The sequence below is a fragment of the Trachypithecus francoisi genome, unplaced genomic scaffold, assembly GCF_009764315.1.
Source record: "Trachypithecus francoisi isolate TF-2019V2 unplaced genomic scaffold, Tfra_2.0 Lachesis_group7, whole genome shotgun sequence".
NCBI lineage: Eukaryota > Metazoa > Chordata > Mammalia > Primates > Cercopithecidae > Trachypithecus > Trachypithecus francoisi.
This window is the reverse complement of record NW_022681472.1, coordinates 47,229,411-47,373,589: the sequence shown is the minus strand read 5'-3', so window position 1 is coordinate 47,373,589 and position 144,179 is coordinate 47,229,411. Positions and strand designations below refer to the sequence as shown.

The 144,179-nt window shown below is 36.7% G+C and overlaps 1 long non-coding RNA gene across 1 annotated transcript; it reads right to left on the bottom strand.

Annotated features, from left to right (window-relative positions):
- Positions 1-76,134: 76,134 nt before the first annotated feature.
- LOC117078918 lies at positions 76,135-138,562 on the bottom strand. Its single transcript, XR_004435197.1, has 3 exons — positions 138,252-138,562; positions 123,437-123,520; positions 76,135-76,418 (listed from the first exon to the last, which is right to left on the bottom strand). It is a non-coding gene; the product is annotated as an uncharacterized LOC117078918 (long non-coding RNA).
- Between the last annotated feature and the right edge of the window lie 5,617 nt (positions 138,563-144,179).

Below are 144,179 nucleotides of genomic sequence, written 5' to 3'. Positions count from 1 at the left end.
CCAGTCTTCTGACTCCTCAACCTATGTCCACTGTTTCATCTCAACATTTTCTGAAAAAATCTCCTCTGAAATTCGAAACCCCTCTCACCACTACTACCACCAGAGTGCTTACTCAGTCTTCACTGTGTATCTGATGTAGTGTAAGTCTTTTACAGGTATCACACTCAGTCATCACGTCAGCTGGGTAATGTAACTGTCTCCAATCTTAAGGCAAGGAACCTGGGGGAGTGAGGCTAAGTAATTTTCCTAAGACCACACATCTGGTAGATATCGCAGCATGAGCCTGAACTAACTAGGCTGTTTGACATTAGGTCCTGTGTTTTTAAACCCTGAGTTGCACCATACCTCAATAGCCTCATTTGAACAAAAACCTAGGTTTCCTCTGAAAATATTCACTTCCGGCCGGGCGTGGTGGCTCAAGCCTGTAGTCCCAGCACTTTGGGAGGCCGAGACGGGTGGATCACGAGGTCAGGAGATCGAGACCATCCTGGCTAACACCGTGAAACCCCTTCTCTACTAAAAAATACAAAAAAAAAAAAAAAAAAAAAATGGCCGGGCGAGGTGGCGGGCGCCTGTAGTCCCAGCTACTCGGGAGGCTGAGGCAGGAGAATGGCGTAAACCCTGGAGGTGGAGCTTGCAGTGAGCTGAGATCCGACCACTGCACTCCAGCCTGGGCGATAGAGCGAGACTCCGTCTCAAAAAAAAAAAAAAAAGAAAATATTCACTTCCATTATGTCCTTCTAAGTGATAGTTTATTATTTTCCAATACAGCAGGTAAAGAAAGACGGAATTCAACACTGGAGGCTGAGAAACAACTTTGGAGGCTGTTCCAGAAGTTCAGGGAGCCATGTGAAATGTCTGAATTAGTCTAATTAGAATGGAGAGGATGGGATATGTTTCTGAAATATAGAGGCGATCTATTAGGCCAGATTTAACGGTTGAATGTTTATAGAAGGGAGAAAGAGAGTTCAAGGATGACTCTTACATTTTTAATTTGGTTGACTGACCAGGTAAATGATGTTTGCCATTAATTGAGAGATAATTTAGAAGGTATAAGCTGGATTTGAAGGACGGAATTAGATGAATTTAGTTTTTGACTGAAAATACTAAGCTGTTGTATTACAGGCAGTCTATGTGACTCTGAAAGCCAGAGACTCATATAGGAGAATTAAATTTGGGAAATGATTAGTGCATGGGTATAAGTTTAAATTTTGGAAGTGTGTGAGATCACCTGGAAAAGGAATAAGGCATGAGAAGAACTTCCGGACACTTCAGAACTTTGGTGAACATCAGCATGCAAAATGTAGGTGGCATGGAATACTACACAGCCATAAAAAGCAAAATCACATCTTTTACAGCAACATGGATGTAGCTGGAGGCCATTATCCTAAGCAAACTAATGCAGGAAAAGAAAACCAAATACTGCATGCTTTCACTTATAAGTGAAAGCTAAATATCAGCTATGCATGGACTAAATATCAGCTATGCATTCATTTCTATGCTAGAGATGAAGCATATAAAGATGGCAACAATAGACACTGGGGGCTACTGTGGCGGGAGGCAGAAGGCATGGGTTGAAAACTAACTATTGGGTACTATGTTTAGTACCTTCATGACGGGATCAGTTGTACCCTACAACTCGTTATTATACAATATATCTAGGTATATTGCACATATACCCCCTGAATCTAAAATAAAAATTGACAAAAAACGTAGGTAGCTCATATCAAAAGGGATAGAGGAAAAAAATTGAAAAAACTAGAGAGTATAGTGTCAACAAATAAAGTGATCAATAGAATAAAATGTAACTAAAATCAGTGATATCAATAGACAAACACTATTTAGATAGCAATGATGAGGTCACTGGTGATTTTAATAAGAATACCTTCAACAGAGTGGCATACAGATGCACAGATGCAGTCATTAAACTCTGAATAAGAGGTTATGTTGAGGGGATCATCCCCTTACTATTCTATGTAGTCTGGGAGAGAAACAAATGAATGGTAACTTGAAGAGAATGTGAAGTTTGGAGGGTTTTTTTTTTTTTTTTTTTAATGAAAAACTAGAGAATGTTTATTGGCTGAAAGGAGAGGAACTAGCATAGAGATGAATGAAAGACAACTTGTTTTCATGATACACAAAGAGTTCAAAGACACAAGTATGAGGAGGATGGCTTCATCTTATAAAGATGAAGGAAAATATTTTAGATGGATGCAAGGTAGACAGATTTGTGTATAGGGGAATCAGCAAATTGAGGGAGATTTGAAGAATTTTCTCTTAATGACCTTGATTTTTGTCCTGTAATAGATAAACTTATTTACTGAGAATGAAGGAGCTAGAATGGTGTCAGATGCTTGAGAAGAGCAATAAAAACTTGTTAATGATTGATAAGGGCAACACAAATGTTGGAATGATATATTTCTGACTAAGAATATATAAAAATCATTTATTGGCAGTTCTGGGTACCTAGCTGACAACAGAGACTGAATTTTTTGTCATGCCAAATCATATTGTTGTTGTTGCTGTTTTCTTGGTGTAGAAGAGAAGGCAGAGTTTGACAACATCAATTTTGTGTTGTTTGGATAAGCTAAAGATGTAAGGAAATTTAGCATATCTGCAAGATAATGAAGATGATAAACATTTTAGTACAGGGTATATAAGGAAAGTGATGATCAAGAGGGTGAATAAGCTGGAAGACAATAAAAAATTGATGTCTCTACGAGATGCAAGAGTGATGTAGTCAGAGTTTGAGGGTAAGGGTTACCGTCAGAAAGTGAAGTGGAGTAATTCTTAATGATAACTGAATTGAGAGTTTGGTAATGGTTATAGGTGAATCTCAGTGGATTGGAGATGAGGGTCACTTGATAAGAAAGGTTCAGGGATTTGAAGGCAAGTTTAAATGATAGGTTATTAAAAGAAACTGACTTTCCATAGATTACCATAGTAAAGGAGGAAGATTCTGAGTCAGAGGACTGACAGTAGCCAGGAGGTCAATAATGAGGATATAGCCCGATGGCATAAGTATTGAAGGTGATGGACAGTTTTGCCTGTAAAAAGAGGTGTAATTAAATGATAAAGAGAGAATCTTCAAGATAAATTGTTTAATGAAATAGCATTTCACTGGAGAAAGTTATGGGGATATAGATAGAATTAGATAGTGTGAGGACCATTGCCATTTTAACAAACATATTTGAACTTACGTTGATGTTGTCCCTTAACAACGATAATTCATTAACCCTTTTGACATGCCCTCCCAAATAAGACAAGGGTTTGAGTATGTTTTTACTTCTTCCTTTTTGCTCACCACCAGATTGTTACTTTTTTTTGTTGTATCTGTGGCACTATTTTTTATGTATCTTTTCTTAATGTAGTCACTTTAAAATATGTCAATCTAATTCCTCTTCCCTTGAATTTGGCCTGGTCTATAGCGACTTGCTTCTAGTGAATAGGAGCTGGTGGAAGCTATGCTGTATGATTTCTGAGGCCAAATCACAAAAGAGATACAGCTTTCACCTGGTTTTCTCCTTCTTGGAATAGTCGCTCTTGGAACCTAGTTGCTGTGCTGAAAGGAAGCCCAGGCCACATAGAGAGGCTTCATGAGGTGTTTCAGCGAACAGTCCCAATTTTTAGGCAGTATCAAGTCTCAAATATGAGTGAGGAAGTCATGGAGATGACTCTACCTCTATCCATTGCTTGATTGCAATCACATTAGCAACCCCAACTGAGAACCTTCTAGTTGAGCTGAGTCACTTCCATAACTTTTATAGATAATAAAAATAAGTGATAATTTTGCACAACTAAGTTTGGGGTGGTTTTTCTGCAGCTATGATCAGAACACTCAACAACTGAGTTAATCCTCACAGTTCTATTATCAGTAAGTGTTTAGGTGTAACCATGTATTTTATCAATTTGTATTAATCCATCTCATGTTATCTATTTCTTTGTGTTCTTTTCTCATTCTGCTGAAATATTTATTAAAGGTTTTTTCCTCTCAGAATAAACCATGTCCTTGCATGTCTAAAAAGTATTTGAATGGTAGTTTGACTTTTTACAAAATCCTAGACTTAAAATTATTTTCTTCTTTTTCTGCCATGTAGTTTTAAAGATGAGAGTTCTCATTCCAGAGTCATTCTCACTCCAGGATGGTTGATGTTTCCTATGTATATGTTTTTAAGCTGTGGTTTTTGGAAATTTCACCTGATATTCCCTCTGCTTGGCATACTCTTCTCCCAGATCTTTTCATGGCTAGCATTTTCCTGCCATTCAGCTCTCACAGCAAATACCAGTTCCTCAGAGGTACTTTCACTGCTATCCCAGTATAAAGTAGCTCCATATGGTCATTATTTATTATTACCTATACTTCTTTCTTCAGATAATTTATTTAACTTTTATTTGTTAATTAATATATTTTATCTATGATCTTTATAATGTAAGATCCATAGAGGGAGAATTTGGTCTGTCCTGTTCATGGCAGTCCCTAATCCCTAGAATGGAGCCAGGCATATAGTAAATATTACACGAAATCTTTGATAAAGGATGAATGAATGAAAGTGTTTGCTTGTGTTTTACCTTACTAGATACCCAGCATGCTTTTCAATGTGAAAACTGGATCGTTTTCAGGTCATTCTTCTAAAAACTATCTTTTGATTATTTATTTTCTCATTCCTCTTCTCTCCTAGTATATGAATATTGGATAGAGTGGAATTCTTCTCCATATCTCTGTAATGTTTTTATTTTTTATTTCTTTTACTCTTGAGTTTACATTCTTTGGCAACATCCTTTCACTTATTCAGCCCGTCTATTTTTTAAAACTTTTACCTAACATGCTTTATTTCCAAGAATCCTTTATTTTTTATTGCTATTTTATTGCATCTTGTTGGTTTCCTTTGTAGATTCAGAGTCTTTTTAATCACTCTGAAATTATTTAAAATGATTTAAGTTTTATTCTCTTTTCTGTGTATCTCTGTTTCCCCCAGGTGTTCATCTTTAGCATTCTTTTTTATTTTATGTATGTTTCTTGAATGGTGATCTTTGTTTCCTGTGAAACAATAGGTGAAAGAATACATTGGTGAGTTTAATGTTCTGGTTTGTATTTTCTCTGAAGCTGTATCACTGTCTCCCAAGTAGTTCTCTCCCTTGAGTGAATCCTTGGCACATTCCTGCTCGTGAGATTTAAGTTGCTAAGAAGTTTTGTTGGGACAAATGGGTTCTAACCAGTAGAATTTTCTGTGATTTGTGTTACTGTTTTGTTCTGCTGAGTATATGTAATTCCATTTACTTTCCCTCATATACTTCAAATTTATTTTGTCTGATAATGGCACTCAATAATCTATATCAATAGATGTAAATATATAGCTGCAGATATGGATTTACAGTGAATGACTATTAACATTTTAACAAACATATTCACACAACATTGATAATGTATTTTTTTTTAATTATACTTTAAGTTACAGGGTACATGTGCATAACGTGCAGGTTTGTTACATATGTATACTTGTGCCATGTTGGTGTGCTGCACCCATCAACTCGTCAGCACCCATCAATTCGTCATTTATACCAGGTATAACTCCAGTGCAATCCCTCCCCCCTCCCCCCTCCCCATGATAGGCCCTGTTGTGTGATGCTCCCCTTCCTGAGTCCAAGTGATGTCATTGTTCAGTTCCCACCTATGAGTGAGAACATGCGGTGTTTGGTTTTCTGTTCTTGTGATAGTTTGCTAAGAATGATGGTTTCCAGCTGCATCCATGTCCCTAAAAAGGATGCAAACTCATCCTTTTTCATGGCTGCATAGTATTCCACGATGTATATGTGCCACATTTTCTTAATCCAGTCTGTCACAAATGGAAATTTGCGTTGATTCCAAGTCTTTGCTATTGTGAATAGTGCTGCAATAAACATACGTTTGCATGTGTCTTTATAGCAGCATGATTTATAATCCTTTGAGTATATACCCAGTAGTGGAATGGCTGGGTCATATGGTACATCTAGATCTAGATCCTTGAGGAAGTGTCATAATGGTTGAACTAGTTTACAATCCCACCAACAGTGTAAAAGTGTTCCTATTTCTCCACATCCTCTCCAGCATCTGTTGTTTCCTGACTTTTTAATGATTGCCATTCTAACTGGTGCGAGAGGGTATCTCATTGTGGTTTTGATTTGCATTTCTCTGATGGCGAGTGATGATGAGCATTTTTTCATGTGTCTGTTGGCTGTATGAATGTCTTCTTTTGAGAAATGTCTGTTCATATCCTTTCCCCACTTTGTGATGGGGTTGTTTTTTTTTTTTTTTTTTTTTTTATTATACTTTAAGTTCTAGGGTACATGTGCATGACGTTTATATCATGTATAACTCCCCAATGCAATCCCTCCCTCCTCCCCCCTCCCCATGATAGGCCCCAGTGTGTGATGTTCCCCTTCCCGAGTCCAAGAACATTGATAATGTATTAACCCCCATAACTGTCATCCCAAAAAGACAAAAGCTTGAGTATACTTATTTTTCAGCACTGTCATAAATTCTACTTGTAAATATATTTCCTGTCATTTCAGTGAGAATGTGAGTGTAAAACATGTGCAAGTCAACCATCCTTATGTAGACACTACAGATTCCAGACTCACATGTACATTTTCAATTCACTCGGCACACATCTGTCCTAAACTTAATTCAATCTGGTTTGTGTCCACAGCAGTCTACTGAGACTGCTCTCCCTACTGCTCCAATGACTGATTAATCATCGAAACCTGTGTCAATTTGTTATTCTCCAATCAATGTTCAACACTATGATCCCTTCCTACCTTTAAGATTCTTCTCTCTCGAAGATTTTGTGGCATCATTTTGTTTTGATTTTTTTCCTAGCCATTTTTTTTTTTTTTCTGTTTTACTAACTTCTCCTGGAAATTACTTAATTCTTTGATGCTACCATGGAACAAGTGGAAATTCCTCTGTTGATGAGTCACTGAACCTATAACTCTATTCACTGATCTGCAAATCCTGCCCTATTCAGGATGGTCACTTTACCATCCCGTAAGTCTACCATGCTTATTTCAGACTCTGAGCATTGGCTTATATTATGCATCCTACATAAATTGCCTGCCACTTTGACTATCTTTTCTAATCTTATCCATCCTTCTAAAAGGAGCACAATTCTCCATCTTCTATGAAGCATTCCACGTGAAGCCCAAAGCAGTTTCTTCTTTGAATGGTTATTTTTGGTCTATCATGAACTTCCACTTACCATTAATTCCCTCTAAATTTATATTCCATCTCTGTGGTTAATTTCTGCAAGAGCAGAGTCTGTGTCTTCTTTTTTTTTTTTTTTTTTTTTTTTTTTTTTTTTTTGATGGAGTTTCACTCTTGTCACCCAGGCTGGAGTACAAAGTGTCACAATTTCAGCTTATTGCAACCTCCACCTCCTGGGTTCAAGCGATTCTCCTGCCTCAGCCTCCCGAGTAGCTGGGATTATAGGTGTGTACCACCACGCCTGGCTAATTTTTTTGTATTTTTAATAGAGATGGGGTTTTAACATGTTGGCCAGGATGTTCTGGATCTCCTGACCTCGTAATCTGCCCGCCTTGGCCTCCCAAAGTGCTGGTACTACAGGTGTGAGCCACCGCTCCCGGCCTGTGTCTTACAATTTTTAAATTTCCCCTCCCTCTATACATATTCTAGTAATATGAACGTAGAAAGCATTAACATTTTGATTGAATTAACAAACAAAAAGCTAAGTGATCTATAACTAGTACTGATTCCTCTTTTAGCTAGGGCAAAAGAGATAAAAAAAATTGGGAGTTAAGGATTAGGTCCGCCTTCGAATAGCTACAGGTAAAAAGTGTAATAGCATTTTAATAATGAGTTAATAGGGAAAGCACATTAGCCTACTTAACAGAGTTTCAAACAGCACCTGGGTGTTTTCTTTTTTGGGTTTTGTTTTTAGGTTCTCATTTTACTATGGAACATTGGAATATCAAAAAATTCTCATGCTTATTTGGCACAGCTGGTTCCAGGAGAGATGCCTATGACCTACAACTTAATGAAGATTTCATAGCTTCATAAAATTGTATAAAAAGGAAAACACCTGTTAGGCCAGCTACCTCAGATAAGAATGTTACCATGCTTGCTCTCTAGGAGATAAGTTGCCATGAGAACTCATTGATTCTGAGTGTAATGTTTCAAATAATTACGATTTTAAAATAAATTTATTTTTTAAAAAAGTTTGGGCTTCTCAGCTCATGAAACAAAGAATTCTTGGCAAAATAGTTAATTTATCTGTTTTATCTATTTTCCAAAATACAGCTTGCTAGAATTTAAGAATCTTAAAAGTGTGTGTAGATAATCAAGATAGATATTAAGGAAAATTCATGTAATATCTAGAAAATATCTTTGTAAGAAACAAAATTATATTGTTATGGAACTTAACTCCTTGATTTTTCAAGCTTTCGAGATTCTATAATCTAGGTATCAGAAAAGTTTGTTTGACTATCTGGTTTGGAATCTGGACACATATGGTTACATATGCCCAGTTGACTTTATGCACTGAGGGTTTTAAGAAGGAATTGCCATAGAAGTAGGAATTTTCCAAACAACCTTTTGAACTTAATATTTTTTCCATATTTATTCTGTAGAATTGTTTTTAAAAGAAATTATTTTCAATGAAAGAACATTTGAGTCAGTCGTCATGGAGTTCTCATAATGGTATTTGTTCTTGTTTATGTTCTTGAAATCTACCTAAATATACATTGCCAAGAATAAATAATTCAGAGAGATTATGCCAAATTCTTTGAAGGAATGTCTTTTTCTTTCTACAAATATAGCAACTGAGAAATAATGTCATTCACTAGCAAGGTGATATTATAGTGACTTACAGTGAGATATCATGATGCTAATATTTGTTGCTGCCTCAGTTCTTTACAATGAAATAAATGTAACTCCAACTGCCTTGAAGCTGACCTTTCTGAAGCTTAGCTAACAATATAAATATTAAAATCCCGTTTTCGTCTTGTGTTATCAGGGAATAAAGCATTCAATATTTGCTTTTGTTGTCTGAAAAATTCAGGTAAGCTTTTAAGCAGTAAAATTGACTTCAGTAAATTTCTCTAGATTTTTCAAAGTATTTCAAATATTCATGGCTTTGATTCAGCAGAAAACACTAAACAAAATTTAAATTTTTTTTTTTTTTGCATGATTTAGTGCCATCATTGTAAACAACAGCCTGTGTAATCACAGTGTTCATCATCTAAAACGAATGGGCAAAATATGCCCCGGGGCCAAATCTGGGTCGCTGCCTGTTTTTGTTAATAAAGTTTTATTGGAACACAGCCAAGCCTATTCATTTACATTTGTCTGTGGCTGCTTACACAGACAATTTTTCTTGCTGTCCTAGAAAAGTTGAGTAGTTGTGACAGAGGCTGTATGCCCCCTTAAATCTTAAAATATTTACTATCTGGATGTTTATAGAAAAAATTTGCAAGCTCTGATCTAAAGCATGATTATCTTTTTATTGTTCCATGAGATACTAGATAGTCCCTAGAAGTCAGTTTTGGTAATTTCCTTTAGTATACCCCATTTACAATCCAAAATAGAATGTTTCTAAATATCTTATTTACTTCCTAAATATTTACCTTCTAACAGTTTTTTGAACTTTTTTACTTCTGTCCATTTCCACTACAAGAATTCTAGTCAAACCATCATCTTCAGCTGCTATGTTATTGTAATACACTTTTCACTGATTTTCCAGCAGCCAGTCTTGCCCCATGTAAATCCATTCTTCATACTGAAAGGTGATGTTTTAAAAGTACAGGTTTCATTATATTGCTCCCTTTCAAAGCACTCTTCAATAGTTTCCCTGTATTTGTTGGGATACAAATGGAATCCATAGACTCTGCATCTATCAGTCATATAAACTTTGTATAATCTAACCCTTGCCTACTTCTCCAGCTCATCTTACATGATCTTTCTTTCTTTCTTTCTTTCATTTTTTTTGAGATGGAGTCTTGCTCTGTTGCCCAGGCTGGAGTGCAGTGGCGCAATCTCAACTCACTGCAAGCTCTGACTCCTGGGTTCACACCATTCTTCTGCCTCAGTCTCCCAAGTAGCTGGGACTACAGGCACCTGCCACCATATCCAGCTTATTTATTTTTTTTTTTTTTGTATTTTTATTAGAGACGGAGTTTCACCATGTTACCCAGGATGGTCTTGATCTCCTGACCTTGTGATCCGCCCACCTCGGCCTTCCAAAGTGCTGGGATTAAAGGCGTGAGCCACCGCGCCCGGCTGTGATCTTTCTTTCATTTCTTCATGTTCCTCCCACCTCAGGGCCTTTGTACAAGCTATATTCTCTATAGGAAATATTTTTGTGCCCTCCATCTATACCCCTATCTTCCAAAATATTAGTTTTCAAATAGCTAGACATCCTTCACATCTCAGATAAAAGCTCACTTTCTCAAGGAAGCCTTTTATATATATATTTAAACCTTTTATAGATCCCATTTTTTTCCTATTTATCACAATATTAAAATGTTTTTTCCATAATATTTACATTAGAATGTGCATCCTTCTATAGGCTCTAAAGTTCAGGAGGGCAAGTACCAAGTTTGTTTTTTTCATTGTTTTATCCACAGCTCCCAGCAGGGAGTAGGGCCCTAATAAATATCTGCTGATTGAATTTAGGTTCTAGCAGTGCCTTCTGCAGTTGTGTTGATTCCTTGCGCCTCATGAGCAAGCATTTTGATTTGCCTGAATCCTTGCCATAGACTGTGTTTTCTATCTTGCCAAGGCTTTTAGAAACTGGCATTTAAATGTGAAATACTGTGTCAGTATCTAAAGAAAGCATAGAGATGTTAATGATTATGTGAGAGGCACTTTTGTGAGGAAAATCCACAAATATTAGCAAACATATTACTTCTGTGGGGATTACCTACATAACATTTTTATTTACAAGTTCTCTGGTGATTTCTCTATTGTTGAGTATTTTGGGTATGAGGCATTCAGTTGTCATGTGCAGCTTTAGTATTATGCCATATCACCTTTTGCCTACCTAATCCGAAAGGCCATGTAGAAATTTCTATGTCTTTTCATAATGTCTCTAAAAGAGAGAAGCCCACCCATAGGCTTACTTCCAAAGGCATGCATTTCTGAGAAGACACAACAATCCTGAGGGTGTTACACATGTATTTCTATAGCAAATGAGGGAGTCCAAACATGTGTCTTCATAGTCCCTTGATAATTAGAAGGACAAAGAACACAGGTTTTCTGTCATGCTCTCATCTCACTGTAGAAGCTGAAAAATTAGGATAATAAGGCAGAAGGAATCACAAGAGGTCATTTAATCAATCTTTCTACCTTGAGACATTTGTACTTAAACGAATAGTAAAAATACATATGGAATTATCAGGCTGAGGCCAGAAAGAGTAAGAGAAACTGTGCTCTGGGCAAATAAAATATTTATCCAAAACTAAAGCATTCCCTTTTCATTTTGTTCACATTGATGGTATCTCCAGATATATTTGTAAGCAGAATCATCTAGAAACAATTTTTAATGCAAATATCCATTCTACCTACAAAAAAATGGCTGAAACTACCTGAGACAGAGAAAGGAGTCTGCTCCATTTTTAAACTTTTCACAATTCTGTATTGAGGATTTTACACTGTCCTTTGATAATCCATCTTAGAGAATATCCCCCTAAAGCTACAGTGTTCTTCCTTATGTCTAACATAATCTCTCTGGTTATAATTTAATCCCATCCTTCTACTTTCAGCAGAGAGGAGAGCAGCTGGCAACATACTCTATCCTAATAATCTTTCACATAATTACAGATGGTCAGTTACCAACCCTTAGCTTTTCTTGTCTACAAGAAATCAGCTCAGCATTTTTTTTAACCTTTCCCCAGAGGGCATTTGTTCTTTGATATTTTTACACGTTTGTCTGTTATAGATTTTCTTAGTATTCTTTTATTTTTCTTGGTGTTTCTTTTTGCTCAATATTCAAGGTTATGGAAAACAAACCTCATGCACACTGGAAAAACTGAGCCTGAAATTTTTAAATGGCAAATACTAGGTATAAAAAGTCTATTTTAGGCATACCAGGTCTAAAGGTCAACCTAATTGCATTGATAACAAAGGCAGAATCCAACAAGAATTTAGCCTTGCTTTGAAAAGGGACTACAGGTTTGTTTAAAATCTAATCCTTTGCAACTTTTACTCAATAGTGACAGTGACAACATTCAGAGAGTGATTGTCACCCATTCTTTTAAGAGCTCTAGCAAAGAGAAAAATGTGAATCTTGAGAGGAGAGAAATATGGAAAATAAAAGATATTAAATTTGAGAGACTTGAGCAGAGTTTATGACAAAAAGACAGGTAGAGAATAAGAAAGAAAGAAGAGAAAGTGGGAAACTGATGAAATGAACTCCTAACAAGGGACGGGGGGAGAGGGAAGAGGTGCAAAGGTGGAGTTTCACTAGCGAAGGCTTCTTTTTAATAAGCAAAAATCTACTATGTCACGATGACTATATAACACTATATTATTTTGCATTTTATTCTCTGATTTGATAAGTAATTCATATAGCTGCTAATTTCCTAGCAACCTTTTGGGGAAAAAAAACACAACTCTTTTTTTTCATCTTGAAGCAATTGTTTACTACATTTTTATGACAATGTTTTTCAGGTAATATCTGGACCAAGTAACGAACTCTTTTTCCTTCTTGAATTCCTTAGTTAGCTTAGGCTTTAAGCTATTTTTTTATTTTATTTTTGAATTTTTTTAACTGCTCCATATTTAAATAACTGTATTATTTTAATTGTGTTATCACTTTTAATATGTAAATGGTCTAATTAGCTTACAACTGTAAGTTTCCCTTTCTGAGCATTTATAGTTTTCTTCATGATTTGTCTTTTTATAGTTTCTATTTCTTTGCAATTCACACCTTCCTTTAAAACAATCAGGTGTCCCATGAATCTACCAAAATACACCAACAATCCCAGAAACCCCTCCAATTTTTAGATCCCTGGAAATGCACCCTGCTATGTGAACAACAGCTTGTGGTGGCCTCTTGCCTCAGGGGTTCTCTTTTATGGGTGATATCAAAGCAAAGGATGTGATTTGGAGTCAACTGAAAGCAAATCCATTTTCTTAAGCTGGATTTTAATTAGTCAAATGGGACATGTTAATATTTTTCACTTGAGGTTCCAGGAGAAGGGACCAAAACACTGAGGAACTTAGCATAGAATCTGATTGGGAATCTCTTAACTTCTCTAAAATGTGGGGTAGCACACCCTTTTATTTATTTATTTTTCAACAAAAGCATTAGAAAAGAAAGACAAAAATTGTGAGAGGCTAAATGTTACCCAAGAATATAGTAGCATATGTGCCACAAAGCTGCTAAAGGCTGAAGTACCAGGCTTAACAGCATTTCTCTGCAGCACAGTTGCTTATCAATGAAGCGTGTATGCAGTCTAATTAACATAATTGGAACTACTATAATTATGCTATCATTTTGTTTACTTTAGCACATTCTGTTGAGGTATATGGGTAGCAATATTTGCTATTGAAATATTGCCCCCTTGCTGCATGCTGGTTGTTTAATCATCCTGTTTATTCTACCTTCCTTGTGGTGCTGCCCTGCTACTTAAAGGTAAGTAAAGTGTTAAGTCCTTGTAGCCAGGAAAGTAGAAGAAGAAAAAAAAACAATTAAACTAATCAGGAGCTCACAGCCACAAAGCTCCAAGAGTGGGCAGTTTTGCAAAAGCACAATGGGAAAATAATACTTCCCAGTTCAGAGCAGTCAATCTAATAAAATGATGAAGGAAATTGATTTCAAACAGAATGCGTTCATCATACGTGGTTTGCCCCTGTGTTTTAAGCAATTGAAACAAGTTATATCCTATTTTGGAAAACTGAGAATAAAGTCATAAATGCTTCATAGAGCTTGTTCCAAGATATTCATTACTAAAATGGGACCAAAAGATTTTATTTGCTTTGACCTTTTAAGTGAGGCTACAGTGAGGATGAGAAAATGATACTCAACATTCCTTCTCCTAGCTCTTGCATTTAGAGGCACTAAAGATTTTATTTTTCCTGATGTCTCAGCAGAACCAGGTAGGAGATAAGAACTTCACAGGTCATCAGGCCCTTGTATGACCACGCCTTTCCAGAATCTTCAAAGAGAGACAGAGAGCAGAAGGCTTGATTTTCAGAATCAGCTTACATGCCTGTTCTACGGCACAGAAGAGGTTACACAGGTGTTTTGGGTCTTTGAAGCTTTCTTTTTTCTCATGTTGTTTCCAAAGAGAAGGTATGGGCTAAAGCATTCTCAATGTTTCCTACCAGAGGCGTCAAGCCAAGGCAAGCAGATGTCAGTGTCACATTCACAGCCAATGAGTGTAATATCTGGGTTTTCATAACTACTCTTCTAAAGAACATAAACAGAACACAGTATAAAGATCAATAAAACAGGGGGAGACATGCTCAGTGCCCTCTCATCCCACTGAGTTCTCCGAATGACTCCACATCCTCCTGCCTACATTTCCTGAGCTCCCCGTTAGACATCAAAAGTCACTGAAAGAGCTGTTACCGTGTGTGCTCCACCTTAAAGGTACATCACATATTCTTCACTGAGGTTCAATATGGAGATCTTAATCATCTACCAGATGTTTTTATTTACTAGTTGTTATTTAAAATAGCGTGTAGGGTTCCCTTTTTATTTCATCCTGAGCTCATTCCATTTGGAAGTCTTTAAATGCATGCAACACATGTATTCCTGAAGCAGAGACTCGGCGGCCATAATCAGGGTTGTAAAAATTGTTTGTGAAATCTATACGGAACTGGTCAACTGCATGAACAAGTTGAACCCTATTTCACACAAATCTTGAGGAATGAATAACATGAGAACATTTTAATGGGAGGTAAGTACAGTGGATGCTGTCAGTGTCTGGCAAGATCCCCTTTTCCTGACTCTTGTATGTACCCCACAGCTTCTGTGAATGTTGCTGGTTAATAGCCCATAGTTGCCTCCTTCTCTGGAGAATTTTTCTAGGCTGAACTAAGTGTTCTCCATGAAGGTTACACACACACACACAGCCCAGGGCAGCCCAAATTCCAGTAATCGAGTAGCATGGGAGTATAAAGGGCCAGTACCCCTGACAATGGTAAGTCATGCTCCCAGAGCTCCCTGTAAGATTGGCCTAAATCTGGACACCAATGGAGATGACATTCAGGTTTAAATAAATCTTTCCCTAACCTAACCTATCCTGCCTCCCTCACTGTTATTCTCTTAAGAATATTCCCTGATGTATCCAAATTCTTGCTCTGTTACTTGGTAACCCAACCTAAGACAGTGGGGATATCTAAACAATTTGCACCATTAGCACTGAGGTTATAAATCAATCAAAACATGGTGTTTACTCTGAAGAGAGAACAGAGGTGGCAAAGCATAATACATATACAGAGTCTGGCACTGAGCAGCCATCCTATTATTTCTTTTAAAATAGAGGAATAAAGAAACAAAAGTTAGTCAAAGACTGTTATGGTTCTGTTAAGAGGCAATAACATCCATCATTAAGAACTCAGGCTCTGCAGCAGACATCTGAATTCAAATCCGTGTGCCTCCATTTTCTGGTGGGCTGTCCTTGAATAAGTCCCTGAAATTCTTTGTTCCTAGTTTTCTCATTCGGATACTGAGGATGATAACAAAACCTACTTCACAGAGTTGTTATGAGCATTAAATAACTTCTAAATGTAAATTTTGGCATAGTGTATAGTACAAACTAAATACTGAACAAATGAAGATTTTACAATATCATACACGTCACAGAAAAGTCCTTATTAACAACCATTGTAACTGCTGCATGTGGCACATTCCAAAGGCTCCAAAATGACAAAGTATTCTTCTCTGCTCTGAATCTTTAGGAGGCTGGCTGAGATTTGATATAATGGGTCCAGAAAGCAGCTCCAGGCTTCACAGGACACAGCAAAGTTTTATTCACTTACTTGACAAACATTCTGTATCAGGAACTGTTCTGGACATTGCATATGCAACGATGACCCAACTAGGTCCCTGCATTGATGGAACTTACATTTTAATAGTGAAGAAAAACAATAAACAAATGAAAGTGGGATTGCCTCAGATAGTGAAGAGCTCTGAAACTAGACAGTAATGATCTGGAGCAATGTTGTCCAACAGAACTTTTTGGATGACGGAAATGCTATATCTGCACTGCCTTGGTGGCCACTAGCTATGTGTAGCTACTAAACACTTGAAATGTGGCTAATGTGACAGAACTAATTTCTAATTTTATTAAATTTAAAATTAAATTTAAATCACTTTATGTACATTTGGATTTGCAGAAAGACAAGTGGGAATGAGGAAGCAGACCTCCCATGTGAGGAGGCCATTGGAGCTATGACAAAAGTGGCACTATTCAGAGAACACTTCTGAGTGAGGAACAGATGGATTTTTCAATAAATGGTACTGGGTCACTTGGATGTAAAAGTGAAAATACAAAATTAAACTTGACACCTAACTCATCACACAAACAGACCAATGCTAGAGATTGTGTATGTGAATGTTAAAAGCAGAACAATAAAACTTCTAGAAGATAACATAGGAGGATGTCTTTGCCACTTTGGCATTTGTAAAGATTTTATAAACAGGACTTACAGATCTCTAGCTATAAAGAAAACAATTGATAAACTGAAGTTCATTAAAATTTTTAAAAGACCCATTCATTAAGATTCCACTATGAAAAATTTTTAAAAGCAATCCATAGAATGTGAGAAGATATCTACATTACATAAAACTGATAAAGCACTTGCATCCAGGATATATAAATACCTACAATCATATTGAAAATAATTTAATAGAAAAAAATGGGCAAGACTTAAGCACGCACTTCACAAAAGGGGATATCCAATTAAGTGAATAAACATGTGAAAAAATGCTTAATCTCATTCATAGTCAAGGAAATGCAAATAAAAATGCAACATGAACTACAACTTACACATCCATCAGAATGGCTGAAATTAAGAAGACTGATTATTGTATTGGTGAGTATATGGCGTATTTAGATCCTTCAGTAAAATTGTAGGAACTGTCAATTAGTATAATCAGTTTTAGAAACCATCTGCAGACTCTCTACCCCAATTCCATTCCTGAGAATACACCTAAGAGAAATACTTACAAGTATGCTCCAAATATGTATACAGTAAACTCACAGCAGCACTAATTCAACAGCCCCAAACAGAAAACAATGAAAACGTTCAGAAACAGAAGAATAAATTGCAGGGAATTCATCTTGTAAATTAGTATACAGCAATAAAAAATGAATAAGCCACTGCTATATTCAACAGCATGAATGAAGTTCACAAACATAATGTGGAATGAAATAAACCACTCGGAAAACTGCATACTGTGTGAACAATACATGTGCTGTTTACAGAGTTCAGAAGGAGATGAAACAAATCTATAGTGTTAGAATCAAGGAGTGATTATCATGGAGAAGAGGGAAGCTTCCAGGGAGCAGAGGATATTTTGTTTCTTCATAAGTGTTGGTAACACTTAGCTGTGCAATTTTCTATATGTATTTTTTAATAAAAAGATTATTTTAAAAAGCACATCATAAAACAGAATATACAGTTTGATGCCCTATTGTGAAAATAGATGTGTGTGTGCCTATGCAGAGAGCTGAATCCTCTGTGGAGGTTTAGAGAGAATTACTTAGCATTTTTTTTTTTTTTTTTTTACTTCTCTGATCATATTTTCTAATTCATCTGTAACAAATATGTATCACTTGACAATAAAAAATAAATTGTTTCTATTTACAGCAACAGTAACAATATTAATAGGAATAACAAAAAAATAAAGTGAATCTTCAGCTTTGACATAGCTCAAGTTAAGAAAATCAGAACAATTGTTGCTGAAGAGAACAGGCTTTGGGTAGCCAAAGAAAAGACTGGTAGGTCAAAGGAAACATTTGTTTTTAGAAGAATGAGGGTCCTGATTGTCTTTATATACTAAGTGGGAAGAGTTAAGGGAGGCAGGAGCTGAGAGATCTTCATTTTGTTTGGTCACTGTGCAAAATGAAATAACCATTTTTTCCATGGATACTATGCAAAGGACAGATCCAGTCCTAGTATACGCAATTGGCTAGAATCTGCCTTGTACAGCAGCAGCGGTACAATCTTGGCTCACTGCAACCTCTGCCTCCCGTTTCAAGTGATTCTCCTGTCTCAGCCTCCCAGTAGCTGGGACTACAGGCATGTGCCACCACGCCCGGCTAGTTTTTGTACTTTTAGTAGAGACGGGGTTTCACCATGTTGGCCAGGTTGGTCTTGAACTCCTGATCGCAAGTGATTCATCAGCCGCAACCTCCCAAATTTGCTGGGGTTACAGGCATGAGGCACTGTGCCTGGTTTTTTTTTTTTTTTTTTTTTTTTTTAGACGTTGTCTTGCTCTGTTGCCCAGGCTGGAGTGCAATGGCGCGATCTTGGCTCACTGTAACCTCCGCCTCCCAGGTTCACACCATTCTCCAGCCTCAGCCTCCCGGGTAGCCGGGACTACAGGTGCCCGCCACCATGCCCAGCTAATTTTTATATTTTTAATAGAGACATGGTTTCACCATGTCGGCCAGGATGGTCTCAATCTCTTGACCTCGTGATTCGCCCGTCTTGACCACCCAAAGTGCTGAGATTACAGGCATGAGCCACCATACCCGGCCGCCTGGCCTCTTTTTATGAGCTTTCTTCTCATTTCCAGTATAGCCAGGTACTCCTAATTACCGCCTTTGAAAAGCAGTTAATTTGCTGTAAAAAAAATAAACAACCAACCAACAACACCAAAACAACAAACACAACTACACAAAACACCTATGTTTACTTTGCCTATAGCATAATCTTCTGATATTTTAGCATGATATTCAAGGCACTTCATAATGTGGCACCAACTCTGTTTTCTTGCCTTATTTCCTGCTGCTCACAACAGCCCTTTGCTGCTCTAGGCATATTGAAATATGTGTATGCCTCTTGCTGTTTCGTATTTGTGTTTTGATCTAGCCCCCTTTCCTACCTGGCAAAATTGCCCTGGTGTTTTCACACTCAGCTCTCATGACAACTTTTTAAGAAAATTGTATAAATTCCCCTAGTTGTAAAAGCTAACATCTCCCTATGTGTTTTCTGAACCCTTCGTAATAGTAAGAGCTACCATTATGCTGGGTGTGATACTGTTGAAAGAAAAACTTCAGCCAAATTAAATTTAAGAGAGTTTAATTGAGTAAGGAATGATTCATAAATTGGGTAGCCCCCAGAATCACAACAGATTCAGAGAGACTCCAGGGATGCCTTGTGGTCCGAACAAACTTATAGGCAAAAAAGGGGAAATGATATACAGAAATAGGCAGTGAGGCACAGAAACAGCTGGATTGGTTACAGCTCGGCCTTTGTCTTATTTGAAGACAGTTTGAACACTCAGCAGTGTATGAGTGGTTGAAGGATGGCTGCTGGGATTGGCCAAGATTCATCTGTTATTACAGGAGCATACTCCTAAGTTAGGTTTGCAATCTTGTCTACCTGTTAAGTTAGGATATGGTTTGTCCACAAAGTCTCAAATGTAGAAGTATGGAGTCTTTCTCAGGTCATATTTAGTTCTCTTTAACAAGACCAGTATCACTAATTCTCAAGGCTACTCTACCAAGTAGATATGATTACACCTTTTTATCAAATAAGATAACTGTCCAAGTTCACTTAACCAGTAAGTGGACGAGCCAAGATTTTACCTCGACCTGTCATCTCTATGTCACTAGTCTAGCGTATGTGTCTGGCTCCCCTATTATATTGTGCATTTGAGGACAAGAATTTCACCCTATTAGTTTTGTTTTCCCCACCCTGGCACCAAAAAAATAAATAAATAAATAAATCACCTATATTGTAGTTTAAACTGCTTGTGGAACTTCACTGAAGTAATCTCAATTAGGTTCCTTAACAGGAAGTATAGCATCACGTTATGGACTGAACCTCATCCCCACAAAAAGCCCCTAGTACCTCACAATGCAACTGCATTTGGAGACAGGCCCTTTCCAGAGTTAAGTAAGGTAAAGTGAGGCCATATAAGTGGGCCCTAACCCAACATGTCTGGTGTCCTTCTATGAAGAGGAGATTGGGACATAGACATGCACAGAGGGACAACCATGTGGGCACAGAGAGAAAGATGGTCATCTACAAGCGAAGGAGAGAGGCCTCAGAAGAAATCAACCATGCCAACACCTTGACCTTGGACTTCTTGCGTCTAGAATTTTCAGGAAATCAGTTTCTGTTGTGTAAGCCACTCGTTCTGGCACTTTGCTATGACAGCCCCTAACAACTCATCCAGCTGCTCTGGCCATGTCCTCCTAACATGTGCCCTATCTGAGTCACTGTTCTGCTTTGGAGTCCTTCTTCTGGGTCTGTAAATCTTTTCATTCCTGACTTCTTTTTTTAAACCAACCATTCTCCCACTCCTCCCATCACTTTATCTTTCTTTAGAATTGGTATCTGCCTGTATTTTACCCACATATGTGATTTTTCTCTACAGCTTTGCTTTCTTATCAGTCTTGTTTTAGCCTTGCTTACCTGACACTGCCTGTGGCTTTTATTTTAGATTATTGTCTGACTACTATTGCCAGATTTAGTAAACAAAAATTAGTTCTTATTTATTTGAAATTCACATTTAAGAAGGTGTCCTGTATTTTATTTGGCTGCCCTTACGTAACCCTTTGCCTGTCACCATAGTCATCAGTGTCTGCTGTGGCATAATTGATTTTAAAAATAAGAAAATATTTTACTTGCAGTTTTAAAAAATTAGTATCAGGATTTAGAGCAAGGCATTCTGTTCAAATTCTGTCATCTCTGCTGACTTTCCAAGTAGCACAGAACAATTAATTCATTGTATCATGCAAAGTCTTTCTTCATCCTGAAACCATTAGTGAGTTGCTTGTCAGACCTAGCTAAGAAAGACTTAATTCCATTCTATTTACAATCATCAGCTGCATAACAATGACACATTGTTATGTGTCAGTCAACATGAACTGCATGTACAGGATGGTTTCATAAGATGGTAGTATCATATCTTTACTGTACCATTTCTATGTTAAGACATGTTTAGATACACAAAAAATATTTACTCTTGTGTTACAGTTGCCTACAGTATTTGGTACAGTAACATGTTGAACATGCTGTACAGATTTGTAGCCTAGGAGCAACAGTCTATGTATACTATATAACCTAGGTGAGTAGTAGGCTCTACCATCTAAGTTTTTGTAAGCATACTCTATGATGTTTGTTCACACAGTGACAAAATTGCCTAATGACTCCTTTCTCAGAATGTGTCCCGGTCATTAAGGGACCCGTGACTATGTCTGTCCACTCAGTTCCTCTAAATTGTTGGGCTCTTTGCTATTTTTGAAATTCTTCATCATGCTCCCTCCAACCAGAACTGAGGCAATGTCAAAATGCTAGTTTGTTTCATTTGCCATCTTTATAGCCCTCTCCCTCCCCACTCCCAATTCCAAGGAGTGTTTTTCCATTCATTCCTTTGCTATGAGCTGTTGGAAACATACCCACAAATCATTTACAAATCCCTCCTCATAACTCTATTCCCCACCCCAGTGTTGGCATCTTCTACAAACAATTCTTTTGGAAAAAGAGGCTCAGTTGTTTACTAACTTAATAAAGCTATTCTGTAAATAAACCAGTTTAAGTTTTGCTTGTGATTTGCTTTTTATTCAAAGAGCTGAATCAATAGTATGTTTTGTGACTCTGCTTAAAGGAGACACAGTTAAGAAGTTTAATGGAGACAGCATGGGCCATACAGCAGTTGCCCAGCTCTGTAGATGTCGATTAACTCCCAATGTTCCCTTTTAGACAGATGTTCCCTAGGAAACTTGCCAAAACACATGCATGTTCTGTTAGCAGTGAAGAAGTCAAATAGAAAGCCACTTCCTCCCTTCCCTGAATGCATGCTTGAAAATCAGAAACTATAATTAAATGCATATGTGGCATTTTTCACAATATGTTAGGTTGGTTGTTCTAATTATTATCATACGTACCATATTTGATCTGGTAGAACATGTGAAAATGTTTATATACTTTTACATTATGGTTTAACAACACTTATAAACATTTAGGTACAAAAGGATTATAAATTTTGTTAAAGGCATTGAATTACTGTCAAAAAGAGAGAAACTTTAGCAATTATCCCTGTATTTTTTGCAAACCTTTTGTCACAGAACAAACTGTTTCAGAAAGTAAAACTGTAGGAGAACCCAAATTGAGGAAATGAGACTGAAATGTGTCAAATAAACAGAATATATTTTGTAGGAACAGTCTTTTAGGGCTCTACAATAATAGGAGAATTTAGGGACCAGGCCCAGTTCTGAGCTCATATGTCTCTTGCTTTACTCACGAAAGGGGAAGAAACAGAGAATAGATGGGGTGGGAATTGACCAATGTCACAGAGCAGACTTCTATTCATGAATGATCAAGAACCTACTATGTTTCAGGTACTATCATACATGAATTCTAATCTTTACAACAAACTGGCTCTCACATTACAAATGAGAAAACCAGTTTAAAAGTTTTAAGTAGCTTTGCCATTGTTGCTTAGCTAATTAAAGGCAGAACCTGGAGTGACAGCCAAATGCAGGTCTGAGAGTCAAAGCTCCTCCTTCTGCATGAGGGTAGGCTTAGTCTGAGATTTCCCTCCGAAGTGTTAGCACAAAGGTCTCAATTGTTATGTCTGTGACTTGTACTAACTTTGTATTGCTCACTAGAAACATGGCAAGTAGTATGCAAACTAGTGTTTGAACAAATTTGCATCATCAATCCATAAAATGTCAAAGCTAGAAATACCTTTGAAGGGCATCTGGTCTATTCCCTTCATTTTAAAGAGTTGAGGTCAATGAGCTGTGTGGCTTGGGATGAGCAGCACTGCGCCAGGGTGTTTTGGAAATACTGCCCTCTGGCATCGTATCTCCACTTCTGGTGGAGAGGAGTTAACAGATATAGGGTTCTGTTGTGACATCTATGGGAATAATCTGGGTAGGCAGCCCCATAACTACTGCACAGATAGAGAAATACTTCCCGGGATGTTTAAGCATTGAGATGACCCAACCAATTTGGGCAGTTTTTTCTATTTTTTTTCTTCTTAAGGTACAGCATCAGTTAATTAAACACAAACTGCTCCAGCTAATGCTGGCTATTTCCTACCTAACTGACAGACCTGGAGTGCTTTCCATAAGGAGCGTCTTCAATCCCCAGTCGTGGTAGCAGATGAGTTTTATGGTTAGAAGGAAGTTAAGATGCCCTGAAGTCTAGACACAGAGACTCATCTTGAAAGGTGAAATAAGGAGCTGTGGAGAGGGACAGTTATAAAAGCACAGTTCAGGAGTCTGTTGGACTAACAATGACTTGAAGTGACTACCTTAGTGCTCTCTTCTGACTCAAATTATTAGAGGTGACCACTGTGATTCACAGAGAAATGGGATTAGAGATCAGCCTCCTTCCTTCCTTCCATCCATCCATCCCCCCTTCCTTCCTTTCTTCTTCCTGTTCTCCTAATGCATTTTGAAGTTTGGTGATACCACAGGAGCCACTTTCATTCCTTTCTAACTGTGAAGCAGATCACAATTACCCATTATAACTGCAAAGTAGCTTTAAAAATCACATTTTAGAGAGTGTTTTAACACCATATGGTTGAGTACTGACAGGATACAGCACAAAGGCAACAGAAAGTGTTTAGTGACAGAAGTATTTTCATGAAATCCACCTTTTCCTTCTCTGGCTTCCCATTTCCAAGGCTGTTTTGGACAGGGATTAATGTGAATTCTCAGGACAGGATAACATTGCTACTAATCTCTTTTTTTTTTTTTTTTGGTTGAGACGGAGTCTCGCTCTGCCGCCCAGGCTGGAGTGCAGTGGCCGGATCTCAGCTCACTGCAAGCTCCGCCTCCCGGGTTTACGCCATTCTCCTGCCTCAGCCTCCCGAGTAGCTGGGACTACAGGCGCCCGCCACGTCGCACGGCTAGTTTTTTGTATTTTTTAGTAGAGACGGGGTTTCACTGTGTTAGTCAGGATGGTCTCCATCTCCTGACCTCGTGATCCGCCCGTCTCGGCCTCCCAAAGTGCTGGGATTACAGGCTTGAGCCACCGCGCCCGGCGCTACTAATCTCACAAGGAATGAGGCACATGTGCTGAAGAGGCCATGGGGTGACATCCAGACAGCCTGCTCTTTACATTGTGTTCACACGCGGAGTGTTCCCTAGTCCATCTCTTTAGTTTAGTCACTCCCCAGGCTCTCACTTCCCATGGTCTTATTTCTTTTATTCTTTTCCCATTAAGTGCATAAATGGGGGAAAAAGCTAATTGAAAACAGGATATGAGAAACTACTTCAGAAGATGATTCACTACATTCTCAAAGGCACCCAAATTTGGGTCCATCATAGCAGATTAAAGTATTTATTGAGAACAAACTAAGTTTAAGTGCTTACTAAGAGCTATGCAAAATAAAAAAGTATCACACAAAATACAAAAGTAATGTAAGGAAGAGAATGGATGTTGAAGGAAGTGGTAGGTTGTGGTAATGTGTTGACAAGGATGCTCATAGGAATCCGGCTCACTAGGAAACCATACCATGCTGCTGACTGGAGATCTTCACCACGGACTTGCGTCAATGTCTTACAGAAGCCTCATAGCAGCCCCACAGAGGAGAAATTTGTTTTCTCCAATTTATAGACTGGTAAACTGAGGATCAGAAAAATCAGATAATTTTCCAAAATGTGCATAGCCAGAAAGGTAGATCCAGGTTACCTGACTTCCAAGTCATATTTTATAATTTAATTTTTAAATGTGTGTACCACAATTATGAACTTCTGGGCAAGACAGTGAGTTGAGTACAGTTGTGTATTTATCCTATAGTGTAAGAGTACTAGAACGTAGATAGAGGAGACCCAGGAATATGTGACTGGCATCCCTTAAATCAGAGAGGAATGGGCTAGAGGCAAGTGCAGGCCAAGCACGACACAATGGAAAAATATGAATTCCACAACGCAATGGGACACCTGCTGGACAAAGAGCTTCTGGGCAGGGTGCCCTTGGGCACCTTAGCAGTGGCCATAATGAACCTGCAATGCTACTTTGGATGAGAGGCAAAGTTCCCTATAATGATGACCCAGTGCTCTGAGCAAACTTCCTTTCCACTACTCCCAGACTCAGAATACCAAAGCCAGTCAAATAAAATTATGGTAAATGATTAAATTATCTAGTGTTTTTCCCCCTTTTTCACATGAAAATAGAAGAATTAGACAGAGACCCACATCAATTTCAACTCCAAAGTTATTTTAAGTCAATCTTGAGTGAACATAGACGGTCTTATGCAAGGAAGAGCAAGAAGAAACCAGCACGCTTTTGAAACTGTATCACGGTTCTAAAGAAAGGGACAAGCCTGAGATGATTACAAACATCTTCCTTTGAAATAGATTTATTGCAAGGACAAGGATTTTTTCTTAAATTCTAACTTGGGTTCTCATATACCCACAAGAGAATAGTAAATCAAATAAAATGCAGTATTAAACCACAAAGAGAAAATAATCTTGATTAAGAAAATTTGTACAATGTGAAAGACATGATTTTGTGATTAAAAATTATAGTGTTGTCTTTCCATGGCATACTGGATATAAGATAAAAGGAGTTTTTTAAAAATCAGCAGAGGACAGATTTAATATCTTAATATATTCATAAAAACATGGTAAAGATATATTTTGGGTTAAAGATGACAGGCTAGGAGAGGAGATACAGTGGAATACACAGAATATGTATTTAGCATTTACATTTCTGTGTGCAGGCACCCAGTATTTCAGACATCTAAGAGTATCAGAAAATATAATATTTAAGTTATTCTTGAAAGTTGTTCCTGAAAACAACTATCTGAATATAAGCTCTAAGCTTTTTATCAAGGTTAATACATAAAATAAAGACACAAATCAAAATAAAAATTTGAGAATGGGGACTAGGGTATAAAAGATCTGAGATGAGCAGTGCGATCAATTAAAAAGAGTCCATATAATTTCCAATATGGCCATAAAATAATGTAAATGTGAAAATGGTCTTTGAAGACTAGATTTATAATATAAATTTGTAGCAATAGCAGTAAAGTAAAATCTAATTTATACATGTTACATATGCAGATATGTGTTTTTTGATGTGTATGTAGTTATATACTAAAAATCTGTATCACGTAGACCTGGGTTTGGATCCTGGCTTTGCCACTAAGTTTCCTATGACCTTGCCTGCATACACCCACACACCTAAACATATGCTTAACATACTTACAATAGGACAATCCAACAAAATGCTAAAAGTATTTGTCTCTAATCAACAGGAATTATGTGAAAATTTTATTTCCTTAATACATTTCTATCACTTCAATAATCAGAAAAATGTTATTAAGTACAAGAAAAGTGATATTAAAATTTTAAACTATAATTCTAGCTAAGGATATTTTTTTCCAAAAATCAATTCTACATAATTAGGAACCTGAGTTGAGTTTATTCGAACTTGTATTGGTAAGCTTAATAACAACAGATGCCATTCTGTGTTGAGATAAGACTTGGAATTTCAACATCACATCATTAGGATTACTGGCACTGTTGAATGGGCTGTTAGTTATTGATATCGTGGTCAGTTGGCCTGGGTCTGTCTCCTGCTCCATCCTCACTCAATCATACTATGTTACGCAGAGTGAGCTATGTAACCTCTCTGGACCTCACTTTTCTAACCTATAACCTTTGAATAATAGGGGTGCTTGTATTATAGGTTGACTGTAGGAATGAAGTTAGATAATGGCTGGTGAGGAAGCTAAAGGTTAAGGAAGCTGCAGAATCAGTCTTCAGAGGGAGAGCTGACCGATTCCAGAGCCCGGCCCTGCTGCTTTGGTTTCTCCCTAGCCCTGGAACCCAGTCATGAGGCTGAGCGCCCTGCCAATTTTTGAGAGCTTGTTTGAAGGTTCTAGCAGGGGAGTGCAGCTATTCGTATATGCTTGACCGAACACCGGTCTTCCTCTGTTAGGAATAGTGGTCCTCTTCGACCAAGTGTGCAGCTTCAGGAGGGAGGCACATGGAGTGGTGAGGTAGGAAGGGGACACCTGCCTAGTCAGCCAGATCAGATGAATCAACCCTGGTAATCAATGGGGTGACACATGTTGCAGCCATATCGCCCTCACATCCAACCCCCTGCCAATTTTTAACTTCATCTTTCTACTTAGATTGAGTTGTGTGTGACTAGCATTTTAGTTCTAACACCAGTATTCTTTCATTTATTGACAAACTATTTGTTTGGTGTTTTTTGAAACCATGTATTTGTTGTTACCATATTCTGACCACGTGAAGTTTCTGTATGATACAACATCTGTGTGTTATGAATACAATAGCAAAAAACAAACGTGATTTTCATTTTAACTCTTAACAAACCTATTACACAGACATCACAGCCAAGAGTGGTATATACTTATGGCCTCTCAAGCTCCTTTAAAATTCTTACAACAGCACTAAATGCTCTCTGTGTAGATAGATGGATCTGTAGAGAAATGGAAGTTGGGTCAGAGCTGCCATGCCCAGAGGCTTCAGAACTTGTTTTGCAGTTGTTATGTTGAGAATAATCACTCTTCTCGTTCTGCACTTGGCTGCTTCGTTTTTTATTTATTTTTTATTTGTTTCTGTCCCTCTTGCCCAAGTAGAAGCAAGTCTGAATACTGATGGCTGATCAATTCTAAGCTATCATTTGGAGGTAATTAATTTGGACAGAAAGCGTAAACCTAGCACTTGTGGGGCTAATTTGAGGTTCGGTTAATTCACCAGGTGAATTATTTCATTTTTAAGTAGCTACTTTTCCAAAGACCTATTAATAAGATACGTGTTTAACCTCTAGATCCACATTTGACTCAGTCCTGGGATAGCACCAAGTTTCCTGAATACATCAATAGAATATTTTGGTGTCAGGTTTTAAATTTAACTGTCATGTGGTCAATTGTTTAATTAATTTTACCTTTTTTTGGTTAAAAAAAAAAAAAAGCTATCAGGAACTACTAAACCAGAATAGAAGTGGAGGAGGACATTTTCAATTATTCTCACATCAGAAACTAGAAAATGCTGTGATTGATCCTGCCTATGGAGCAATGATGAAACATAATCTACATTCCAAAAGCATACATTTTATATCAGGGAGCTATATGACCATATATGACCAGTTCCCAAAAATACTTCCTCTGAGAAGTACACAACCCTTAAAATGTTGCCAGAAAATGTTTGCAGCATTATATGAATACTCTTAAAAAACTGAAATTTGCAGTCAGCAACTTCAAATGTTTCAAGGACATCCTCACAAGGAGAACACCATATTTTCCAACCTGAAACAGCTGTGCAACTACTTGAGGCTGAGTTCCTTAAGGCCCTTTTTGTACTGTGAAGTATCACCCAGATGTTGCTACCTGGAAGGCCTTCAATGACTTGCATACTTTGTCTAACATAAGAGGAGAATGACCCAGCTCCTTAGTTCAGAGCTGCAGCACAAATGTACCAGAAAATGTAATCACACAGCATGGTAGGCAGTCACTGGTCTCTGCTTTTACCTTGGTAATAAATGGAATCATGTTGTCTGACTAAAGATTGGACTCCTGTGTTCATTTATTTTTGTCATGCTCCACTACCATACAGTTAGTCAAATGGACAGAAGTTAACCTCAACCTCTCCATTCTCCAGAAACACTTAATTGTTTCAACTGATTTAATATTAGCACATATGTGCCTTACAAATCTTTGTTAAAGGCCACTAACCTTAATGTCCTGAGAAGGGCACTGCTGAATCTGATAAACTTAAAGCATGGAAAGATTAAAACCAAGAATTTTCACAAGATTTCTTCCTTTAAATATGCTTTATTAGTGAAGACTGCCAAATGAGGAATGTATCAAAGTTAATGTTACTACAAAGAAGGGAAGTACTGTTCTTCCCCAAACATATGCTTTGCAGCTGAGCCATGCTCTCAACTTTGAATCTTGTTTCATGTGGCAGTCTGACTCTCTTCTTTGGCCCAAAGCCCAAGCATCTCTGACCGTATCTTCCCTATCTTTCCACCCTATAGAGCCAGATAAAGAAATATTAAACTAAACACACTAAAGTAATTAACATGAGATTGAGTCTCCATGTAATACAGTGCTCAAATAGCATGCTTATCCAAGGAGAAGGTAAAGCAAGTCATTTTTGCTATTTGGAAAAGCATTTGGGGATGTGTGTGTGTGTGTGTGTGTGTGGTGTGTGTGTGTTTTCTTTTCATAAATATTCCTTCCTCATTATTTTGAAAAGTGAGTGAAGTGAGAAAGAAAATAGAAAGAATGAAAGAGGATGGAGAACTTTTGCAAATTGGCAGAACAAAATATGAAGATTCAAAAATGGCGTTGACGGATACAGAAAGGAATGTCACAGTACAAGGAAGAGTGGTTAGTATTGTTAACAGAATTTTTTAAAGTGCATATGCATTAATGCTAATTCAATTGAAATAGATGTTACTGTTTCTAGAGGATGAAAGGTTAAGGTTAGCTTCTATATGTTCTGCTAACCATATGTCAGTGGTTTATGACTAAAATAATTGCTGTAGTGTTTCCTCCACTCAGAATGAAAGAAAATATAGAGAAAAAGAAACACATTTGCAGGCTTGCTCTTTCATGAGGTTTTATGATTCCTCAGCAAGACTGGACCTGTTCTTGATGACAATGAATCCTATTTTTGCAAGTTGCTTCTCAGTGTTCACAGTACTACTCCATTTTATGGACGAGACTGACCTTTGCATTCTGAACATTCTCTTTATGAAACCCGAGTTTTCTTAGGCTTTGTTATCCTGTGGGTGACAAATGAGATCATACAAACATTTGTGCTGAAATTCCATTAAGCTACAATCCCTATCTACTTCAACAGCACTTCAGCCCTCCCAGCTCCTCCCTGCCCCACTGCACCTCCATTTGTTCTTGGGAGGGTCCGGTGGGGTCATGGACAAGTCTACTTCTGTGGTAGACATGATACCATACAAGTCATCAGTGCTCCAAGAAGAAACAAAGTCTCTCTACACTTCTGTGGACACCACTCTGTGTGAACATTACTGCTTTCCTGGGACCTACAGGCACTAACCTGCTCCATGAGCCTCTACATCTGCTCTCTGTACTCTTTCCCTAAGTACTTAGAAATTTTTATTGCCTGGGTCCTTTCCTGAGCCCTTTTCTGTGGCAGAATTATGAAGATGGTGTGTTCTTCTCTGGGTCACTGTTGCAAACGTTCTGAAAATAGAGTTGTTTAGGCCACAGTGGGCTATGGCTTTCAGTGAAAGTGCTATTTTAGTTTTATTTACTGAATTCTCTAAGCATTCAGATGTCTCAGAAAATTGGAGCTAGAAATACAATTTATGTGGCAGACAATGTAATCAAAATCCGTACTCTCTTCCAAATATCTATTCTATATTCACAAGCTCATCCTGCATGGTTTCTCCTTTCCTTTAAGAGAACCCTCACCCCTCCTACCAATGGGCATCCCTTGAGTGATCCACCAGAGCACCAGATTTGTCAAGGAAATCCTGCACTCTGTTAGAAAATGGTCTTCTCTTCTATGCAACAGACATTCTAAGTCCATATATATGTTACAATTCTCTTAAAACTGAAACCAGTTTCACCTCTATTTTTTAATTGGGTATTTAAACGAGTTATGAAGATTCAATAGATTTGATATTCCTCAAACAGATACCATATCAAGATACAAATTTGCAAAGAAAAGTATATGAAAACCAGCTTCATGACTGTTACCTCCTCACCTAGCTTGATGTTTGGGTCAAGCATGGAGATGGAGAAAGGCATTTTAGAAAGGAACGCCGTGGAGAGAATTATGATGTGGCATGGGTTCCACCATTCTGAGGCTTGGAGAGAGGTGCTTCCCAAGATCTCTCAAATAATGTGATTTGTGTCTCCTACAGCTGGAGCATTTCCAGTGAATTCATGTTCATGCTTTCTTATTAAATATAGAAGTAGACTGGCTGGATGACTGCTGCAAGATTGAACAATGGTTGCAGGGTCAGAAATGGCTTAAGTCCCTGTGATTTGTCAAGGCCAAGTTTCCAAGGCCATAAGAAATAGGGAGGTTCTGTCCAAGAGGGACACCTAAAAGCTCAAATTGACCTGAGAACAGAGAAGCTGAAGAAGTTTGGCCAAACTGGGAAGGCTCAAGACCCGTCAAAGGTAGTACCAGTGAAACAAAAACTCTCCTATGTTCCTTATCTGTCCTCCTTCCAGATCACCTCTTCCTACTCCTGCCACCCTCCGAAGTCAGTATCAAATGGGGAAGTGGGTAAGCCAAAAAGAGGGAAGAAGCTACCCATATGTGTGTCCTCTAGGGCAGATTGCTCACTCGAAGAGCTGTACCTACTTGTGGAATAGAAAATAAGGCATGCTCTGAATGAAGGACCTGAATGCTCTATTTTCTAAATTGAAACGTATTTTATGACCTGAATAGACTATAAAGTCACTGACTAGAGAGTCATGGAACTTTCAAGGTGTTTTTCAGAGCCATGGAAAACTAACAAAGATAAAAGTACAATGAGAATACAAAATAAAATCACTTTATGAAAATATTCCATTAGTCCATGGAGTTTGCTCAATACACTAGGTATGTCATTACAAATCCTACATGTTAAAAGGGAAAGTATCACACTCATAGTCTTAATATCTGGTTGGATCCCTTTTCTTCTTTTTAATCATTTAAATCTATGTGAAATTCCACATTTCTAATTAGAGCAACTTCCATAATGTTTTCAATCTTACTGATTATACCAGGGTTTTATAATTATATACATTTTAAGGCTATAAATAACTTTAAGAGGATCAAATCCAATGGTTCCCAACCTTTAATGTGCAAACAAGTCATCTAAGACCTTGCTAAGACACAAATTCTAATTCAGTGTGTCCAAAGAGGACTGAGATTTTGCATTTCTAAGCAGCTCCCAGATGATGTTAATGCTGCTAGCCATTAGCCATATTTTGCACAGCAAAACTCTATATACATCTACCCCACTATTATAATATAACCAATAAACTTAAACCCTATAAATGAAGAAGTAGAAGTCCTCATATGAGGTAATGAAACAAGGAGCAGATTCTAGAACTGGGGCCTCTGACATTTGCCTCCTTAGGCCATGTACTTCTTCACTGTCATTACTCTTATCATATGTAATAACCAATCCAGGAGCTTTGTTTTCCAGGTATTACATGACCTGTGAAATTCCTCATCCATATAAAAACATGATATAGGTTGTACTAGCCAACTGAGACCAAAAACAATGATGGTAGTTACTGAAACTTATAAAAAACGATTAATGTACTCAACTAGACCCATGGAAAGAAAAATCTGACTGAAATCTGACTGCACTAAGAAATTTCACCTCGCTTTGCTGACATGCTTCTACTTGTGCCATTTTTTCCCCACCAGGAATACCTTTCATTCTTACATATTTCAAATGCTTTAATTTATGCATAATCCCCCTCAAGAAGCCTTACCTGAAAGTCCAGACTTAATCACATGACTATTCGCTGTTCTCCAAAGTATCTTGTGACTGCTTCAACTTTAACATTTACTATGTTATTTTGAAATCAGCCATTTATATATACGACTTATCTTGCTTTTGATGGCTGGTACTATATATTACTATTTGTGCTCCTGAATATCTAGCAAAATTCCTGGGATATATCAAGCGTTCAATAGATATTTATAGACAAAAATAGACTTTAAGACAAGAACTTTTTCTGTAGACAAGGCGAGAAGTACTGACTTAAAAATCTGACTGTATTAGGGAGATATAATAATTATAAATGTAGATGTGCCTAGACACTTAAAATATATGATTAAAAAACTGACAGAACAGAAAGTAGAAATAGACAATTCAACAATAATAGCTGGATATTTCCATAATCCATTCTGAATAATTGAAAGAGCAACTAAATGGAAAGTCAGCAAGATTATGGAAGACTTAAAATGATACTATCAACTAACTTGACTACCTAACTGAGATATAAAGAACTCTTCATACAACAACCATAGAGCATACATTCTTTTTAAGTACACACGTAACATTCTTTAGGATAGATCATATGCTAGGCCCAAAGAAATCTCAATAAATTTAAAAGAATTATAAACATACAGAGAATATCTCTGACCAGAGTGGAATTAAATTAGAATCAACAACTATAAGAAATAGGGTAATCTCCAAATATTTGAAAATTAGACAACATACTCTTAATCACTGGCCAAAGCAGAAATAACACGAAAAATTAGAAAACATTTTGAGCTGAATAAAAACAAACATATCAAAACTTATGTGATGTAACTAGAGCAATGTTTAGAGAAAAATATAGAACTTTGAAATGACTTTGTCCAAGAGGGAGAGAATGACATCAGCAAGGTAACAGAATAGGAGTTATTACCATCATCTCTCCATAGTGCACTGATTTTGACAACCACCCACTGACATTTGTGTGAGTTCAGTAGTCTAGTGGAGAAGTTCTAGCACACTGTTGGAGCAAAATATTTGGGAATAGACACACTGAGGAGGGAAGAACAGCTTTGGTTTATCCACATTACCCCCGCTTCAAGGTGGCACAGCTCAGTAGCAAGAGAGATCCCCCAAGCGTGTGATCCTTCCCATGGGAGAAAGTAAGAGCATAATAAGTAAGCACCCAGGTCTCTGAGCTATATGGGAATCTGCCCAAGAGGTTCACTATTTTTTTGCCCCATGCAAAATTCTGAGGAGATCAACATGGCTGAGTAGCTGGGAGAGGCTGGTAGTAGGAAAGAGAGGTAGGAACTCACAGCAGGAATTCACAGCAACTAGGGTGTGAAACTCAATAAAGAGTCATGTATCCTACTAACTGCCTCATGGGCTTCCTTAAGAAGCCCTCCCATGAACTACTTGGGATACTTTGTCTCCAGACCACCCCCCCAAAAAAAGAAACTGGCCCATGGACTTCTGCATATATCTTCTCTGTGGCTGACTCCCCATCTTCCTCCACTAGACATGGAGTGTGAGCCTTTACAGATGACTCATGAACAAGCACAGTCAGATTTAGCAGGATTGAGAGAAGGCACACAAACTTGAGCATTTCAGGGCATCACCCTAGGGAAAACAAACAGGAGACTCTCAGCACCAGGCCTACTTTTGTGGGATCAAGACAAGGCATATAATTTTAAGAATTCTCACCTAAGAGGGAACAAGAGGGATAGAGTGGCTGCATCTATAGAAAAAGTCTAAAAGAGCCTCAGAATCTCAAGCCCAGGTGATTGGTGAAGGTGTTTCTCTCCCAAAGCCAGTTAGTAAAATATGTCTTTACTTATTCAAATATAAAGACAGCAATTCAAGACTTCAAGAAACATAAAAAAGGAAACATGATACTACCAGAGGACTACAATAATTTCCCAGTTACCACTGCCCCCTCAAGAGGGGTAAGAACTGCCTGACAAGTAATTCAATATTTTTTTTTATGGAAGCTCAGTGAGAACACAGATTGACAACATTTGAAAATGATTAACAAAGTGTGAATTTCAATAAATAAATTGTCTTAGTCCCTGCTATGTCAAAACACCATGGACTGGTTAATAATACATATTTTTTTTGTTCACATTTCTGGAGGCTACGAAGTCCATCAAGGTGCTAGTAGGTTTGGTGTCTGCTACAGGCTTTTTCTCTGCTTCCAAGATGGTGCCTTGTTGCTGAATCATCTGGAGGGGACAAATGCTGTGTCTTCACATGGTGGAAGGACTAGGAGGGAAAAAGGATCAATGCTGTTTGAAGACCCTTTTACAAGGGCATTGAAGTAATCCACAAAGGATAAGTCCATACGACCTATTTGTATCCTAAAAGCCTCTCCCTTAATACTATTGCATTAGGGGTTATATTGCAACATAAATTTAAAGGGACACAAACATTAAAATCATAGCAGAGTTAGAAAACATCTTTAAATAACAGAAATTCTGGAGCTGCATACAGTAAATTTAATGAAAACTGTAATAAAGAGATTTCAACAGTAGGCTTGAGCAAGGAGAAGAATGAATCTGTGAACTTAAAGACAAGGTCAGTTGAAATTATCCATTGAAAGGATATTTTAAAAAGAGTGAAATTGAATGAAGAAAGTTTATGGGATTTATGTGATACCATCAACAGAAATAATTTACAAATTATGGAATTCCAAAGAAGATAGAGACAGAGGGAGCGTGGGGTGGGTACAGAATGCTTATTACATACAAGGGACTCACTACATACAAGGGGACCTTCATTAGACAGAGCAGATTTCTCAGCAGAAAACTTGAAGGCTAAAAGCGTGGTAATATATTCAAAGTTCTGAAAGAAAAAAAAAAATCCAACCAAAAATATTTTGCCCAAAAAAGCTATCCTTCAGAAATGAAGAAAAGATAAAGGTTTTTCCAGACAAACAGAAGCTGAAGAAGCCTATCACCAACAGGCCTGTTAAAGAGAGTTCTTTACCAATAACTAAAGTCTCTTGATCATTTAACAAAAATTCATTTAATAAGAGCTCATTTAACAAGAAATGCTAAAGGGAGTTTTTCAAGCTCAAACTAAATTATACTAATTAGCAACATTAAACATATGAAAATATAAAACTCATTGGCAAAGGTAAATATATAGTCAAATTCACAATATTCTAGTCTGTAATGGTGGTATATAAATCACTTTTACTCTAGTATAAAGGTTAAAATACAAAAGTATTGAGACTGACTATAGCAATGATAATTTGTTAAGGGATATACAATATAAAAACTACATTAAGAAATTAAAACTTAAAATGTTGGGAGAAGGGAGAGTAAAAGGTACAGTTTTTAATATGTAATTGAAGATTGTTATCAGCTTAAAATAGACTGTTATAAATATTAGAGGTTTCATGTACACCCCATGAAAATCACAAAGCCAAAACCTATAGAAGATACACAAAAGATAAACAGAAAGGAATCAAAGCATATCACTACAAAAAAAAAAAAAAAAGATCAAATGACAACGGAAGACAGTAAGAGAGGAAGAATGGACAAAGGAACTATTAAAGAATAAGAAAACAATAAACAGAATAGCAGCAGTAAGTTTTTAATCTCAAAAGTACTTTAAATATAAATGGACTAAATTATACAATCAAAAGAAATAGGGAAGCTGAAAGGATACAAAATAAGACCCCAATATACGCTGTCTACAAGAAACTAACTTAAGCTCTAAGGACACACATAGGCTGAAAGTGAAAGGATAGAAAAAGATATTCCATGTGAATGGAAACAGAGGACAGCAGGGATGACTAACTTGTATCAGACAAAATCAGTTAATGTAATATACCATATGCATAGAAAAAAACACCAATAGATGGACAAAAATCACTTGACAAAATTGAAGACCCAATTATTAAAAAACAAACTCTCAACAAACTATAAAAAAGGGAGCATCCCCAATTTGATAACAAGCATCTAATAATTAAAAAAAAGATACCCACAGCTAATATACTAATGGTGAAAGACTGAATTCAATGCTTTTCACTTAAGATTGAGAACAAGGCAAAGATGTCTGATCTTGACAATTTTATTCAACATTATATGGAGTAGCCTCTAGTACAATAAGGAATAAAAAAGAAAAAGGATAGAAAAAAGAGACAAAGTTTTATAAAGGGACCTAGATAGGAAAGAACAAAGTAAACTCTTTTTTAGCAGATAACATACTATTTTTTGTAGAAAATCTCAACTACTTACAAAAATTACAATAATTGAGTTTAGCAAGGTCATGGAATAAAAAAATCAAAATATACAAGTCAACCGTATTTCCATATGCTAGCAACGAAAAATTTAAAATAAAATTAAGAAAACAGTTTTATTCAAAATAGGATGAAAAGAAGTACTTCAGAAAAAATTAGGAAAAATGTAAGATTTGTACATGGAAACTATAATAATATTGTTGGGTGAAATTAAAGCAGACACAAATAAATGGAGAGATAGTTTATGTTCATCAATTAGACAATTTAATGTTGTCAAAATGAAAATTCTCCCCAAATTGATCTATCTATTTAGTGCAATTAATATCAAAGTTCCAGTTGGGTTTTATTTATTTATTTATTATACTTTAAGTTCTAGGGTACATGTGCATAACGTGCAGGTTTGTTACATATGTATACTTGTGCCATGTTGGTGTGCTGCACCCCCAGTTGACTTTTTAATAGAAATTTACAAGCTGATCCTAAGCTGTATATATACACACATATACATATATATATATATATACATATATATACATATACATATATATACACACACATATATATGTATATACACACAAAAACCTAGAATTGTCAAAATAATTTTTAAAGGAAAAAAGAAAACTGGAGCACTTACACTACTAATGTCAAAACTTACTATAAAGCCATAGTAGTTAAGACATGTGGTATTGCAACTCCATTCCAAGATGGCCAAATAGGAACAGCTCCAGTCTGAAGGTCCCAGCATGACCAACACAGAAGACAGGTGATTTCTGCATTTCCAACCAATGTACCTTGTTCATCTCATTGGGACTGGTTGGACAATGGGTTCAGCCCAATGAAGGGTGAGTCAAAGCAGGGTGGGATATCGCCTTACCCGGGAAGCGCAAGGGGTCAAGGGAATTCCCTTTCCTAGCCAAGGGAAGCCATGACAGATGGCACCTGGAAAAATGGGACACTCCCGCCCAAATACTGTGCTTTTCCAATGGTATTAGCAAATGGCACACCAGGAGATTATATCCCGCGCCTGGCTCAGCGGGTCCCACGCCCACAGAGCCTTGCTCACTGCTAGCGCAGCAGTCTGAGATCGACCTGTGAGGCACCAGCCTGGCAGAGGGAGGGGTGTCCGCCATTGCTGAGGCTTGAGTAGGTAAACAAAGCAGCTGGGAAAGCTTGAACTGGGTGGAGCCCACTCCAGCTCACAAAAGCGGGCTGCCTCTGTAGTCTCCACCTCTGGGGGTACGGCATAGCTGAACAAAAGGCAGCAGAAACTTCTGCAGACTTATATGTCCCTGTCTGACAGCTCTGAAGAGAGCGGTGGTTTTCCCAGCACAGTGTTTGAGCTCAGAGAACAGACAGACTGCCTCCTCCAGTGGGTCCCTGACCCCTGTGTAGCCTAACTGGCAGACACCTCCCAGTAGGGGCCGACTGACCCCTCATATAGGTGGGTGCCCCTCTGAGACAAAGCTTCCAGAGGAAGGATCAGGCAGCAATATTTGCTGTTCTGCAGCCTCCACTGGTGATACCCAGGAAAACAGGGTCTGGAATGGACCTCCAGCAAACTCCAACAGACCTGCAGCTGAGGGACCTGACTGTTAGAAGGAAAATTAACAAACAGAAAGGAATAGCATCAACATCAACAAAAGGAACATCCACACCAAAACCCCATGTGTAGGTCACCAACATCAAAGACCAAAGGTAGATAAAACCACAAAGATGGGGAGAAACCAGAGTAGAAAAGCTGAAAATTCTAAAAAACAGAGAGCCTCTTCTCCTCCAAAGGATCACAGCTCCTCACCAGCAACGGAACAAAGCTGGATGGAGAATGACTTTGACAAGCTGACAGAAGTAGGCTTCAGAAGGTCTGTAATAACAAACTTCTCTGTGTTAAAGGAGGATGTTCAAACCCATCGGAAGGAAGCTAAAAACCTTGAAAAAAGATGAGACTAATGGCTAACTAAACAGTGTAGAGAAGATCTTAAATGACCCGATGGAGCTGAAAACCATGGCACAAGAACTATGTAATGCATGCACAAGCTTCAATAGCCAATTTGATCAAGTGGAAGAAAGGATATCAGTGATTGAAAATCAAATTAATGAAATAAAGCGAGAAGAGAAGTTTAGAGAAAAAAAGTGCAAAAAGAAATGAACAAAGCCTCCAAGAAATATGGGACTATGTGAAAAGACCAAATCTACGTTTTATTGGTGTACCTGACAGTGACGGGGAAAATGGAACCAAGTTGGAAAATGCTCTCCAGGATATTATCCAGGAGAACTTCCTCAACCTAGCAAGGCAGGCCAACATTCAAACTCAGGAAATACTGAGAACACCACAAAGTTACTCTTCGAGGAGAGCAACCCCAAGACACATAATTAGCAGATTCACCAAGGTTGAAATGAAGGAAAAAATGTTAAGGGCAGCCAGAGAGAAAAGTCGGGTTACCCACAAAAGGAAGCCCAGCAGACTAACAGCAGATCTCTTGGCAGAAACTCTACAAGCCAGAAGAGAGTGGGGGCCAATATTCAACATTCTTAAAGAAAAGAAATTTCAACCCAGAATTTCATATCCAGCTAAAATAAGCTTAATAAGTGAAGGAGAAATAAAATCGTTTACAGATAAGCAAATGCTGAGAGATTTTGTCACCAGCAGGCCTGCCTTACAAGAGCTCCTAGAGGAAGCACTAAACATGGAAAGAAACAACAAGTACCAGCCACTGCAAAAACATGCCAAACTGTAAAGACCATCAATGCTAGGAAGAAACTGCATCAACTAACGGGCAAAATAACCAGCTAACATCATAATGACAGGGTCAGATTCACACATAACAATATTAATCTTAAATGTAAATGGGCTAAATGCCCCAATTAAAAGACACAGACTGGCAAATTGGATAAAGAATCAAGAACCATCAGTGTGCTGTATTCAGGAGACCCATCTCACATGCAGAGACACACAAAGGCTCAAAATAAAGGGATGGAGGAAGATATACCAAGCAAATGGAAAACAAAAAAAAGCAGGGGTTGCAATCCTAGTCTCTGATAAATCAGACCTTAAACCAACAACTATCAAAAGAGACAAAGAAGGCCATTATATAATGGTAAAGGGATCAATTCAACAAGAAGAACTAACTATCCTAAATATATATGCACTCAATTCAAGAGCACCAAGATTCATAAAGCAAGTCCTTAGAGACCTACAATGAAACTTAGACTCCCACACAATAATAATGGGAGACTGTAACACCCCACTGTCAATACTAGATCAATGTGACAGAGGTTACATTGAAGGTTAACAAGGATATCCAGGAATTGAAATCAGCTCTGCACCAAGCAGACCTAATAGACATCTACAGAACTCTCCACCCCAAATCAACAGAATATACATTCTTCTCAGCACCACATCACACTTATTCCAAAATTGCCCACATACTTGGAAGTAAAGCACTCTTCAGCAAATGTAAAAAAACAGAAATTATAACAAACTGTCTCTCAGACCACAGTGCAATCAAACTAGAACTCAGGACTAAGAAACTCAATCAAAACCGCTCAACTACATGGACACTGAACAATCTGTTCCTGAATGACTACTGGGTACATAACGAAATGAAGACAGAAATAAAGATGTTCTTTGAAACCAATGAGAACAAAGATACAACATACCAGAATCTCTGGGACACATTTAAAGCAGTGTGTAGAGGGAAATTTATAGCACTAAATGCCCACAAGAGAAAGCAGGAAAGATCTAAAATTGACACCCTAACACCACAATTAAAAGAACTAGAGAAGCTAGAGCAAACACATTCAAAAGCTAGCAGAAGGCAAGAAATAACTAAGATCAGAGCACAATTGAAGGAGATAGAGACACAAAATACCCTTCAAAAAATCAATGAGTCCAGGAGCTGACTTTTTGAAACGATCAACAAAATTGACAGACCACTAGCAAGACTAATAAAGAAGAAAAGAAAGAAGAATCAAATAGACGCAATAAAAAATGATAAAGGGGATATCACCACTGATCCCACAGAAATACAAACTACCTATATTATAAACACCTCTAGGCAAATAAATTAGCAAATGTAGAACAAATGGATAAATTTCTGGACACATACACCCTCCCAAGACTAAACCAGGAAGAAGTTGAATCTCTGAACAGACCAATAACAGGCTCTGAAATTGAGGCAATAATCAATAACCTACCAACGAAAAAAAGTCCAGGACCAGATGGATTCACAGTCGAATTCTATCAGAGGTACAAAGAGGAGCTGGTAACATTCCTTCTGAAACTATTCCAATCAATAGAAAAAGAGGGAATCCTCCTTAACTCATTTTATGAGGCCAACATCATCTTGATACCAAAGCCTGACAAACACACAACAAAAAAGAGAATGCTAGACCAATATCTCTGATGTATATCAATGCAAACATCCTCAATAAAATAGTGGCAAACCAAATCCAGCAGCACATCAAAAAGCTTATCTACCACAATCAAGTTGGCTTCATTCCTGGGATGCAAGGCTGGTTCAACATATGCAAATCAATAAACATAATACATCACATAAACAGAACCAATGACAAAAACCACATGATTATCTCAAGAGATGCAGAAAAGGCTTTTGACAAAATTCAACACCTTTTCATGCTAAAAACTCTCAATAAACGAGGTATTGATGGAACATATCTCAAAATAATAACAGCTATTTATGACAGACCCACAGCCAATATGATACTGAATGGACAAAAACTGGAAGCATTCCCTTTGAAAACTGGCACAAGACAGGTATGGCCTCTCTCACCACTCCTTGTCAACATAGTGTTGGAAATTCTGGCCAGGGCAATAAGGCAAGAGAAAGAAATAAAGGGTATTTAATTAGGAAAAGAGGAAGTCAAATTGTCCCTGTTTGCAGATGACACGATTGTATGTTCAGAAAACCCCATCATCTCAGCCCAAAATCTCCTTAAGCTGATAAGCAACTTCAGCAAAGTCTCAGGATACAAAATCAATGTGCAAAAATCACAGCATTCCTATACACCAATAACAGACAAACAGAGAGCCAAATCATGAGTGAAGTCCCATTCACAATTGCTCCAAAGAGAGTAAAATACCTAGGAATCCAACTTACATGGGATTTGAAGGACCTCTTCCAGGAGACTATAAACCACTGCTCAATGAAATAAAAAAGGACACGAAGAAATGGAAGAGGCCGGGCGCGGTGGCTCAAGCCTGTAATCCCAGCACTTTGGGAGGCCGAGACGGGCGGATCATGAGGTCACGAGATCGAGACCATCCTGGCTAACACAGTGAAACCCCGTCTCTACTAAAAATACAAAAAACTGGCCGGATGACGTGGCGGGTGCCTGTAGTCCCAGCTACTCGGGAGGCTGAGGCAGGAGAATGGCGTGAACCCAGGAGGCGGAGTTTGCAGTGAGCCGAGATCCGGCCACTGCACTCCAGCCTGGCGACAGAGCAAGACTCCGTCTCAAAAAAAAAAAAAAAAAAAGAAATGGAAGAATATTCCATGCTCACAGACAGGAAGAATCGATATCCTGAAAATGGCCATCCTGCCCAAGGTAATTTATAGATTCAATGCCATCTCCATCAATCTACCAATGACTTTCTTTGCAAATTGGAAAAAGCTACTTTAAAGTTCACATGGAACCAAAAAAGAGCCTGCATTGCCAAAACAATCCTAAGCAAAAAGAACAAAGCTGGAGGCATCATGCTACCTGACTTTAAATTATATTACAAGGCTACAGTAACCAAAACAACATAGTTCTGGTACCAAAACAGAGAGATGGACTAATGGAACAGAACAGAGGCCTCAGAAATAATACCACACATCTACAACCATCTGATCTTTGACAAACCTGACACAAACAAGAAATGGGGAAAGGATTCCCTATTTAATAAATGGTGCTAGTAAAACTGGCTAACCATATTTAGAAAGCTGAAACTGGACCCCTTCCTTACACCTTATACAAAAATTAATTCAAGATGGATTAAAGACTTAAATGTTAGACCTAAAATCATAAAAACCCTAGAAGAAAACCTAGGCAATACCATTCAGGGCATAGGCATGGGCAAGGACTTCATGATTAAAACACCAAAAGCAATGGCAACAAAAGCCAAAATAGACGAATGGGATCTAATTAAACTAAAGAGCTTCTGAACAGCAAAAGAAACTACCATCAGAGTGAACAGGCAACCTACAGAACAGGAGAACATTTTTGCAATCTACCCATCTGACAAAGGGCTAATATCCAGAAATGTACAAAGAACTTAAAGAACTTAAACAAATTTAAAAAAAAAAAAAAAAAAGTGGGCAAAGGATATGGACTTGAGACACTTCTCAAAAGAAGACATTTATGCAGCCAACAGACACATGAAAAAAATGCTCATCATTGGTCATCAGAGAAATGCAAATCAAAACCACAATGAGATACTATCTCACACCAGTTGGAATGGTAATCATTAAAAAGTCAGGAAAGGACAGATGCTGGAGAGGATGTGGAGAAATAGGAATGCTTTTACATTCTTGGTGGGAGTGTAAACTATTTCAACCATTGTGGAAGACAGTGTGGTGATTCCCCAATGATCTAGAACTAGAAATACCATTTGACCCAGCGATCCCATTAATGGGTATATACCCAAAGTATTATAAATCATGCTGCTATAAAGAGACATGCACACGTATATTTATTGCAGCACTATTCACAATAGCAAAGACTTGGAACCAACCCAAATGTCCATCAATGATAGACTGGATTAAGAAAATGTGGCACATATACACCATGGAATACTATACAACCATAAAAAAGGATGAGTTCATGTCCTTTGCAGGGACATGGATGCAGCTGGAAACCATCATTCTGAGCAAACTATCACAAGGACAGAAAACCAAACACCACATGTTCTCACTCATAGGTGGGAATTGAACAATGAGAACACATGGACACAAGGAGGGGAACATCACACCCTGGGGCCTGTCATGGGGTGGGGTACAGGGGGAGGGGTAGCATTAGGAGAAATACCTAATGTAAACGATGAGTTAATGGGTGCAGCAAACCAACATGGCACATGTATACATATGTAACAAACCTGCACTTTGTGCACATGTACCCTAGAACTTAAAGTATAATAAAAAAAGACATGTAGTATTGCATATAGATAAATGAAACAGAATTGAGACTATAAACTCTTATATTTATAGTCAATTGATTTTCAACAAAATGCTAATGCAATTTAAAAGGGGAAAGAATATCTTCAACAAATGGTGATGAAACACTTGGATGTCTATGTGCCAAAAAAAGAACGTTACCTCAAACTATAACAAAAATTAACTCAAAATTGATGACTTAAATATAAGAGCTGAATATTAATAAATAGATCAGAGGAGGATTTTTTTTTATTCTGGAGTAAGCAGAGAGTTTTAGAAACAGCATCAAAAATACAACCCATAAAACAAAAATTGATAATTGGGAGCTTGTCTAAATGATAGACGTTTGTACTTTTAGCAACACAATTAAAATAAAAACAGCAGCCACAGTATGGGAGAAAATATTCACAATCAAATAGCTCGTACACATCTTATATAAAGAATATTTAAGGAACCCTTAGAACTTGATAAATAAGGCAAACAACTCAATTAAAAACAGGCAGAAGATGTGAATAGATATTTTACTATACACCCTTTAGAATGGTTATAATGAAAAAGACAAGTCAATGGCAAATACAATATTCCCCCCACAAATTGTCAGTTTCACTTTTTCCCAAGATTTAAGTTACCCATGGGCAGCCAAGGACTGAAAATATTAAATGGAAAAATTATAGAAATAAACAATTCATAAGTTTTAAATTGTGCACCACTCTGAGTAGTGTGATGAAATCTTGCACCTTCCTTCTCCTACCTGGGACATGAATTGTCCCCTTGTCTAACAAAGCCATGTTTGTCGCTTGGTCATGGCTCAGTGATCCTCTTTCTGTCCAGTGTTCAAAAGGTCAATGGTAGAGTAATGCCGTGTTACAATGCATATGTCATTCATCTCACTTTATCTCATCACATACACATTTTATCATCTCACATCAACACAAGAAGGGTGAGTACAATACAATAAGAAATTTTGAGAGAGGGACCATAGTCACATAACTCTTATTACAATATATTGTTATAATGGTTCTATTTTGTTATTTGTTATTGCTGTTAATCTCTTACTGTGCCTAATCTATATGTTAAACTTTAACACAGGTATGTGTAAATAGGAAAAAGTATAGTATATATAGGGTTCAGTACCATTTACAATTTCAGGCACTGACTCAGGGTCCTGGAATGCATCCCCTGCAGGTAAGGTGGGGGACTACTGTATTGAAGAAGGGTACTTTAAAATTGTACAACCAGTTGGAAGACAGTTGATGGTTTCGTTAAAAGTTAAACATAAAGCAGTCATACAACCAACCCAGCAATTCTGCTCCTAGGATTCTACCCAAGAAAAATGAAGACTTAGGTCCACACAAAAACATTATAAATGTTCATAATGACATTATTACTAGTAGCCCCAAACTGAAAAAAAGTACAAATACCTAATTGGTTAATGGGTAAATAAAATGCATACAAATGGAAAACTATTCAGCAACATAAAGGAATGAACTGCTGACCCGTGCTTCTACACGTAAGACTTGAAAGCATTATTTTATGTGAAACAATGCAGACACACAAAAAACTAGATATTATATGCTTCTATTTATATAAAATGTCTAGATAAGAAAAATATGTAGAGACAGAAATCATATCAGTACCCAGGGCTAGAAATGAAAGTATGGATAAATTGCAAATGGACACAAGGGAAATTTAGCGGTTTATGAAAAGTTCTAAAACTGGATTGGGGTGATACTTGCACAACTAAATCTATTTTAAAAATCTCTAATCAAAAATAATATTATTTTAGAGGTTGAGAATAGGATTAGAAATAAGATTTCTTTCTTTTATTATTTTAGCACTTCACCCTACTTTAGTTTAACGTACTTGTTAACAAAGACATTAACTGTCTAATCAGTCCAGGATACCAGTCATTATACATCCTCTTAAAAAAATATGTTGCTGCAACAGGCAAGCAATTCAAACACTGTGATTGTTCTGTGGGGACCAGCTGAGCACCTGCTCTACATGAATTCCTCTCACCTAATATTTTTATGCTGTTTTAGACAAAGTCTGAAGCAGCAGTGCTTCTCATGCTCTATCTTGATTAAGTGACTTCTGGTCCTTCTCTTTCCTTCTTTTTAAAAGTGCCAAGGCTCCTTATGAGTGTTAAATTGTACTCGGCTCCAGGAGTTTCCAGTATGTCACGGTGCTCACTGAGCCAAGAGTTTTAATCACCTCCTCTTCATCACATTGGTGAAGAAGAGACTCACACCCTAGGTTTATGAAGATGTCCAAACACATGAATGCCTGACACTGGACAGGTAAGGGCAACAGCAGTTAGTCATATATACTCATAACCTAGGGGAGAAGGATATCATATGTCACACAAAGCCCATGGACATTGCAATTGGGAATATAATGAACAACCAGGGGCTGTGGGAGGCAGGCTTTGTACTATCAAGACAACAAGTGCCCAGTCTCCCTGAGAGAGTGTGATTGGCTTGTATGAATAATTCCATGGACCAGCAGGAAACTGAAACCTGCTATTCAGTGAAAAGTAGCAAGTCCACCTGGTCTGTTTGATAAGGATGGTTGTTTGGATAAGGGACTTTATTCATGGGAGAAGAGTGGTGAGGGAACTTGCAGTTAGATCTGTTGAAGCCCTCCCTGTTTAATCAGATGTCCAGGCAGAATACAATACTGAGCCTTAATTTTAGGTCTTGTATCACACTAAGTTAAACACATGGAACATTTTACTTTCTATAAGTGATTGTATATCCAGAAAAGTGAATCAACTGTCCTGTTCAAATTCTCTATTTAGCTACTCCATGCCTGTATTTGTAATCACAATATCTGTGAATTATATAAGTTGGAGAAAAAAAAATCCCACAAGATTAATTACCAAAAAGTCATCTATAAGATATTTTTATGCTTGCAAAGAATAGCAATAAACATCATTGTATATATTATAGGCCCTAAAATATAGGGAAAAGGTAGGAATTTTATATGGGTCTTCAATGTTCCCACCAAGTATTTTGTGCATCTCTATGACCCTACAACCCTGTATTGGTGGCTTCATTTCCCTGAGGATGGAGCCATGTTTTGTTTGTCATGGCACCTCCAGCACCAAGCCTAATATCTGGCAAAATACTTCTAATGATGCCTAAGAGTTAATGAGAATGCACAATATTCCAGACAACGTCCTAAACAGTATGTACACATTGTCCCATTTAATTGTCACAACCACCTGTGAAGTAGGTACTATCATTATTTAAGCTTATTATATGAGAGGTCAGGAAAATTTTTCTGTGAGGGGTCAGACAGCAAATATTTTAGGCTTTGTGTACCACAGATTGTGTGTTAAGACCACCCTACTCTACTCTTAAGACTATAAAAGCAGCCAGATGATACACAAATGAGTGGGCATGGCTGCATTCCAGGCAGTGGGATGGATGTGGTTCACAGGTCAAAATTTGCCAACCCTGCCTTAGATCACGGTACTAATGCTTGCTGTGTTCAGTAACTTGCTCAAGGTCACACAGCTCGTAAGAGGCAGAGCAGGATTTTGTACCCCAAATCCTGATTTGTTTGACTCCAAAATTCCTTTTCCTAATTACTATTCTGTACTGCACCAAACTACTGCACTAGTCAATAGGGCCCCATACACATGTGTTGAATAAATTAAAAATTCTATTATATTCACTTTACTATAGAAAAAGTTGAGTCTAATTTTATTAAGTCAGCACATAATCAGACTTGTGATTCCTATCCTAAACCGAATTTAAAACATAATGAAAAGTTAATCAGTCTGGGATATTTTCACTAGGCCTCTGTCTACTCGTTTAATGGTAAAACAAGTCTACATCTAGTAAGAAAGAGCAGCTGTTAACAGAAGAGAAACAGACCCTGGTCTATAGGCTTTATTTTCCATTATCTGGATTCTTATCTGTAGCGGCATCACCATGGTTCACGACCATTTTCTTCAGGCTCTGTCTACGGACTAGTACATGTGACTTTCCAGAGCTGTTCAATCCTAACCCTACTCACATTCTCTTACACTAGAAATTCAAGTACCCCATAAACTAGCTCTTTTTCTCTCTTAAATTTGTTACAAAATACTAACATTTTTTCACACTTTGTTGAAAAATATGCTTCTCAGCTAATACAGTATCTTCTAATTTTTAAACAAAAATTCATAGGATGAATAAAAAATTGCTGACACATCTTTAACTGACTATGCCTGGAATAATGGCATTTCTAAGATGATTCAACTATTATTTTTTATAAACAGGAGGAATGAATAGCTACAGCATTTTTACTTATAATTCAGAGCTCACTGTTATTAAAAAAAAAAAAAAAAAGACATGTGGCATCCGGAAAATGTAATTAATTTGATGGTATAAGCCTTCATAAATTATCAAGTATTCCCAGTAGCAGCCATGAAAAACTTAGAGAGAACATGAGCTGCCTTTAAATTGCTAGTTTTCTCACAGCCAGAATTATTTTAAGGTGGTTGTGTTGCTGTTGGCATTAAAAGATATTTGAATTATTATTACCATTAATGGCTGACTCCACCTTTAAATAAGGTGATAGAGATTTGGAGTCACACACAAGCCAGCATCAATGTCTCAAGGCTGTCATTCTTCTCACTAATGAACTGCTGCTTACAGAAATTAATTACGGGGGAAAGGTTGCTGTTACCCCCACCAGGAATAAAGTCTCCAGATTCCAAATCAGGTGTTGTTGAGGAGGAAGTGCAGAGCTTCCTGTGGCTCCACCTCCCAAAGCTCTGCTCATGTTGTGCTCCTTCTGCCAGGCACAAACAACACACTTGACTGCACAGTGGGAGAAAAATGACTTTGGGAAGGTTTTCATATTTACAATCAGTATACAAAGCAGTCCCAGAAAGACAGCACAATCCAGTGACTAGAACAATTTCTTGGGACCCCCAAAGAGTAGGTTCCAGGCTAGGAGATCTGGGAGACCATGAATCTACTTTTGAATGTCCACATGGTATTTGCAAAATCAATAATGTTGTATCTGACCTCTCCAACCTTTCTAGAAAAATGTCAGTTTCAATTATTAATAATATAATGCATTGCATAATTCTATCTTCTGAAATAATAGAAGACATTGATAGTTTGCAAAGTATTTAAGTAAGATCTGAAAACCATATATATTACATTTACTATTCAGTCATGGGAGAAAAGCAAATTGCATTATTTTCTCCATTTGACGGTGGAATAGCTAGCCTTCACAGGAAGTTAATTGATGTGTCATCCTAGAGATATTAAGGCCTAAACTGTATGCCCACTTTTTGTCAATTTGTATGGAAGTTTCGAGTGTATCTATGAAGTTCAGGTATTAGGTATTCTTGAAGTCCTTTTAAATCCTGTTATTTTCTTTTTTTTCGTTATGTAATAAACATATGTGAAAGGGATGGGCAGTTAGAAAATTAGGAACTTAAATTATGTGACTTAGGGCAACATAATCAAAATCTTAAGACCATTTCCAATATCATCAAAAATATTTTCTAAGTGGGGATGAGAGAAGATGATCTAAGAATAAATCAGCCCACATTAGAGAAGGAATTTCAAGTCTTCAGAGTTAAACTGGCCATTTTCTCAGCAGCACAAGTGCCTAGAGCTGATTTGCAAGCAATTTTACAGACACCCTTGTCCTTTCACTAGCTGGAACTAAGAGGGAAAAGATAAACGAACTCTGTGGATCATGTATTTGAGATAGGGCTGCTAGGGGTGAAGAGCACTAATCTGAAGTCATTGATTATTAATATGCTTCCTATTCACAGGCAACATCAGGGTGATGAGGCTGTAAAACTGAAAATTCTAAAGAATGTTGTCATGAAAATGCTATAACCATCAGCTCTTGAACACTGGATGAAAGAATTTTCGTTCTTCTCTTTAGGTGTTTACTTATAATTACAGGCTATGTTAAACAGTGACAACAATCACTCGAGCACACACACGCATGCACACATGCACACAGAAATGTACAAAGAATGAAAGTGACCAATTGTATAAATGTATTTTTTTCTGCAAAAAGAAGATAAAATGAGGTCAGCTTGTGCTTTCAGAAATCCAGCTCTGCTGTTGGTCAACAAAAATTTTGTGACTGTGCACAGGGGCACCTCCTGTGCCTCAGGATCTGAAAATCTGATGGCACTGTGTACAGTCATTACTTGTAGAGATACCTGCAGTAAACACAGCCATTTATGTCTGTCTATCTATCCATCTATCTCTATTTATCACAATATATGGACCCAGCCCTGTCTGACATGGGTCACTCTCCAATCAACTATACCTGTCTGACAGTTTAGCAGAAGTTCACTCTTAGCGGTTACAATAAAAGATCTTCCAATTTGCCACAGAAAGCTAGAAAAGTGGTAAAGAAAATTTCTTAGCTCACTTCATTTTATTTGAATAAAAGTCACATGTGAAGTTTCAGTTTTTCCTCTTTTTTAAAAAAAATATCCATTTAGAATCCAATGTACAGATTGTGAGACAAAGTAACAACAAAAGCTGTTTGCTCATTTCTGCTTGCCAACACAACTTCACTAAGTCCCTCACTCTGCAATAATGTGCAGCTCTCCAGAAAGATGCTTCAAAGACAAAACAGAAGAGAGCACATAGGTCCCCCATGTCTCTTGCCTGAGTCACTACACTCCTTAAAAGATAAATGACCTGGTCTTTGCCTTGTCCTACACATAAGATAACGTCAGATGGGGTTAGTGATTATGCCTCAGTAATTTATAACCAGATGTACTCTTACACCCAAACCTTGATGTGATTCTGCTTTAATGTGACTTCTCAGGAAGTTTGATGTGATTTAGCATGTACTAAACCCCCATCCCCCTCCTTCCTCCACTTGTACATGAGATATGAACTCAAACACTGCTTTGGAGCAGTCTGAAAGAACTCCTAAGCGATAGGCCACAGTAAGACTTCCAAAAAAACCTAACTTTAATTCTTTAAAAGCTTGGCTTCTTTCTTTAGTCAATAAGATCAAGGAAAAGTGACAACATCTAAAGAATAGAAAATGAAAGTACCTTTCTTGGGTATTAGGAGAAATGTAAAAGTAAAAAGGCCATTTGTACCCTCTGTTGAAGGAAGGAAGTACTTGCTAAATTGTCCTAAATAAAGCCATATTGACCTTGACAGAAGCATCTTTAACTACAAAAGTACTCCCGACAAAAAGTACTCCCAATAAAAGTATAAAAATGAATTGATCAATTTCTGTTTTTTAAAATTATACTTTAAGTTCTGGGATACATGTGCAGAACGTGCAGGTTTGGTACATAAGTATACACATGCCATGGTAGTTTGCTGCACCCATCAACCTGACATCTACATTAGGTATTTCTCCTAATGTATTCCCTCCCCTAGCTCCTCATTCCCCGACAGGCCCTGATGTGTCATGTTCCCCTCCCTGTGTCCATATGTTCTCATTGTTCAATTCCCACTTATGAGTGAGAACATGAATCTTTGGTCCCTGTGTTAGTTTGCTGAGAATGATGGTTTCCAGCTTCATCCATGTCCCTGCAAAGGACATGAACTCATCCTTTTTTATGGCTGCATAGTATTCTATGGTGTATATGTGCCACATTTTCTTTATCTAGTCTATCACTGACGGGCATTTGAGTTGGTTCCAAGTCTTTGCTATTGTGAACAGTGCTGCCTTAAACATACGTATGCATGTGTCTTTATAGGAGAATTATTTATAATCCTTTGGGTATACACCCAGTAAGGGAATAGCTGGGTCAAATGGTATTTCCGGTTCTAGATCCTTGAGGAATCACCACATTGTCTTCCACAAGAGTCGAGCTAATGTACACTCCCATCAACAGTGTAAAAGTGTTCCTATTTCTCCACATCCTCTCCAGCATCTGTTGTTTCCTGACTTTTTAATGATCACCATTCTAACTGGCATGAGAAGGTATCTCATTGTGGTTTTGATTTACATTTCTCTAATGACCAGTGATGATGAGCTTTTTTCATATGTTCATTGGCTGCATAAATGTCTTCTTCTGAGAAGTGTCTGTTCATATCCTTCACCCACCTTTTTATAGGGTTGTTGTTTTTTTTTTTCTTATAAATTTGTTTAAGGTCCTTGTAGATTCTGGATATTAGCCCTTTGTCAGATGAATAAACTGCAAAAGTTTTCTCCCATTCTGTAGGTTGCCTGTTTACTCTGATGATAGATTCTTTTGCTGTTCAGAAGCTCTTTAGCTTAAGTAGATCCCATTCGTCGATTTGGCTTTTGCTGGCATTGCTTTTGGTGTTTTAGTCATGACGTCTTTGCCCATGCCCATGTCCTGAATGGTATTGCCTAGGTTTTGTTTTAGGGTTTTTATGGTTTTAGGTCTTATGTTTAAATCTTTAATCTATCTTGAATCATTTTTGTACAAGGTATAAGGAAAGGGTCCAGTTTCAGTTTTCTGCCTTCCCAACAGCATTCATTAAATAGGGAATCCTTTCCCCATTGTTGTTTTTGTCAGGTTTGTCAAAGATCAGATGGTTGTAGATGTGTGGCACTATTTCTGAGGCCTCTGTTCTATCCATTGGTCCATGTATCTGTTTTGGTACCTGTACCATGCTGTTTTAGTTACTGTAGCCTTATAGTATAGTTTAAAGTCAGGTAGCATGATGACTCCAGCTTTGTTCTTTTGGCTTAGGATTTTGTTGGTTATCTGGGCTCTTTTTTGTTCCATTTGAAATTTAAAGTAGTTTTTTCTACTGTGAAGAAAGTCAGTGGTAGCTTGAAGGGAATAGCATTGAATCTATAAATTACTTTGGGCAGTATGGCATTTTCACAATATTGATTCTTCCTGTCCAGGAGCATGGAATGTTTCTCTTATTTCCTTGAGCAGTGGTTTGTATTTCTCCTTTAAGAGGTCCTTCCCATTCCTTGTAAGTTGTATTCCTAGGTATTTTATTCTCTTTGTAACAATTGTGAATGGGAGGTCACACATGATTTGGCTGTCTGTCTATTATTGGTGTATAGGAAAGTTTGTGATTTTTGCACATTGATTTTGTATCCTGACACTTTGCTGAAGTTGCTTATCCACTTGAAGAGATTTGGGCTGAGATGATGGGGTTTTCTAAATATACAATCATGTCATCTGCAAATAGAGACAATTTGACTTCCTCTCTTACTATCTGAATACCCTTTATTTCTTTTTCTTGCCTGATTACTCTGGCCAGAACTTCCAATACTTCATTGAATAGGAGTGGTGAGAGAGGGCATCCCTGTTTTGTGCCAGTTTTCAAAGGGAATGCTTCCAGTTTTTGCCCATTCAGTATGATATTGGTTGTGGGTTTGTCATAAATAGCTCTTATTATTTTGAGATACGTTCCATCAATACCTAGTTTATTGAGAGATTTTAGCATGGAGGGGTGTTGAATTTTGTCAAACGCCTTTCTGCATCTATTGAGATAATCATGTGGTTTTTATCACTGGTTCTGTTTATGTGATGGATTACATTTATTGATTTGCATATGTTGAACCAGCCTTGCATCTCAGGGATGAAGCCAACTTGATCGTGGTAGATAAGCTTTTTGATGTGCTGCTGGATTCGGCTTGCCAGTATTTTATTGAGGACTTTTACATCGATGTTCATCAGGGATATTGGTCTGAAATTCTCTTTTGTTGTGTCTCCGCCATGTTTTGGTATCAGGATGATGCTGGCCTCACAAAATGAGTTAGGGAGGATTCCCTCTTTTTCTATTGATTGGAATAGTTTCAGAAGGAATAGTACCAGCTCCTCTTCGTACCTCTGGTAGAATTCAGCTTTGAATCCATCTGGTCCTGGGGTTTTTTTGGTTGGTAGGGTATTAATTACTGACTCAATTTCAGAACTTGTTATTGGTCTATTCAGGGATTTGACTTCTTCCTGTTTTAGTCTTGGGAGGGTATATGTATCCAGGAATTTATCCATTTGTTCTAGATTTGCTAGTTTATTTGCCTAGAGGTGTTCATAGTATTCTCTGATGGTAGTTTGTATTTCTGTGGGATCGGTGGTGATATTCCCTTATTATTTTTCATATCCAGCCAAACTAAGCTTCATAAGTGAAGGAGAAATAAAATCCTTTACAGACAAGCAAATGTTGAGAGATTTTGTCACCACCAGGCCTGCCTTACAGGAGCTCCTGAAGGGGTCTGGCACAGTGGCTCAGGCCTGTAATCCCAGAACTTTGGGAGGCTGAGGTGGGCAGATCACAAGGTCAGGAGATCAAGACCATCCTGGGTAACACGGTGAAACCCTGTCTCCACTAAAAATACAAAAAAATCAGCCAGGCATGGTGGAGTGCACCTGTAGTCCAAGCTACTCGGGAGGCTGAGGCAGGAGAATGGCATGAACCTGGGAGGCAGAGCTTTCAGTGAGCTGAGATTGCACCACTGCACTCCAGCCTGGGCGACAGAGCAAGACTCTGTCTAAAAAAAAAAAAAAAAAAAAAAAAAACTCCTGAAGAAAGCACTAAATATGTAAATGAAAACCTGGTACCAGCCACTGCAAAAACATACCAATTGTAAAGACCATTGACATGATGAAGAAACTGCATCAACTAATGAGCAAAATAATCAGCTAGCACCATAATGACAGGATCAAATTCACACATAACAATATTAACCTTAAATGTAAATGGGCCAAATGCCCCAATTAAAAGACACAGACTGGCAAACTGGCGAATTGGATAAAGAGTAGACCCATCAGTTTGCTGTATTCAGGAGACCCATCACACATGCAAAAACACATAGGCTCAAAATAAAGGGATGGAGGAATATTTACCAAGCAAACGGACAGAAAAAAAAAAAAAAAAAAAAAAAAAAAGCAGGGGTTGCAATCCTAGTCTCTGAAAACAGACTTTAAACTGACAAGGATCAAAAAAGACAAAGAAGGGTATTAGATAATGGTAAAGGGATCAATGCAACAAGAAGAGCTAACTATTCCAAATATATATGCACTCAGTACAGGAGCACCAAGATTCATAAGACAAGTTCTTAGAGATCTACGAAAAGACTTAGACTCCCACACAATAATAGTGGAAGACTTTAATACCCCACTGTCAATATTAGACAGATCAATGAGTCAGAAAATTTAACAAGGATATCCAGGAGTTGAACTCAGTTGTAGACCAAGCAGACCTAATAGACATCTACAGAACTGTCCACCCCAAATAAACAGAATATACACTCTTTTCAGTACCACGTAGCACTTATTCTAAAATCGACCAAATAATTGGAAGTAAAACACTCCTCAGTAAGTCCAAAAGAATGGAAATTACAACAAGCAGTCTTTCTCAGACCATAGTGCAATCAAATTACAATTCAGGATTAAGAAACTTACTCAAAACCATACAACTACATGGAAACTGAACAACCTGCTCCTGAATAACTATTGGGTTAATAAAAATTAAGGCAGAAATAATTAAGTTCTTTGAAACCAATGAGAACAAAGCCACACTGTACAAGAGTCTCTGGGGCACAGCTAAAGCAGTGTGTAGAGGGAAATCTGTAGCACTGAATGCCACTGGAGAAAGCAGTAAAAATCTAAAAGCAACACCCTCACATCACAATTAAAAGAACTACAGAAGCAAGAGCAAACAAATTCAAAAGCTAACAGAAGATAAGAAATAACTAAGAGCTGAGCAGACCTGAAGGAGGTAGAGACACAAAAAACCCTTCAAAAAAATCAACGAATCCAGGAGCTGGTTTTTTGAAAAGATTAACAAAATAGATAGACCGCTAGCCAGACTAACAAAGAAGAAAAGAGAATAATCAAATAGATTTTTAAAAAAATAATGCCGATAGTAAGCCAAGAGTTTTCCTGCAGTTTTCCATTTAGCAAAATACAAAGGGTTTGCAATTGTTTTCTATGCTTCTATAGAGAATAGCTTCATTTTTCTAGTTCTTCAAAAGAAGCATTTTAAGGATTGATGCAGATGGAAGAGGGAGTGAATTCATCAGGCATGGAGAGCATGACTCCCAACCAGAAGTGTACACCACATGCAAGCCCCAGAATGGAGTCAGGCAATCTCAAGTTCAAGGTCCTCACTTAAAAGATGAGGACATGTATGTTCAGAGGAGCAAAAGCAATATTTCTCAAACTTTAAGGTTCACAGAAAGCATCCTGACATCTTCTTGAAACAATGCCTTCAATCTTGTAGTTTTGATTAGGACTAGGATTCTGTGCTTCCTACAAGCTTCCATGTGCTACTGATACTGTGATTCCCAAGCCACACTGGAGCATTGTAGAAAAAGATGCTTTTCCATTTTAGTTAATGGAACAAAGAGGATTTGGCTATACCCTGCATACCTCTGATTAATTTTTTTAAGTTATACAGCTATTGCCTATATTTGACAACTGAAGTAGTTATCCTAGTTATTATTCAGTAGTATGCTGGCTTTATTCCCACCAGAGAGAAGTATTATACACTTATTTGGTAACTGGATTCTGCCACAGGCTTTCTGAGTTCAATCCCAGTTTTGCCACTTACCATCTATGTGATCTTGATGAATTTTCTACCTTCTCCTTGTCTCAATTTCTTCTGTGAAATAATGGTGAGAATATTATCTATCATATACAGTTTTTAGTTTTGTTTTGTTATATTTTACCACAAGTAAATCTCTTAAAACAGTCCCTAGCATAAGCTAGCCCTCAAAAATGTTAGACTTATCAAAAAAGAGTGGAGTCTGACTGATTTTGATGGATCATCTCACTTCATAGATATGAAACTTGAGGTCTAGAAGAAAAGTAGGACAGAATCAGAATTAGCATTATTTTTGACTGCTTGTGACACTAGAAGACAGAAAAGTTCAAAACACAACTTGTTCTGGAGTAGGAGGGATAATTGCATGTGCTGAACACTGCTTTTGCCTGACATATCAAATAAATAGTATAATCTTCAGTTTTCTTAACAGTCTTGTGGAGTTGTCTTGTCACCACCACATTTTACCTGAGGAAACCAAGGTACACATGTTAAGTGACTGGCCAGTGGCAGTTTAGCCACAAACACGGCAGTTCCAAGATTGGGACTCAGGCTTGGCTGACTCCAAAACTTGTGTGAGTTTACTAGGTATGAGCCCTCTGATGTGGGAAACAGGGGTCTCCGTGAAACTAAGTAAGGAATGGTTACCAGCACCTTGCAGGGTCATCCTCCCAATCCTTTAATAGGTGATCATACATTGGTGATTGCTCAGCCAACACCTCCAAACTCATAGCAATTACCTTGCTTACAAGAAACAAGTAGTTTTCCTCTGCCTGGATGAATCTTTTTTCCATTCTAGGCATCAGAGAAGGAAGAAAAGGGAAGTTTTGGCATTTCTTTCTGCCCCAAGCCCCTCCAAAATTATCTTTCTCTCTTTCCCCCTCTTTCTGTCTCTCTCATACCTCTACTTTTCCATCTGCCTCTCAAAGGAATGTCACCATCATGTCCCCACATCCCCATATCAGTTTCTATTCTTGCCTAAGCCAATGTGGTTACAGAATTTAACCTTTCTCAGGATCACCATAAAAAACAGCGCCTCTCGAAACTATTGGTGCGCAATTCACAATTTACCTGTGACTTCACGGGGCGATGGAAAAGAGGATTTACATTGGAAACAGTTCAGCAAACTGCTTGAAATCATTCTTCTACAGGTTCCTTTTTTCCCACCTTGCAGAGATCCTTGGACCCCATTTCTTACCCCCATGGTAGCACTCACATTTGCTGGTTTCTTTCTTTCCCCCAGGGGCCTCCCCAACTTCTGCCAACCTTCCTTAAACATCATTTAGGAGAATGCCGGGGCTCTCTCTCAGACTTACATGTTCACACCTACCTTGGAGTAAACTATGGCCATTCAATCACAAGGACCTGCCTTTCCTAGAAAGCAGTGAAGTGCCTGTACAGTAAGTTTTCTGGCCAGTCACAAAGTTGATAGGTAGCACCACTAGAATGGCAGGTGGAAACCACACGCAGCAAGAAGCCAGTCTTTCTGCCACCCCACAGCCTTTGCAGTCTGGTGAGAAAGAGTCATCCATTCAATGACTTCACAGTGCTGCAAGGGTTGTAAAATGAAGGCCAAGCATCATCTGAAGGGAGAGCCTGTGTCAAGAAAGGCTTCCGGAGGGAGGAACTACAGGCAGGAAACTAAAGGATGAGGTAGAATCATCCAGATGAAGATAGAGGAAGGACTCCAGAAAGTCCAAAATGTTCTAGTTTCTTGATTCTCCATGGGAGGACACCCTTCCTTCCTATAACCCTTGCTCACCAGCTTACAGGTGATATGTCCTAAGTAGGTTTAAGGTTCATTATAAGCCTTCAAGAGGCAGTTCAGGGAAATATTGATGACTCATCCTAATCCAGGAGGTGGTACCCTGGTATCTCTCTGGACATTATTACACATCATCTTTAATCTACCAAAATATTAGTATATATGGATGATTGCATATGTCTAATGGTTTATTCTTGGAGGTTATAGGGAATAATAACTATAAATGTCATTTGTTATAAAACTATATGGAGCTATGTATTTTGGTGATATGTATAATTTGCATAAATATATTTTTTAAAAGGTTTCTGTTTGCAACGATTTTCCAACAACGCTATATAAATGATTATAATTCTAAGTACTAATGATATCAACAAACCCATCAGAAGTTTTACTTAAAGTTCCCTCTCCATGACCTCTGTCAGCCCTACACTCAATCAAAATTTTTAGAGACTTGAACATTTGAGATTCTTTAGAATAATTTTCCAGGGTCACATCACTTTTGAATTCCAGTCTCTGCCCTTTTAGTCTTCACATTTGTTTCTTTACTAGAAAATGATGAAAAAGACCAATGACTTCTATCTCACTCAAGGATAAAGTCAAATTCTTACAAGGATTTGCCAGGTTGTGCTGTGATTCTCTGCTGCCCCTCCAGATCCCTTAGATACTTTCTTGCCCTCTGCTGTGTGGCCATCTAGTATGAAAGCTTCATGAGGGCATAAATTTTTGTCAGTTTTGTTCATTTTGGTATCCCCAGATCGTACAAAAATGCCCGTAGATCATTACATGAAGAAAAGTTTTTTTAAAAAACAACTGAGAATAGTAATTATCATACCTTGAGTCATTAGTGAATCTCAATCCATTGGCCTTTCTCTTCATCTCTTATAGTATCCTGAGATGTTATTAAATAAAAATAGCCTCAATATTTTATTCATTTTTATATAAATATATATGCAAATAGACACCTATCTTGTATTATTATAACTTTATATTGCAGTCATCTTCCTTCCTTTTACTGAACAGTAAACTCTTTGAGTAAGTGGCTATGTCTGCTCAATTCTAATTTTTTATATGACCTAGAACAGTGCCTGGAACATTACAGACAATGGATGTTTGTTGAATATGTGTGAAAGAACCAAAGTGAGAAAGCCTGAAACAGAGTTAATCTAAAATATAAACTGGGTTCACGTTTTCCTATTAGATAAGACAATCAATATCCTTCCTAAAGCTGTAGTGTTGCAGGTCACTCTGTGTACCTGGATCACTGCAGGGCTGGTAAAGATTTTCATTCTGATGGCTCAATAGTTGTCACTTCTATTCCCAGTTGGGAGGAGAGTGAGATAGCAGAAGTGACCGGGCTCTCTCTCCATTGATTATACTCTCCAGCAGCATGGCTGTTTTCCCCAGGATGGCAGGTGGCACAAGTGTTTTGCTACTCAGCAGGAGGTGTTGGCTTGATGCTCAGGACCTCTCTGACATCAGCGGGTGCAGCAGAAGGGGAGATGACTTCCTGACGCAGATTTAACTGATTAAACTGTGAGTCCCCACAGCACCAGTGCCAGAGAGGCCCCTGGGACTGACTGCAGCCAACTTTCTCATTTATAGGTTTCCCTGTCTGTGATGCCTGATATTTTTAAGGCTAAGCTGGCAAACAATCCATCATGACAGCCTCCAGAGATGAGACTCATATTAAGTAATTACAATAGCTTGGGTTTATAGAGAATATTTCTTAGCACTTAACAAGTTATCTCATTTTATCCTCTTCATGGTCCATGTCTGTGAAACACAGCAATTCCTGCTTGTTTTCCAGCGGGTAGAGACCAATTGTGCTTTATTTATGTATTTATTTGTTATTACTATTATTATTCTGATGGAGTCTTGCTCTGTCACCCAGTGCAATGGTGTGATCTTGGCTCACTGCAACCTCTGCTCCCTGGGCTCAAGTGATTCTCCTGCCTCAGCCTCCCAAGTAGCTGGAACCACGGGCATGCAAGACTATGCTTGGCTAATTTTTTTTTTTTTTTTTTTTTTTTTTTAGTAGAGATGGGGTTTTGCCATGTTGGCCAGGTTAGTCTCAAACTCCTGACCACGGGTTATCTGCCCACCTTGGCCTCCCAAAGTGCTGGGATTACAGTTGTGATCCACCATGGCTGGCTCCAAATACATTTTTGCCTAAATGAGAAGTAAAATCTAGGTGTTCGGATTTTCAGTTGAAGACAGTTTCAGTCTAAGGGTTGGAGACAAAATAAATTGTTTTTGAAAGCCAATGAAAGTATTTTCTGGAAAGAAGCCAATATAAATCAAAATGTAAAAAGTCAGGTACCATTGCCTCCTCTCTTTACATTTAAAATCGAAACTTCCTATAGCTGGCGTGTCTCTGTAATGAATTCTTGTTCTTACTTAGTAAACAATTTTGGGTGTGTGTGTGTTTTTTTTTAATGTGTATATGCCAGGTCGTATAGTTTAAAGTTGGTTCTAAAACTGTTGAATTTCTTCAAATAAGGAGGAATTATTATTGGCCATAATTATTGTGTTTTTCCCCTCCTTAATTCTAAGGGTCACAGAAGATTCAGATGACTAAAACCATTCATTTACAGTGTCTTATAATTTTTATTATAGTTTTTTTATTTTTAAAAAGTTTCTTATGGTACAAAGACATGGAGAGGGAGGGGGAATACTCGTAATATAAAAGAAAGTTGAACAATGAGCCACACCTTAAAACAAAACAGTGAATAATGGTGGTTTCTTCTTGCATTTTTATATTTCTTGGTTTTATGTAGTCAATGTTCCATGAATGATAGATTTTAAAAATAGTCAAAGTTATTCTAATTTTTTTTCTAACTTTCAACATAGATTGAGGGGTTGATTTTCAATTTCTATCCACTGCAGAGTACAGAAATAAGTAGAAGTGAAGCCAGGATGAAATTGAAAATCCCACTAATGCATAGAATCAGCTGCCCAGCAAATGCTCCCTCTTTCAGTACCAGTTTTGCTGCCTTCCGGTTTAATTATGTCTCCACATCATAAGAAAGCATTTGTTCTTTACGTAGGTAGTAAGCCTAACTGCCAAATATTCATTAGAAGATCCATAGCCCAAACTACGTAAGCATCAAGCTTGTTAACTCATTCTATGAAAGAAAAGGTTTTCTCTCCTTTGTTACTAAGAAAAAAAAAATGTCTCGAACACTTTGGACAATTTATTGTTTGAAAACTTACAAGTAACCTATTTTAACCTTCCAAATAGCCAATACTCCTTTGCTTAGTGTAGACTTCTCTCCATGGTACTGAGAAGGCAGAATCAATGGTGAGTATTTCCAACATCTTCAACTGTCACTGATTTTTCATAGTCCACTCAAGGCTCTTGTTATTCCAGCACCTCCATCAACTATACACCTGCAGGCATATTCTTTTATTTAACAGTTTTTAAAAGGAATATTTCTTCTAGTTGTCATCAATTTTGTATGTATCATAAAAAGTGACAGACAATATCAGCATTTTCCTTCAAAAGAAACAAAAGCAGAAAAAAGGGAAGGATACTGTGTGCGGTCTTATTTGCTTCATAGAGCAACCTGAAGTTGCCGAGTCAGAATTTTCCTTAGAAGCGTAGCCTCTTCATATATGAGTCAATTTCCTTCTGGACACACAGTCACAAAGAACCAGAGGGTCACAACCTTCTTACAGGAGGTTTCTAGAATCTCTAAGGACTGTTAAAAACAACCGTGGAAAAAACATTTACTTAAGTGTAGTAACAACGTGTGCTGTGCATACTGGAAAAGGGAATTTCGTAGAACTTCTGTCAAACAATTACAGACAGCATTGACTGCCCAAGAGCTTTTAAGCAGTGGTGACATCCTCTGCAGCAGTGAATTAAGCCCCAAGAAAAGTGTTAGTGTTATTTCAAAAATAATCATCAAAAATAACAAAAATACTTATTCTTGATGACTCATACAAAGCAACAAGAAGAAAAATCACAATTCCAATTTAGACTTCCTAGGAGGCCTCAGGCAATCCTTCATAAATTTCTAAAGATCAATATTTAAGCAGCAGCAAGAAAACAAATATAGAGATTTTTCTTTTCTTTCCTATTTGTGAAATCGGTACAGGACTCCACAGAACAAAGTACGAAATAAAATGAAAAATCATTTCCCAACATGAAGAGAAAATAAGGCAATGGGTAGGGGTGGAGGGAGGAAATATATTTTTATAGATCAAACCAGTAAGCATTACTGAGATCTAAGAGCCAATTACTGCCAGTGCTATTTTCTAAGGGATTTAAAAATACATCTCCTCCTAATATGGCCCTAGCACCATCTCTTGAGATGAGAGATTTGAGCCAGACACAGGTGTTGTGAGCGGGGGCCCAGAAATGATTAGAAGGAGCTCACTGGCTGTGCCAAAGAGATGAGTCTATGCCAGGAACATTCTGGATAGAGCCCCTCCAACTCCAGCGTTTACCAAAGCAAATTAGAGTAAGAATCCACAAAATAGGAGAAATTGTCTGCTTCAAAATGAAAAAACTAAATCAGAGAGATGTCTTCTTCTACCTTTTGGGTCTTTTAACATTTTTTGAGACAGGGTCATGCTCTGTTGCTCAGGCTGGAGAGCAGTGGCAGGGCTATACTCATTGCAGCCTTGACTTCCTGGGCTAAAGTGGCCTTCCTGGCTCAGTGTCCCAAGCAGCTGGGACCACATATGTGCTCCATCATGCCCAGCTATTTTTTTTTTTTTAGAGATGGGGTCTTGCTATGTTGCCCAGGCTGGCCTCAAATTCCTGGGTTCAAGCGATCCTCCCACGTTGGCCGTACAAAATGCTGGGATTACCGGCATGAGCCACTGGCCCCAGCTGATTTTTTCTTCTCAGTATTCTGTATTGACTCCTTCCTCTGCCCACTGCTGTGTTGAGCTCCCCCATGACCAGCAGCATGCCAGAATCCCCAGTGGGGACAGCATGTGTTTTAGGGGGAAAACAAGTCCCCTCCATTGATTCTCATTCCTGTTCCCTCAGCTCAGCTTCACTCCTTTAAGAACTGTCCACTCAAATGTAGCAGTAAGCCTAGTATTCTAGTCTGTGCCTAGCCCTCATTCCTTCCATGTATCACACACTAACGAGATGATTCCAACCATTTCTGTGGTGGGACATGTTAATGATTCTCTTATGATTATCTCTGACTCCGGTGTGGACCTTTAACTTCAAATTAGACACTGCCTCTTTGAGAGACTCATGAGTCCATCAAACTCAGCATGTTCAAAAGGGAAATTAAGATGCTCTGCTGGAAGGGGTAGAAACCTACTCTAGGTCATTTAAGTAAAAACTGACTTACTAAAAGGATACAACAAAAAAGCTCATGGACATGGAAGGATAAACATGACATCTACTCAGCCCTCCTTGCCACATTTGTTTAAGCTTGGGCCACTTCCCTCATAGGAAGTCACAACATGCTGGCTGCAATTCTAGGCATCCAGAGAAAGAAAGGAGATTCATTTAGTTCTTTTCAAAAGTGGGGGCAACTTCTGAAGAAGATCCAGATCAGACTTGACTTTACTATACATTTGACCAAACCTATTTCCCTGTCCATTTCCAAGCCAAGCATTTGCCAATACTCAGCTGTGATTAGAAGACAGTAAAGGAATTAAGAGTGTCTGTTGTGTATGTAACCAACTGAATACTTATGGAAAGCCAGGAACCAAATTTAGCCTCAGTTCTGAGGGACTGCCTTCCAGTTATCAACTGTATCCTCCCTATTCTTATTTTCTATTACCCTTTTCCTCCTTCACTACACATGAGTCATTCTCTTGCTCACACACATCAAACTTTTTTCCTATTTAATTCACATCTCTGCTTATATCACCTCCTCAAATAGTTCCCCATTCGTAACCACTCAATCTAAAAGCAGCACCCTACCATTTTCTACCACCTTATTTGGTTGATTTTTCTCCCCAGTACCTACCATTCTCAGACAATATTTATACATTTATTTTTATCTAGTTTTCTACTAGAATATCATTCCATCAAGGCAGAGGTTTTCTTCTTTGTTAAATGCTATATCAACAGTGCCTGGGACCTTTCCTGGTATATAGTTAATGCTCAGTAACTACTTTTTGACTAAACAAAGAATTTTTCAATTTCTTACTCTTAAATTCTAGGCAGAAAACATATTATTGCAAAAATTGGGGTGAGGCATTTGCTCACAGTCAACTGTAGCCTGGCACAGGATCATGTGCTTCACAGGTGGGGAGACCATGTACCCCACTTTGCTCTGGAGAATCCTAGCTCATTCCTGCTGTTCTGTAGTCATTATTGGCAGCATCCTATTCTCAATCCCTAACATGCCTCCATTTAGATAATAAATTAGATGAGCACCCCATGCACAAGGAATGCCCCATCCAGCAGCTGTGGAAAGAGAGGCTGTTTTCTAAATAAAGGAGTGTGGGTAGGAAATGAATAGCATATTAAGTACTCTCCCCGATTCTTCTTCATTGGGATTCTCTATGCCAGAAATCTCACTGCCATTCACCCAGATGGCAAACTAAAACTAGTCTCTGCTGAGATGTTCAGTTGTCTCTAAGGATATGTCATGCCCGTTCAATCAGCAATTAAACCTTTTTTTAATATACCTCTTTTTTATATCTCATAACTACCTCCTCTTTTTTATCGCCAGTGTTAAAATTCAGGCTCAGAACTTTTCTCCTGGACTGCCCTGATATTTTTATTTCTTTTTATTCATAAATGGTCAATGTGTTTTAGGGGAAAAAAAAAAAGTCCCATCAGGTGATTCCTGAGTATGATCCCAGTATACCACCTTACTGTGTTGCAGATCCTGTTCAAAGGTGTTATGAATATTAATTCATTTAATCCTCATAATAACTCCATGCAGTAGGCATTAATTATATTATCATTGTCCCCTTCTAAATGTGGAAGAATTGAGGCACAGAGAGGTTGAACAATGGCACACAGCAGTGACCATGTGAGGAATCAAGCAGCAGAGTGCGACTCAGCCCTTATACTGAGCTAACCTGACAGGGATCTCTGCCCATGATTCCACTCTACATGAAGGGAGCAAAGCATCGGTGAAACCTACAGTGCCTTAGAATGGTATACAAGGGCTTCTGTAATCTAACTTTGCCTCCTTCTACAACTTTACCTCACCATGACAACCTAGTTTCACCTTTCAGTAAACTTTTGCAGAACATGCTACTTTTCCCCAAATGGGTCATGGTTTTTCATGTCTTTCTTTTTACTTTGCTGGCAGACCTCATTGTTATACCTAGAATGTCACAATGTCTGGGATACCCAATATAGTAAATCCCAGTAAAACTTTCAAGATTTGGGCTTTGTTACTTCCTCTATGAAGCTTTCCTACTCTTTTAATATATCTCTTCCTTGTTTCTACTATGTCCTACATATAATACATTGTTTCACTGCTCGAAGACAGGGTTCATATCTTGGTCATTTTTGAAAATATGCTTATTGCATAAAGCAAACAGATCAAAGAAGAGTAGTGAGATGTTCAAATTCCAGTCATAAAATAAAGCATCCAGAGAGGGGCAGAAAAATATTCCTCACTGACCCACAGAGTAATAGTCACAAATATTAGGTTGGTGCAAAAGTAACTGTGATTTCTTATAATAGTTTAATATATATTCACTTCTCCTTTCTATAACCGAGTGTAGCAAACTATGACCTATGGGCTAACTCCAGTCTGCCACCTTCTGTGTGAGTGTGTGCTCATGCACATGTGCACTGCCTGGTTTTTATAATAAGGCTTTAGAGAACACAGCCATGCCCATTCATTTCTGCAAGGTCTATGGCTTCTTTCGTGCTACAATGGCAAATTTGAGTTGTTGTGACAGAGATTATACATCCTGCAAAGATGAAAATCTGTAATATTTGGTCCTTCATAGAAAAAAGTTTGTGACTCCAGTTCTACAATAAAATGTTCAGTGACTATCATGAAAATGCTATTTGACGATGCTCTTCCATTTGTCAATCTAGACCTGCTGTCACAGGATAAGGCTAGAGATCCATGCAGGAAGAGGAGCATGAATAACAACACAACTTCAAGTCATAATTTCTATTCTCATTATGGCATAACAAGATTTATCTCCTTTTCTCTGGGACATAGATGCCCCTTTTAGGTGTGTGGCCTAGACTAAACTAGAACACTCATGAAGAGAGAGAGCTACTTAACTCCAAATACCTAAGTATGTTGAGATGATTTCTCCTAATGAGGAAAACCTTTGCTCTTATATGTCCTTTCCTCTGATACTGGACCAGGAGGGGTGACTTTTCTTCATTCTTTCCTTATAGGTACAAGAGCTAAAATGAGCTCCTTGCCCCACCCACCCAAGCTCCATTGAGGAGGAATTTGGAGGCAAACAAATGACCGAGAGCACTCATCTAAGGACAACAGAAAGAAATGGAATCATAAAGGAGAGGCAGAGTGATCCACAGTTTTAGGAAGGATGGTAGTGGTAGCAAAGAGTGGTGGTGAGAGCAGGAAGGACCTCCTTATATTTTGAACTCACTTTAATAATGATTCATAGTTTTCCTGAGGCGAGAAGTAAATTCTTGTTTTGTTCTCTGAAGCCTTGATGTGGGTTTGGTTGTCTCACAGTAGGACCTTTTCTGCAATGTATCATCCCTTTTCATTCTTCCTGAGGTTATGGGCACAGCTAAGGGCCTTAACCTGCATCTTTCACTTCAGTACTGTGTTATTAAAATGGCAGTCAATTTACAGAGGGAAAATAATCTTCTGCAAATGGAATCAAAATACTAGATACATACTCCATTCCTTTACCATTTTCCCAGGCCCCAGAACAAAACAGAACAAAACAACACTGAATTTGGCATCCCAAGAGAATTTGTTCACTTTCAGTCCTACAGATATTTGTGTTTATGCGTGACAACATCTGGAGATACGTGGGCAATGCTAGCAGGTCTTTAGAAAAGCAGATGTTGTGTGAACCATTTTGCACTACTCACCAGTAAAAGGGGCAGGCAAGCAGAACGGTGCCATTCCTTGCCTGGCATTTGGCAAAAAAGAGAAAACAAATGCATTTTTGACATCTGTTCATGTTCTTCTTTATAGCTTAGCTGTGCCAGCCAAGCAGGCCTGATCAGGCATAATTGATAAATTATTAAATGCAACTTGACAAGGAGGGCAATGAAAACTAATAATGAAAAAAAGAGAAAAATGAATTGACTCATGTTTGTCAGGTGCTTTGAAGAAAAAATGTTAAAGGGACAAGACAATCTCAAAAACAAAAAAACAGTATTGTTTAAGCAAAACTGCAGTGCCATGGTGACTGAAACATAAATAACTTTGTTCTTTTACTTTTGCCTCCCACAAATTATTGGGAGCAGACTGAAAAGTTATGTTCTTCATATCATGAAATAATAACAGCGGCAAGTTACTGAGGGCTCTGTAAGGCATTACATAATCTCTAAATCCATATCAGGAATTATCCTCATTTTAGAGATTGAGAAACTAATATCCAGAGAGTAAACGGTCACATATGTGATCAAATGGCAGTGTCAGGATACAAAAACTGCCTTAAATGTGCATTCTTAGCTGACAGACTACTCCCAAGTACACGTCTATTGAGAGAGGCATAGCCTGGTAACAAGAGCTTGGACTTTGGAGCTGCAGAGTTTTGAATCCTGCCTCTGCTATGTTGTAGCTAGTGGATTTGGTTTAGTTACTTCATGTGGAGACTTCAGTCTTCATGGCTGTAAATGAGCAACACAATCTATGTCACTGGGTTTCTGTATGAATTAAATCAGGAAATATATATATATATATATATTAAATTCCTTGGATATAGTAAACCCCCAATAACAACCGTCTGTTGTTTTTCTTGTCCTCATTTAATCTCATCTTGTGTACTCGTTTAAACTAGCATTTTGAGAAGATAAACTGTGATACTCAAATGCTCATAGTATAGTTTAAAAAACTGTCTCAAGCTGCTGTCCTTGATAGATGATGTTTCAAATAAAAAGTCTTGTTTCCTCTGGTTACGTTATCACATCTTACTACTGTTAACATTACCAAACTTACCAAGCATCTTCGTGCTGTTAACCTGAAGTGGGTCAGGATTTCCAAACTATCTTTCTAAACAAGTACATTAAGGTAAAGTTCTGGGGCAATGAAATGGGGGCTTCTCAGTGTTCTGATAAAGGTATGACTAGCAACTGTATGAGAATCCATCCAGCATTTATATCTTAATTTGGTAATTGAAAAGTCTCTATCACATGCTTTTTGCCTCTTACCTAAAATCTGATAGGAAGTTGTACAATAGGAAGATATACAATTCCAAATATCAAATGGATGTTAAATAATGATTAGTTGACAATATGAAGCAAAGGAAGAAGATTTGCAATAAACGACTTTAAGAAATGGCTTTCCGGCCGGACGTGGTGGCTCACGCCTGTAATCCCAGCACTTTAGGAGGCCGGGGACGAGGGGGGGCAGCTCATGAGGTCAGGAGTTTGAGACCAGCCTGGCCAACATGGTGAAACCCCGTCTCTACTAAAAATACAAAAAATTAGCCAGGCGCAGTGGCACACGCCGGTAGTCCCAGCTACTCAGGAGGCTGAGGCAGAAGAATCACCTGAACCTGGGAGGTGGAGGTTGCAGTGAGCCGAGATTGTGCCACTGTACTCCAGCCTGGGTGACAGAGTGAGACTCCACCTCAAAAAAAAAAAAAAAAAAAAAATGAAAAGAAAAAAAAAGACATTGCTTTCTAAGTGTGCCATCTGTGAGCAATCAGGTAGGGGATGAGAGGAAGTGTCAAGAGTGGAATTCTTGCCTTTGTAAGTTCTAAGATGACATTTACCCTTCAATCTTTCTTTAAGTCCCATAGGAAACACTTCAGTAGCACTTCCTGATCGTGTATGATAACACCTGAGATGATTAGACAAAGAATGAGGCATAATTGTAAATGTTCAACAAGGTTACATTTTGTAATATCAATAGTAATAGAAGAGAAATCAAATATAAGTGGAATAAATGTGCATAAGGAGACTGTAAATGAAATGCTAAGTAGTTCCTTTCTATTTGTATTTGCACTGTTTCTTTTTAGCAGCAATACAGTTAATTATCAGATATTCAGCCTTTATATTCAACTGAATGTTGCCAAAATTTAAGCAGACATTTTAAGGAAAGAAGACCTAAACCAGATGAACTCATGAATGACGTGAAACTAGAAAACAGAAATTGCCTCATCACCATGGTGGTCTGAAAATACTTTCTTCATTGTAAAAGTCATGGGAAACATCTTATCTATGAACTTGTAATTTCCTAATAGAGACATAAGCATTAAATATTTTTAGGTGTATCTGAGAGGAAACCAAGACCACTGAAGACAAACTTTCCATTTCACCAAATAGTTACTCAGGAACAAACTTCAAAAAAATTCTATATGGATAAAGGGAATAGAACTTGAGCTCACTCAGTCTCTGTAGTTTAATAGTGCTGTGTTACTAGTTAAATCACATATCCACTATGAACTTTAGTTGCCTCATCTACATAATGGAGATAAGTCTTTTCCATTAATTATTTATTATGAAACATGTCACCCCAATCACTAATTTTGTTCAGAAATCTCTAATATAGGTGAGACCCACCAGGGAGAGCTTGCATTTGTTTTATACAGCATTATTAGTTGTGGTGAGAGAAAAACTATGGATAACTTGACAGCCAAGGGCTGGAATAATCTGAAGACTCACCACTCATATCTGGTAATTGCTGACTGATGGTTGGACCACACTGAGCTGGGGCTACAGAGCGTACGGTATTGGTTTCTCTCCACATAGTCCACTCCATCTGATACAGCGTTCTAATGGCAAAGAGACTGTGGTCCAAGAGCAAGCTCTTCTACAAAGCTGTGCTGAAGGTATATCCTCTTTTATGACTAGCCTTGGAGGCCATACACTGTAACTTCTGCCACGGCCAGTTTATCCAGCTATGAGGGAAGGGAACACAGATCCATCTCTCAATGGAAGGAATGGCACAGTTACATTATAAGCATGTGTAGGATGAAGGATGTCACTGTGTCCATTTTTGGAGCATACAATCTACCACAATAGTAAAATCTACCATATAACATATATTTCTATTCTACTTTTTTCTTCCAGAAAAAACTCTTTTTACATGCCTTCCCACATTCTTTTACAATTTTTATCAATTTCTCAAAATAAAAGACATCGAAACTTAACACTGAAAATTGGTTCTTTTTTTATTTCTTTCCTTCCTTTTTTTTTTTTTAGAATCTTGTTCTGTCACCCCGGCTGCAGTGCAGTGGCATGATCTCAGCTCACTGCAACCTCTGCCCCCCAGGCTCAAGCAATCCTCCTGCCTCAGCCTCCCAAGTAACTGGAACTACAGGTGTGAGCCACCATGCCCAGCTAATTTTTATATTTTTAGTAGAAACAGGGTTTTGTTATGTTGCCCAGGCTGTTCTCAAACTCCTGGACTCAGGTGATCCACCTACCTTGGCCTCCAGAAGTGCTGGAATTACAGGCGTGAGGCATTGTGCCTGGCCTTGGTTTCTATGTCATGTTTTTGCTTTTCAGGTAATGGTTTCTTGAGTAAGGATGCAGTGTTTTAGTGAACTAAGTCAGGAAGGAGAGTGACAGGTAAAGAAACTCTTTTGTTGTTGTTACCTTGAATTATGAGAACACACTTTTAGAGTGAACTTTGCTAGTGTGACAGAGTACAGCACTTTTAACAAGACTAGGTTTGCTTTATGAAAACACCCTTTATATTTCATATCAACTTTACAAACACTTCTCCTTATGCCCCTTTGTTTTTCATGATATAAGAGCATCAAGCAAGGGCTAGAGTGTCTCTCATTTTGGATAGTGATTGTTGTGGGTATTACAAATGACAGTGTATATGAAGGTCTCTGACTATTGGTTGGATGAGCAACTTCTTTTGACAAATAAAAACCAAATATCACCAAAAGAACTAAGTTTACCAACTGGCAAGTTAGTATGCATTATTAATTTTGAATCTCAGCATCCACAATTCTGATCAAGAAAACAACATTTAAGACTTGGGAGAAATTAAAAGCTCTGGCAGAAGCTCTTCCTGAATGTCCCCAGTTCTTCCTCAAATGTCATAGACAGCGTACAAAGAGAGTGTCTTAGATATTTGTTTTCCCATCAAAAACCTGTTATAATACTCAATGCCAAATATTTAAACAAAATAAACCAGTAAAATTACGTATAATTCTACGACTTTCAAATTCCAAGATACATAACATCACAAAGACTCAATTAAAATCTGTTTACCTCCAAGTTTTATTTTGGCATTGATTTATTAAACAAGAAACTGAGAAAATTCATTGAGAATAGTAGCAAAATGAAGTGCATTATTGAACTGTTAGCAAAACTGCCAGGCATATTTCTTTTTTTTTTTTTTTTTTTTTTTTTTTTGAGGTGGAGTCTTGCTCTGTCGCCCAGGCTGGAGTGCAGTGGCCGGATCTCAGCTCACTGCAAGCTCCACCTCCCGGGTTCCCGCCATTCTCCTGCCTCAGCCTCCCAAGTAGCTGGGACTACAGGCGCCCGCCACCTCGCCCGGCTAGTTTTTTGTATTTTTTTTTTTAGTAGAGACGGGGTTTCACTGTGTTCGCCAGGATGGTCTCGATCTCCTGACCTTGTGATCCGCCCGTCTCGGCCTCCCAAAGTGCTGGGATTACAGGCTTGAGCCACCGCGCCCGGCCGCATATTTTCTAATATGTGGGATAAGGAAAGAAAATAATGTAGAACAGTTTTCATTACTTCCATTAAACTGTTGCTTTTGTTTGTTGCCAAACCATACTATCTGAATGCAGTGCATTAATGGAAGTGTAGAGACTGAAGATCTGCATTAAGCAGCAAGTACTTCATCCCAGGTGCCTAGCCTACCATCTTATATTCAGTTACTGTTTCTGCAGTAGTCATCTCCGAAGTGATAAAGTCAGTGATGATTTTCCTGCTGCTGTCAACAAAAATAGCATTAGAGGTTTATGTCTGACCCTGGAAATCAAGTTTTACTTTGAAAAAAAAAATGCATTTTAAACAACATAGGGGGGAAAGCTTGTCAGTTACATCCTATGCATATGTTGTCCAGTTAAAATAGAAGAGCACATTTTACTAGTGTAAACATAACCATTAGGTTTTATCAATAATAATCGGTAATTAGTTAATCCTTATAAATATTTTAAATTACTAATTTCATGATACAGCTTAAATAAAGTGGTTCTTATCCTGAAAGAAAATGAACATAAAGTAGTTTTGAGAGGTGCAGCATCTGGACTTTTATGCAATTTGTTTATTCTGTGACTTGAAGCTTTCAATTCTCTGGCTACACCCCTGGCACAAATTAAAGATGTAAGAAAATTTCTTCAGTTAATTCTCAGTTTTTCTTGAGGAAAGGAGAGTGTAGAAAAATGAAACACCCAGATAATACAAAACGTTTTCTGTAGTCTTGCCTCTTGGAAAGAAGTTAGTGGATGTATTGTTGTAAGGTACCAGCTCAGCCTGAAATGGGCTATGCTAACTGGTGAGTCAGACTGCTGGGACTTCATTCACAAGCAGAACAGGAATTTTGGAAGAACCCTGTTGGGAGGTGTATTAGTTATCTACTATTGTGAAACAAATTATCAGAAATTTAGTGGCTAACAACAATACACCTTTATTATCTCACAGTTTTTGTAGGTTGGAAATTTGGGCAGAGCTTCTCTGGATCCACTGCATCAGAGTTTTCCAAAAGGCTTCAATCAAAGTATCAGCAAGGGCTGTGGTGTAATCAGAAGGCTCAACAGAGGAAAGATCTTTTTCCAAGTTCAGTGGTATTGGCAGGATTCAGCTTCTTACAGGCTGTTAGGCCGAGGAGCTCACTTTTTTGCAGGCTGTCAAGCTGAGGGTCTTGGTTTCTTGCTGGCTATTGGCCAGAGGCCATCCCAGTTTCTTGTTATGTGGGTGTCTTCACATGGCAACTTGCTTTATCAGAGCATGAAAATCAAGGAAACAAAAGTCTGAGGGCAAAACAGAAGTCACAATATTTTGTAGCCTCATCATAGAAGTGACATCCATTACCTTTGCCATTTTCTATTGGTTAGACGCAAGTCACTATGTCCAGCCCTCACTCAAGGAGAGGGTATTACAGATGGGCATGAATGCCAAGAGGCAAGGATTACTGGGTACTATCTTAGTATCTGCCTACCCCAAGGTGGTTGAGTTCCAAAGGGACTGGGTTGGGAGGAGCACTGTGTTTTCACTCTGGTATTGGTCTCTGGACCTGTGCCCAACTTCTGCAGTGAAAGCCTCAGCAGGCTAAAGTAAGAGCAATTGTTTTCACCTAGGATTCAGTGGCACCTCAGAGGTGTGGCTTCCTCTCCTATGTGATAGCATGTGATATTGGTTTGGGACAAGGCATATACTTCTCTCTTCTGCATGTGGCACAGCATTGCTTTCTCCTCTCAGCACCTGTGTTCTTTACAGCAACTTTCCTACTTCCACAGTGAATTATGGGGAATTCTGGGAGACTGTGTTCTTGTGTGTGTGTGTCCATGTTTTGCTTGGATTTTTGTTTATTTTTTGTTTTTTGTTTTTTTTGTTTTTCTTACCTCCCTGGGGAGAGAGAACAGAGAAAGGAAAGGTAAGAGATTGTCCTTGTGTTTTTATACAACTATAAAAGAGAATGTTAAACATTATAGGAATGGATGACTCTGGTCTGTTTGGACAGCTTTGTGCATACTGGTTACATAGGTGAACACATAATTCTTTTAAGGAATGAATATAGTCTGCTGAGCAATTTCTCTATTTTCTCATCTTCCTTTCTTTCTTTGACTCAGTGACCAAGTTTGTTGGAGGCTTTAAGCATTCTAATTTGTATGCAAAACAATAAGGAAAGCCAAATGTAAATTAATTATCTAAGTTTCACAACAGAAGGTTGATGGGGGATGGTGTTGCTAAACTGACCTCTATTCTATGTTCAAAGATATGTTTTGAACAATGCTTATAATATTCATATATTATTTTGGATAAGTGGAAATCTTAGCATATTAATTCTATTCTAATTTGTGGGAAAATTTCTGGCCACTGAAGTGTGTCTCTTTATCCATGCATGATTAAAATACACAAAGAGGATGCTGGTATTGATGTCCATTAAGTAACAATAGGCTAAAGCAGAATAATATAGAAAAGAAAAAGGAAGAGATGGAAGCAGAAGAAGAGAAACGTGAAGAAAGTATTTTTTCTTTAGTAATCCTTGTCAGATCTCTTTTGAAAGATATACTCAAAGACCATTACAAAATGTTCATATTGTTACTTTCGAACAGTATACTTTAGACTCTTCCTGCAATGAAGGAAAGGATAACAGGAGACCAAAGTCTCAGATTTGTTTACTGAATTGGCCCTACAATTTCTTTTGTATATAGTTTTATAATGAGCTTATGATGAACCATTTTTTCCTGAAAACCTAGAGATCTTGGGATGGTGTTTCAGTACCACCTTATGTCTAATATTTATCAAAACAGGAGAGACTAAAGCATTAAAATGTCTAAACTTTATCACACATTTATGTTTGCTGGCAAGACTATATGACAGTTGTTAATTTTGAAAATGAGATGAAAGATGTTCTAAATTTATCTTATCAGCACTGTCTTTCAGTGTAATGAGAGTTACTTGACACTATCAAAATGCTCTTCAGCCAGTTGAAACCAGGTCTGAAAAGATATACATTCATTCAGAAGTCATGGCTCAGAAATACAAGAATGATGCCAAATGAAACACATAATTGTTCATTCACCTGGGAGTCATATTTTGACTGTATTACAGTGCAAGTTGAAAAAAAAGCAATATTCACATCAATTTAAAAATCATACTTAAAAGACCTCAGATGGAAACCATACATTTTTTCAATATCCATATATAAATTAATATGTACCATCTGGGTTATATCTGGTGATATAAAAATGTTGTCTTATGAACGCTGAAGGTGTAAGAACCATCAAGCAGATCCAAATTGATTTTGACACATTTGTTCACAAAGGAGATAATTCTTTATGTGGTAAGATTTAATCTAGAAAGTAAATAGAAATTTACGAACCCATTTCAACATACACAATTTGATCAAAAATATAAAACACATTAATATCGATGAGATAAATTGCCATTCTACATTAGAAGATTATAAAGCAGGATAATGAATTTTGAAAAACAGAATCTGCCTTTGGATCTTTTTAGCAAGAGTATTTTGCACCCATTTTAGAAATAAAATATTGTGTACAGAAATTGTGATTCTCCTATGTGGGAAAAATCAATATTTAATTCTCAGTCTGTTTGTTTTCAGGTCCATGTTCTACACGCTATGCAAATTTCAAAGCTACATTTCTGGGACCCTTGGCAGGGTGCTCGGGCCAAGCGAGGATATTGGGTAGAGTCACAAATTACCCCATGTATTTCCTTTACATTTCTTTCACCAGGACTTTTATTCAGGTTAAGTCGGTTCAAGGTGAGTATCAAGGGAAACACTGAAGAGTAAAAAAAGTAACAAGAGAGTATGGTGGGAGTTGTGTGCCAAAAGGTAACAAAGACTGCTCCACCCAATTGCCTTTGTGGGGTGATGATGCATCTGTTGTGTGTGTATATATGCGGGTTGCACTTTTTCCCTACACTATGCGTTGAAGAGGAGGGACTGGGCTGGCCATTGAGAGGGTGGCCCAATTGGCATATGCTGTGTGCACGGCCATTCAACAGGAGAGGGAATAGCCACAGCCAGAGGGCTTCCAGGGTCTTCACAGGCTGATGGCACCATGCAAAATGCACTGTAATATAACATCTGCAACATCCGTGCAGCCTCAGAAAACTGATTTTGACTACAGCTTGAGGAGGACTATCTTCTGAGACAGATTCACATTAAATACATTCATAAGCCTAATGAAGATAATTTGAAGGCCAATTAATTCTCTTCAGTTCTCTTCAAGGGTTGATAATATTTACTCTACTCCACACAATCTGTCTGAACTCACCTCCTGCTATCTGCCTCATGCACTTTGCTTGGGCTACCCTGACCCCACACTCTTCCTCAAACACACCAGACATGCTCACTCTATCCAGGGTACTTTTCCTCTTTTATCTTTACATCTTGCTCCCTCAGCTCTTTTTGGACTTCTCAGTGAAGCTTTATTCACATCCCTGTTTAAAATGCAACATCAGAGGAGTCACATCAGCAAGATGAGTGAATCTGAGGTCCCAGGCTTCACTTTCTCCCACAGATATTTCAGTTAGCAATTATCCTCAGATGAAAAGAACTTTGTGAAAACCCAAAAACTTAGGACTAAGACTGACTGTAAACCATAGAACTAAATAAAATTATATCATAAGATAAGAGGAATGATTTCACTTTGACTACATCATCATTTCCCTCCTTTAAGACAACACAACACATACGGAAGATCCCCTGAATCAACAGTTTCCATAGTGAGTAAAGAGCTCTAGAGGTAGTCATCCAGCTTCTCAGTATTCAGGGACACTTATCAGGGAGCTCATCCCCATCTCACCTCAAAGGGAACACTGGGTGTAACAATGGGACTAGACTACCTGGGATCAGATAGAAACACAAAAAGGAGGCTCAAGGATCTTGATGATAGCCCTTTGTTTCCGCCAGTGATGCCATCCCAGCCAACAGCAGAGCTCATCCCCAAAGCCAAGCTGGTGGCTCCCAGAAGTATAGCAGAACGTTCAACCTGGCTAGAGCTCTAGGCAGCCAGCCTCCACACCTAGTGTCAGAGCTTACAGCAGATCCCCACCCAGGCAAGGAGACACAGTCACAACACATTTCTGTAGAGCACAGGGGCTAGTGCCTGGCCTGGGAGTCCAATCAGCAGCCTGGCCCAGACTCGGAGCCCACCCCAAAGCTCCACCCAAGCTAGGAGACACCTTAATGCCTTTCTGTAGAGCACAGGAGTGAGTCCTGCCTAGACCAAGCAGTAGCTTGGCCCAGTTCCAAAGCCTATTCCAAGGCCCCACCCAGGAAGGGAGAGTCCTGTTACATGCATTTCTGCAGAGCTTAGGGACTAGACCTGCCCAACCTCTGAGTTCAAACAGTGGCCTGACCCAGACTGAAAGCCCATTTCAAAGCCCCACTCAGGCAAGGAGGAAAGCTTCAAATATGCATTGCTACAGAGTATAGCCTTTGGACCCATGTTTTGAGCAGTGACTCTGCCTAGCCTCAGAGTGCTTAACTTCTGCAAGCACAGCTTGCAGGCTTGCCCAACTGAAAAACACAAATAGCAGTAATGCTCAGCCAGGAAATACACCCTGTGACCCTGAAGATTGATACCACAGAAATACAAATGATCATAAAAGATCACTGTGAACAAATTGGATAACCCACAAGAAGTGGAAAACTTTTTAGAAAGAACCTATGAAGACTAAATTATAAACAAATAGAAAATTTAAATAGTCCAACAATGAGTAGGGAGATTGAATATGTAATAAAAAGTCTTCCATGAAAGAAAAGCCTAGGACTTAATAGCTTAACTGAATAATTCTACCAAATATTTCAGAACTAGTATCAATCCGTCTCAAATTATTTCAAAACGTAAAAGAGGAAAGAATACTTCCAAACTCATTACATGAGGCCACATTCCCTGATGTCAAAGCCAGACAGGGACATGAAAAGAAAAGAAAATTACATGCCAATATCCCTGATGAATTACAGTTGCAAAAATACTCAATAAAAATATTAGCAAATTTAATTCAGTCTTACATTAAAAGGATCATTCACCATGATCAAGCAGGATTTATACTGGGGAAGCAAGGATAGTTCAGCATATATAAATCAGTAACTGTGACACATCACATTAACTGAATGAAGGACAAAAATGATATGATTATCTCATTTAGATACAGAAAAACCATTTGAAAAAATTAAATATTTTTTCATAATAAACTCTCAACAAATTACATATAGAAGGAATGTACCTCAACTCATTTAAAGCTGTATATGACAGTCCATGACTAACATTATGCTTAACACTGATGACAAAGATGTCCACTCTTGCCACTTCTATTCAACACAGTACTGGAAGTCCTTGTCAGAATAATCAGGCAAGAGAAAGAAATAAAATACATCCAAATAGAAAAGAAAGCAGTGAAATTGTCTCTGTTTTCTGATGACATGATTTTACATGTAGATAATCCTAAAGATTCCACCATAAAACTGCTAGAACCAATAAACGAATACAGTAAGTTTGCAGGATAAAAACTAACAGACAAGAATTAGTAGTATTTTAATACACTAACAACAAACTATTTGAAACCGAAATCAAGAAAACAATTCCACTTACAATAGCTACCAAAAAAATTCTTAGAATAAGCTTAACAAATGAGGTTGTATTAATTTTTTCTCATGCTGCCTGGGTAATTTATGAAGAAGAAAGGTTTACCTGAGACTGAGACTGGGTAATTTATGAAGAAAGGTTTAATTGACTCACAGTTCTGCAGGCTGTACAGGGAGCATAGTTGGGGAGGCCTCAAGAAACTTAAAATCATGGTAGAAGGCAAAGGGGAAGCAAAGCAAGTCTTCACATGACCAGAGCCAGGGAAAAAGAGAGATAGGGGAGGTGCTACACACTTTTAAACAAACAGCACTGGGGATGGTGCTAAACCACTAGAAACTACCCCCATGATCCAGTCACCTCCCATCAGGCCCCTCCTCTAATTCTAGGGATTACAACTTGACATGAGATTTGGGTGGGACACAAAATCAAACCACATCAGAGGTAAAAGACTGGTCCACTAAAACCTCTAAAACATTGATGAAAGAAATGAAAGAAGACACAAGAAATGGAAAGATATTCCATGTTTATGAGTTGGAATAATTAACATTGTTAAAATTTCCATACTACACAAAGCAATCTACAGGTTCAATGCAATCCCTATAAAATTTCAATGTCATTTTTCTCAGAAGTAGAAAAAAGAATCTTAAATTTCAGATGGAATCTCACACACACACACACACACCCCTGAATAGACAAGCCAATCTTAAACAAAAAAATACGAAGATGAAGGCATCATTCTACCTGATTTCAAACTATATTAAAAAGCTATAATAATTAAACCAGCATAATATGGGCATGCACATAGACACACTGAATAATGGAACAGAATAGAGAGTCCAGAAATGAACCAACACATTTACAATCAATTGATTTTTGACAAAAGTGTCAAGAACACAAGATGGAAAAAGGAAAGTCTTTTCAATAAAAGGTGCTGGCAAAATTGGATATAGACTGGTAGAAGAATGAAATTAGACTCTTATCTTACACAACATACAAAAATTAACTCAAAATTGATTAAAAACGTAAGTGTTAGACCTGAAACTTTAAAACTACTAGAAAAAATCATAGAGAAAATGTTACATGACATAGGTCTGGGCAATGATTTTTTTTTTGGAATCTGACCCCAAAAGTTCAGTCAACAATGAGAAAAAATAAACAAATGTGAAATAATAAACAATAATATGAAAAAATAAACAAAAGCAAAAAAGCTTCTGCACAGCAAAGGAAAAAATTAGTAGACAATCTAGGAATGGTAGAAAATATTTGCAAGCCATATATCTGATGAATGATTAATGTCCAAAATATATAAGGTACTTAAACAATTCAATAATAAGAAAACAAATAACCCAATTAAAATTTGGGCAAAGAACATGAATAGATATTTCTCAGAAGGAAGACATACAAATGGCCAACAGATAGATGAAAAAATGCTCACCATCACTAATAATTAGTGAAATGAAAATTATAACCACAATGAGCTATCACCTTACACTTGTCAGAGTGGCTGTTATCAAAATGACAAAAGATAACAAGTGTTGGTAAGGACATGGAGACAAGGGAATTCTTTTATTATTTCTTAAAAAAAAGGGATACATGTGCAGAACATGCAGGTTTGTTACATAGGTATATGTGTGTCATGGTGGTTTGCTGCACCTATTGACCCATCTTCTAAGTTCCCTCCTCTCACCCCCCGCCCCATCCCCTAACATGCCTCGGTGTGTTATTCCCCTCTGTGTGTCCATGTGTTCTCATTGTTCAACTCCCATTTATGAGTGAGAATGTGCAGTATTTGGTTTTCTGTTCCTGTGCTAGTGTGCTGAGGATGATGGCTTCCAGCTTCATCCATGTGCCTGCAAAGGACATGATCTTAATCGTTTTTAATGGCTGCACAGTATTCCATGGTGTATGTGTACCACATTTTCTTTATCCAGTATATCATTGATGGGTATTTGGGTTGGTTCCACGTCTTTGCTATTTGTAAATAGTGCTGCAGTAAACACACTTGGGCATGTGTCTTTATAGTAGAATGATTTATGTTCCTTTGGGTATATCCCCAGTAATGGGATTGCTGGGTCAAATGGTATTTCTGGTTCTAGATCCTTGAGGAATCGCCATACTATCTTCCACAATTGTCGAAATAATTTACATTCCTGCCAACAGTGTAAAAGCAATTCTAATTATCCATGGCCTCACCAGTATCTGTTATTTCCTGACTTTTTAATAATCACCATTCTGATTAGTTTGAGATGGTATCTCATTATGGTATTGATTTGCATTTCTCTGATGATCAGTGTTGCTGAGCGTTTTTTAAATGTTTCTTGGCTACATAAATGTCTTCTTTTGAGAAGTGTCTATTCATATCCTTTATCCACTTTTTGATGGTTTTTTTCTTGTAAATTTAATTTCCTTGTAAATTCTGGATATTAGACCTTTGTCAGGTGGGTATATTAAAATTTTTTCTCTCATTCTGTAGGTTGCCTGTTCACTCTGATGATAGTTTCTTTTGCTGTGCAGAAGCTCTTTAGTTTAATCAGATCCCATCAAGACAAGGGAATTCTTGGGTACTGTTGGTGGAATGCAAATTAGTACAACCATTTACGGAAAACTGTATAGAGGTACCTCTAAAAACTAAGGATTTGAAACCTGTATGTTGAAGAGATATCTGCATTCTCAATAATCTCATATGGAATAAGCCTGTGTCTATCAACAGATGCATGGTTTAAAAAAATATGGTATGCATACACAATAAAATATTATTCCACTTTAAAAAAGAGGGAGGAAATTTTGTCATTTGTGACAATATAGATAAACCTGGAGGACATTATGCTAAGTGAAATAAGCCAGGCACAGGAGGACAAACACCACACAATCTCACTTGTATGTGAAATTCAGAACAATTGAACACAAAAATAGTGAGTAGAATGGTGGTTACCAGAGGCCAGGGGTTAGGGTTGGGGAGATGGGGTCAAAGGGGACAAAGTTTCAGTTAGATAAGATGAATGAGGTTTTTCAGATCTATTGCACAGCATGGTGACTATAGTTAATAATAATGTATTGTATGTTTAAATATTGTTAAGAGAGTAAATTTCAAATGTTCTCACCACAAAAAAAGTATGTGAGGTGATGAATACATATGAATTAGTTTGATTTATTCATTCCACATTTATATTCATATATCGTAACATCACTTTGTACCTCGTAAATATATACAATTATAATTTGTCTATTTATAATAAAATAAAAATTACATAGATTAAATAAAATTCAATGTCTCCCTACCCTGACCCCATTACCTCTTGCGTTCTCTGCTTTATATTTTTTTCTATAGCCCTTATCACCATATGATGTAACTCTATATTTTACTTACTTTGTCAACTTTCTTATTTATTAGAATGCAAATTCTGCTTATTTATTAGAAGGTAAATTCCTTGATGGCAGAGGCTTTTGTCTGTGTAACTCATTGCTTTATCTTCAGACTACAGAACACCACTGGACATAAATTGACTTAAATATCTTTTAAAATGTGGTTATTTAACTATTTTACACAGAGAAATATAACTATAAGTATGTAAACATAAATATGATAACTTGTGTTACATGAAACTTTACATGATAAATAATACACTATGTATATCCCGACCACTGTATATATTCAGAGTAGACAGTGAAGCTTGGTAAGAACATTAAAAATGAAAATTTCTTGGGGTGTATGCAACCACACTAATAAAATAGTTTAGTCACTAAATCTCAAACTATAATCTTGCATATGTTCCTCAAAAAAGTAACTTTATTTAATTGTCCTTAATTTCTAGCTTGAGTCTCATTATGCCTGGTAGCAGAATCCATTTCTGACAATTCAGAGTAAATATACTCAATTGAAGGTAGACTTAGAATGATCCAAAATTATTCTCCTTTTCTTTTTTCTTTTGCTTATTTCTTTTATTATTATTATTATTATACTTTAAGTTCTAGGGTACATGTGCACAATGTGCAGGTTTGTTACATACATATAAATGTGCCATGTTGGTGTGCTACACCCATTTCTAAACCTTTTTTTGCTTATTTCTAAACCTAAGGAAGTTGACTTATCTGGTCCTTGGTCATCATTTTCTACATTGCTGGCATCTGCTGAAATGGCCCCATTCCCACTTGTTCCCTTTGAATGGCTACTGGCAGAATTCCCTGGCTTCCTTTCATCTTATATCCAGGACCTTGTCATCATTCTTTCCATTACATTTGTGCCTCTCTGGAGGAGGGTTGGTAGGTACACAGGAAAAATTTTGCATGCTCTCCATGTCACTCTGAAGCACAGGAAACTTCAGAGGAGGATGCTGGTGGGAAGGGGATATCTTTGAACTGCTTTCCCTAGATAAGCTACATTGCCATTTCATTTTGACCGCTACAACCTCATTTAATATGGGGAATATTCCCAAATATCATCACCTTCCAGAGCCACAGATGGAAAATGGGTACGTGTTGACTTTGTCTGAGGGCTCAAACCTACATGGTCATTAGTGGTAGAGATGCCTGCTGTCCACCAAAATATCATGGTTTTCTTGCCATAGTTTGGAATTATTGGTGAGATGAGGCTATATAATTGGGGACTGAGTTTCCAAGTCCCCTTTTACATCTAGTTGAGGGTATGTGACTAATTCTTGTCAATTGAATATTAATAGAAATGATGTATCTCATTTCTATGCCAGGATTTATAAGAAGCCGATAAGAATTTTTCAATTTCTGTTTTCCCTTTTAGCTACTGGATTCAAAGGCTCTAGAGAACTGAAGAGTCCCAAAATGGAAGGAGCCTGAGAACCTGAGTCACCACATAGAAAAAAGCTGTCCACCAATCAGACCCACTTCCTTGGATTATTGCATAAGAAATAAAATATATTGTATTGTGCCTCCAAATTTGGCTGCTGCAGCAAGGATTACCTTAAAAAATAGCATTCTGTGGCCCTCCCAAACTGGGTCTGGGAATGGAGAGCAAACACTTTCCTGATATACACACTGGTGTATTGCTTCTTCTCTCATATACTCCAACCTTAGCCCATGGATTCTTCATCTAGTCTAAATGTATTTTTAAAAAAATACTCAGGTGATATTTATTCTTCTATGGTTATTGTTTCGCACAGGGCCACCTCTGTTCTCTGAGGAAATCAAAGACTTTGTCTTGTGTTTCAAACATATGCTTTGAAATTTAAAATTGAGTATTGCCTAGAAAATTTTTATTTGCATTCTCATTGCCATAATCCTTCTGAGGCAACTGGATTCTTCAGGCTGAATGGAAATTAGGGAGGATATCTTGTAGTTATGGTAGTTTGAGTGGAGGAGGAGATAAACCTCAATGGAGATCATATCTTCTTACCTCCTCTAATAGAGCATCAGGAGGGACTTGCTATGGAACTATACTAAAAGTCTAAGAATCAATATTTACTTTTCTTGAGACAGTGCTTAGATGAGCTTTGCCGATATCTGCCTTGGTGACCTTCCTTTGTCCTTTTTTGTTTGATCTGCATTTCTGACTAACACATTATTTCTTTAGATTTATTCATCATTGCAATCCAATTATCTTCAATATTAATGATTGGAATTTATTTGAATTTTCAAGGTGATCGTGTTTATCTGTGTTCTTGTCAACTGTACATTTATTTGATAAAGTATATATCTAAGGATAATCAAATGTTCCCTAATTCTACGATTTTGGGAGCAGAAACTGTCTACCCACTCCCCATGTTCTTCAACACTGGCTTTTTTGGGAGGTATGCCTTTCTTTTGTGATTTGGCAACCAACCCACAGTTTCCAGGAGCCAAACTAAATCTATATCCCTAATCCAAATACTAGGCAAAATCTCTGGAGTTACAGAAGGTCATCCATGATAGTTGTAGACATATATGGAAAGATTACCTTTTATACATTTTTAGTAAGCAAAGGAAAAGGCTCTGATGATGGATACAGGGAGTTGAAATAACATACAGAAATGTGGAGAACCCTGGCTGTGGCATCTTGCAGGGCTAGGCTAATACAAATGTGACCACTATCACTCAGTACAAGGGTTCAGCTGAGATAGCAAAAATTCAGTTTAAATAATAATAGTCACTTAATTTTTTAGTTTAAATTGTAAAATTTTTTATAACCAGGGGTACCTGTAATTCCAGATTATTCTTTATAAGGAAATTAGTACTGTTAAATATTTATTAGGGAGTACTGAGCATCATATTGGATTGTTCTGCTTGTTATGGCAACTAAAGTCTTCCCTTTAATTTTAGAAATAGGAAATTAATATCAGTTCTAGGGATTATTCAAACATCTGCATGTTTAACAGGAACTTAAACATCGTTGACCTTATGAAAGTGGGATATATGTTTTTCTTCTAGAAGTGGAAGGGATTGCTCCATGCAGTCTCTGTGCACTTCTCAGATAATGAAACTAAGGCCCACAAAGGTAAAACACTTGCCTAAGGTTATTATTTTTCTACAGAATGAGAAACAACCACAGAGAAATGCATATTATGAGAAAAAGAATCACTGACAATAATAGGGAATGTGTTTGTAATATAATCAAGATTGATCATATATATTTATATATTTATACACACATTTATACACACACACACACACATACCCAAAGAATAGAGTGTGCTCTTGCTCGCTCTTTCTGTCTCTTCCCTCACGCCTATTTTTGAATATTTGCTTCATTAGGCAAAAAACATGGAATGTCAATGTATTAAAATGCATGAAACAGCCTACTACTTTTCTATATTTTTAGAATAGTATTTGCTATGGAAACATGTTCAGAGGCCTTGACAGTGGAACCACCTAACAAAATTGAAAATAAGTAAATAAATGAGACACCCAAATATGCATACTGAAGCAGTCTGAATGTTCACTTAAAACTCTGATATAACAATGAACTAAATTATGGCAATCAGTATTATTTTGCTAAGGACTTTGATGTTCATTGAATTCTTATAACAACCTAATGACTAATATAAGGATTATCATTTTAAAGAGGCAGAAACTGAGACTCAGTTTGATTAATGAAACTTTTTACGTAACTATTAGATAGTAGACCAAAATTTGAACACAATTTTGTCTCATTCCAAACCCTTTCCCCCAGTATAACATGTTATTTTCTTCACCACCCAAAGAAAAGTTCAGCTTTTTTCAAACTCACTTCCTTTTTTTTTTTTTTGTTTCAGATGCGCTTTTTACTATAACAACTTTACTGATGCACTTGTCCAGATGTTTGTTAGGTCCTTTGTACTCATGTTCTCTAGTGCACATCAAAGGCATTTGAATAAATAGGTGATCAGTTGCCCTACTGACTAGAAAGTTAGCACCCAGATGAAGGGAATTTTCCATTTAAAAAACTTACAAAATTCAATAGTCCATGAAGACAAATTCCTCCTCAATCATCTCCTTACTGATCTCCAAAGAGCCATCGAGTAAGAAGGGGTGATCATCAGTAAAACATAGCAGTAACTTAAAGATGAAAATTATATTTTGAAACATAAATCATCAATGACGTTATTGCACCTAACATTTCTTTCTTTTTCTTTCTTTGAGTATGACACACACAACTATGTGGATGGCACTAGAATCTAGGGTAGAGGTCACAAGGTGAAACCTGGCTGAGCAGAACAAGTGTTTCCCATCCTTGCTTGCTTTCACACAGCCTCCTAAGGAATCTTCTCAGCAATGCCTGTAAGTCCAATCAGCATCTTGAAGAAGGTTAGTGGACATGAAGAAGAACTGAAAAAACCGCCTTTCTTTCAGACACTTCTGCACTTATTTGTAGAGTACAGGCTAGGTGCTATTCCTTGTGCCAAGTCAGGGAAGAATCAGTCAAGGCTGCTGCACTCAGGGAGCCTACAGTCTAACAGTCTGTTATACTCTTTTTCTTATCGACATTCCCGTGGTTGAGGTTGGACTAGCACTTCATCAGCATTATGAACTAAGGTAGCTAATTGTATGAAATATATGGCAGCATGGCAATTCCAACTAAGACACTGAAGACTCATGAACTCATGAGAAATAAATTCCAGCCCATTGACATATTAAGAATCACACACTAGTAGCCAATAGCACATTTCACTACAAACCTTAAGCTGCCTTCTAGATGCTGGTGTACACTGGAGGATAGAGTTCAAAAGACAGACATTTATCTTTATCACACATTTGTACAAAGATTACTCCAGACAAGTAAACATTTCCAAGTTTAATTTGGTTCCATCACTGACCATCGGCTTTAATTATGCCTCTAGACCATTTGCATGGCGTTTGTTATGCAAGTACCCTCATTAGAAAATAGGATATTGCTTTAAGAACTCATCCAGCTTTCTTCTCTGCCTATAGCCATAGCTTTTGACTTCAGCCTGCACACTCTTTTCTCCACCCAAATGCCATAACCACCTCCCCCTAATCCATGAAATCAAATCTCTGAGTACATGAATGTCAAAACAATGTGCTAATGTGGAATCCAGCCACCCAAGTTTGCTCTAAGCACAGCTCTTGCAAAATCCAATCCATTTTATCACTCTGTCTTTGCGCTGGATTTAGCAGCTTCATAATTCCACACCTCTGTCAACGAGACCCTCATTATGCAGGCTTCTAAACATTTTACTTGGGGAAAGAATAAACAACATATTTAGTACTAATGAGGTGAGATATTGCTTTTACATTTGCATAACTGTTTAATGATTTTGATATCTTCAGCACTTTGGACTCAGGAAGCTTGCTTTGATTGATGTAGTTTTTCAATGAGAAGCTCTTGCTGACAACCAGCTACTTGCAGAGTGCAGTTTGTCCCATAATCTGGATGTAGGGCTTCAGAACTATTGCAAAATAGAGCTCCATCTTCCATTCACCATGGATGCTCTACAGGTTGCAATGTTATTCATGTTGTTTGCATTTGAGCATAAACATTTAAAATGGAGTGTTTATCAACCAGATAAATTTAATCATATTTTTTCTTGTATTTTTCTCCCCCTCCCCTCTGCAGTACAATGACTGTAAAACACCAACAATTTTAAATATTTTCTCTTGCCCTAATTTATCCCAATTCTTCCTGACTGCATGAGTCTTTCAAAGATCATTTACTTAAACAAACATTATTTGGTATCATCCTGTAAAATAGAGTTATATATTCCAGACTAAGCATAACTGATAGCAGCAACTTTTGATCTCTAAATGGAAAGAATTTGGGATCAATAGAAGAACTGCAAAACTAATCTCAGGATATGTCAAATGCAAAGGCGACATGAAAAGAATAGAGCCTTGTGGCCAAGAAGAGCTAGATTTGAATCCCAGCTGGGCTACTTAGTAACTCAGTGAACTTGGGCTACTTAATTTGACACTTAAGTTCTTTACCCATAAATGGGTATTTAAAAATATCAACCTCATTTGTTCTAAGGACTGACGAGATAATGCATGTAAAAATGCTATTGTGTGGGGTCTGGTGCATATTAGGCAACTCCATACACCTTTGTTCTAATCATTATTATTAAAACACACACAGTAAGGCGAGTACATAGATGACTGATAACCCTATATGGAAAAACAGAAGCAGTGATACAGCTGAGCGTTCACAAGAATATTAGAGAAGAGTAGCTTTTCTCCCTGTGTTTAATCCCTAAACTTTGAGAGCCATGGCTACTCTCAATTCACATCCAAACCTTTAATACACGTAAGGGACCTTAAAGAGTTTCCAAATTATTCCCCTGCCAGTGGAGAAAGGACCTATTCAGTTATGTGAGACAGTCCTCAAGCAAAAAACAGTCAGTGCCTTGCAACACGATGAAGTTTTAAACCCTAGTCTCTATGAAAGCCATGCTAGCCTACCTGAGATCACATCCAAAGGAAGACATGAGAGAGGTCTCAAATTAGGCTGGGAGACTCTAGGGAGATATGCAGGGTAGCCTAGCAGACTCTTCCTTCAACAGGTACTTTTTCTACCTCTACTCAGAATACCAGGTATAGAGTCTGTAGACCTGGATATAAATTCGGATTCTATCACTCACCAATGTACAAAAGAGAACTCTGGCTTTTTTACTTCAAGCAGTTATTATAAGAATCACATGGGATAATGTAATAAAGAGTGCTTAGTAAATTTTAAAACAATTTACATATACTTGTTACTCTCCAGCTGAGATGAACAAAGTAAGATACTATTTAATTAGATATTCAATTTAAATTTACTTTTTATTTTTCTTAACTAGTAAACGTGGGCTTAAGAGTAGTAAATTTATTTTTCCTTTATAAATACCTGGGGTAAAATGTCAACATTAGCATTATTAGATAATCTCAGGGCAAAAGACAGAGCCTTGAGAGCAGACCATGCTTAAATACCTGCAGATCACTTTAGTTACTTTTATCCAGAACATATCTGTGGTCCATGAAATGATAAAATAGAGTTAACTATTATTATTATAGAGTAGGCTAAAAAATTATTGACAAAAGGTGGGTTTTACAATGAATGAGCAGAGTTTCTGAAATATTTTAAATTCTACATGGATTTAAATCTTTTAAATTCCACATTCTACATGGATGAGATTTAATGAGTTTCACCTCAGTAGGACATCAGAGTCCTTCCCTCAGGGGAAGAAAAAAGTATGGTCCATTAGTACCTAATAGGAAATAACATACATTTAAATTTATTGCCTAGACTCATTTTACTTCTATTTGTATAAGGTATATATTTTGCTAGATAATATTATAAAATCAAATATGGTAGCATAGAACTACAACATGCTTTTTTTTTTTTTTTACTTCCCCTATATCATGTCTTTCCTTCAAATTTATCCATGTGAATACATAAATCACAGTAAAGTGTCATGAAACATAATCCGATTTGATTTTAAAATCTACACTGGAAATCATTATTCATGAGCACAATAAAAATTTCCTCCAAAAAATTTCTTGAATTGAGAAATTCAGTACATACAGTTTAGGTTCTTTCTCTGGTTGAATTGCTTCTACATTTCAGGCACTGTGCTGGGGCACGGAGTATTGACATGAATCAAACATGGTGCTGCCTTTGTACACAGCTTGGCCTGCGAAGCCTGTGGCCTGGCTAGCACTGTCATAACCCTGGCATGTGGTATGAAGAGAAAGCAGCAAGTGTGAGCATAAAGATTTGAGAATAAGTGGGAAAGTTGATTTAAAATAAAATTGGAACTGAGCGAGAAGAAAGAGGAGAGGCTCTAGGCCTCCCAAAACTCTCATTGAGAAATAATTTCAGATGTCACTTACTCTTCGTAAATAACTATTTATAGGTGAGTTTTAAAATTTTATAGCTCCAACAAAATGCCAGGTTTAATGTTTCATATTACAGAATACACTGTGAATTGCTGCATTAAAATAAGGATTGGCTAGAGACTTCAAGCTGTAAAAGTCTGTTTTCATGTCTTTATTATGTTTTGGTATATAGTAATCATACCGCAGTGAAAATAGGGTAAACAAAGCTTTTAATAAAGGGAGAATTAAATAAAAATTTGGTGCTCAAAACTATAATTTCAAACCATTAGTTGGGTATTTGAGCTTGGACACTATGGATAATTATTTTCATTTACGCTTGGTTAAATGCATGCAATGTTGCTGCAATTTATTGTATTACTGAGATGGTTGGCATCCTACAAGCTAGAAATATGGGTTGAAGTACCACTTAACTTAAATGTTAAATCTTTTCCAAATCAGTGGCAATGAGTTGCCAATTCTTATTTTAAAAAGGGGCATGTATTAGTTTAAAAAGATTACTCGGGGCCGGGCGCGGTGGCTCAAGCCTGTAATCCCAGCACTTTGGGAGGCCGAGACGGGCGGATCACGAGGTCAGGAGATCAAGACCATCCTGGCTAACACGGTGAAACCCCGTCTCTACTAAAAATACAAAAAAAACTAGCCGGGTGAGGTGGCGGGCGCCTGTAGTCCCAGCTACTCGGGAGGCTGAGGCAGGAGAATGGCGTAAACCCGGGAGGCGGAACTTGCAGTGAGCTGAGATCTGGCCACTGCACTCCAGTCCCGGCGACAGAGCGAGACTCCGCCTCAGAAAAAAAAAAAAAAAAAAGATTACTCATGATTCATCTGAATGTTATTGTGTTAAAAACACATCTTGGAAATTTACTCATTTTATGGATTTCACTTTCCCCTACAATATTAATAAACAGCAGAGACAAAATCTGGGTTTCTTTAATAAAGCATTATGTGCATATCTACAAAAGCATGGCAAAGATATGGAAATCCACTTTTCTGAGAACTAATTCCTTTCAACCTCTCTAGCTTTCACGCATTGTCCTTTTGCGAGCCATCTTCTGTCCCTGCCTGAGGCAGGGTCATAGGAGTTTGTGACACTCTCATGGCAAAAATAGCACCACTGCTGTTAAGCAGAACATTTTTTATCTCACACACGAATCTTTAAAAATGTGACTACTTATTCGTCTAGTGCCTCTTGATTCTCTAACCTGCTTTCCATTTCTTTTGATGCCTACAGTTATCCGGCCTTTATCCTTTTTGGCAACAGGGTTTACTAGGGCTTCCTTAAATATACCCAAATTTGGACCTAAGTGCAAGATTTCAAGTTTCCATTCATCCCGCTTTCTCTGTGATTTGAAAATACCTGGGCAGTTACACCAAAACGTCTGTTACATTTTGCTTTTTGCAAAAAAATAACTAAATGATGAAAGGTTCATACAGAAAATACAGGCTCCCACAGAAGTTAATGCAAAGTCTATTTTCTATAGATGAATTAACTGCTTACCATAAATGGTAAGGAAAGTAACAGATTTGATGACAGCAGCAATCTTTTAGATATACTAAATGCAATGTGCATGCATTTCCACAAGTTAATATGACGTATTGGAAAGAGCAGTACACATTTTGCTTCAATTTAAAAAAAAAATCAGTTTGTCGAGGAACACACAACTCATCATAAGTAAACCATAAGAAAAGGAAAAAAGAGAGGAAAGAAACAGAAACATTTTGTCCTAACTACATTTGACAGGAGTACCAAAATGTGAATCCCAGAGAAATTCCATCTTCTCTCATCTCACAACTTTCCGAGGCAGGTGTCAGTGCTATTTACATGTGTCTTCTGTTTTTTAATCAGAGAAGCAAATATTTACAGTGGATGTTTATTTTCTGCAGACTTTGGGGGCTTAAGAAAAGTGTCTACACAGAAAATGTTTCTAAAATCTGAATGTAGATTTGTGTTTGGTTTGTATTTTATTAATATATATCAGTAGACTTGACTCTAGCTTGAATTTTAAGGCTTTACATTGAGCTTAGTAGGTAATAATTATTCATCATTCTATGCTGTTTTCATGATCATGATGGTCTTTCTGGCTAGGTAAGTTTATGCTGTTTTGTTATTTACACTGACCTGGTCCATCTCCTGCATGTGGTATTCTAATCATCTCTTGGTATATGAGGGTGGGGTGGGAGGTGGGTTACTAACCATGGGTTTGCAGTCATAATTGACTGGTATTAGGATGGAGGATTCCTACTGTAGACAACATGAGTTGCTAAGATTCAGTCATAGGTAAAAGCCACTGGGAAGTGTTAACACTGGAACCTCAACATCACTAAGTCCAAATGCTAGCAGACACAGGGGTAGAAGTAGAAAATTCGGTTTTTTGTCACTGAAACAGCAGTTTATATTGGGAGAAGTGTGGCTCATATCATAAGTAAAACAGGAATAAATAAGAAAGTTCCCAAGGCAATGGACTCTAACAGGGATATAGGTAGAGGTAAAAGGTGAGTGTGCCAGGGAGGCTAAAATTGTTAAAACAAAGTAAACACATCTTTGGGCATATACTGATATTCCTGACATTTCTTAGCAGTGTAAATTGTAGCTATTATTTCTCCCAAATCATTAAGTTTTTTTTTTAATCCATCACCAATACACTTAGAAAATAGAACTATAAGAACTCTTGAACTTCTCTAGCTTAGTTTAGAGTAGTATGAAACAAGTAGCAAAAAATAAATGATGAATTTTAAGAACACCTACGAAAATTCAATTCCCTGATGCACATTAGATTTACCTAGGCAGATGGGGGTTTGTTATTGTTGTCACTGTTGGTTGGTTGGTTTTTGTTTGGTTTTTAAATATTCCAATCCCTGGGCTCCACTCAAACCAATTTAGAATATCTGGAGGTTAGTCTCAAACACTAACGTGTGTTTCAAAGCTTTCTAGGTGGTTTAAATGAACAGGCAAATTTAAGAACCACTGGTTGAATTCTACAAGTCTGGAAGTCAAGTTCAGCATTTTAGGAAAAATTGAGACAAGTCATTAACTAAATTTTTAAGTAGGAAATATTATGAAATAGAGATGAGATAGTTAAGTTACTAGTCCTTGAAAATTATCTTTCATTATATTTATTAATTCATTCAATAAACATTTATTGAATGCCAACTCATACCAAGTGCAGTACCAAGGATATGAACAAAAAGCAAAATCACAAACAACTTAACATCTTTTGTCTTAAAGGAACCCCAAACACACAACTCCTTTCTATCTATGGACCATGAAAAGGGACTAGGGATAGCCCAAGGACATTTAGGAATTTCTCTGCACCTCTTCATTTGTTTGTATCTGGTTTTTCATGGATGTTCTCTACGTGACCTGATATCCTCCTCCCTGCAACCCTGATTCAATCTCTGGCCGTTTGAGTCTGCTATTTACATGCGACTGTCTCACCATTTTACTCTTAGATTTCCCTTATACCTTTGGTCTTTATGGTGCTCCCTCTCTGTTCCAGGCTTCCTTGAATAGGTTTTTGTTTTTTAAAGAATTATTCTTTTGGTAATTCTAGTTTACTAGCAAAAAAAAAAAAAAAAAAAAGGAGAATTCCATTCATATCCATTTACTCTTATACTTCGGGAAATAAATTTTGATGTATCTAAGCAACAAATCCATTTTCTACAAGTTATTCATGCAGGACATCAGTTAGATAAATCATAACTAATAGCTTAGAAAACTCAGGCTCATAAAAAGTGGGTCTCAAATTGGGTTGTATGTCTGAATCAACTGGTGGTAGCAGGTGCAGAGGAGAGGGGTTTGAAAATAGGATTCTTTGGTACGACTTAGAGTAACTGAATTAGAAACTCAGGGTTGAGGGGATGCATGGAAGGTGAACAATCATTTTTTTAAAAGCTTGCCAGGTAAGTTTCATGCAGGATGAGGGTTTAAAAGCACAGTCATAAAAGAACATATGAAGGTGGAAAGAAACCCCATCTTCAGTAACTTTTAAAATTCACTGGAAATCTTAACATGGTTTACACTTTCTTCTCTTCAGTGCCTACAGGAAGCTCATAAAATTAATTCCATTGTCCTTAATAGAGAAGAGAAGGAAAAAGAAACTCAACCAAAGGACACTGATTTTTCAAGGCGGCCACAGCTTGGATTAATGCCTCACAGTTTCCTTTTGCCATGTATTTTGACCACAGGCTTTTAAAATTTAATGACATGTTTTGATTGAATTATTTTAAAGATAGTTTATTCTTGAAAACTATAACCATAGCTGTTCCATCAAAAATTGTTATTCTTCAAAAACTTATATGGCTTTTGGAAAGAAAAAAGAAAACAAGGTAATATCAAAAACAGATCAAGCAGCAATCAATCAATCAGCACTTTTAGTCTGAAAAGAAAAATAAGTGTCATCAACCTCTAAAGATTAACAGGTACCCTTTAATTTATTTTGAAAACCTGGTGACTAGTTGTATAACTCTATCACATCTCCCTAAAAGTATCTGTATTCTTCATGGACACAGTATGGGGTTTCTCAATCTTTCTAACATCCTCTTTAATTACACAGCAGGCCACTGTGTACTTCACACTCATCCACAGGCTCCCCAACTAGTACTGCCATTGTGCTGAACACAGCATGAGGCCTCTCCATTTCTGAAAAATAGCTTTCTCATAGAAATTTCATCTGTAAACTAATGGTTTCACTTCAGATTTTCTTCCTCATGTGGAAATACCACACTTGTACTCTTAGACTTTTTCTTCTTCCCTTTACCTAAGTCACAGTCCTTTCTTCTGCAGGGAAATACATGGATAAAACAACAAACAAACCCTGCACTATTGGAATAGTGTCCTTTCTTTGTAGGAAAGACCTTATGGTATGTTCATCTTTTATGTGTTGGAAATTCTACATCACTTTTTTCTATTTTGGCATGAAAATTTCATATTTTATTCCTTTAAAATCGTTTTAATTAAAAAATTGGAAGTCTATAGTTTTTCTAAGTGATACGTGGCTTTATATTTAGACTTACTTGGAATCAAATCTAAGTCAATATTTTTATCCTGAAATTACAGAAAGGGAATAATTTTATAAAAGCAATTAACAGGCTGGCTTGACTACAAGGTAAAATCCCATTTTCAAATTTTTATTCAAAGCACTAATGCACATAGCCTTAATTTCTTAGCAGAAAGATATTACTATATCAGAATAATCTACACCAATGATTTTGTCTATATTTTTCATTCTTTTTTTTTCTTCAGTAATCATCAACTCTCTCAAGGCACTGTGCCACAGTTGCTTATAAACAATATAAACATGAGTAAGACATTGTTTCCAGCCACAAAATAATCTGAAATTTAAATGGTATGAAAGAGATGGAAAACTGAATAAAATAATGACATCAGAATGTGATGAATATCACAAGAGACATGCAAAGTGCTATGCAGGTTCTGAGAACCAATAAAGTCATTTCACCAGAGTAGACAGACACAGGAAGTCTCTATATTTATTTATTTAAGATCATCAGCTCTACCATCCTTCATGACTATAGTGAACAAAATTCCTTCAAGATGCATGAGTACTCAGGTACAATCCAGGTTTGTTTTATAAGGGAAGGAATTTACCTTTCCTCCACAGAAGAATTGGGTGCAAAAATCATACCTGCCTGTATTTGTCTTCTCAGGTGCCTGAGGGTAGGATCTGAGTGACTCTAGATAACCTCCTCCTACTGGTCCAGATGCACTGCCTTTTGTTAGTAACACACTTGTCAGCCCACTTAGCATACTGCCAGTTATCCCCACAGATTGAGGAGGGATAGGCAAAATTATTATCAAAACTGAATCTTAGCTTTGTTAAAGAGTTGATACATTTATCTTCAGAACTTCACACTATTCTTTTGGAATCTTTTCCACTCTTATTTAGCACACTCATATCTACCAACTTGCCTCAGAAATCCTGGGGTATATCCTATTGAAATATACTTTTAGAGGCTTCAAATTCACATAAACATGTGAATTATTGATATTACATAAATGTATGCTATTAGTAACAAAGACAAATTACTAATGGTAATAAGAGAAACTCATTATCTTTGTATATATTTTATAGTTTGCAATACCCTTTTGCTAATATTTTCTAATCTGCTCCTTGCAATAGCTTTGTAAAGTAGTTACGAAGGTGTTATGATCTATATTTTATTGATGGTGAAATAAGGGTAAAAGATTATGTCACTTAGAGTGACATAAGCAAGTGTCATTGCTAGTATTAAAACAGTATGTTTTCTGACTCTAAATTCACTGATAAACACATAAGTAATGGTGAAATTTTAGGTGCCCATTCTGTTCTAAGAAAGCTATTTGGAAGCTTTTACAGTTCTTGAAATACTTAAAGACAGTTATTTATTTTACCTGCATATTTAACCAGCACTGGTTATATTACCAGAGACATATAGCCTTTCTGATAATGTTCACTTTGTACTTTAAGTTTGCTGTTTGTCATTCAGAGAGCATTAAACCAGGAGAAGAAAAAAAAAAAAACAACCCACAGGAAATCAACATTTAAAATTCAAGACTGGAGCATTATTTGGACAAATTAAGGATGCCAAGTGGTATCTGCTGATACTGCAGCTGTCACTCAATAGCTTTCTCAGGATTCTCCTCCAGCAACAAAAAAACAGTGTCTAAGCTTAGCCAAAGTAGGACCAATGATGATATGGAGTGACAGAGCTTTCATTGCACAAGAGACAGTTTAGTTAGTTCTTTCATTGGACTCCTGTAAGACGCATATGGAGCATTCAGTCTATGAATGAAGCATGTGTGATCTTCAGGGAGAGCTGGCCAAAGCGTTAAAGTGCATGGATTTTAGATAAGTCAGTGTGAACATGTGGTGCCGTGTGAATAAAATGTGATAGTGCCTATCAGAATGAGCCTACATCATATTCTTACTTGACACATTAAGCAAAGCTTTCAGTTCTGGGCCTACTGATGATAGGATTATGTTCACAATTGTTTTATGATAGCTTGTTCTGGAATTTTATAACCAAAGATCCCATGAGGAAAGACTTAAAGGAAGCACCATACACTTACTAGTGTACTCTGCACCTCCAGGGTTGAAGACTCATTTGTTATTACCTTCAAGGTAAAAAAAAATCTCAGTTTGTGAAATCCCCCTGCTAATATTATAATTTTCATAGAGAACATTTCCTTTCTATTGTCCAATCAAAAGCACTGGAGTTAAGAAATACGGCAATACCACTTTCTTGAATTAAAATTTCTTTTCACATGAAATAAAGAGGTGATTGTGTGTATGTGTATGTATGCTACATTTGTTCATACATACTGAGCTAGACAAATGTGGGTAGTACCTATGTTTTTGTTTATTTCTTGATCTGCATCTTATTCTAAACCTCCAATTTACACCAATATAATTCTTTAGTGTATTATTCATGGATGATTTTAAAGTCAGGGTTCCTAAAATCGGATTCCCCAGAAATCAGAACCTGAAACAAAGTCTTAAGTGGTTGTGCTTTCTTGGAAAATGTGATCCAAGAAACATAAAGGAGAGAGATGGTGGGGTGGGGGCTGAAGCAAGAAAGAAGAGAAAACCAATAGAAAGATACATCCTTGAGTTGGCTGTTGCTATGGTGCAACTGCTTGGTAAATCCCATGAGACATTTTGAAGAACCATATGAAGCACATTTCAGGACTTCATAGGGTAGGAAGGAAGTATCTATCCATGAGAGCTTTTGTGTCTAATCCATCAAAGATCTTGATTGCTGGAGTTGGAGTGCTTCTAAGCTGTATTTTGGTGAGCATTCAGAAGGTTGCCCTACTTCAGCAGTCATGTCTGCAGAGGCCTTCATGGAGGGCATGAGGCAAAGCATTGTCAGAATATACCTGCACGAAACTGGCTGAAGCCAAAGCAGAACCAGTTGCTCCTCTGGCTCTATATAAGAATCTGTGGTGGCACATAAAAGGTATGTGAAATGTGGGGGCTTCATGTTTTATAAATAAGTTAGGTTTCAAATGTTCATTTGTGTGTCTGTTATATGAATATTTTATTCCTCACGTGAACTATCTAAATCTCTATAGCCTACATAGAAGAATTCTCAGGGTAATCCACAGAGGCCCTTTTAACCCATGTAGATAAAATATTTATTACAATGAAAAGTGGCATTGGAAAATACAATTATACCTCTATAGCATATTAAGTTGAAGATGCTATGTAGAATCTAGTAATTCCTGGGAAACAGCTACCAACAGTCTCATCCAGACCAGGCTGTGCTCTTGAATCACTCTTGCTAGAGCATTAGTGACTGATATCAAATCAGTATGACTGGTGGAGGAAGAAGAAAAATCTTTAGAGTGAAGGCTGAGAGGATTGCAAAAGATGAAAGTTTTCGAAATGGCTTTTAAAAGTCTGCATCACAGCATCTTTTCTTCTCACGTTATTTTATCACATATATTGCTTTTATATTGTTTCCACTCTGACTACAGTCTTTACGTTTGGTTCTGTGAGTCACATTCAAAATAGCATGGCTTAAGATTTTTGTATAAGAACATTATGAATTCACAGTGAGTTCTTTATTTTTTTATTCATTAATTTTTAAATCATTATTGAATGAGAAGAGAAAAACGATGGACAGTGCCTTGTTATTCTATATTTTTATTGTATTTGTAAATCAGATTGTTTAAAATGTTGAACACGGAGTACATCTGTTTTTATTATGGCCATATTTTACTTTTTAATTCTATATATCTTTTGCTTTCATTTGTAAAGAAAATCTGGTTCACTACTTTTAAGTTTTTCTCTAAAAATACTTTGAGATGATTTTCTTAAGCACAGTTATTCCAAGAGAAAAACAATTTGTTTGAAATTTTGACTTTACATTTCATCATTAGATTATGAAAAGTTATAAAAGAGTTACATCAGCGAAAATGATAGAGTGAGAATATCTAGGGACCAGGTGCAGTGGCTCACGCCTGTAATCCCAGCACTTTGGGAGGCCGAGGCGGGTGGATCACGAGGTCAGGAGATCGAGACCATCCTAACTAACACGGTGAAACCCCGTCTCTACTAAAAATACAAAAAAATTAGCCGGGCATGGTGGCGGGCACCTGTGGTCCCAGCTACTCGGTAGGCTGAGGCAGGAGAATGGCGTGAACCCGGGAGGCGGAGCTTGCAGTGAGCCGAGATCACGCCATAGCAGTTCAGCCTGGGGAGACTCCGTCTCAAAAAAAAAAAAAAAAAAAAAAAAAAAAAAAAAAAAGAACATCTATAAGTCCATCCCTTCATAAAAAACAATGAAACCCTGGCAAAAAAATAAAAATAAAAATAAATGCCAGCAACAACTTTTTTAGAACTATGAAAACTAAATAAAAACCTTCAACAACCAGGATGAAAGTATCTCAGGCAAAGTCAGCTGAGTCTTAGTTAGAATAGCAAGATTTGTGGCATTGTAGCTTACCATGGTCCCATCCCCTACTCTCCAGCTCAGTGGTGGCCTTGAGAGAAACAGTCTGCATTTGTGGCACAGGTACTGGTACAAGAGGGAACAGAATGGATCTCATTTACAAAGAATTGTGATTGTTTGACCTGTCTTGTGGCTGTATGCAGGAACAGCTTAAAGGAATTTCCTAACTCATTTTCCAAAAAAAAAAAAAAGTTTATGGGCAGATGTATTAGTTACTGTGGTTTTTAGTTATAGATCATGTTGGGACAAAGAATAGACTAACTGAAACTTGAAAGGAAAGTTTGGGAAATTAGATATGTTGGAAAATAAAGATTTGAAACACTCTGACATATTCCTGGGAATCTATAAGTCCATGTGCATGCCCAGGGTTGTGTGCATGCTCAAAAGAAAAGAAAGAAAAGAAACCCAAAGCTCTCATCTCTGGCTGACCCCTAAGCTCTCTGCATGTAGGAAGTGAAGTCTAAGGCAGAACTGTCAACTACCTAGCTGAATGTGGAAGGTGTGTCACCACACACACACACACACACACACACACACATACACTCCATCTGCAAAGACTGGAGAATATGAAAAATGTTTTTTTCCAGATGTTTAAGGTAATCTCTGTTCAACTACTAGCTAACCACTAAACTAACAAATAGAGATTTCAGTCACCCCTCACAGCAAATAATAAAGACCTCACCAAGTTATTTCAGAAAATTCAGTAAATAAACATTCAATAACAACTACAACAAGCAACAAAAACAAACCCAAAAGGGTCAGAAATCTGTTTTCCAAAGCTGCCCCTAATAATACTCAAAATGTCCAGTTTTCAAAAAAAAATGAAATATGAGGCATGTAAAGAAATTAAAAAGTATGGCTCATACATAGAAAAAGACAGGGCAGGAGGAAACTGCTACACACAAAAAAAGAAACAAAGAAACTATCTCTGAAGGAGCCCATACACTGGACTTACTAGATAATGACTCTGAATCACATGTTTTAAATATGTTCAAGGAACTAAAGAAAATCATGCCAAAATAACTAAAGGAACCACAAGAAAAATGTATCTTTAAAAAAAGATAGTCAATAAATAGAAATTATAAAAAGGAATCATTAAAATTCTGGAGTTGAAAATCACGATAACTAAAATTGAAAATTTACTAGAGAGACTCTACAGCAAATCCGAGCAGAAAGAAGCATCAGTGGACAATAACTTGGGTCAATTGAGATTATTCAATCTGAGAAACAGAAAAGTAATTTAAAACATTAAAAGAACCTACAAGACCCTATGTGATATTATCAAGTGTGTTAACATATGCATAATGGGATTCCTAGAAGGAGAGGAAAGATAGAAAGGGATGGAAAAATATTTGAAAAAATAATGGTCAAAAAGTTCCTGAATTTGAAAAAGAAAAAGCAATAACCTACACATTCATAGACCTTAATAAACTAAAATAAATCTAAACCAAGATACATTATAATCAAATTGTAGAAAAAATGGACAAAGACAGTATTTTGAAAGTAGTAAGAGAAAAGCAACTTATCACTTAAAAGAGATATTCTATATGATGATAGCTGATTTCTCATCAGAAACCATGGAGGCTAGAAAGCAGCAAAATGATGCACTCAAAATGCTGAAAGGAAAAAAAATCAATAGAAAATTCCATATCTGACAAAACTATCCTTCAAAAATAAAGGAGAAATTAAGCCCTTCCCAGATAAGCAAATACTGTGTTGTTAGTTGTTACCAACTCTTTCCTGCGAGAAATGGTAAACGGAGCTCTTCAGATGAAATGAAAGTATACTAGATGATAACTCAAATCCATATGAAAAAAAGAACACTAGTAAAAGTAACTATATAGGTAAATATGAAATGCAGTATTAATTTATTTTTTGCTTTTAATTTTTAAAAAAGTCTCATTTAAAATAAAACTTTATAAAACAATAATTATAAAGCTAAGTTGATGGGCACAGAATGAATAGAGGCACGATTTGTGAAAAGTACAAAGGGGAGGATGGAAGTATATAGGAGCAAAGATTTTATATATTATTAAAATTTAGTTGGCATTCATTCAAACTAGAATGTTATAAATTAAGATGTTAAGTATCCTCTCCAGGGCAATTATTAAGAAAATAACTGAAAAATACACAGCAAAAGAAGAACAAGAGAATTAAAATTGTACAGTAAAAAAGATTGACTTAACACAAAAGAAGGCAGTAATGGATGAATTGCAGGACACAAAAGATAAGACATATAGAAAAGAATAGCAAAATGGCAAAAGCAAGTGATTCTTTATATCTCATTAAATATAAATAGATTAAACTGTCCAAATTAGAGGCAGAGATGGGCAGAATAGATTTTAAAAATATGATCCAACTTCGTGATGTCTACAAGAAACCCACTGTGGATTCAAGGACACACATAGGTTGAAAATAAAAGGTTGGGAAAAGATATTTTATGCAAATAGTCAAGAGAGCCAGATAGCAAAACTAATATCAGAAAAAAAGATATCTTAAGACAATTATTACGAGACACTAAGAAAGCTTTATTTGATGACAAAAGGGTCAATCCACCAAGATATAACAATTATAAATGTATATGACCTAAAAGTCAAAGCCCAAAATACATGAAGCAAACACTAATAGAGAGACTACTAACGGAAGAAAAGAAGATTCAACAATAACTGTCAGAGATTTCAGTACCTCATTTTCAAAAACAGACAACTAGAAAGAATATCAGAAATATTGTACTTGAATAATACTATAAGCCAACTAGACCTAACAAATATATATAGCACACTCCACCTCAAGATAACAAAATAGACTTCCTTCTCAAGTTCACACGGAACATTTTCTAAGACAGACCATCTGTTATACCACAAACAAGGCTCAATTTATTTAAAAGATTAAAATTATACAAAATATGTTCTGTGACAACAATGGAATGAAATTAGAAATCAATAACAAAGGGAAATTTGGAAAGTTTCCAACTATATGGGAATTAAACAATACATTTCTAAATAAAAGTAGGTCAAGGAAATCATAAGAAAAATTAGAAAATACTTTGAAGTGAATGAAGACAAAAATAAAAAAAAAACCAAAATTACGGAATATCAAAAAAAAGTCCTTCTAATAAATTTTATAGCTATAGAAACATGTCAAACTAATACCCTAATCTAAATATCTTTTTTAAAAAGTAGGAAAAGAGCAAACGAAACCCAAAACAAGAAGAGGAAAATGTAATTGTCCCTCAGGATACACAAGGGATTCATTTCAGGACTTCTGCATATACAAAAATCTGTGCATACTCAAGTTTGGCAGTTGGCCCTGTGTAACCCACATATGCAAAAAGTTAGCCCTTGGAAATGTGTTTTTAATCCTACAAATGCTGTACTTTCAATCTGTGTTGGTTGAGAAAAATCCACATATAATGGGCCTACCCAGTTCAGACCAATGGTTTTCAAGATTCAACTGTAGAAATGATTAGTGAAAAGATGAACAAAATAGATAATAGAAAAACAATGGAGAACATTAAGGAAACCAAAAGTATGTTCTTCAAAAAGATCAACAAACTTTTGGGCAGACTGGCAAAAAAACAAAACAAAACAAAACAAAAAACAAAAATGAGAGAGAGAGAAAGAAGAATTGAATTACTAAAATCAAGAATAAAGTGGTGACATTACCACAGATCTTACTGATATAAAAATGTTTCTAATACTATGGATAACGGTATGTCAACAATTATATAACCTCAATGAAATGGACAAATTCCTAGAAATGCACAATGTACCAAAACTGACTAATGAAGAAATAGAAAATATCAATAGACCTATAACAGGTAAGCAGATTAAATTGGTAAGAAAGAAACCTCTCAACAAAAATCTGAGAATCAGACAGTCTCATTAGTGAATTCTATGAAACAAACAAAGAAGGATTAACACAAATCCTTCTCAAACTCTTTCAAAAGATGGAGGAGGGAATACCCCTAACTTATTCTATAAAGATTAGTATTACACTGGTTATAAAGCCAGACCAAAACCGAACCAAAGCAAAAGCAGGAAAGAAAAAATATCACAAAAAAAGGTAAGAGAAAGAAGGCAAAAAGAGAGAGGGAGAGAAAGAGGAGAAGGAAGAGAAAGGAGGAAGATGAGGAAAAAAACAGAGAAGAAAACTCTAGACCAATATTCTTTATGAATACAGATACAAATACCCTCAACAAAATAGTAGCAAACTGAATCCAGCAGCCTATTAAAATATACACTATATGTGGAATTTATCTCATGAATGAAGTGTGGTTCAACATATGAAAATCAACCAATGCAATAAAAAATATTAATAAAGGTATTTATTATTAATAATAAACTATATTAACAAATAAAGGCATTTATTATTAATAAATAAATTATATTCATAAATAAAGGTAAGTAAGATCTGATAATCTCAATAGATGCAGAAAATGCATTTGGAAAAAATCCAACATTCTCTCATGATAAGAAGTCCTCAGCAAACTAGGAATAGAAGGATATTTTCTCAACATGTTAAGGGCCCCTATGAAAAATCCAACATTAATAATACACTTAACTAGTGAAAGACTAAAACTCTTACCTCCCTAAGATCAAGAAAATGTCTGCTCTTGCCACTTCCTTTCAATATCATACTGAAAATTCTAGCCAAAGCAATTAGGCGGAAGAAATAAATAAAATGCATTTGGACTGGGAATAAAGAAGAAAATGATACTCACAGATAACATGAACTTATGTATAGAAAACCCTAAAGAATTCACAAAAAAAGCATTAGAGTTAATACATGAGTTCAGCAAATTTGCAGAATACAACATCAAAATACAAAAATCAGTTGTATTTCCATTCACTTGCAATGAACAATCTAAAAAAAAATGAAGTTAAGAATTCCATTTACAATAGCATCCCGAAGAATAAAATACCTAGGAATAAACTTAACAAAAGAGGTAAAAGACTTGTACATTGAAAACTACAAAACATTGCTAAAAGAAATTTAAGAAGACACAAATAAGTGTAAAGACATCCTATGTTTTTATACTGGAATACTTAATATTAGGATATTAATACCCTCCAAAGCATTCTACAGATTTAATGTGATTCCTATCAAAATTCCAGGTTCTTTGTTGCTTTAAGAAATGGACATCCTATTCTAAAATTTGTTTGGAATGCAAGAAACCCCATGTAACCAAAACAAACTGAAAAGAGAAAAAGCAGGACTCACTCTGAAATTTCAAAACTTAGTACAAAGCTATAGTAATCAAAACAACGTGATACTGGCAAAAGGATAGATCAGTGGAATAGGATTCAGTGTCTAGAGATAAACCCATACATGTATCTATGGTAAATTGACTTGACAAGATTTCCAAGACCACTCAATGAGGAAAAGGATAGACTCTTCAACAAATGGTGCTGCGACAACAAACCCACATTCAAAAGAATAAATTTGGATCCCTCCTTCATACAATGTATAAAAATTAATTTAATATGGATCAGAGACCTACACTTAAGAGCTTACACTAGAAAACTCTTAGAAGAAAACATAGTATACGTATTTTTGAGGTTGCATTAAGTAATGGTTTCCTAAACATGATTACAAAGAATAAGAAACCAAAAATAGACAAACTTGAATTTCATCAAAATTAAACACTTTTGTGCACCAAAGGTCATTATTTAGAAAGGGAAAATATGGCTGCTTTGTCTATGGAATAGCAATTCTTTTACTTTCTTTAAGTACTTTCTTTACTTACTTTAAGATTTCTTTACTTTCTTAATAAACTTGCCTTCACTTTACTGTATGAATTCACCTCAGATTCTTTCTTGTGTGACAGCCAAGAACACTCTCTTCCTGGCTGGACTGAGACCGCTTTCTGGTAACATCTTTCTGCTGAACCACCAAAGGACTATACTAACATATTTCTGGTGACCACAGAAGGGACAACACTGAGGAAAACCCCAAACCAAAGCCTAATTTTGGGTATGTCGTGGGGTCCAGTAACATCCTTCTGGCATACCACTGAAGGGATGATGCTAAAGAGACCCCCAGTCCAAAGAAAAATTATCTGACTGGGCTGACGGGGTAAGTGGGGTGCATATACCTGGGTAAAGGATGGGATTGGGTTACAGGCCCAACTTAGAGGAGTTAGAGTATCTCCTAACACAGAGTGGGTTAAATGCCCCCTGAGACCAAATTTAGGAAGGTTAGAGTTCTTCCTAAGATTTAGGGTGTTAGAGGTCCCTGTCAGTAAAGTCCCTCTTGGCTAAGAATGGATTTGGCACTGTGAGATGTTAACTGCTATTCTCTTTGGATTAATTTGTCTTGCACTCTTTGCTGATGGGTATGGATGACAGAATTAGGCATGTAGAGGACCATGGGACATGAGGAACTTTTTCTTCCTCAAAAGGGAACACTTAAGAGCTAATAAGACTACTAGAAAAGATCCCTTCCCAACTGGCAAGCAGCCACCTGAACTGGTGATTCAGTGCCACTGTGGTGGGCGGGTCTTTCTCTGACCTCCCTGAGGCTCCTTGCCTTCTCCACCCTGCCACAGGCAATACTTTTCTCCCTTTCTTTTTTCTACCTTTTCTGTTATTCAGGGTGAACATCTTACCCAGAAACCAGAAGGTGAAATTCCTGGTCAGAGGTTGGATTAATGATGAGGAGGCCCAACTTGGGGCAAGTTTGAGCCTTGCCAATTTGATATTGGGTGCTAAGCAGAGTGGCTAATGTCTAGGTTTTGTCACACATGTTTTGCTCTAACCTGAATAGAAAAGGATAATTTTCCTTTGTGTTGTGGCTTGGTCCCCAGGGCTGTAGTGCAGCCAGCTGGGTGACTAGGGCTGCCCAGGGAAAGGGAACCCAGAAGCCTGGCATGCCCACAAAAGGCTAAGAATTTCTTACCAGTCAGACTTCTGGCCCCTCTCGCTCTCTCTGTCTTCTTGCAAATTGGTTGAATAAATGGCAAAAATCACTGTTTATCTCCTCTATAAAGTTTTTATTAACTGGAAAAAGGGTTTTTGAAGCTAATCTTAAATTGTAGTTAATCTGTTGTGCTTTGTGTCTTTCTGTAATGTTCTCTTATAAAGAGGGGTATCTCAGGATTGAACATGGGCCTAAGACCCCATAAGTCCACTGTTCAGGATGGCCCAGCAAACTAGTCATTCACGTCCTTGGGAGCTTGACCTTGTATCCACATGGCAGTACTTTCTCTTGGCCTCTGCCATCACAATGGTCACCCACATTCAGAGTTCAATTCCTGGCTTAGGGAATAAGTCCTTTATCATCTGTCTTTCTGTGTACTTACATGTTGTGTGTGTAACATAAAAGTGCTCTAATTAATTGGCTTAAAATATAAGAGCTTAAATCCAATATTTGTCAGAAAAGTAAAAAGTGTAATGCCTTTTAGTTCACGTGACTTTAGTAAACTCTGGGAAATAAAAATAGTTTTGAAAATTATTGGCAAAATAAAAATATCTTCAAAAATATAAACATTTCATCTAAATTATGCAGGTTAGCTATTAGGTTTGCTTAATCCTTTAAGGTCATAAACTGCTTCTTTGGCTTTTAAAAATTGTTAGCATCAGATTCTAGATAAGGCCTGGGGACATGTGGAATTAGCCATGCCCCCTAGCTATGCGAAGAAGGTTATAAAGAAAAGAGATTTTATATAAGAAAGGATCCTGTATGGTAAATTCTTGTCCTAAAGTAAAACAACTGTTTGTTTAAAAAGAGGAATATTTAGTACAAGTCAGAAAATCCAAGCATGTCATAGATGGTCTGTGTAAGTCAGTAAATAATTCATGAAAGGGAATTTATGCAGGAAATGTTTCACAATGTAAAAGTTAATAGGCCTCCTAAATGTTTCATAAAATGCCACTGTAAAATAACTGTACAACTTGCCTTGCTTTACAGGTAGATAAGGCCTATGATACCTGGAGTTAGCTATAACCCTTAACTACACTGGAAAGAATCAGACTTTATTGGAACTTCTGTCTGGGTCCTAGGAGCCACACCTAGTACATAATTAAAATCTCTTACCAAGGTTTTAACCAAAAGTAAGTCACTAAGAGTTAACAGTGTAACATATAATTGAGACTACTGAAGAAATCATTTCACATACAGAGTATATAAAAACAGTGAAATGTGTTTTTGGTGAAAGATTATAAGGAGGCATGAAAATGGTTTTTTTGTTTGTTTGTTTTGTTTTGTTTTGTTTGCCTAGATCAAAAGGTTAAAGGATTGTTTTAAGTTTGAAAAAAGCTGAAGGTTTAAGCAAGTTATGGCAGGCTTGTGAAAAATTAATTGTAAAAGAAATTCTGTCTGTGAACATGTTGGCTAAAGTAAAAGGGGCATTATTCAGTTTTCTGTAAATTGAACACTGGAATAAAAAAATTGGAATGAAAGCTCTTTAACAAAAACTGTAAAGGGCTTTAAAAGGTTTCTCCAGAATTTGGAAACTATTTGTGAGTCTTAACTTGTGGCAATATAGTTATTTGCATAAGTGCAATTAGAATCTGTTTTCTGGCCAATATGGCGGCTCATGCCTGTAATCCCAGCAGTTTGGCAGGCCAAGGCAGGTGGATCAGCAGGTCAGTAGTTTGAGACCAGGCCAACCAACATGATGAAACCCCATCTCTACTAAAAATACAAAAATTAGCTGGGTGTGGTGGTGCATGCCTGTAATCCCAGCTACTCAGGAGGCTGAGGCAGGAGAATCGCTTGAACCTGGGTGGCGGAGGTTGCAGTGAGCTGAGATCATGCCACTGCACTCCAGCTTGGGTGACAGAGTGAGACTCTGTTCCCCCAACTGGAAAAAAAAAAAAAATCTGTTTTCTTTTGCAACAGGACATAATTGGAGAAACTGCTTATTTTACCAGGGCTATGACTGGAATGATGTGCTTTCCTCTAAGGTATCAAATTTGACTTACAAAGTCAATAAAAGCCCTTTGGGAAAACTGGCCTCATACCTTGTGTACACGGTCCTTGTACAGGGTTCTTGATCTGTGGTAAATAGAGAATGTCACATTCTGACAGGCAAAGGAGCCCCAAGCTATCTTGGGATCTCAAGATGAGAGGAATTTAAGCAACTCATAGATATTTGAGGGTACAAACTGATGTCTCAGCTTTGCTTTTATAAAAAAAGCCTTATCTGAGATTCCTTCTATGGAACAGAGTTCCATCAAAGCCAATTTTAAAAGAGCTTATGTGAAAAATAATGATTCTTACTGTACTTTATACAAATAATTAGGCCAATTATAATAAAGCAAATTGGTCCTACCATGACTTGTTTTTAGTAAAAATGGGAAACTGGAGAGAGAAAAATTATGTTTCAAGAATTATGGTACACTTGTTATTAGATGCTAGTCTCATCAGCTATTTTTAAGTTTTTCTCTGCATTTAGGCTAACCTTTTTCATTCCCGTGAACCAACGAGTGATCTCTGACTGCTGCTCAGAGGAAACAAGAGGAATGGGTAATGTAAAAATTGGGATCAATATCCTAATTCTGGGCACATGTTGGAACCAACTAGCAACCCCAAGTTGGCTTGGTTCCAGCAGTTACCCAGTTCATGGAAAGCCTTCTTACTTAGCTTACTTGGGATAATTTTACTTATTTTGCTTTACTTTTGTGGAATATATTGCTGTCATACTTTGTGTAGGAATGCCGAATAAGCTTACTAAATGTTTTCTTAAATTGAACACTTATTAATCTTCCAGGTGTCACCTTTTGTGGAATTTGTTGTTATGAATGGCTCTCAGTGTACTGAAGTACTGATGTTTTCTGACTGAGCTCCTCTCTCCCCTAAATACAAGAAACCCTAATAGTTAGGCAGGAATATCATCTCACCCAACATGAAGAAGTTACAGAAGATGAATCTTCATCCCTCTATAACCCATAAGATTAAGGATTCCTTACAAAATGGAGGGGGGAGGGGCGGGAAATGTCAGAAGCATCTGAACCAGAGCAGCTCCACCTTGAATAGAGGCTGGGTAAAATAAGGCTGAGACCTACTCAGCTGCATTCCCAGATGGTTAGGCATTTTAAGTCACAGGAAGAAAGAGAAGGTAGGCACAAAATAAAGGTCATAAAGACCTTGCTGATAATACAGGTTGCAGTACAGAAGCCAGCTAAAACATATCAAAACCAAGATGGTGATGAGAGTAACCTCTGGTCGTCCTCACTACTGCATTTCCACTAGTGCCGTGACAGTTTACAAATGCCAAGACAATGTCAGGAAGTTACCCTATGTGGGCTAAAAAGGGGAGACATGAATAATCCACCCCTTGTTTAGCATATAATCAAGAAATAATCACAAAAAGGGACAGCCAGCAGCCCTTTGGGTTGCTCTGTCTATGGAGTAGGGATTCTTTTATTCCTTTACTTTCTTAATAAATTTACATTTACTTTACTGTAAAAAAAAAAAGTAATAATGCAGCCGCCAAAATGGGAAAAATATATCTCAAATTATCCAACTGATAATTTATCAGTCATGTATCTGATAAAAACATTTCTATAATAAAACAAATAAAATAATAAAATTATTTTCAATTTTACAACACCAGTTCAGAAAATATAACTCTAACAACTCAACAAGAGCAGCAAAAAAGAATACATTTCAAAATGGACAAGAGTTGAATAGCCATTTCTTCAAAGAAGCTACACAAATGGACAGTAAGCACATGAAAAGATGCTCAATGGATCTAGTAAGATGGTCATATAGGAACAGCTCTAGTCTGCAGCTCTGAACGAGATCAACACAGAAGGTGGGTGATTTCTGCATTTCCAACTGTTCATCTCATTGGGACTGGTTAGAGAGTGGGTGCAGCCCATGGAAGGCAAGCAGAAGCAGGGAAGGGTTTTGCCTTACCTGGGAAGTGCAAAGGGCTAGAGACCTCCCTCCCCTAGCCAAGGGAAGCTGTGAGGAACTGTGCTATCTGACCCAGATATTATGCTTTTCCTATGGTTTTTGCACCTGGGACAGAGCACCTGGGAACAAGGGTGGCAGTGGGCACAATTTCAATAGACTTAAATGTCCCAGCCTGCCAGCTCTGAAGACAGCAGCAGATCTCCCAGCACAGTGCTCAAGCTCTGTTAAGGGATAGACTGCTTAGCAAGGACAAGCTCTGCTAAGGAGACACCTCCCAGCATGGGTCAACAGACACCTCATACAGGAGAGCTCTGGCAGGCATCAGGTGGGTGCCCCTCTGGGACAAAGTTTCCAGAGGAAAGAGCAGAAAGAAATCTTTGCTATTCTGCAGCCTCCACTAGTGACACCTAGGCAAACAGGGTCTGGAGTGGACCTCTAGCAAACTCCAGCAGACCTACAGAAGAGAGGCCCGACTGTTAGAAGGAAAGCCAGCAAACAGAAAGCAATAACACCAACATGAACAAAAAGGATGCCCACACAAAAGCCCCATCCAAAGGTCATCAGCATCAAAGACCAAAGGTAGATAAATCCACGAAGATGAGGAAACACTAGCATGAAAATGCTGAAAATTCTAAAAACCAGAATGCCTCTCCTCCTCCAAGTGATCGCCACTCTTCTCCAGCAAGGGCAAAAAACTGGAGAATGACTTTGATGAATTGACAGAAGTTTGGGTAATAACAAACTCCTCTCAGCTAAAGGAGCATGTTGTAACCCAATGCAAGGAAGCTAAAAACCTTGATAAAAGGTTACAGGACCTGCTTACTAGAATAACCAGTTTAGAGAAGAACAAAAATGACCTGATAGATCTGAAAAAACAAAGCAAGAGAACTTCATGAAGTATACAGAAGTATCAATAGCAGAATTGATCAAGTGGAAGAAAGGATATCAGAGATACATATCAACTTAATAAAATAAAGTGTGACGACAAGATTAGAAAAAAAATAATGAAAAGGAACAACAAAGCTTCCAAGAAATATGGGACTATGTGAAAAGACCAAACCTATGATTGGTTGGTATACCTGAAAGTGATGGGGAGAATGGAAGCAAGTTGGAAAACACACTTCAACATATTATCCAGGAGAACTTCCCCAACCTAGCAAGATAGGCCAACAATCAAACTCAGAAAATACAGAGAACACCACTTAGATACTCCACGAGAAGAGCAACCCAAAGACACATAATCGTCAGATTCTCCAAGGTTGAAATGAAGGAAAAAATGTTAAGGGCAGCTAGAGAGAAAGGTCAGGTCACCTACAAAGGAAAGCTCATCAGACTAACAGTGGATCTCTCTGTAGAAACTCTACAAGCCAGAAGAGTGTGGGGGCCACAGAAACTCTACAGGCCAGAAGAGTGTGGGGGCCAATATTCAACATTCTTAAAGATAATAATTTTCAACCCAGAACTTCATATCCAGCCAAAGTTGGCTTCATAAGTGAAGGAGAAATAAAATCCTTTCCAGACAAGCAAATGCTGACGGATTTTGGCACCACCAGGCCTGTCTTACAAGAACTCCTGAAGATGCACTAATTATGGAAAAGAAAAACTGGTACCAGCCACTGCAAAAACATATCAAAATATCAGACCAACTACACTATGAAGAAACTACATTAACTAATGTGCAACATAGCCACCTAGCATCATGATGACAGGATCAGATTCACATATAACAATATAAATGTAAATAGGGTAAATGTCCCAATTAAAAGACACAGACAGGCAAACTGGATAGTCAAGACCCATCGGTGTGCTGTATTCAGGAGACCCATCTCATGTGCAAAGACACACATAGGCTCAAAATAAAGGGATGGAGGAATATTTACCAAGCAAATGCACAGTAAAGAAAAGCAGGAGTTGCAATCCTTAGTCTCTGATAAAACAGACTTTAAATCAACAAGATCAAAAAAGACAGGGACATTACATAATGGTAAAGGGGCAATACAACAAAAGAGCTAACTATCCTAAATATATATGCACCCAATACAGGAGCACCTAGATTCATAAAGCAAGTTCTTAGAGACCTACAAAGAGACTTAGATTCCCACACTATAATAATAGTGGGAGACTTTTACATCCCACTGTCAATACTAGAAAAATCAACAAGACAGAAAATTTACAAGGATATTCAGGACTTGAATTCAGCTCTAAACTAAGGGGACCTAATACGCATGTACAGAACTCCCTACTCAAAATCAACAGAATATACATTCTTCTCAGCACCACATAGCACTTATTCTAAAATCAACCACATAATTGGAAGTAAAACACTCCTCAGCAAATGCAAAAGAATGATAATCATAACAAACAGTCTCTCAGACCACAGTTCAATCAAATTAGAACTCAGGATTAAGAAACTCACTCAAAACCACACACCTACATGGAAACTGAACAACCTGCTCTGGAATGACTACTGGGTAAATACGAAATTAAGACAGAAATAAATAAGTTATTTGAAACCAATGAGAACAAAGAGGCAATGTACCAGAATCTCTGAAACACAGCTAAAGTAGTGTTTAGAGGGAAATGTATAGTACTAAATGCCCACTTCATAAAGTGGGAAAGATCTAAAATATATACCTTAACATCACAATTAAAAGAACTAGAGAAGCAAGAGCAAACAAAATCAAAAGCTAGCAGAAGACAGGAAATAACTAAGGTCAGAGCTGAACTAAAGGAGGTAGACACCCCAAAAAAAAAAAAAACCCTTCAAAAAATCAGTGAATCCAGCAGCTGATTGTTTGAAAAGAGTAATAAAATAGGTAGACTGCTAGCCAGACTAACAAAGAAGAAAAGAGAGAAGAATCAAATGGACACAATGCAAAATAATAAAGGGAATATCACCACTGATCCCACAGAAATACAAACTACCATCAGATAATACTATAAATACCTCTAAGCAAATAAACTAGAAAGTCTAGAAGAAATGGATAAATTCCTGGCCACATACACCCTCCCAAGACTAAACCAGGAAGAAGTTAAATCCCTGAACAGACCAATAACAAGTTCTGAAATTGAGGCAGTAATTAATACCAAACAAACAAAACAAAAAGCCCAGGACCAGATGGATTCACAGCCGAATTCTACGAGAGGTACAAAGAGGAGCTGGTACCATTCCTTCTGAAACTAATCCAAACAATAGAAAAAGAGGGACTCCTCCCTAACTCACTGTATGAAGTCAGCATCATCCTGATACCAAAACCTAGCAGAGGCACAACAACAACAAAAATTTCAGGCCAATATCCCTTATGAACATTGGTGCAAAAATCCTTAATAAAATACTGGCAAACCGAATTCAGCAGCACATCAAAAAGGTTATCCACCATGATCAAGTAGGCTTCATCCCTGGTATGCAAGGCTGGGTCAATATACAAAAATTAATAAAGGTAATCCATCATATAAACAGAACCAATAAAAAAATTATCTCAATAGATGCAGAAAAAAGCCTTTGATAAAATTCAACATCCCCTCATGCTAAAAACACTCAAAAACTAGGTATTGACGGAATATATCTCAAAATAATAAGAGCTATTTATGACAGACTCATAGCCAATATCATACTGAATGGGCAAAAGCTGAAAACCAGCACAAGACAAGGATGCTCTCTCTCACCACTCCTATTCAACATAGTATTGGAAGCTCTAGCCAGGGAAATCATGCAAGAGAACGAAATAAAGGGTTTTCAAATAGGAACAGAGGAAGTCAAATTGTCCCTGTTTGCAACTGACATGATTGTATATTTAAAAAACCCCACCGTCTCAGCCCAAAAATTCCTTAAGCTGTTAAGCAACTTCAACAAAGTCTCAGGATACAAAATCAATGTGCAAAAATCACAAGCATTCTTATACACCAATAATAGACCAACAGAGAGCCAAATCATGAGTGAACTCCTATTCACAATTGCTACAAAGAGAATAAAATACCTAGGAATACAACTTACAAGGGAAGTGAAGGACCTCTTCAAGAAGAACTACAAACCTCTGCTCAAGGAAGTAAGAGAGGACACAAACAAATGGAAAAACATTCCATGCTCGTAGATAGGAAGAATCAATATCATGAAAATGGCCATACTGCCCAAAGTAATTTATAGATTCAATGCTATTCCCTTCAAGCTACCACTGACTTTCTTCACAGATTTCGAAAAAACTACTTTAAATTTCATATGGAACCAAAAAAAGAGCCCATATAGCGAAGACAATCCTAAGCAAACAGAACAAAGCTGAAAGCATCATACTACCTGATTTCAAACTATAGTACAAGGCTACAGTAACCAAAACAGCATGGTACTGGTACCAAAACAGAGATATAGACCAATGGAACAGAACAGAAGCCTCAGAAATATCACCACACATCTACAACCATCTGATCTTTGACAAACCTGACAGAAACAAGCAATGGGGAAAGGATTCCCTATTTAATAAATTGTGCTGGTAAAACTGGCTAGCCATGTGCAGAAAACTGAAACTTGACACCATCCTTACACCTCATACAAAAATTAACTCAAGACAGATTAAATACTTAAATATAAAACCTAAAATTATTAAAAACCCTAGGAGAAAACCTAGGCAATACCATTCAAGACATAGGCATGGGCAAAGACTTCATGACTAAAACACCAAAAGCAATGTCAACAAAAGCCAAAATTGACAAAAAGGATCTAATTAAACTAAAGAGCTTCTGCATAGCAAAATAAACTATCATCAGAGTGAACAGGCAACCTACAGAATGGAAGAAAATTTTTGCAGTGTATCTATTTGACAAAAGTCTAATATCCAAAATCTACAAGGAACTTAAACAAATTTACAAGATAAAACCAAACAATCCCATCAAAATGTGTGTGAATGATATGAACAGACACTTCTCAAAAGAAGACTTTTATGTGGCCAACAAAAATATGAAAAAAAGCTCATCATCTCTGGTCAGTAGAGAAATGCAAGTCAAAACTACAATGAGATATCATCTCATGTCAATTAGAATGGCGATCATTAAAAAGTCAAGAAATGGCCAGGAGTGGTGGCTCACGCCCAGCAATTTGAGAGGCTGAGGTGGGTGGATCACGAGGTCAGGAGATGGAGACCATCCTGCATTACACTCTGAAACCCTGTCTCTACTAAAAATACAAAAAATTAGCCTGGCATGGTGGCAGGTGCCTGTAGTCCCAGCTACTCGGGAGGCTGAGGCAGCAGAATGGCGCAAACCCAGGAGGTGGAGCTTTCAGTGAACCGAGATGGCACCACTGCACTCCAGCCTGGGTGACAGAGTGAGACTCATCTCAAAAAAAAAAAAAAAAAGTCAGGAAACAACAGATGCTGGAGAGGATGTGAAGAAATAGGAACGCTTTTACACTGTTGGTGGGAGTGCATATTAGTTCAACCATTGTGGAAGACAGTGTGGTTATTCCTCAAGAATCTAGAAGCAGAAATACCATTTGACCCAGCAATCCCATTACTGGGGATATACCCAAAGGATTATAAATCATTCTACTATAAAGATGCATGCACACGTATGTTTATTGCAGCACTATTTACAATAGCAAAGACTTGGAACCAACCCAAATGCCTATCAAAGATAGACTGGATAAAGAAAATGTGGCACATATACGCCATGGAATACTATACAGTCATAAAAAGAATGAGTTAATGTCCTTTTCAGGGACACAGATGAAGCTGGAAACCATCATTCTCAGCAAACTAACACAGGAAAAGAAAACTAAACACCACATGTTCTCACTCATAAGTGGGAGTTGAACAATGAGAACACATGGACACAGGGAGGGGAACATCACACACTGTGGCCCATCGGGTTTTGGGAGCAAGAGGAGGGAGAGCATTAGGACAAATACCTAATGCATGTGGGGCTAAAAACCTAGATGATGGCTTGATGGGTGCAGCAAACCACCATGGCACATGTATACCTATGTAACCTGCACGTTCTACACATGTATCCCAGAACTTAAATTATAACAATAAAAAAGATGCTCAACAACACTAGTCAAGAACATTAGTCAGCAAAATCGAAATTATAAACACAATGGGATGCCACTTCTTAACTCACTAGGATGGCTATAATTTTTTTAAAATCAGAAAATAACAGGTGTTGACAAAGATGTGAAGAAACTGGAAGCCTCGCACATTGCTGGTAGGAATGTAAAATGTTGAAGCCACCGTAGAAAAACATTTAGTAGTTGCTTAAAAGTTAAACATTGAGTTACTATGCAATTTTACTTCTAGGTATATATCAAGGAGAAATAAAAGGTATGGCCATATAAAATCGTGTAGATGAATGGTCTTATCACAATTATTCATAATAGCCAATTACGCTAAGTGAAAGAAGCCAATCACAGAGTGAAAAAGTCACATGATACCTTTTATATAAAATGCCATAATACTCAATCCATTGAGACAAATAGTAGCTTGTTGACAGGGCCTTGAAAGAAAGGAGACTGGGGTATAACTGCCCAATGAATATGAGGTGTCTTCTGGGGTGATGAAAATATTCTGAAATTAGCTAGTGGTGTTGATTGCACAACATTGCAAATATACAAAAAAAAATCACTGAATTGTACATTTAAAATGATTAAAAGGGTAAATTTATATGAATTTTTTCTCAACAAAAATTTAAATAAAGAAACTATCTCAAATAGTTACAAGTTCTTATTTTTCAGAATTAAAATATATTAAATTAAATAATGAATATATACAAATTTCTATAAGTAAAACAAATAATATAAATATAATTCTTCCCGATTTTATAACACCTAGGATATTTTACTCATTAGAAGTAAAGAAATAGATTGGAAGGTTGTATGAAAATCCCTCTGAGACAGCTGCCTGAAGAGAAAGAAAAAGCGGGTTTGTTGTTTAGTATGAGAACTAGGCTATTTCTTTGAATTGAACAAATGTAAACATTTTTATCTCAAATCATTGGATTCTCAGGAACAATGGACTTTATAGCTTCCAGTTATACTCATTTAAATTCAAATTTGTGGCTAAAATCAAAACTCTTTCAAATTTATGTCTATATCTCCAGCACTGGAGGTAGAGCTCCTCATGTAATTAAATCCTTCATCATTTGGAGCCATTCTAAGAGTGCACTAATTGTACTCACATTAGAAACTTTCAGGCAATAAATCATGAGCTAGGACTCTTCTTTTGTTATAATTACAACTCTGCTTCAAATATGCTTTCTCTCTGGGCACACTAATACCTTCGGTTGTTACAGTACACCAAACTCCTTCCAAACTAAATCATAATGGAATGCATGGTACATCCTTCAAGATGTATTTGTTTTAAAGTGTTTAGGAGAGGCTGGATGAAAAAAAAAGAGCACCAAACCTATTAGAACTGGTAGTGCCTAACACTAACCATTGGTTCATTCATTCATTCACCTGACAAACATTTATTTTGTGATTGCTCATGTTTTAGCTAGCCATTGCTCTTGACAAAGAATTAATGGTTAACATTTCCTGCTTTTAAGGAGACCACAGTATTTGGGGGGACAGAGAAAAAATAGAATTAGTGATAATTTAATGTAGCAAGTACACTTACAGATATATGCCAGAGTGAGAACACAGGAGACATATATTGCATAACCTGGATGATCGGGGGAAGGCGTCCTAGAGGAGTAAAGGCTGTTTCTATAGGTAACACAGGCAACTGGAGGACGAAGAAAAGGGAAAGTAATTCTAGGCACAGGATACAGAATTTAAAAAAACACACAGGCAAGAAATAACATAGAGATCAGGTAAACTGAGAGATGTTTCACATAGAAAGGCCAGATGAAGAAAGGACTTGTCTGCCATACTAAAGGGTTTGGATCTTACTATGTTAATAAAGGAAAGCTACTAAAGATTTTTAAGGCACAGCAAAGTGCAGACTGATTTGTACTTGACATAGTACACTTGTGAAGGGATATGGAATTTCAGGAGATATACTAAAAAAATAGTGGTTTGCATTCTTTTTTATCTCATTGCAAACATCATAAAGACCACAATGCATTGTAAAGACTACAGTGTACCACCATTTGGCAAAGCCATCAATTACTCTGCAATAAATCACGAATATCGATATGGCCAGAGGACAAAGCAGAAAAGAGTTGAGACGAATCTTGGATAAAGCATAAAAGCATAGACTCTTCTTTTTTTCTCTCTCTGAAAACTTCCATCTCACAAATTGAAACAGGGTCTTATTGTCCTGAACAAAATCCCTCCTTTCTCAGAGGAAAACACCATGAAAATTAATGTCCACTAACATCAATGTTTGTTTGAAGTAAAGAGTCTATTATAACTCCATTAGAACAGAATTGCTTGTGGCATCAAATTACTGTGGGAAACCAGTTCATGCTCCGCCTTCCCATACACACATTGCTAAGACCCCATAGAGAATCCATTAGTGGGACCCAGAGTCACACTAGCCTATAATTTTTCTTTGCCTTAGGAAAACAGTAGCCTGTAATTTTTCTTTGCCTGAGGTTTTAAAAGGGCTGTCCTTGGCTGAGTCTCATGTATGCTATTGTAGCCCCAAATCCAACTCATATACCAGTTACTGTCTGTATACTTTCTGAAGAAAAGAAGACTCAATGGAAACAGCCCTTCTGGTTTTGTAGTTTGTCTGTGAGCAAAGACATTCTTTTTATCTGAGCTCTCTTTCTTGATTTTTCATTGTAAGTTTGGTTTTAAGCTTATAAAGAATCTCAATTACAGTCGTCCCTCAGTATCCACAGGGATTGGTTCCAGGACTCTCCAAGTATACCAAAATCCACAGATATCAAATCTCTGAGCTAAAGTGGCATAGTATTTGCATATAACCAACACACATCTTTCTGCATACTTAAATCATCTCTAAATTACTTATAATAACTAATACAATGTAAATGTTATGCAAATAGTTATACTGTATTGTTTACGGAATAATGTCAAGAAAAAAGTTGCACATGTTCAGTACAGATGTAATTTTTTGTCTAAATATTTTTATCTGAGGTTGATTGAATCTACAGATGTGGCACCCAAAGATACAGAGAGCTGACAGAACTTGGGTTTAGTTTAATATTAGATATTTTCTGCCATCAAAACTTTTCATGTTATTTTGTAAGCTTTATACCAATGAGAGAGAAATTTAACCACAGTGTGTTAAAACAGGTTCTATGGTCATTATAGAAAGCCATGTTTAAATGATCATGTTATAATGTTCAAATACATTATACTGAAGTATATAAGTTTGATGTTACTTTAAAAGACAGCATTTATCTATTATATTTATGAACACAAAAGGTTAAAATGATGACTAGAGTAGGTCAAACATGGATTATGTTTACTCAAATACACAATAATTACTTGATTGTTATTAGCGGAGAAAATAGATACACATCGTAGACAAGGAGAGTCTATAAAGGCACACTTTTAGTTCAATAACACTTATTTCCCTAAAATCTAATTTCAAGTTCATGAGTAGAATGTCTGAATGCCATGTTCAAGTTCACAAGTAGTGTAACTGAAATCTCCTCTGGGTTAATTTTTGAAAAGCATTGGACTAATGATAAAGCAGTAATGTCTTCCCAAGTGGAATTTTTGACATATTTTTTGGATACTTTAATTTTCCACAGTGTTCCTTTTTTTCTTCTCTAATGACTCACATTCTTTGAGAGGACACGAGTTTGTTATAAAAAAAGGAGAAAGTATCACAAAATACACTGTTTTGTGTATAGAAGTAGTACTTGTTATGTAAATCAGATTTCACCTCCTGGGACCTTTAAACGTTGGATGACTCCCTCTTTTGACCAATTGGTATTGCCATCCAGGAGGGAAGTCCTGATATATAGTAAGAGGCTCTCATGAAGAATCAGCAAAGAACAGAGGCAATGAATAGCGGCTGTATCCGATTTACCATCTGCCAATGAATAGTTAATAATTGGCAGCATTTGGCATAGCTCATCATGCCATTCTTCTTGAACTACACCTTACTCTTTACCCTAACTCTAGGTTCTCATCCTTTGCTCACTTATTCTCAGCATTCTTTCCTATCTCCATCTCAGATTTCCAATCTGTAAACAACAGGACATCTTAGAACTTGGTTATGGGATCATTTTTCTCTATATACCAACAAAGTCTTCCCATGGTTTTAAATATCATCTTTATGCTAATAACTTTCAGGTTCAAAATCCACTCTTACTTCTCCTTAAATATATCCACTGTTTACTCATACCCAATTCTGTTTTTGACACCAATTCTTAAATGCCTAAAAGACATCTCAAAATTAACTTTGAAAAACTAAACTCTTCATTCTTCTCCCCTTATTCCTGTTTTTCCCTTATTTGCACTGTATCAATAAATAGAATTCCACTCTTCCAACAGTTTAGGCCAAAAGTCTTTAAGTCTTCCTTGTTACCTCCCCGTCTTTCACACCCTGGATTTGATCTATTAACAAATCACATTGGTTTTTACTTCAAAATACTTTGAGAATCTAACAATTTTTCACCAATATCAGCCCCTAGTCCAAGCCAAAATTGGTTTTTGCCTGGATATTGAAGTTATCTGCAATTATCCTTCTTGCTTACCTTACTACTGTCTATTTCTCACAACAACACTCAGATTATCACTTTTCAGCGCAATATTTCCCAGATCATTCCATCTTACTCAGAATAAATTCCAAAGTTTTTATTATTGCTTACAGCTGCCTACATGTTCTGGCCCCCTTTCCTTTCTCTGTACCTATCTCCGACCACCCGATTACACCATGCCCTAGAGCACTGCTGTGTTGTTTTCATGCTGTTTTTTGAATGTGCCAGGTACTCTTCTACTCCAGAGACTTTGCGATTGCTATATCTTCTACCTGGAGAATTATCTATAACTAAATCTATGTATCTATGCATCTGTAAGATAGATAAATATCATTTCATCTCTGCATCGCTTCATTCAAGTTTATGTTCAAATACAACCTTAAAAGAGAGACCTTCCTTAACTACTCTAACTAAATAGCTCACCCCATCCATTCTCTGTCCATATCTCTTTACTTTGATTATTTAACCTATTAGTACTTCAGAGCACTAACATGACAGAGTCTTTTTTGTTTATTGTCTCTCTCCAGCCACCATCATGTATTCCCCTTGGTAACAGAGACTTGCATTCTCTGAGAATCTTCAATGACTAGGGCATGAAATACTAGGTCCTTTAACATTTAAGAGTCAATGAATTTGTTATACTTCAAACTAGGGAATCTGTTCTACTGGCTTCATGTTAAAAAGTAATTTTAAAAGTTTGTCTGTTTTGAAGAAAAAAGCACCAGCTTTCCAAGCTGTCTTTCAATTTCTCAGAAACCTGCTTAAAATATAAATGGTTATATAAGCTTAAAAACAAGCCTGCTACTTTGGCAAAGAGACAAACATGGAATCTCCTGCCATTCATTTGCTGGTGCTGAATTTCATTTCTTCAAACTATTAACTCCTTTCCTGGTAAAATTATTCTCAAAGAATGCCTCTCAGAAAATGTTTACTTCTCTGGTCTATGAATATAGTAATATATACATATTACTACTTGCTTTTGAATAATATTATAATAACTCTTAAATCTTCATTAACTAGCCAGATTATTTAGTAGCACTATTTCAGCTTCAGACTTCTATATATGAAATAAGTATCTTGCTCCTGTGATTTTTAATATCTTATTTGTGTGAGCATTAAGACTTAAAACAGACATTGATTCTCATCCAATGTTATGGTTCTTGAATTAAAAGTTTCAGCACCCACTTGTGCACTTCACTTAAGGCAAATTGTATCACTTATTACAAGTGAATAAGGCAAATACATAGACATGTCCTTGTGGAATATGCATTCTGTGAAATCCCACTTTGACTTGCTTGCAAGAATTTCCCAAATCCATCCAGAAGGTGAAAGGGATAAAAGTATGTGAAGAATCCTATATTATTACACACATGGAAAAAAAGATTCCATAACACATTTGGGATTTTCTGGTATGGAAATTCAAGGAAACTCTCCTAGAAGTCTCCTTCCCCTGGATATTCTTTGTTTGTTACAGATACTCCTCTCACTTGTTGATGACACTTTCCTGGCATTCATCCCCTTGGTAAAATTTTATTCTCTCTTCTTTGTTATGTGTGAGAAAAAGCAAACTTTGACTTCCTTTTCAGGATTCAAATATTATATTACTGTTTGTCAAGTATCCATATTTAGCACCAATTATTCCCCAGGTATGTTTTAATCAAACACAGTATATCTGCTTAGTGTTACCCATCACAAGAAGAATAATACACTTGGGGTTTTCCCCCATATATATATTTCAGAATCAAACTTAATTCATCTTTGGCAAATAGTGAGTGGTATATGATCCAGATATTTTTACAGTACCTACTTCTGACAGTAGAGGAACTAAGAAAATCTTCATATAGAATATTTCCAAATAACAATATCCTTCAGACATTTTTGTTTAGATACCTTTTTCTGGAATGTCTTCGGCATGCCACAGATTTATGTACAATGTACAAACATTAAAACAATATACTTCAATTTCTGCCTTCCTGCCCTTTGTGCTATTCTTGTCAATAATTTTACTTCTATATACATGCGGCCAACAAATATATGAAAAAATGCTTATCATCATTAATCATTAGAGAAATGTAAATCAAAACCACAATGAAATATAATCTAATCCCAGTCAGAATGGCTATTATTAAAAAGTAAAGAAAACAACAGATGCTGGCAAGGTTGCAGTGAAAAGGGAAGACTTATGCACTGCTGGTGGGAATTCATATTTGTTCAGCTGCTGTGAAGGACAGTGTGGAAATTTCTCAAAGAACTTAAAACAGAACAACCATTTGACTCTGCAATCCCACTATTGGGTATACACCCAAAAGAAAACAAATCATTTCATCAAAAAGGCACATGCACTTGTATGTTCACTGTAGCACTATTCACAATAGCAAAGACATGGAATCAACCTCAATGCCCACTGAGGGAGGACTGGATAAAGAAAATGTAGTACATATACACCATGGAATACTACACAGCCATTAAAAATGAAATTATGTCTTTTGCAGCAACATGGATGCAGCTGGGGGCCATTATCCTAAGTGAAGTAACAGGAATAGAAAACCAAATACTGCCTGTTCTCACTTATACATGGGAGCTAAACACTGAATACACATGGACAAAAGATGGGAACAATAGACACTGGAGACTGCTTGAAAGGGGGTATTGGTTGGAAGATTACCTATGAGGTATCATGCTCATTACCTGGGTGACGGGATCATTGTACACCAACCCTCAGCGACATGCAATTTATCCCATGCAAGAAACCTGCACATGTATCCCTGGAACCTAAAATAAAAGTAGAAGAAGAAGAAAGCATATAATCTCTTTAAAACCTAGATTACTTAATTCCACTGAAAAATAAATAGTAATTTTACTTCCACATATTATATACCCCATTATACATTTTTACTATTTTTTCTTTAATCAAATATAGTTTAATACAATTTTAATGAGAAATTAGTTTTTATATTTATTCACATATTTACTATTTAAGAAACTCTTCTTTCCCTTGTGCAAATATCTCTATCCAATATCCTTTTCCTTAAGCCTGAAGAACTTTCTTGAATATATCTTTTAGTGCAAGTCCCCAGTGACAAATTCTCTCAGCTTTTGTTATTCTACAAAGGTCTCATTTAACCTTCATTTTTGAAAGACACTTTTGGTAGATACAGATTCTAGATTAACATTTTTCTCAACTCTCTAAGAATATCATCCCATCGCCTTTTGGTTTGCATTATATATAATGAGAAGTCAATTAAATTTGTTACCTTGTATGTAATATATCATTTTCCTCTGAAGACTTTCTCTTCATTACTGGGTTTTAGTAGTTAGACTATGATACGTCTAGATGTGGTTTCATTTATTCATATTCAGTTTAGGTTTCACTGAGCTTTTTGAATGTGTAGATGTATGTATATCACCAGATTTAAGAAATTTTCAAACTTATTTATTCAAAATTATGTTATGCCCTACCTTCCTCACCATTAAGTACTTCAATTACACGTGTGCTAGAGAGCTTATTAATGTCCAACATGTCACTGAATCTCTGTTCATTTTTTAAGTTGGTTCTAGTGCTCTGATTCATTGTCACTAAACATTTTCTTCTATGGTATCTATCATGCACTTAAAACTCATTTAGTGATTTTATTGCTTCAGATATTCTATTTTTCATCTCAAGAAGTTCCATTTGCTTCTTTTATAAATAGGTTTTATTTTTTTCTTCTAATTATGTTCATATTTTCTTTTATTAAACATATTTATACTAATTTAAATTCCTTTTCTTTTCTTTCTATCAGTATATAACAGCTCAGAAACTATCGTCCATGGAACTTTTTTGGTACAATCCATGAGTTAAGAATGGTTTGCATATTGTGAAGTATTGTTAAGTACACACACACACACAAATACACGGCAAAACAAAACAGAGAAAAACATACAATAAAGACCATAGGCAGCCTTCAAAGCCTAAAATATTTACATTATGGCCTCTTATATAACAAAATATTGTTTGGCCCTTAATTTATGCCATTTCTGAGTTCAATTCTGCTGATTGATGTATCTACTGACTATGAGTTTATTGCCCTACGTTTTTTTTCTTTTTGAGACAGAGTCTCACTCTGTTAACCAGGTAGAGTACAGTGTGGCACAAGCTTGGCTCACTGCAACCTCCACCTCCCGGGTTCAAGCGATTGTCCTGCCTCAGCCTCCCGAGTAGCTGGGACTACAGGCATATGCCACCATACCTGGCTAATTTTTGTATTTTTAGTAGAGACAGGGTTTCACCGTGTTAGCCAGGATGGTCTTGATCTCCTGACCTTGTGATCTGCCCGCCTCAGCCTCTCAAAGTGCTGGGATTGCAGGCGTGAGCCACTACATCTCCCCTGCCCTACTTCTTTACATGTAATTTTTGATTGGATGATGAGAATTGTAATATGGCATTGTTGGTTGTGTAAATTTTGTCTTCTATAAAAGAATGTTTTATTCTAGAAGACAGTTTTTTAAATGATCATTCTGAGGATTGCTTTTCATCCTGCTAGGGCAGGTTTACAGTAACTTTTATTCTAGATTTAGTTTCGTTCTACTCCTAAGGTGTGGCTTTCTGAGGTCTCTCCTGTATGTCCCAATTACTCAAGGGGGTCTCTCTATTTCAGATCATCAAACTGTGAATGTCTCCCAAACCACTGTAATATCCAATTGTTTTTAAATTTACACTCTACATAATTCTTCCTTTACTACTAGTTGTTTTTTGCCCAACCTCATTGACACCAGTGTAGAATTCAACCAAAGATTTTGCCCAACATATGCATACCAATTTTGTATGTAGCTCATTGTTGATATAGCTTTTATTCATTCATACTCTACAATAATAAACCACTCTTATCAATTTGAATAATGCATTTTCTTGAAAAACAACTATGTTGGTCAGACACGGCATAGATCAGTCATTCATTTCTTTTGATGATTCATATTCCATTGTATGGCTATGCTGCATTTTATTTACCTATTCATCATTTGAAGAACATTTGGACTGTTTCCACTTCTTTGTTCCATAAATAATGTTAATATAAACATTCTTATATAAGTTTTGTGTGGACAGATGTTTTTCTCTTGGGCATATATGAAAGAGTGGCATTGCTGGGTCCCATAACTACTTTAGAAATTACCACACTGTTTTCCACAGCAGTGACACCATTTTACATTCCAACGAGCAGTGTATGAAAGTACTGACTTCTCCACAACTTTGACAACACTTGTTATTATTGCTCTTTATCATAGCTATCCTAGTAGATGTGAAATTACAACTCATTGTGATTTTGACTTGTATTTTCCTGATGTTTAACGATGAACATCTTTTTATGTACTTACTGGTTATTCATGTATCCTTGGAGAACTATCTATTCAGATCCTTTGTCTATTTTTTAAATGGGTTATTTATAATTTTATTATTGAATTTTATTAGTTCTTTATATAGTTGATTCCTGAAGAACAGAGGTTGTGGTGCTGACTTCCTGCACAGTCAAAAATTCTCATATAGCTTTTAACTCTTCAAAAATTTAACTACTAATAGCCTATTATTGACTGGAAGCCTTACTGATTACATAAACAGTTAACACACATTTTTTATGTTATATGTATTATATATTGTATATATACAGCTTAATATAAAGTAAACTAGAGAAACAAAAATATTTAAAAATAAGAAAAAGAAAATATATTTACTACTCATTAGGTGAAAATGGATTATCATAAAAGTCTTCATCCTTGTCATCTTCACATTGAGTAGGCTGAGGAGGGGGAAAAGGATGGATTGGTCTGGCTGTCTCAGGAGTAGCAGAGGTGAAAGAAACGGAGGAGAAAGAAGCGGAGGCAGAAGAGACAGGCACACTCAGTGTAACGTTTATTGAAAAAATTCACACATAAGTAGACCCGCACAGTTTAAATCTATGTTGTTCAAGTGTCAACTGTATATTCTAGATACAAGTCCCTTTGCAGATATAAGATTTATAAAAAAATTTCTCCCATACCGTGGATTATCTTTTCACTTTCTTTATGATGTCTTTTGAAGCACAGAAGGTTTTAACTATGATGATGTCCAACTTATCTATTTATTTTTTGTCACTTTAGTGCCATATCTAAAAAACCATTACCTAATTACAGGTTATAAACATTTATATCTGGTTTTATCTAAGAAGTATATAGTTTTAGCTCTCAGCTAAAATAAATACATGTAGATATTTAATCCATTTTGCATTGACTTTGTATATAGCATGAGGTAGAGGTATAATTTCCTTCTTTAGCATGTGACTATCCAGTTGTCCCAACACCATTTGTTACAAAAAAAAAAAAAAATCCCCATTGGAATTGTCTTGGCATTCTAATATTATGATTTTTACTTTGGACTTAAAGAAATAATTTCAGGGACCCTCTCTGTCTCCAGACAACACTTAGAGAATGGCTACAGAGAATGGACATACATATATATTTATATTTGATATAGAATGCTCTCAGAAGCCATTTAAAAAACAAGCTTCCAATGTGCCTAAATCTTCATCCTCCTGAGAGAAACAGGTTATGTAGATGAATAGCATGACAGTAATTGAGCAAAATATGCTTTCTGTCCTAGTGAATGACCTGTGATTTCTCTAAAACATGTAAGCATGTCTTCATCACCTATTGCCCACGTATAGACTGGGATAATACAATATGACTCTGTAGGATCTAAATGCTGCTTTATATTTGGAGTTTTTACTTACCTAAATACAGATAAACTGAAAGATACATTATGAAATCCTCAAAGTTATGAGTTTAGGTTCTTAGGATAGATAAGACCTCTGGATTTAAATTTTGGTCTCAAAACTTGCTGTGTGGCCTCAGCATAATTTTCCAAAACTTTCTAAGCCTCTGATTCCTCATTCATAAAATAAAGACAATAATATTATTTCATTATGAATATTAATAATAATGTTAAAAGCTCTCTAAGTCTCTGTTTCCTCATTCATTAAATAAATACAATATTATTTTATTATAAATAATAATATCAATATTCATAATAAAACCTTATATTATCAATGTAAGGTATAAAGCAGAGAATATATAAAGCACTTGGCACAGATTTGGGCATATACTAATAACGCAATACATATCAGCTGTAATTAATCAACAAACATTCTTTGATTATATATCTGTGTTAAATACTGGAAATAATAAATAAGAATCAGTTCTTGACTCTAAAGCAAGGATTAACATATGCCATCTTCAGCAGCTTCCTATACGTTTGCTTAAAGACTCCCTTTTAGGGTATATTTTTATGCTTAGATTCATCTTCTTTGATCTTCAGTTAGTCCAATGGCTTGTTTTTTTACCTACCCTCCCAAACTACCACTTTCAAGACATAACACAAAGTGATCAAGTATCATTTACATTTTGATATGAACTTATTTATACCAAAGTATTTGTTGAGGTTCATTCAGTCATTCATTTCTCCATTTATTCATGAATCCAGTAATCAGACTTTATTGAGCACTTACTAGTCCTAGACACTAAGCAAGCTGGGAATATAAATAAGATCATTTCCAAACTGTGAAAAAGAATATAGGTTAATTCATGAACATGAACCATAAGAATATAAAACAATTTTATAATTAATAATAATTACAAACAAATACCATAAATGTCCAAAGAACGATAAGGGAAAATGTGTTTGAATGTATCAAATCAGCCCTGGATTACGATCTTTAAGAATTAAAAGGCCGGGCGCGGTGGCTCAAGCCTGTAATCCCAGCACTTTGGGAGGCCGAGACGGGCGGATCACGAGGTCAGGAGTTTGAGACCATCCTGGCTAACACGGTGAAACCCCGTCTCTACTGAAAAATACAAAAAGCTAGCCAGGCGAGGTGGCTGGCGCCTGTAGTCCCAGCTACTCGGGAGGCTGAGGCAGGAGAATGGCGTAAACCCGGGAGGCGGAGCTTGCAGTGAGCTGAGATCCGGCCACTGCACTCCAGCCTGGGCGACAGAGCAAGACTCCGTCTCAAAAAAAAAAAAAAAAAAAAAAAAAAGAATTAAAAAAAAATCAATAAGAACCAGTGAAGAATTTCTAACTGGAGGAAACTGCAATCATAGAGTAGGATTTCTACTAGATGAGGAGAAAGAAAAGGTACAGGTATTTCTCCCTGCTCCAGAAAAATATTATATCCTAGAATAGCATTAAGGAAAATCACTTGTATTACATTTAAGATATCTCAGGACTGCTCTTAAATGCCTGTCTTTCCCTTCCCTTCTCAATTCTCTTCCTTTTACCTAACGCTTGCTTGCTCTCAAGTCTACTTTAAAGCACTGAGATAACAGGATTTAAGATCCTCTCTTTTTTTTTCCTTAATGTTGTATCTTCACTTTAACACAACTGGTGAAACTGGATTTATTGACATGATAAAGATGACCATGAAGTCATTATCTTAGACACATAATGCACAGTTTTAGGATCAGTTTCTGCTGTCTTAAGTGTTCTAGCACCTACTACACATAGCCTATGAGAAACATGAAATTGTTCAAGGAATTTGCAGGCCTAGTGAAAGAAACCATATGAGGAGACCAAAAGTAATCTCAGGATTAGATATGTCTTCAAGGTAGAGTAAGATTCAAAGTCCTGACAACCTGAATATTTGACCAATCACACAAACTAGGTCCTGAACAGATGGGTACAAAGGAAAAGTCTAAGAAAATGTCATATATTTATCACTACTATTAATACATTGTATTGCAAGTTTATATATGGAATACTTGGCCATTAGAAAGTACGCTGGACTTTATATGATATACAAGGACATATTTTTTCCAAACAAGAAAAAATGTACCTTGTCTAGGACAATTTCTTCTTCCCCTTGGTTTTTTTTCTGTTTTTATTAATAAAGCCCACTATGCCTCATCAGATAAAGATAAAATACTCCAAATATAAAAATAAAATCAAGGAGTTAAGAATACCAAAATTCCATTTCATATGGAGACAAAGGCTTCTTGTTCTTAGCACATAAAGATGCAACTCCAGAACCAAGGTCCTAGGTCTCCTTAGCCATGACCCAGTCAGCACATTGCTTCAAGGAATGAATAAGCTTGAGCTCCTTCTAAGGTTTAGATTGTGCATCCAACACTCAGTACAAGTGGCAGACACAGTGTTTGTGTTATAGAATCCTAACCATTGACGAGGCTCTGGGATTCAATGAAAGTCTATGGTATTATGCACTGCCTATATTCTTGAATTGTCAAGGATGATGGTAATATAATAGTGAGGATAAATAAATGCTAAAACAGAAAAAAATATAGCCACTTATGTATCCATTCATGAAATGCAAGCCATCCATTAAATACAAGTCACTGAAGAACTAGAAAACTGAAAGGGAAACTTTGAGATTTTACATGAGCTATGTATAAATAAAAATAATTGAAACAAGTAATTGAACTGCTATATTTCTATTTACTATTGAATGATACAGATATTAAATATATCAAATTTTCCTTTTATACATGTTACTTGATTAAAGAGTTCATCTGTGTCTGTGTACAGTTATCATAGTTTGTGTCTCATTTAAAAAGTAAGTTGCTTCTTGGCCGGGCGCAGTGGCTCATGCCTGTAATCCCAGCACTCTGGGAGGCCAAGGAGAGTGTATCACCCGAGGTCAGGAGTTCGAGACCAGCCTGGCCAACATGGTGAGACCCTGTCTCTATTAAGAATACAAAAATTAGCCGGGCATGTTAGCAGGAGCCTGTAATCCCAGATACTCAGGAGGCTGAGGCAGGAGAATCACTTGAACGCAGCAGGTGGAGGTTGCAGTGAGTAGAGATCTTGCCACTGCACTCCACCCTAGGCAACAGAGTAAGACTCTTTCTCAAAAAAAAAAAAAAGAAAAGAAAAGAAAAAAGAAAAAAAGTAAGTTGCTTCTAATATTTTTAATTTTAAAAAGTACCTCTCATGTTAAAATGTAACTATAAAGTATTTGAATAACTATAATTTACAGTTGAGACTGTATGCCAACCTTGAACTATTTTGCTTAATGGATTATGTGATTATATGATTACTGCCTGACATGTCATGTCTTTGAATCATTATAACCATTTGAAAACAAATACTTCACATCATATAGAAGAAGCCTATGAATTAGTTTCTGTTGATCACCCATAGGTTAATGATCACTTCAAGCCTATTAATAAGATTCCTACAACTTCACCAGATAACCTGTAATTGTATGCATTTTTTTATAATAAGCACATGTGTTTATTATGATATCGTCCTTAGCAAGGCTTTTATATCAGTTTTTCATTCTTTTAAGTTGAGTTATGCCAAGTTGCTTCCTGAAACCAGAACTGATTCTACTTTGTCCAACAAGCATAAAAAAATCTCAGAATATAAATAGTTTAAAGATACTTTTTTTCCTACTGTAAATGGCACACAGATGGTGCTTAACTGTTCTCTGAATCAATTCCAAAAATGTGCAACATCCTCAATAGGGAGAACTAAAGATGGCTGAGGTTCTATGAAAATCTTTAGAACTTGTAAAGGCTTTTCTAGATTTTAGATTGAAATTTTATTACCTACAAAGTTGTTTGGAGCAAAAAACATTTTCCTAGAACATGATTTTCAATGACATTTAACAATGTCTAATAAAATATTTTAGTTTACTTTGTACATTATTTCATGGATAGGAAGACTTTAAAAACCCAAATACTTCCAAATTCAACCCCACCCTCTGGCTAGCTTGTATGTTCACAGATGGAGCTTTTAACAATTTTATTTGGATTTCACTCTTCCTTGAAAGATTTATCATCCTGTTTCCAGAATTCTATGTATCTACATGTTTTATTCTCTTGCATTTAATTATTCTCTTCTCTTTCATTTCCCTTCTCATATTTCACACCTTGTCTTTCTTCTTATCCTCATAAAATAGGAAGGTGATCAAAACGAGGTAGAAGCAAGTAAATGAATGAGAGAATAAAAGAAAGAAAAAGGAGCAAGAGCAGGATCTGTAAATCACATGATTCCCACAGAAGGCCTGGCACCCACCTAATGACTCTCATACACAAGTCCATGTCCGCAACCAAAACATGACCTAGGTGATATGCCAGTATTTTCCATCATGAAGTCAAGGATGACTTAGAAAAACATTCCTGGAAATTTGGGGACCTCAAGGAGCCATAGAAATACATGTCATTCAAATAGAGTAATATTTTGTTAGAGAGTGTCCCAATTGTCAAATGAATATAGAAATTCTGAATTTCCAGAATCAAATAAGGGGCAAAAGTTTCCAACATGCAAAAGTTTATGAAGGTTCTAGGCAAAAGGCCAGCATAATTGAGGGTTCATACTACTCAAATCAGCTTTCAAAACTTTCTGAAAATGTGTTTACATACTGAGTATGTTTCTCTTCAATATTACTATGTATCAGTCACTCTACAGGGTTCTATCCTACAAAGATGTGACAAATGGTCCGATACCAAGAAATCATTGGCTAACAGAGTCACAAAGAGCTTCTCTTGTCTTCCCCTATAAGTTTTATAGCTTTTCTTATGTTTAGGTCTATGGTTCATAATGTTAATTTTGTTTAATTGTCAAAGTATTTTTTATGTAGATATCAAATTATACTAACACTGTTGGTTGAATAGACTATTCTTTTCCCATTGAATTATTTTATCAAGTTAATTTGAAGATAATTAACATATGTGAGTCTATTTCTGTAGTCTATTCTGTTCCATTGATCTATATGATTGTTCTTATGCCAATACCACGTTGTCTTTACTAATGTAGATTTGTGCTAAGTAAAGCTAACTGCTAACTCACTGATAGGCAGTGTAAGTGCTCAGATATTTTTTCTCCTTTTCTATATTGTATAGGCTATTCTAAATTATTGATGCTTTCATACAAATTTAAGAATAAACTTGTCAATTCCCCAAAGTAGTCCTGATTTGAATTTGAATAAAATTGCATTCGATCTGCAGATCAATTTGGGAAGTAATATTTTAACAATTTTGAGTCAAGCAATAAATACATTATATAGTTCCATTACTTTAGATATTCTTTAATTTCAGAAATGTTTTATAATTTTCAAAGTGCATGTCTTGCATATATTTCATTGAAGTGATGAGAGAAATTTCATATTTTTTGATGCTGTTGGATAGGGTATTTTTTTAAAAATTTTCCATTTTAAATATTTATCACTAGCATATAAATAAAGCAATTGAGTATTAAAATATTAACTTTATAAATTTTATGGCCTTGGTAGCTTACTACTTTTTAGTGTTAGGTTTTTATAAATTTACATTTGGGATTTTTTTATATTAACAATCATATCATCAGTGAGTGAAGAGCTCACAGTATTTCTTTACAATCAGTATGCATTCTCTTGACTTACTGAAGTGACTATGACCTCTAACAATGTTGACTAGATATGGTTGGATAGGTTTTTACTATTAAGTAAAAGTACAATATCCACTGTAGGTTTAAATATTTTTTGCCTATTTATTATATCTATTATTGAGAGAAGAGTGTTGAAAATCCAAACTATAATTGTGGATTTGTCTGTTTGTCCTTGCAGTTCTACCATGTTTCTGCTTTATGTATTTGGAAGTACCATTATTAGGTGATTCAAATTTTACCTTTAGGATTGTTAGGAATGTTATGTTTTCCCGATTAATGGATCTTTTTCACCATGCAATTTCTGAGACGGAGTCTCACTCTGTCGCCCAGGCTGGAGTGCAGTGGCCGGATCTCAGCTCACTGCAAGCTCCGCCTCCCGGGTTCACGCCATTCTCCTGCCTCAGCCTTCCGAGTAGCTGGGACTACAAGCGCCCGCCACCTCGCCCGGCTAGTTTTTTTGTATTTTTTAGTAGAGACGGGGTTTCACCGTGTTAGCCAGGATGGGCAATTTCTTTATCTCTGTTAATACCCATTTTTCTTTAGATTGGTGCTTCACGGTATACATTTTCCATCCTTTTACTTTTGACATATTTCATTATTTTAAAATAATTTTCTTATAAATAGTAAATATTTGAGCTTGTTTTTTAAATCCAATTTGGCCATTTCTACATGTAAATTTCAGTATTTAGACCATTTATATCAAATACACTTTTTGATAGGGTTGGGCTTAAATCTATAATATGGTTGGGATTAAATCTTGCCATTTCTTATCTAGTATTCCATCTGTTCTTCGTTTCATTCTTCCTCTTTTTCTGCCATATTTTGAATTGAGCACTTCAATAATTTCATTTTATCTCCACTATAGGCTTATTAGCCATATATCTTTGTTTTATTTTTTAAATTGTTGCTCTGCATTTTACAATATGCATTAACTTATCACAGCTTACCTTCACACAATAGTATACCACTTTTCGCACAACACGTGACCCTTACAACAGTATACTTCTATTTCTCCCTTCCTATCATTTGTACTACTGTCATATATTTTGCTTTTACACTGGTTATTAACCCCACAATATTTTACTATTCTTTTTGTTATAAAGTATGATTTATCTTTTAAAAAGGTCAAAAGTAAGGGAAAAAAAATCTCTTCTATATTTGTCTAAATTTTTACCATTTCTGGGATATATCCATTCCTTTCCATAGACACAGATTTCCAACTGACCTCATATTATTTCTGTCCTTTATAAGACTTATTTTAAATAACATATCTTGTGGTACAGGTAAGTTAGTGATAAATTTTCTAATTTTGTTTTTAATGTGAAAAATTACATACTTTTTATTTTTAAAAGGGACTTAGTTGGGTATAGAATTATTGCTTGACAAGTTGTTTTGTTTCTTTACCCAGTTGATATGTCACTTCATTGTTTTTCTCTTCGTTTTGTTTTTTCTTGCTAGCTTTCTGATGAAAAGTCTACTGCCATTATTAACTTTGTTCTTCTCTATATATTTCTTTTTTTCTTCGGGTATTTTCAAGATTTTTTCTTTATTTTTGTTTCTAAGCAGTTTGATTATGATGTACCTAGGTATATTTAGCCTGCTAGGGGTTTTTGAGATTTTTGGAACTGTTGTTTGTTAACTTTAGTAAATTTTGATGAATTCTTGGCCTGTAACTCTACATGAATTGTTGGGTTCTCACTATTCCCTGTTCTCATTCTGGGATGTCAAGTCTAGGTATTTTGTAGAGTTTGATAGTGTCCCATATTTCTGGATGTTTAATTCTGTTTTCTTCTCTCTTTTTCCTATTTGCATTTCGAGTTGAATTATTTCAAATGACTTATCTTCAAGTTCATTGATTTTTTCCTCTTCTTTGTCTAGTTTGCAGATAAGTGCAAAGGAATTATTTGTTTCTGTTAAGCATTTTCAATTTATTTTTTTATACTTCCCAGTCTTCTACTGATATTCTATTAAATTTTATCTACATTTTTGCTAGATTTTAAAAATATTAACATAGTTATTTCAAAGACTGCTGAAATTTTCCAACGTCTGAGATATCTCTATTTCTATTTCTACTATTTTGTCTTCTTGCCAATGGGTCTTTTTTTTGTCTCTCTCTCACACACACACACACACACACGAGGAAAAAACAAAAACAGGAATGAAAGTAGATATGAATAAACATCAAACATTGTGTGTGAAGAAACAGTAGAGACTGAGGTAACTATTATTTGTACCCAGAAATTGATATATCTCTTCTTCTCTAAGACTGTTAGTGTTGGTAGTTGAGTCAGTCTCACCAGCAGTTGAAATGGATGAGAGTTTTGTAGTTGCTGTATTTATCTCAGTGCACCACCAACTTCAAATTTCTCCAATGATGGACCACAGCTTCCTCCTTGTGCTTAGTGTGACATGTGGAGTACTGAAGGTTTCATTTGGTGATTTGGTGTTCCTGCTCCATTTTCTACTTTTTTCAAGCCCTACTCATGACATAAATCTCTTTCTGAACTCTTACCTCTTCCCAAGTGAAGGATTGCTAATGCTTGCTACTCTCTTCTGATATTTCTAGTATGTATATTGATTGGTTATTTCTTATTGCATGTAGTAGAATACTTGAATGATAAATATACAACAAAAGTGGGTTTTATAGCCACTGAATAATATGATTAGCTACCAGAATTTGAAATATATGCTCAATATATAAAATATGTCATTAAACCCAGAGCTAGTATAAACTAGAGACAAAGCCTACACTAAGATTCTTTTTTTAATGCCTGATATTTACTTCTTTAGAGTTAATATGCTCTATGTCCAGAAATTACATCATTAAAGATTATGATTTATTAAATTTACCAATAGGCACTTGCATGATAAAATGAACTCGGGTACTAGATTATTAAATCTAAGTCTAGAAAAAAAACCAGAATTTCACATTTGCTTCACATTGGAGGCTGAAATAACCTATCTTGGGCATTCTCTGTGAAGGAGAATATAATCCCCTGAGGTTTACATACATTCCTTGATTATAGATAGTGGCACAAGAAAAATTCAAACTGGATTACTGCCAAATAGAAAGAAAACTAAGGATGGGTTTTTTGTTTTCTTTTTGTTTTTTTTTTTTTCCCCAAATGACTCTAATTTGCTTTTAGACATTTGGTGTTTTAACAAACAAAATGTCCATTAATTCATGCCATCTGGGAAGTGCTTCTGTGCTTGGGACATAAAGTCAAGGATTTTTCTGCTCTGCTATCTTTAACTGGACTATTTGTAATAATGAGGTTCAGATATTCAACATTAGATAAAATAGTCCCAACAAATGACTTAGTGAATATTTTGATAAAGGATCTTCCACATGCTTCTTACTGATACATGTTAGTTGACATTAAATCCCATCTCCTTCCTTCTTTCTTTCATTATTTTTCCTCATTTTCTTATTTGTTCCTCATGGTAATTTCTGCCAAGCCACAGTTTTTACAGTACTACAAAGGAGAGCACTATTTTTAACTTCAGTAACTCAAATGCTACTTTCATTATATTTATCTTTTTAAACTACCACTTATATACCAAAATATATTTTTTAATTAAATTTAAATAATGTTTAATTTAGCCTTACCCTAAGCAATTATATATTCATCAAATTAGTGGTTCTCAAACTTTAGTACACATTAGAATCACCTGGAGGGATTGCTGGGCTTCAGCTGCAAAGTTTCTGATTCAGTGTATCTGCGGTGGTGCTTGATGATTTGCATTTCTAAGCTCCCAGGTGATACTGTTACTGTTTGAGAACCACAATGTAAAAACCACACTATTTTTGGTTTTCCTGTGCTTATTACACAAACACACACACACACCACTCATTTTGTAGTATACTAATGTATATTCAATATATAACTATTAAAAGTGAAAAGTTGCTTTGTGAACTACCAAAAAATATTCTCACCTATTGCACTTTTTTTTAAGGAATTTTCTAGCAGATCTCACTCTATTCTCCTGATAAATCATTCTCTATTTAGTTATTTCTACTTCTTCCCTACTTTTTTCTTTGATTATAAAGCTCCAAATACCTGTAATGTTATGTATTAGTTTGTTTTCACACTGCTATAAAGAAATGCCAGAGGCTGGGTAATTTATAAAGGAAAGGGGTACAATTGACTCACAGTTCCACATAGCTAGGGAGGCCTCAGGAAACTTACAATCATGGCGGAAAGGGAAGCAGGTACGTATTAACATTGCAGCAGGCGAGAGAGAAGTGCAAGCACGGGGAATGCCAGACGCTTATAAAACTATCAGATCTCGTGAGAACTCATTATCACGAGAACAGTAAGGGGAAAACCACTTTCATGATCCCATCCTTTTCCACCAGGTCTCTCCCTCAACACCTGGGGATTATAATTCAAGATGAGATTTAGATGGGGACTACCAAGCCTAACCATATCATTTTATCTGCATGCAGATAAAATGTCTCTTGTTATACTCACACATACAGCATTAATATACAGGTGTTTGGGGTTGCTCATTAGTTGTTTCATAAATATACAGGGGTCTGAAGTTGCCCATTAGTTGGGAAAAAAAAAAAAAATTTTGTCGCAAGAAACCTAGAGAAAAGCTTACAAGTACCCAATAGGAAGACCAGAGTTCATCATGCTATTTTGAACAGCCCTTCTTTCTCCACCTCTGCCTCAAAATCTAGCTGAATTACATCATGATTTTAAATCTTAAGACCATGGTCTCTTCAACACATTACTTGTAAAGCACTATTGAAGTAATGGAGTTAGAGAACAGCATTTAAGGCTGGTTGTTTATTAATATATGTTGACAGTGAGAACTATAAGTGCAGATTAGACAAATAATATGACGGGATTACTGAGATATCATTCTTCTTTTCATTATTGTCTAATAAACGTTATTACTAATACTGTTCCAACACTTCAATAAAGACAAGGTCTGCAAAATCAGAAAGGAGATGGAAATTCAAGATATTTTCTAGAACCATGTCTAAAATAAAGGCACTCGGTATTACATTTTCACACACAATCTGGAAATGCACACCCTGCTTACTTTCACCCTTAGGATTTCCCTCACGTTGCCCTTCTCATCTGGAATGTCTTCCTTTCTCACCTCTATCAATTCAAACTTGACCTTTGCTTTCAGGCTCAGCTGGAACACCACCTCTTCAACACAGCCTTCATCAATCTTTTTTTCCTTGGTACCCCTAAAGCAATTATAGAATGTATTTTAGCACTTATATTCTGCTGTATATTTTCAACATTGTTTAATAAATATTACATTTTCCTCAATCAAAGCAGGGTGTCCCTCACAGCCCCTATAACTGTGCTAAGTATATGCTAAGTGATTTGTCTTTGTGTTTATATATTCTAGTGACTCCTAAAGAAATATCTAATTATACTGTTTTCCCTATTATTTAACTATATTTCTTATTTTACTCATAAATAAAAATAGTCTGAGCCAAAATTCTACTGTTAATTCATTCTATTATCATAGATACGTTTTATATGTGTATATTTTACTTATTGTCTTAATTTTTATTTAATTCACTATGGCCAGCATAGCATAATTTTATAGAAAATTTGTATTGTAAGTCAGTCTTTAATATGAAGTCAATTTTTAGATTAGTTGCCTAAATGAGTAAATAGGCTCTTAATAATTCTGACTCCTCCTAAAATCAAGAAAAATATCCCAAATTTTATATCCATAAGAAATTATAAAACATCATATAATTATACTGCTTTAGAAAAAAATACATAACATCAGGAAAAATACAGTTGTAGCTATAAAACATTATATACCTAGTTTATTTGCATTTTTCTTTTGTCAACACATCATTTTGGCATCATGTAGACAATGTTAATGTCTATACAGTGCCAAAATATTTACCATAACAGCCAACTGACATGTGGGGAAAAAAAATCAACGTAATTTCTTTTGTACACTTGATGCTAAACAACTGATTCAATTTATTTTTTAACATAGAAACAACCACATTAATCAATATTTTGAAAAATGTTTATATTCTAGTCCCTCAAATTTAGCCTAACAAAAGATTGGGAGGAAGATGACATATACTTTGTCTCCGCCAAAAGGCATCTTGCTTCTTCACAGAAGCTACAGAGGACTCTCTGGCATATGGAGACAGTTTTTACCACTCTCAGGTCCAGTGGTAGTCTGTTAAGGAGGAGCGGGAAATGCTTTATCGACCACAAAAAGGAATTGTCTCAAGAAGCTTCTACCTTTATAAATAAAATCTCAACTGAAAACTGTTGTGATACTGAAAGCATGGTAAATTGATTCAGAGAAGGAAACAGAAAACTTTTTTTTTTTTAATCAGAAAAGGACACCATCAAGCATTTTTCCTTTATTTAAAGTTACAGAAATAATATAAAACTAAGCAATCATACATTATATTCTGCTATATTCTAGTAATACCATAAGTGTTTTCCTTGCATTTGATAATTTTGATTCAAACCATTTCCACTAAGGTGTAAAAACATTAAGGCATAGGCTGGGCACAGTGGCTCATGCCCGTAATCCCAGCACTTTGGGAGGTCAAGGTGGGTGGATCACAAGGTCAGCAGATAGAGACCATCCTGGCCAACATGGTGAAACCCCATCTCTACTAAAAATACAAAAATTAGCTGGACGTGGTGGTGTGTGCCTGTAATCCCAGCTACTCGGGAGGCTGAGACAGGAGAATCGCTTGAACCAGGGAGTCGGAGGTTGCAGTGAGCTGAGATCGTGCCACTGAACTCCAGCTTGGCAACAGAGTGAGACTGTCTCAACATAAAATAAAATAAAATAAAATAAAATTTAAAAATTAAGATATAAACTCTAAAACCTGTTTTCCAGAAAAGTAAAACCAGTATCTGATGCTAAAGGAAAATAAATCCTGAAGTCAGAAGACTTGAATTCAAGTCTCTGCTTCCTCATTAACCAGTTCTCCTTCATCATTAACTAGTTAGGTCTCCTTGGGCTAGATGCTTTAATTGCCTAAGCCTCAATTCTCCTGTCTATAAAACGAGATTAGTAATACCAATTTTATCCTTCTATGATGAGGTTAAATGAAATAAAAGAAATATTTTTGTAAGCCATAGAAAGTAAAAACTAAACAAGAAATTGGCAGCCCAGATCACTGACTTCTTTGTTGTTATTCATATCCTCAAAGATTAAATGAATCACAGGGCTGCCATGTGCTTTCACATGGCAGTGTGAAGCTACTCAGTATAGCTACAACTCAATCACTGTCCCCTAAAGTGTTTAGAATATCACCTTTTTGCAAATGTTTAGTGTCATGTTGGAAAAAGCACCTGCATGATTAAGTATGTATTTTCTTTTGAATGTTACTGATGTGTAGGCAGAATCTAAGTACATGTATTTGCATTTGGTCGAGTAAAAGAAAGGTTTAAAAATGTACAAGGAATAAAGGGTGCTAAGCAAAGATGGCAGTCACATTAATAACTAAACAACCAAACCTACTCCAGTGTAGTTCAGCAAGTAATGGTGGACAAGAGTGTCAAATTTATAGAATCTTAAGTGCTGAAAGGAAGCTTAGAAATGAAATCCTTCACCTCCCATCTCATGAGAGAATCCTTCCTGCAATTTCTATGATCAGCCAGATCATTTTCATTACATCCCTACATTCAAGCATTTTCTTTTCCACTCTTTGTGTTGGCTGGCCTAACAGTCATTCCTTAAACAGCATGACAAGGTTTTCTAGGTTCCTTCCGATTTTTTTCTCGGAGGAGATATCAAAGAATCTTTTAGGGAAGGAAGAAAGGAATGGATGGTATGAAATAAACCTCTTCTGCCTGCTATTCAGATTAATTTTCTCATATTTTCAAAAGTTATCTCAATCTAAGGTAGATGTACACAATCCCAAATCAAACAAATTTATGCTTGTGAACGTATTTGTATCTTCATAATAATTTTTAATCAAATAGAAATTTTTAGTTGACATTGTGATAGTTTTACTATATTCGGTATTTTCAAACTGTTTGGGATTCTGATAGGTATTCGTAAGTACAGTTGGATTTGTTTTATACATAAAATTAACACATATATAATGTATTAACATATGTTCAGAAATTAATTTATAAAAAAAGTATTTCCAATTTTAAGTTATTATTATTCTTTATATGCTCTAACATCACTGTTCTTCCTCTTGTCCTATCGCCTTTTACTCAAGTGTAATCAAGGCCTTCACTGGAAAGACAAAACTGTAAATGTTTCTATCTACAAGTGGGAAATTGAACACATTTGCTTTGTCAGGAACTGGATAAAGAACAAGAAAAGCTGAACAAAGGAAAACTGTTTTAATGCATATGCTCCAGGCCTCAGAAGACTTTGGAATGAAGTAGCACTTCCTTTTTACTTTTTGTTACAAATGTAATTTTGTACACTCTTTTATGAGGTTTCCTTCTCCCCTTACCTCTGGGAATCCTGATACCATTTGTTACATGCTCTCAAATTATATTTTGGAACTCACCGGTCACTTGGAATACCCCAATCTAATGCTGGACCATGCCCCCCAATTCTGAGTTGAGTTTCATTTCACGTACGTCTCAGGGTGGCGATGCTTCTCCCCTATAGAAGCTTTACTGCAAGTGTAATGGTAAGCTCATCCCTCAATTCTCTAAAGCACAACTGCGCTATGTAATGCTTAATAAGACTTCACTAAAAGAAACCAGGGACAGGAACTATATCACACAGAAAACTTGAAATTGGTTGTGGCTGCTTTTCGAATATACAGTCCCAAGCCACATGTCGGTCATCTCCTGACACCTTTTCCTGTTTAGATCTTGACCTGCGTCACTGTGGTGAAAATCAACCTTCCTGCCATTCCTTGTCTCTTCTCTTTTATAAAGTCCAGCTTACCTTCTGGCAAAGAGGCAAGGAGAGCTTCCTAAGTACAGTATACATCTTCTTCTGCAGTCTAGACACCAACTCCCCGAGGTGAGAAAGAAAAGAAATGGCTTTTCCGTCCACCTGACTCCCCCAGGTGTCCCCAATCTCTTGATTGATTTCCAATCAAGTTTCTGCCCTTGATTGACCTCTCCCCAGCTTGCTTCACGGGGATCATGCATTCTTCTTAGGGAGAACTCCACCCCCTACTCACAGGCATTAGTCTCACCCTAGGCTCCTTTCAGGACAATCCCAAAATACAGAATCACCTGTGTTTGTTTCCTAGTGTCGCATGTTAAGCATTGGAAAACTTCAATGTTGTCAAGGAACCAAGACAGGCAACAAAGCTTCATTTCTGTTTTCAGAATTTTATGAGTACATGCTTACATAGAAAAACTCACAAACATAGACATTCCCTAAGAACAAATGAAGAAACAATAATGCTAACAAAGGCAATCTTAATCAAAACAAAATGACCAAGGACAACATTTATTAGCTCCATCTCAAGTGTCTGCACGTGGGCTGCTTTCTGGAGATTAACACTTTCTCAAGAAGAAAATGTAGGTGTTTTTCCATAAGTATGAATAAAAGCCCACAAACGCAGACATTCCCAGAGTATAGTGGGGGATCACCACAAAGAGAGGAAGAGAAAATTCCACCCTGGAAAGCAGAAATGAAGTTCCAGTAAATTTTTAAATGGCAGATTCTCCAGTTTTAACAGCAACACAGCAAATATAATTTAATAATTACTTTATCTGCTATATTAATATCAAACATCAATAGAATACTTTGTTTCCATTATTCTTTTTATTACTACTACCACTACTATTAGAAATACTTGGGATACTAGTATCTATAGTATACTACTATCTCTGAACATGAATTTTTAACTATAATTTAGTAAAAATTTATCTTATTAGAATATTCTTACAGTAGTATGAATATGTTTCTATGTAAATATGTTATATTATGTTTACCCTAGGCTCATAAAAATGCAAGACAGTTGAATATCACTTGTTCATAATTTTACTAATTTCTTAAAATCATTTTTAAATGTAAACCTTTAAAAATACTGGATTTTTATTATAACAAGTTTACAAGTAGTCATCATCTCTATTTTACAATAATGTTCTAGGCTGGGCACAGTGGCTCACGCCTGTAATCTCAGCACTTTGGGAGGTCGAGGCGAGCGAATCAACTTGAGGTCGGGAGTTCAAGACCAGCCTGGCCAACATGGTGAAACCCCATCTCTACTAAAAATACAAGAAATTAGCTGTGGTGTTGCATGTCAGTAATCCCAGCTACTCGGGAGGCTGAGGCAGGAGAATCCCTTGAACCTAGGAGGCAGAGTTTCCAGTGAGCTGAGATAATGCCACTGCACTCCAGCCTGGGTGACAGAGTAAGATTCTGTCTCAAAAACAAATAAATAAAATAAAATAAAATAATGTTCTATATCCACATTTTAAAGTATAAGCATTATTTTCAAAATATTTTGTCCTTTGAGGTAGGCAGAATTCTAAAATAACTCACAGTGAGTAAAACCCTTGTATAATAACCTCCTTTAAATATGGGCAGAACCTAGAACTTGCTTCTAAGTTCCATATTCTGAAAATATGGAAAAGGTATTAAAATAGTCACTACTTTGATTAGCTTACATTTTATGATGAGAATACAATGGCTTTTCAGATGTAATTAAGGTCCATAATCAGTTTTCTGTAAGTTAATTAAAAACAAGATGTTTACTGGGTGAGCCTAACCTAAACCAGCTCACCTACTAAAAATCCCATCGAAACGAGGGTCTAGAGGTAAGGAACTCTCTTTCCCACTGGCTTTGAAGAAGTACACTACCACAGATTCTACTGCTCTGAGAAAATTAATACTGCCAATATGAGTTTGGAAGAGGTCACTGAGCCTCAGATGAGAAACTAGCTGCAGCTGATACCTTGATTGTAGCTTTGTGAGATCCTGAGCAAAGGACCAAGTTATAGCAGCCATTCTCAGACTCCTGACCTACAGAAACTGTGAAATAATTAATGTGTGTTGCTTAAGCCACTATGATTGTAGTAATTCTTCATGCAGCAATTTAAAAAAATTACTACATCATTCATCAACAAATATTTATTGAGCACC